Source organism: Nomascus leucogenys, chromosome 8 (assembly GCF_006542625.1).
Source record: "Nomascus leucogenys isolate Asia chromosome 8, Asia_NLE_v1, whole genome shotgun sequence".
Taxonomy (NCBI): Eukaryota; Metazoa; Chordata; class Mammalia; order Primates; family Hylobatidae; genus Nomascus; species Nomascus leucogenys.
Window position 1 is genome coordinate 48,173,032 of NC_044388.1, and position 144,179 is coordinate 48,317,210.

Genomic DNA, 144,179 nt, shown 5'->3' on the forward strand with positions numbered 1-144,179 from the left:
AGATAAAAGAAAGAAACTATCTGTTAAACTGCTTTATGATGTGTGGACTCATCTCACAGAGTTGAGCCTTTCTTTTGATTCAGCAGTTTGGAAATACTGTTTATGTAGAATCTGTGAAGGGACATTTTATAACTTATTGAGGCCTATGGTGAAAAAGTGAATATCCCCAGATAAAAACTAGAAGAGTTATCTGTGAAACTGCTTTGTGATGCATGGATTCATCACAAAGAGTTTAACTTTTCTTTGGATTCTTCAGGTTGTATCTGTGAAGAAACATTTGGGAGACCACTGAGGCCTATAAAAAAAAGAGTGTAACCCCAGATAAAAACTTGAAAGAAGGTATCTCTGAAACTGCATTGTGAGATGTGGATCAACTCACAGAGTTAAGCTTTTCTTTTGATTCAGCAGGTTGGAAACACTCTTTTTGAAGAAACTGCAAAGGGACATTTTGGAGCTCATTGCAGCCTGTGTGGAAAAACAGGATATGCTCAGATAAAAAGTAGAAAGAAACTATTTGTGAGACTGCTTTGTGATGTTTGCATTCAGCTACCAGAACTAAAACTTTCTTTTGATTTGGCAGGTTGGAATCACTTTTTTTGGAAAATCTGTGATGAACCATTCGGGAGAAGATGGAAGCCTATGGGAAAAAACAAATATCCCCTGATAAAAACCAGAAAGAAGTTATCTGTGATACCACTTTGTGATGTGTGGATACTTCTCACAGAGGTAAAGCTGTCATTTGATTCAGCAGTTTGGAAACACGCTGTTTGGAAACACCTTTTTGGAGGATCTGTGAAGGTACATTTGGGAGATCATTGAGGCACATGGGGAAAAATTGAATATCCCCAGATAAAACTAGGAAGAAAATGTCCATGAAATGGCTTTGCAATATGTGGTTTCATCTCACCAAGTTAAAACTTCCTTTGGATTCACCAGTTGGAGACACTCTTTTTGTAGAATCTGTGATGGGAAATTTGGGAGACTTTGGGGCCTATGGGGCAAAACCAAATATCCCCAGATAAAAACAAAAACAAAAAAAATTGTCTGTGAAAATGGTTTGTGATATGTGGATTCATCTCACAAAGTTAAAAGTTTCTTTTGATTCAGCAGGTTGAAACACTATTTCCAGAGAATCTGCAAAGAAGCATTTGGGGGCCCATTGAGGCCTATGAGGAAAAACTGAATATTTACAGATAAAAACTAGAAGGAAGCTATCTGTGAAATGGATTTGTGATGTGTGGATTCATCTCACAGAGTTAAACCTTTCTTTTGATTCAACAAGATAGAAATACTCTTTTTGGGGAGTCTGTGAAGGGACATTTGTGTCTATTGAGCCCTATAGGGAATAACAAAATATGCCCAGATAAAAACTAGAAAGAGGCCATCTGTGAAGCTGTTTTTCTATTGGAAGCTATCTGTGAAAATGCATTGTGATGTATGGATTCATCTCATAAAATTGAACCTTTCCATTGAATTGGTAGGTTGGAAAACTCTTTTTGGACAATCTGCTATGAGATATTTATGAGCCCATTGAAGCCTTTGGGGCTAAACCTTATATCTCCAGATAAATACAAGAAATAAGCTATCTGTGAAACTGCCTTGCAATGTGTGGATTCCTCTCAATGGGTTAAACCTTTCTTTGATTCAGCAGATTGGAAACACTTTTTTTTAGAGAATCTGCAAAGGAATATTTGGGAGCCCATTGAAGCCTATGGAAATAAATTGAATACACCCAGATAAAAACAAGAAAGAAGCTATCCGTGAACCTTCTTTGTGATGCATGGATTCATCTCAAAGGGCTAAAACTTTGCTTTGATTCAGCAGGTTGGAAACACTCTTTTTGTAGAATCTGCTAAGGGGTATTCAGAAGAACATTGAGGCCTATAAATCCAAATATACCCAGATAAAAACTATAAATAAGCTATCTGTTAAACTGCTTTATGATTTGTGGATTCACCTCACAGAGCTAAACTTTTCGTTTGATCCAGCAGTTTGTAAACACTCTTTTTGGGGTATCTGTGAAGGGACTTTTGGAAGCCCACTGAGGCTTATGTGGAAAAACCAAATATTGCCAGATAATAACTAGAAAGAAGCTATCTCTGAAACTACTTTGTGATGTGTGGATTCATCTCAAAGAGTTAACCCTTGCTTTTGAATTAGCAGGTTGGAAACATCCTTTTTACAGAATCTGCAAAGGGATATTTGGGACACTTTGAGGCCTATGGGGAAAAACAGAATATTCCCCAGATGAAAAGTAGAAAGGAGCTATCTGTGAAATGGCTTTGTCATGTTTTGATTAATCTCTCAGAATTAAATCTTTATTTGATTCAGCAGGTTGGAAACATTTTAATCAGAGAATTTGCAAAGGGACATTTTGGAGCCCATTGAAACCTATCAAGAAAAATCAAATATTCCCAGATAAAAACTAGAAAGAAGCTATTTGTGAAACTGCTTTGTGAGGTGTAGATTCATCTCACAAAGTTAAAACTTTCTTTTCATTAAGGAGGTTGGAAACACTCTATTTGGAGAATATGCAAAGGGATATTTGTGAGCCCATTGCAGCCAATGTGGAAAAACAAAATATCCCTATATTAAATTTAGAAAGAAGCTACCCGTGAAACAGCTTTGTGATGTGTGGATTCATCTCACAGAGTTAAACTTTTCTTTTGATATAGTAGGTTGAAAGCACTCTTTTTGGGGAATGTTCAAAGGGAAGTTTTTGAGCCCATTGAGTCCTTTGGGGGAAATCCAAATATCCCCAGATAAAGACAAGAGAGAAGCTATCTGTGAAACTGCTTTTTGATATGTGTATTCATCTCACAGAGTTAAACCTTTTTTTTTGGTTCAGCAGGTTGGAAACACTCTTTTTGGAGGATCTGCAAAGAAACATTTGGAAACCCATTCATGCCTATTAAAAAAAAAGAATATCAGCAGATAAAAACTAGAAATAAGCTATCTGTGAAACAGCTTTGTGATGTCTGGATTCAATCACAGATTTAAAACTTTCTTCTTATTCAGGAGCTTGAAAACATTCTTTTTGTAGAATCTGCAAATGGACATTTTGGAGCCCATTGAGTCTTATGGTGAAAAACATATCCCCAAATACAAACTGGAAAGAAGCTATTTGTGAAACTGCTTAATGATGTGTGGATTCGTCTCACACAGTTAAACTTTTATTTTGATCCAGCAGGTTAGAAACACTCTTTTTGGGGAATCTTCGAAGGGTCTTTTGGGAGCTCATTGAGGTGTTTGGGAAAAAACTGAATATCTCTACAGAAAAACCAGAAAAAACTACCTATGAAACTGCTTTGTGATGTGTGGATTCATCTCCAGATTTGAATCTTTCTATTGAATCAGCAGGTTGGAAACACTCTTTTTGGAGATTCTGTGAAGGGACATTTTTGAGCTCTTTGAGGCCTATGGGGCTAAAGAGAATAACCCCAGTTAAAAACAAGAAAGAAGCAATCTGCAAAACTCCTTTTTGATATATGGATTCATCTCACAGAGTTAAACCATTCTCCTGATTCAGCATGTTGGAAACACCCTTTTTGGAGAATCTGTGAAGTGACATTTGTGAGCCATTGAAACCTATCGGAAAAAAATGAATATAGCCAGATAAAAACCAGAAAGAAGCTATCTGTGAAACTTCTTTATGATGTGTATTCATCTCAGAGAGTTAAAACTTTGTTTTAATTCAGCAGTTTGGAGACACTTTTTTTTGGAAGATCTGAGAAGAAACATTTTGGAGCCTATTGTGGCCTGTAAGTAAAAACTGAATATACCCAGATAAAAACCAGAAAGAAGTTATCTGTGAAACTGCATTGTGATGTGAGGAATCATCTCACAGATTACAACTTCTCTTTTGATTCAGCAGTTTAAATACACTCTTTTTGGAGTATCTGCAAAGGGAAATTTGAGAGCCCATTGTAACCTATGGGGATAAACTGAGTATCTCAGGTAAAAACTTGAAAGAAGCTATTGGGGAAACTGCTTTGTGACCCATGGATTCATCTCACAGAGCTGGCCTTTCTTTTGATTCAGCAGGTTGGAAACACTCTTTTTGCAGAATATGCAAAGGGATGTTGGTAAGTCCATTGAGGCCTATAGAAAAAACAGAATATATCCAGATAAAAGTTAGAAAGAAGCTATATGTGAAACTGCTTTGTGATGCCTGGATTCATCTCACTGAGTTAAACTTTTTTTTTGATCCAGCAGGTCGGAAACACTTTGTTTGTAGAATCTGCAAAGTGACATTTTGGAGCCCATTGAGGCATATACATAAAAACCAAATATCCCCAGATAGAAACAAGAAAGAAGCTATCTGTGAAACTACTTTGTGATGTGTGAATTAATCTCACAGAGTTAAACCTTTGTTTTGACTCAGCAGGTTGGAAACACTATTTTTAGAATATCTTCAAAGAAATATTTGGGAACCCATTCAGGCCAATGGAAAACAACTGAATATCTCCAGATAAAAACTAGAATGTTGTTATCTGTGAATTGGCTTTTTGATGGGTGGATTCATGTCACAGAGTTGAACCTTTCTTTTTATTTGGCAGGTTGGAAACACTCTTTTTGTAGAATCTGCAAAAGAATATTTCAAAACCCATTGAGGCCTAAGGGGAAAAACAGAATATTCAAAAATAGAAACTAGAAAGAAGTTATCTGTGGAACTGCTTTGTGATGTGTGGCTTAGTCTCACAGGTTTAAACCTTTGTTTCAATTCAGCAGGTTGATAACACTCATTTTGTAGAATCTTTGAAAGGTCGTTTGGGAGCCCATTGAGGCATATGTGGGAAAAACTAGAAAGAAGCTATCTGTGAAACTGCTGTGTGATGTATGGATTCAGCTTACAGAGTTGAACTTTCTACTGAATCAGCAGGATGGAAACACTCTTTTTGGAGAATCAGCAAAGAGACATTTGGAAGACCATTGAGGAATATAGGGCTAAACAAAATATCCCCAGATAAAAACAAGAAAGAACCTATCTGTGAAACCGCTTTGTGATATATGGACTCATCTCCCAGAGTTAAACCTTTCTTTTGATTCAGCAGGTTGGAAACACCCTTTTTGGAGAATCTGCAAAGGGACATTTGGGAGACATTGAAACCTATGGGAAAAAAGTGAATATACCCAGATAAAAAAAACAAAGAAGCTAGTTGTGAAAATGCTGTGTGATGTGTATTCATCTCACAGAATTAAAACTTTATTTTAACTCAGCAGGTTGGAATCACTTCTTTTGGAGGTTCTGTGAAGAAATATTTTGGAGCTTTTTTGGCATGTAAGTAAAATCAGAATATCCCTAGATAAAAACTAGAAAAAAGCTATTTGTGACACTGCTTTGTCTTTTGTGGATTCACCTCACAGAATTAAATCTTACTTTTGATCCAGGAGGTTGGAAACACTCTTTTTGGAAAAGCTGTGATGGGACATCTGGGACCCCTTTGTGGCTTATGGGGAAACACTGAATATCCCCAGATAAAAACTAAAAAGAAGCTATCTGTGAAACTGCCTTGTGATGGGTGGATTCAGCTCACAGAGTTAAACCTTTCTTTTGATTCAGCAGGTTGGAAACCCTCTAATTGGAGAATCTAGAAAATGACATTGGGGTGCTTATTGAGGCCTATGGGGAAAAACAGAATATCCTAAATAAAAGCTAGAAAGAAGTTATCTGTGAAACTGCTTTGTGATGTGAAAGTTCATCTCACAGAGATACACTTTTCTTCTGATTTAGCAGCTTGGAAACACTCTTTTAGTAGAATCTGCAAAGGGTCATTTAGGAGTCCACTAAGGCCTATGCAAAAAAAAAAAAAGAATATCCCCAGATAAAAACTAGAAGGAAGCTATCTGTGAAACTGCTTTGTGATGTCTGGATTCATCTCACAGACCTCGGCATTTTTTTAATTTTATTCAGCAGGTTGGAAACACTCCTTTTGGAGAGTCTGTGAAGGGACATTGAAAGTCCCTTTAAGCCTCTGGAAAGAAACTGAATATCTCCAGAGGAAAACTAGAAAGAAGCTATCTGTGAAATTGCTATGTGATTTGTGGATTAATTTCACAAAGGTAAAATTACCTTTTGATTTGGCAAGTTGGAAACACTTTTTTTGGAGAATCTGCAAAGGGACATTTGGGAACCCATTTTGGCCTATGGATAAAAACAAAATGTCCTCAGGTAACTAGAACGAAGCTATCTGTGAAACAGCTTTGCAATGTGTGGAATTCTCTCACAGATTTAAACCTTTCTTCCCATTCAGCAGGTTGTAAACACAGTTTTTGGAGAATCTGCAAAGGGACATTTGAGAACCCATGGAGGCCTGTGGGGAAAAACTAAAAATATCCCTAGATAAAAAGTAGAAAGAAGCGATTTGTGAAACTGCTTTCTGATGTGTGGGTTCATCTCACAGAGTTAAACCTTTATTTTGATTCAGGAGGTTGGAAACACTCTTTTTGTAAAATCTGCAGAGACATTTGGGAGCACATTGAGGCCTGTGGGGCAAAACCGATTATCCCCAGATGAAAACTAGAAAGAAGTTATCTGAGAAACTGCTTTTTGATGTGTGGATTCATCTCTCAGAGACAAGCTTTTTTTATTCAGCACTTTGTAAACACTCTTTTTGGAGTATCTGCAAAGCAACATTTGGTAGCCCTCTGAGGCCTATAGAAAAAACGATTCCCCAGATAAGAACTAGAAGAAGCTATCTGTGAAATTGCTTTGTGATTTTTGGATTCATCTCACAGAGATAAAACTTTATTTAGATTCAGCAGGCTGGAAATACTCGTTTTGGAGAATCTGAGAAGGTACAATTTGGGAGCCCATTGATGCCTATGGGGAAAAACCCAATATCCCCAGATGAAAGCTAGAAAGAAGCTGTCCTTGAAACTGCTTTATGGTGTGTGTTCATCACACAAAGTTAAACCTTTCTTTGGATTCAGCAGGTTGGAAACACTCTTCTTGGAGCATCTGCGAATGGACATTTGGATAACCTTTGAGGCCTATGGGCGAAAACCAAATATCCCCAGATAAAAATTGGAAAGAAGGTATCTGTGAAACTACTTTGTGTTGTGTAGATTCATCTGACAGAGTTAAACCTTTTTTTAATTCACCAGGTTGAAAACACTGTTTTTGGAGAATGTGTGAAGGGGCATTTGGAGCCCATTGTGGGCTATAGGGAAAAACTGAATATTCCCAGATAGAAAGTAGAAAGAAGCTATGTGTGAAACTGAGGTGATTTATGGATTCATCTCACAGAGTTAAACCTTTGTTTTAATTGAGCAGGTTGGAAACACCCTTTTTGGATAATGTGCCAAGGGGCATTTGGGAGCCCATTGAGGCCTATATTGAAATAGTGAATACCCCTAGATAGAAACTAGAAAGAAGCTATCTGTGAAGCTTCTTTGTGATGTGTGGATTCATCTCACAGAGTTAAACCTTTCTTTTAATTCATCAGTTACAGACACTGTTTTTGGAGAACCTGCGAAGAAACATTTGGGAGCCTATTGAGGTCTATGGGGAAAACCCAAATATCCCCAGATCATCATTAGAAAGTAGCTATCCATGAAAATGCTTTGTGATGTATGAACTTTTCTCACAGAGTTAAACCTGTTTGATTCAACAGGTTGAAAACACTATTTTGGAGAATCTGCAAGAAGACGTTTGGAAGCCCATTTGGGCTAATGGGGAACAACTGAATATCCTCAGATAAATACTAGAAAGAAGGTATCCATGAAACTGCTTTGTGAGGTGTGGACTCATCTCACAGAGTTACAACTTTCTTTTGATTCAGCAGGTTGGAAACACTCTTTTAGGAGCATCTGTGAAGGGACATTAGAGAGCACATTGATGCCTGTTGGGTAAAATTATCATCAGATAAAAACTAGAAAGAAGTTATCTGTGAAGCTGCTTTGTGATGTGTGTATTCATCCCACAGAGTTAAAACTTTCTTTTGATTCAGCAGGCTGGAAACAGTGTTTTTAGAGATTCTGCAAAGGGACATTTAGGAGCCCATTGTGGTCTATGGGGAAGAACTGATTATCCCAGAGAAAAAGTAAAAAAAACCTAGAAAGAAGGTATCTGTTAAAATTCTTTGTGATGTGTGGATTCATCTCACAGATTTAAACCTTTCTTTTGATTCAGCAAGTTTGAAACTCCCTTTTTTTGCACTTTGTGAAAGGACATTTGAGAGGCCATTGAAGCCTATGAGTCAAAATGGAATATTCCCAGATAAAGACAAGAAAGAAGTTATCTGTGAAACTGCTAGGTGATGTGTGGATTCATCTCAGAGAGCTAAACTTCTCTTTGGATTCCACACGTTGGAAACACTTTTTTTGGAGAATCTGTGAAAAGATATTTGAAGCTGATTGAGGCCTATGGGGAAAAACAGAACGTTCCCAAATTAAAACAAGAAAAAAGCTTTCTGGGAAACTGCTTTGTGATGTGTGGTTTCATCTCACAGAGTTAAACATTTCTTTTGATTTGGCACTTTGGAAACACTTCTTTGGAGAATCTGCAATGGGACATTTGGGAGCCCGTTAAGGCCTATTGTGAAAAATCAATTATCCCTAGATAAAATCTAGAAAGAATTTGGTGAAACTGCTTTGTAATATGTCGATTCAACTCACAGAGTTAAACCTTTCTTTTGATTCAGCAGGTTGGAAATACTCTTTTTGGAGGATTTGTGAAGAAACATTTGGGAGCCCATTGAGGTCTATAGGGAAAAACCAAATATTCCTAGAAGAAAATTTGAAAGAATTTTTCTGTGAAACTGCTTTGTGATGTGTGGATTCATTTCACAGAGTTAAACCTTTGTTTTGATTCAGCAGGTTGGAAACACTTTTTTGGGAATATCGTTCAAGAAACATTTGGAACCCATTCTGGCCTATTAAAAACAACTGAATATCCCCAGATAAACGTGAGAATTAAGCTATCTGTGAATTGGCTTTGTGTCTTTTTGGGGAATCTATGAAGGGACTTTTGGGAGCACATTAAGGCCTATAGGGAAAACATAATATCCCCAGATAAAAACTAGAATGTAGCTATCTGTGAAACTACTTTGTGATGTGTGGATACATCTCATAGAATTAAAATTTTGTTTTGATTCAGTAGGGTAGTAACACTCTATTTGGAGAATATGGAAGGGACATTTGGGAGCCTATTGAAGCATATGTGTAAAAAGATAATATTCCCAGATAAAAACTAGAAAGAAGCTATCTCTGAAACTGCTATGTGTTGTGTGGATACATTTTACAGAGTTTAACCTTTCCTTTGATTTCACAGGTAGAAAACACTCTTTATGGAGAATCTGCAAAATGACCTTTGGGAGCCCTTTGAGGTCTATGGGGAAAAACCAAATATTTCCAGATGAAAACTAGAAAGAAACTGAAACTAGAAAGAAGCTGTCTGTGAATCTGCTTTGTGATGTGTGAACTCATCTCTCAGAGATAAAGCTTTATTTTGATTCAGCAGGTTGGAAACACTCTTATTGCAGAATCTGTGAAAAGACATTTTGGAGATTACTGATGCCTATGAGGCAAAACCACATATTCCCCTATAAAAAATCAAAAGAAACTCTCTTCAAAACTGCTTTTTGATGTATGGATTCATCTCATAGAGTTAAAGTTTTTTTTTCATTCAGCAAATTGTAAACACTCTATTTTGAGAATCTGCAAAGATACATTTGGGAGCTTATTGAGGTCTATTGCGAAAAACTGAATATCACTAGATAAAAACAAGAAAAAGACTCCCTGTGAAAGTGCTTTGTGATGTGAAGATACATCTCACAGAATTATCCCTTCCTTTTGATTCAGCAGGGTGGTAACACTCTTTTTGGAGAAGCTGCAAAGGGACATTTGAGAGTTTATTGAGGCCTATGGGGGGAAACAGAATATTCCCAGATAAAAACTAGAAAGAAGCTATCTCTGAAACCGCATTGTGTTGTGTTGCTTCATCTCAGAGTTAAATCTTTCTTCTGATGCAGCAGGTTGAAAACACTCTTTTTGGAGAATCAGCAAAGGGACCTGTGGGAGCCAGTTGAGGCCTATGGAGAAAAACCAAATGTATTCAGGCAAAAACAAGAAAGAAGCTATCTGTGAAACTGCTTTGTGATGTATGGATTCAACTCACAGAGTTAAACCATTCCTTTGATTCAGCAGGTTGGAAATATTCTTTTTGGAGGATCTGTGAAGGGACTTTTTGGAGCCCATTGAGGACTATGGGGAAAAACAAAATATTCCCAGATGAAAACTGAAAAGAAGCCATCTGTGAAATTGCCTTGTGATATATGAATTCACCTCACAGAGTTAAACCTTTCTTTTGATTCAGCAGGTTGGAAACACTTCTTTTGGAGAATCTGCAAGGGACATTTGGGATCCATTTGAGGCCTATGGGGAAGAACAGAATATCCCGATAAAAACTAGAAAGAAGCTATCTGTGAAACTGCTTTGTGAAGTGTAGATTCATATACAGAGTTAAACCATTTTTTTTGATTCAGCAGGTTGGAAACACTCTTTTTGCAGAACCTGAGAAAAGACATTTTGGGGGCCATTGAAGCCTGTGTGGCAAAACCATATATCCCCAGATAAAAACGAGAAAGAAGCTATGTGTGAAACTGCTTCTTGTATGGATTCATTTCACACAGTTAAATTTTTCTCTTGATTCAGCAAGTTGGAAAAACTCTTTTTGGAGAATCTATGAAGGGACATTTGGGAGCTTAGTGAAGCCTATGGGGAAGAACAGACTATTCCCAGATTAAAACTAGAAAGAAGCTCTCTCTGAAACTGCTTTGTGATGTGTTGATTCATCTCACAGAGTTGAACTTTTCCTTTGATTCACCAGGTTGGAAACACTCTTGTTAGAGAATCTGTGAAGGGACATTTGGAAGGCCATTGAGGCCTTTGGAGAAAATTCAAACATCTCCAGATAAAAACTAGAAAGAAGCAATGTGTGAAACTGCTTTGTGATGTGTGGTTTAATCTCAGAGAGTTAAACACTTCTTTTGATTCAACAGGTTGGAAACACTCTCTTTGGACAATCTGTGAAGGGACATTTCAGAGCTCATTCAGACCTACGGGGAAAAAAAAACATCCCCAGATGAAAACTAGAGAGAAGCTATCTGTGAAACTGCTTTCTGATGTGTGGATGCATCTTAAAGAGTTAAACTTTTCTTTTGATCCAGCAGGTTGGAAACACTCTTTTTGAGGATCTGCAAAGGGACATTTGGGAGCCCTTTGAGGCTGATGGCGAAAAATTGAATATCCCCAAATAAAAACTACAAATAAGCTATGTTTGAAACTGCTTTTTCATGTGTGGATTCATCTCACAGAGTTTAACATTTCCTTCAATTCAGCAGTTTGAAAATACTTTTTTGGGGGGGATCTGCAAAGGGACAATTAGGAGCAGATTGAGGCCTGTGGAGAGAACTGAATATTTCCAAATAACAACTAGAGAGAAGCTATCTTTGAAACTGCTTTGTGATGTGTAGATTCATCTCACAGAGTTAAAACTTTTTGAATCAGCAGGTTGGAAACACTCTTTTTCGAGAATCTGTGAAGAGACATTTGGGAGCTTATTGAGGCCTATGGAGAAAAAACGAACATCCCCAGATAAAAAGTACAAAGAAGCTACCTGTGAAACTGTTTTGTGATATGTGGATACATTTCACAGAATTATCCTTTCCTTTTGATTCAGCAGGGTGGTAAAAATTTTTTGGGAGAAGCTGCAAAGGGACATTTGGGAGCCCATTGAGGACTATGGGGAAAAACAGAATATTCCCAGAGAAAAACTAGAAAGAAGTTATCTCTGAAACTGCTTTGTGATGTGTGGGTTCATCTCACATAGTTAAAAATATCTTTTAATTAAGCAGGTTGGAAACACCCTTTTTGGAGAATCTGTGAAGGAACATTTGGGAGCACATTTAGACCTATGGAAAAAAAATGAATAAACCCTGATAGAAACTGGAAAGAAGCTATCTGTGAAACTGCTTTGTAATGTGTGGATTCATCTCACAGAGTTAAAACTTTTTTGATTCAGCAGATTGGAAACACTATTTTTGGAGAATCTGCAAAGGGACATTTGAGAGCCCATTGAGGACTATGAGGAAAAACAGAATATTCCCAGATAGTAACTGAAAATAAGCTATCTATGAAACTGCTTTGTGACATGTGGATTCGCCTCACAGAGTTTAACCTTTCTTTTGATTCATCAGGTTGCAAACACTCTTTTTGGAGAATCTGTGAAGGGACATTTGAGAGCCCTTTGAGGCCTATAGGGCATAACTGAATATTTCCAGACAAAAACTTGAAAGAAGCAGTCTGTGAAACTGCTTTGTGATGTGTGGATTCATCTCACAGCTCAACCATACTTTTGATTCAGCAGTTTGGAAACACTGTTTTGGCAGAATATGTGAAACGACACTTAGGGCCCTTTGAAGTCTATGTGGCAAAACTATATATCTCCAGATGGTGCTGGAGAGGATGGGGAGAAATAGGAACACTTTTACACTGTTGGTGGGACTGTAAACTAGTTCAACCATTGTGGAAGTCAGTGTGGCAATTCCTCAGGGATATAGAAATAGAAATGCCATTTGACCCAGCCATTCCATTACTGGGTATACGCCCAAAGGATTACAAATCATGCTGCTATAAAGACACATGCATACGTCTGTTTATTGAGGCACTATTCCCAATAGCAAAGACTTGGAACCAACCCAAATGTCCAAAAGTGATAGATTGGATCAAGAAAATTTGGCACATGTACACCATGGGATACTATGCAGCCATAAAAAAGGATGAGTTCATGTCCTTTGTAGTGACATAGTTGAAACTGGAAACGATCATTCTCAGCAAACTATCACAAGGACAAAAAACCAAACACCACATGTTCTCACTTATAGGTGGGAATTGAACAATGAGAACACATGGACAGAGGAAGGGGAACATCACACACCAGGGCCTGTTGTGGGGTGGGGGGAGGGGGGGAGGGATAGCATTAGGAGATATGCCTAATGTTAAATGACGAGTTAATGGGAGCAGCACACCAACATGGCACATGGATACCTATGTAACAAACCTGCACATTGTGCACATGTACCCTAAAAAAAAGTATAATAAAAAAAAGAAAAAGAAGCTCTCTGTGAAACTGCTTTGTGATGTGTGGATTCATGTCACACAGTTAAATTTTTCTTTCAATTTGGCAAATTGGAAACACTCTTTTTGGAGAATCTGCAAAGGGACATTTGGGAGCTTAGTGAGGCCTATAGGGAAAAACAGAATATTCCCAGATAAAAACTATAAAGAACTTCTCTCTGAAACTGCTTTATGACGTGTTGATTCATCTCACAGAGTTAAACCTTTCTTTTGATTCAGCAGGTTGGAAACAGTCTATTTGGAGAATCTGCAAAGGGACATTTGGAAGCCCATTGAGGCCTATGGCAAAAATTCCAACATCCCAAGATAAAAACTAGAAAGATACAATGTGTGAAACTGCTTTGTGGTGTATGGATTACTCTCACAGAATGAAATGCTTTTTTTGATTCAACAGATTGGAAACACTCTTTTTGGAGAATCTTCAAAGGGGAATGTCAGAGCTCATTGAGGGCTATGGGAAAAAACCAAACATCCCCAGATGAAAACTAGAAAGAAGCTATGTGTGAAACTGTTTTACAATGTGTGGATTCATCTCAAAGAGTTAAACTTTTCTTTTGATCCAGCAGGTTGGAAATACTCTTTTTTGGAGGACCTAAGAAGGGATATTTGGGAGCCATTTGAGGCCTATGGGGAAAAACTGAATATCCCCAGATAAAAACTACAAATAAGGTATCTTTGAAACTGCTTTTTGATGTGTGGATTGATCTCACAGTGCTTAACATTTCTTTTGATTCAGCAGGTTGAAAACAGTCTTTTTAGAGAATCGGTGAGGAGACATTTTGGAGCACTTTCAGGCCTGTGGGGGGAAGAAAAGCAAATATCTCAGGATAGAAACTAGAAAAATGCTATCCATTAAACTGCTTTATGATGTGTGAATTCATCTCACAAAGTAGAATCTTTCCTTTCATTCAGCAGGTTGGAACCACTCTCTCTGGAGAATATGTGAGGGTACAATTTGGAACCCATTGAGGCCTAAGAGAAAAAAGCAAGTATCCCCAGATAAAAATTAGAAATAAGATATGTGTGAAATTGCTTTGTGATTTCTGGATTCATCTCATACAGATAAACCTTTGTTTTGATTCAGCAGGTTGGAAACACTCTTTTTTGAGAATCTGAGAAGAGACTTTTGGGAGTCCACTAAGGTTTACAGGGAAACACCAAATAGCACAAGATAAAAACTAGAAAGAAGCTATCTGTATACCTGCTTTGGAATATGTGGAATCATCTTACTGAGTTAAACCTTTCTTTTGATTCAGCAGGTCAGAAACACTTTTTTGAAGAATCTGTGATGGGACATTTTGGAGCCCTTTGAGGCCTATGGGGCAAAACTAAATATCCCCAGATAAAAACTAAAAAGAAGTTTTCTGTGAAATTGCTTTTTGAAGTGTGAATTCATCTCTCAGATTTAAACCTTCTTCACGATGTGTGCATTCATCTCACAGAGTTGAACAGTACTTTTGATGGAGCAGTTTTGAAACACTCTTTTTATAGAATCTGCAGGTGTATATTTGGAGCATTTTCAGGCCTATGGTAGAAAAGAAAATATCTTCAGAGAAAAATTAGACAGAAGCATTCTGAGAAACTACTTTGAGATGTGTGCATTCATCACACAGAGTTGAATCTTCCTTTGATTGAGCAGATTTGAAACACTCTTTTTGTAGAATCTGCAAGTGGACATTTGGAGTGCTTTGAGTCCTATGGTGGGAAAGAAAATACCTTCACATAAAACTAGACAGAAGCATTCTGACAAACTACTTTGTGATGTGTGCATTCATCTCACAGAGTTGAAACTTACTTTTAATTGAGCAGTGTTGAAACACTCTTTTTGTAGTATCTGCAAGTGGACATTTGGAACGCTTTGAGGCCTATCATGGAAAAGGAAATATCTTCACATAAAAACTAGACAGAAGCATTCTGACAAAATTATTTGTGATGTGGGCATTCACCTCACAGAGTTGTACTTTACTTTTGTTTGTGCAGTTTTGAAACACTCTTTTTGTAGAATCTGCAAGTGGACATTTGGAGCACTTTGAGACCTATGGTGGAGAAGGAAATATCAACACAGAAAAACTAGACAGAAGCATTCTGACAAACTTCTTTGTGATGTGTGCATTCGTCTCAAAGAGTTGAACTTTACTTTTGACAGAATAGTTCTGAAACACTCTTTTTGTAGAATCTGCAAGTGGACATTTGGAGTGCTTTGAGGCCTATGGTGGAAAAGGAAATATCTTCATAGAAAAACTGGACAGAAGTATTCTGACAAACTTCGTTAGTGATGTGTGCATTCATCTCACAGAGTTCAAACTTACTTTTGATAGAGCAGTTTGAAACACTCTTTTCATAGTGTCTGCAAGGGGACATGTGGAGTGATTTTAGGCCTATGGAGGAAAAGGAAATATCTTCACTTAAAAACTTGACAGAAGGATTCTGACAAACTTCTTTGTGAAGCGTGCATTCATCACACAGAGTTGAATCTTACTGTCGATAGAGGAGTTTTGAAACACTCCATTTGTAGAATCTGCAAGTGGACATTTGGAGGGCTTTGAGGCCTCTGGTGGAAAAGAGAGATCTTCACATAACAACTAGACAGAAGCATTCTGACAAACTTCTTCATGATGTGTGCATTCATTTCACAGAGTTGAATGGTACTTTTTATTGAGCAGTTTTGAAACACTCTTTCTATAGAATCTACAGGTGGACATTTGGAGCATTTTCAGGCCTATGGTGGAAAAGAAAATATCTTCACAGAAAAACTAGACAGAAGCATTCTGACAAACTACTTTGAGATGTGTACATTCATCACACAGAGTTGAAACTTACTTTTAATTGAGCAGTATTGAAACACAGGTTTTGCAGAATCTGCAAGTGGACATTTGGAATGCTTTGAGGCCTATCGTGGAAAAGGAAATATCATCACATAAAAACTAAACAGAAGCAGTGTGTCAAACTTCTTTGTCATGTGTGCATTCACCTCACAGAGTTGAAATTTGCTTTTGTTTGTGCAGTTTGGAGCACTCTTTTTGTAGAATCTGCAAGTGGACATTTGGAGCTCTTTGAGGCCTATGGTGGAGAAGGAAATACCTTCACAAAAAAACTAGACAGAAGCATTCTGACAAACTTCTTTGTGATGTGTGTATTCATCTCATAGAGTTGAACATTACTTTTGATAGGGTAGTTTTGAAACACTTTTTTTGTAGAATCTGCAGGTGGACATTTGGAGCACTTTGAGGCCTATGGTGGAGAAGGAAATATCTTCACAAAAAAACTAGTCAGAAGCATTCTGACAAACTTCTTTGTGATGTGTGTATTCATCTCATAGAGTTGAACCTTACTTTTGATAGAGTAGTTTTGAAACACTTTTTTTGTAGAATCTGCAAGTGGACATTTGGAGCGCTTTGAGGCCTATGGTGGAAAAGGAAATATCTTCATAGAAAAACTGGACAGAAGTATTCTGACAAACTTCTTTGTGATGTGTACATTCATCTTACAGAGTTCAAACTTACTTTTGATAGAACAGTTTTGAAACACTCTTTTTCTAGTGTCCACAAGGGGACATATGGAGCACTTTTAGGCCTATGGAGGAAAAGGAAATATCTTCACATAGAAACTCAACAGAAAGATTCTGACAAACTTCTTTGTGAAGGGTGCATTCGTCTCACAGAATTGAATGTTACTTTTGATTGAGCAGTTTTGAAACACTCTTTTTGTAGAATCTGCAAGTGGACATTTGTAGCGCTTTGAGTGCAATTGTGGAAAAGAAAATATCTTCATATGAAAACTGGAGAGAAGCATTCTGACAAACTTTGTTTCAAAGTGTGCATTCACCTCATGGAGTTGAACCTTACTTTTGACTGAGCAGTTTTGAAACACTCTTTTGTAGAATCTGCCAGTGGATATTTGGAGAGCTTTGAGTCCTATTGTGGAAAAGGTAATATCTTCACCTAACAACTAGACAAAAACATTCTGACAAACTTCTTTGTGATGTGTGCATTTATCTCACAGAGTTGAACTTTACTTTTGATTGAGCAGTTTTGAAATCCTCTTTTTCTACTATCTGGAAGGGGACATTTGGAGTGCTTTGAGGCCTATCTTGGAAAAGGAAATATCTTCACATAAAAACTAGAAAGAAGCATTCTGACAAACTTCTTTGTGATGTCTGCATTCATCTAACAGAGTTGAACCTCACTTTTGATAGAGCAGTTTTGAAACACTCTTTTTGTAGAATCTACAAGTGGACATTTGGAGCGCTTTGAGGCCCATGGTGGAAAAGGAAGTATCTTCACCTAACAACTAGACAGAAGCATTCTGACAAACTTCTTTGGGATGTGTGCTTTCATCTCACAGAGTTGAACGTTACTTTTGATTGAGCAGTTTTGAAACACTCTTTAGTATAATCTGCTGGTGGATATTTGGAGCGCTTGGAGGTCTTTGGTGGAAAAGGAAATATATTCATAGAAAAACTAGAAGAAGGATTCTGATAAACTTCTTTGTGATGTCTGCATTCGCCTCACAGTGTTGAACGTCACTTTGGATTGAGCAATTTTGAAGCACGCTTTTTGTAGAATCTCCAAGTGGAAAATTGGAACCCTTTGAGACCTGTGGTGGAAAAAAAAAAAACAACTTCACAATAAAGCTAGTCAGAAGCATTCTGACAAACTTCTTTGTGATGTGTGCATTCATCTCACAGAGTTAAAATTTACTTTTCATTGTGCAGTTATTAAAGACTCTTTTTGAAGAATCTGCAAGAGGACTTTTGTATCACTTTGAGGCCTATGGTGGAAAAGGAAATATCTTCATAAAAACTAGACAGAAGCATTCTCACAAATTTCTTTGTGATGTGTGTATTCATCTCATGAAGTTGAAACTAACTTTCATTGAACAGGTTTGAAACACTCTTTTTGTAGAATCTGCAAGTGGACATTTTGAGCGTTTGGAGGCCTATTGTGGAAAAGGAAATATCTTCACATAAAAACTAGACAGAAGCATTCTGACAAACTTCTTTGTGATGCGTGCATTTATTGCACAGAGTTGAACCTTATTTTGGATAGAGTAGTTTTGAAAAAATCTTTTTGTAGAATCTGCAATGGAGCGCTTTGAGGCCTATCTTGGGAAAGGAAATATCTTCACATAAAAACTAGACAGAAGCATTCTGACAAACTTCTTTGTGATGTGTGCATTCATGTCACAGAGTTGAACCTCACTTTTGATTGAGCCATTTTGAAACACTCTTTTTGTCAAATCTGCAATTGGACATTTGTAGCACTTTGAGGTCTATGGTGAAAAAGGAAATATCTTCACATTAAAACTAGACAGAAGCACTCTGACAAACTTCTTTGTGAGGTGGGCATTCATCTCACAGCGTTGAACCTTACTTTTGATTGAACAGTTAGGAAACCCTCTTTTTTTACTCTCTGGAAGGGGACAATAGGAGTGCTTTGAGGCCTAAAATGGAAAAGGAAATATCTTCACATAAAAACTAGATAGAAGCATTCTGACAAACTTCTGTGTGATGTGTGCATTTATCTCAGAGAGTTGAACCTTACTTTTGATAGAGTAGTTTTGAAACACTCTTTCTGTAGAAGCAGCAAGTGGACATTTGGAGTGCTTTGAGGCCTATGGTGCAAAAGGAAATATCAACACAGAAAAACTAGACAGAAGCATTGTGACAAACTTCTTGGTGATGTGTGCATTCATCTCACAGAGTTGAAACTTACTTTTGATAGAGCATTTCTGAAATTCTATTTTTGTCATATCTGCAAGGGGACATGTGTAGTGCTTTTAAGCCTATGGTGGAAAAGGAAATATCTTCACGTAAAACTAGACAGAAGCATTCTCACAACCTTCTTTGTGATGTGTGCATTCATCTCAGAGAGGTGAAACTTACTTTTGATAGAGCAGATTTGAAACACTCTTTTTGTAGAAACTGCAAGTGGACATTTGGAGCACTTTGAGGCCTATTTTGGATAAGGAAATATCAACACAGAAAAGCTAGACAGAAGCATTCTGATAAACTTATTTGTGATGTGTGCATTCATCTCACAGAGTTGAAACTTACTTTTGATAGAGCAGTTTTGAAACACTCTTTTTATAGTATCTGCAAGGGGACATGTGTAGCACTTTTTGGCCTACGGTGGAAAAGGAAATATCTCAACATAAAAACTTGACAGAAAGATTCTGACAAACATTTTTGTGAAGTGTGCATTCATCTCATGGAGTTAAAAGTTACTTTTGATTGAGCAGCTTTGAAACACTCTTTTGGTAGAATCTGCAAGTGGACATTTGGAGTGCTTTGAGTCCTATGTTGGAAAAGGAAATATCTTCACATTAAAACTAGACCGAAGCACTCTGACAAACTTCTTTGTGAGGTGGGCATTCATCGCACAGAGTTGAACCTTACTTTCGATTGAGCAGCTTTGAAACACTCTTTTTGTAGAATATGCAATTGGACATTTGTAGCACTTTGAGGTCTATGGTGAAAAAGGGAATATCTTCACATAAAAACTAGATAGAAGAATTCTGAGAAACTTCTTTGTGATGTATGCATTCATCTCACAGAGATGAACCATACTTCTGATAGAACAGTTTTGAAACATTCTTTTTGTAGTGTCTGCAAGTGGACATTTGTAGTGCTTTGTGTGCAATTGTGGAAAAGGAAATATCTTCATATAAAAACTAGACAAAAGCATTCTGACAAACTTCTTTGTGATGTGTACATTTATCTCACAGAGGTGAACCTTACTTTTGATTGAACAGTTTGGAAACCTTCTTTTTGTACTTTCTGGAAGGGGACATTTGGAGCACTTTGGGGCCTAGTGTGGATAAGGAAATATCTTCACATGAAAACTAGACAGAAGAATTCTGACAAACTTCTGTGTGATGTGTGCACTTATCTCACAGAGTTGAACCTTACATTTGATAGAGTAGTTTTGAAACACTCTTTTTGTAGAATCTGCAAGTGGACATTTGGAGTGCTTTGAGTCCTATATTGGAAAAGGAAATATCTTCACATTAAAACTAAATAGAAGCACTCTGACAAAGTTCTTTTTGAGGTGGGCATTCATCTCACAGAGTTGAGCTTTACTTTTGAATGAGCAGCTTTGAAACACTGTTTGTGTAGAATCTGCAAGTGGACATTTGGAGTGCTTTGAGGCCTATGTTGGAAAAAGAAATATCTTCACATAAAAACTAAACAGAAGCATTCTGAAAAAGTTCTTTGCAATGTCTGCATTTGCCTCACAGAGATCAACTATACTTCTGATAGAACAGTTTTGAAATGCTCTTTTTGTAGAATCTGCAAGTGGACATTTGTAGCCCTTTTAGTCCAATTGTGGAAAAGGAAATATATTCATGTAAAAACTAGACAGAAGCATTCTGACAAACTTCTTTGTGATGTGTGCATTCATGTCACAGAGTTGAACCTTACTTTGGATTGAGCAGTTTAGAAATACTCTTTTTGTAGTATCTGCAAGGGGACATTTGGAGCACTTTGAGGCCTATCTTGGAAAATTAAATATCTTCACATAAAATCGAGATGGAAGCATTCTGACAAACTTCTTTGTGATGTGTGTATTCATATCACAGAGTTGAATCATACTTTTGATTGAGCAGATTTGAAATACTCTTTTGTAGAATCTGCAAGTGGACATTTGGAGCATTTTGTGGCCTATGGTGGAAAAGAAAATATCTTCACATAAAAACTTGACAGAAGCATTCTGACAAACTACTTTTTGATGTGTGCATTCATCTCACGGAGTTGACTCTTAGTTTTCATTGAGCAGATTTGAAACACCCTTTTTGTAGAATCTGCAAGTGGACATTTGGAGTGCTTTGAGGCCTGTGGTGGAAAAGGAATTATCTACACATAAGAACTAGATAGAAGTACTCTGACAAGCTTCTTTGTGATGTGTGCATTCATCTCACAGATTTGAACCTTACTTTTGATTGAGCAGTTTTGAAACAATCTTTGTATTATGTGCAAGGGGACATTAGGAGCGCTGTGAGGCCTATCTTGGAGAACTAAATATCATCACATAAAAACTAGACAGAATCATTCTGACAAACTTCTTTGTGAGGTTGCATTCATCGCACAGAGTTGAACCTTACTTTTGATTGAGAAATTTTGAAACACTCTTTTTGTAGAATCTGCAAGAGGACATTTGGAGAGCTTTGAGGCCTATGGTGGAAAAGAAAATATCTTCACATTAAAACTAGACAGAAGAGTGTTGATGAACTTCTTTGTGATATGTGCATACATCTCACAAAGTTAAACTTTACTTTGGATTGAGCAGTTTTGAAACACTCTTTTTGTAGAATCTGCAAATGGACATTTGGAGTGCTTTGAGGCCTATCGTGGAAAAGGAAATATCTTCACATAAAAACTAGACAGAAGCATTCTGACAAACTCCTTTGTGATGTGTGCATTCATCTCACGGATTTGAAACTTACTTTTGATAGAGCAGTTTTGAAACACTCTTTTTGTAGTATCTGCAGTGGGACATGTGGAGCGCTTTTAGGCCTATGGTGGAATAGGAAATATCTTCACATAAAAACTCAACAGAAGGATTCTGATGAACGTCTTTGTGAAGTGTGCATTCATCTCACAGAGTTGAACCTTACTTTGGATTGAGCAGTTTAGAAATACTCTTTTTGTAGTATCTGCAAGGGGACATTTGGAGTGCTTTGAGGCCTATCTTAGAAAATTAAATATCTTCACATAAAAAGGAGATGGAAGCATTCTGACAAACTTCTTTGTGATGTGCTTATTCATATCACAGAGTTGAATCATACTTTTGATTGAGCAGATTTGAAATACTCTTTTATAGAATCTGCAAGTGGACATTTGGAGCATTTTGTGGCCTATGGTGGAAAAGAAAATGTCTTCACATAAAAACTTGACAGAAGCATTCTGAAAAACTACTTTTTGATGTGTGCATTCATCTCACAGAGTTGACTCTTAGTTTTCATTGAGCAGATTTGAAACACTCTTTTTGTAGAATCTACAAGTGGACATTTGGAGTGCTTTGAGGCCTAACTTGGAGAATTAAATATCATCACATAAAAACTAGACAGGATCATTCTGACAAACTTCTTTGTGAGGTGTGCATTCATCTCACAGAGTTGAACCTTACTTTTGATTGAGAAATTTTGAAACGCTCTTTTTGTAGACTGCAAGGGGACATTTGGAGAGCTTTGAGGCCTATGGTGGAAAAGAAAATATCTTCACATTAAAACTAGACAGAAGAGTGTTGATGAACTTCTTTGTGATATGTGCATACATCTCACAAAGTTAAACTTTACTTTGGATTGAGCAGTTTTGAAACACTCTTTTTGTAGAATCTGCAAATGGACATTTGGAGTGCTTTGAGGCCTATCGTGGAAAAGGAAATATCTTCACATAAAAACTAGACAGAAGCATTCTGACAAACTCCTTTGTGATGTGTGCATTCATCCCACAGATTTGAAACTTACTTTTGATAGAGCAGTTTTGAAACATCCTTTTTGTAGTATCTGCAACGGGACATGTGGAGCGCTTTTAGGCCTATGGTGGTAAAGGAAATATCATCACATAAAAACTCAACAGAAGAATTCTGGCAAACTTCTTTGTGAAGTGTGCATTCATCTCACAGAGTTGAACATTACTTTTGATTGAGCAGTTTTGAAACACTCTTTTTGTAGAATCTGCAAGTGGACATTGGGAGCGCTTTGAGTCCTATGTTGAAGGAAATATCTTCACATTAGAACTAGACAGAAGCACTCTGACAAACTTCTTTGTGAGGTGTGCATTCATCTCACAGAGTTGAACCTTACTTTTGAATGAGCAGTTTTGAAACACTCTTTTTGCAGAATCTGCACGTGGACATTTGGAGTGCTTTCAGGCGTATGTTGGAAAAGGAAATATGTTCACATAATAACTAGACCAAAGCATTTTGACAAACTTCTTTGAAATGTGTGCATTCGCCTCACAGAGATCAACCATACTTCTGATAGAAGAGTTTTGAAACACTCTTTTTGTAGAATCTGCAAGCGGACATTTGTAGCCCTTTCATTCCAATTGTGGAAAAGGAAATATATTCATATAAAAACTAGACAGAAGCATTCTGACAAACTTCTTTGTGATGTGTGCATTCATGTCACAGAGTTGAACCTTACTTTTGATTGAGCAGTTTAGAAACACAATTTTTGTAGTATCTGCAAGGGGATATTTGGAGCGCTATGAGGCCTATCTTGGAAAATAAAATATCTTCACATAAAAATGAGACAGAAGCATTCTGGAAAACTTATTTGTGATGTGTGCATTCATCTCACAGAGTTGAAAGTTAGTTTTGATTCAGCAGTTTTGAAACACTCCTTTTGTGGAACCTGCAAGTGGACACTTGGAGTGCTTTGAGGCTTATGGTGGAAAAGGCAATATCTGCACATAAAAAATAGGCAGTAGCATTCTGACAAAATACTTTGTGATGTGGGCATTCACCTCACAGAATTGAACCTTATTTTTGATTGAGCAGTTTCAAAACACTCTTTTTTTCTAGAATCTGCAAGTGGACATTTGAAGAGTTTGGAGACCTATGGTGGAAAAGGAAATAACTTCACATAAAAACTAGACAGAAGCATTCTGACTAACTTCTTTGAGATGTGTGCATTCATCTCACAGAGGTAAACCTTACTTTTTATTGTTCAGTTTTGAAAGACTTGTTTTGAAGAATCTGCAAGAGGACATTTGTAGCACTTTGAGGCCTATGGTAGAAAAGGAAATATCTTCACATTAAAACTAGACAGAAGCATTCTCACAAACTTCTTTGTGATGTGTGTATTCAACTGAGGAAATTAAACCCTACTTTTGGTTGAGCAGCTTTGAAACACTCTTTGTAGAATCTGCAAGTGGACATTTGGAGCGCTTTGAGGCCTATGGTGGAAAATGAAATACCTTCACATAAAAGCTAGACAGACATATTCTGACAAACTTCTTTGTGATGTGTGCATTCATTTCACAGATTTGAACCTTAGTTTTGATAGAGCAGTTTTGAAAATCTCTTTGTGTCGAATCTACAGTGGGACACTTGGAGCACTTTTAGGCCTATCCTGGGAAAGGAAATATCTTCACATAAAAACTAGACAGGAGCATTCTGACTAAATTCTTTGTGATGTGTGCATTCATATCACAGAGTTGAACATCACTTTGATAGAGAAGTTTTGAAACACTCTTTTTGTAGAATCTGCATATGGACATTTTGAGTGCTTTAAGGCCTATGGTGGAAAAGGAAGTATCTTCACCTAACAACTAGACAGAAGCATTCTGACAAACTTCTTCATGATGTGTGCATTCATCTCACAGAGTTTAACCATACTTTTCCTAGAGCAGTTTTGAAAAGCTCTTTTTGAAGAATCTGCAAGTGGGCATTTGGAGTGCTTTGAGTCCTATGGTGGAAAAGGTATTATCTTCACATAAAAACTAGACAGAAGCATCCTGACAAACTTCTTTGTGATATGTGCATTCATCTCACAGAGTTGAACGTTACGTTTGATTGAGCAGCTTTGAAACACTTTTTGTAGAATCTGCAGGTGGACATAAGGAGTGCTTTGAGGACTATGGTGGGAAAGGAAATATCTTCACATAAAAACTAGACAGAAGCACTCTGACAACCTTCTTTGTGATGTGTGCATTCATCTCACAGAGCTGACCTTACTTTTCATAGCATTGTTTGAAACACTCTTATTGTAGAATCTGTAAGTGGACATTTGAAGCACTTTGAGGCCTATGGTGGAAAAGGAAATATCTTCAAATAAAAACTGGGCAGTAGCATTTTGACAAACTTCTTTGTGATGTGTGTATTTATCTCACAGAGTTGAACCTTACTTTTGATAGAGAAGTTTTGAAACCCTCTTTTTGTAGAATTTGCAAGTGGACATTTGTAGCATTTTGAGGACTTTATTGGAAAAGGAAATATCTTCACAAAAAAATTAGGCAGCAGCATTCTGACAAACTTCTTTGTGAAGTGTGCATTCATCTCACAGAGGTAAACCTTACTATTGATAGAGCAGATTTGAAACACTCTTTTTGTAGAATCTGCAAGGGGACATTTGGAGTGCTTTGTGGTGTATGGTTGAAAAGGAAATGTCTTCACATAAAAACTAGGCAGAAGTATTCTGACAAACATCTTTGTGTTGTGTGCATTCATCTCACAGAGTTGAACCTTACCTTTCATTGAGCAGTTTCAAAACACTCTTTTTTTAGAATCTGCAAGGGGACATTTGGAGCACTTTGAGCCTTATGGTGGAAAAGGAACTATCTTCACATAAAAACTAGACAGAAGCATTCAGACAAACTTCTTTCTGATGGTTGCATTCATCTCACAGAGTTGAACCTTCCTTTTCATAAAGCAGGTTTGAAACACTCTTTTGGTGGGATCTGCAAGTGGAAATTTGGAGCACTTTGAGGCTTATGGTGGAAAAGGAAATGTCTTCACATGAAAACTAGACAAAAACATTCTGTCAAACTTCTTTGTGACGTGTGCATTCATCACACAGATTTGAATGTTACTTTTCATTGAGCAGATTTTAAACACTCTTTTTGTAGAATATGCAAGTGGATATTTGGAGCACTTTGAGGTCTATTTTGGAAAAGTAAATATCTTCACATAAAAACTAGACAGAAGCATTCGGACAAACTTCTTTGTGATGTGTGCATTAGTCTCACAGCGTTGAATTGCACTTTTGATTGAGCAGTTTTGAAACACTCTCTTTGAATAATCTGCAAGTGGACATTTAGAGTGCTTTGAGGCCTGTGGTGGAAAAGGAATTATCTACATATAAAAACTAGGCAGAAGTACTCTGACAAACTTCTTTGTGATGTGTGCATTCATCTCACAGATTTTAACCTTACTTTGAATTGAGCAGTTTTGAAACCCTCTTCTTGTAGTATCATCAAGGGGATATTTGGAGCACTTTGAGCAAATATCATCACATAAAAACTAGACAGAAGAATTCTGACAAACTTCTTTGTGATGCGTGCATTCATCTCACAGTTGATCCTTACTTTTGATTGAGCAGTTTTGAAACACTCTTTTTGTAGTATCTGCAAGAGGACATTTGGAGTGCTTTGAGGCCTACTGTGGAAAAGGAAATAGCTTCACATTAAAACTAGACAGAAGAATTTTGATAAACTTCTATGTGATGTATGCATTTATCTCATAGAGATGAACTTTACTTTGGATTGAGCAGTTTTGAAACACTCTTTTTGTAGAATCTGCAAGTGGACATTTGGGGTGCTTTGAAGCCTATCATGGAAAAGGCATTATCTTCACATAAAAACTAGACAGAAGGATTCTGACAAACATCTTTGTGATGTGTGCATTCATTTCACAGAGTTGAACATTATGTTTGATTCAGCTGTTTTGAAACGCTCTTTTTGTAGAACCTGAAATTGGACATTTGGAGCTCTTTGAATCTTATGGTGGAAAAGGAAATATCTTCACATAAAAACTAGACAGAAGCATGCTGACAAAATTCTTTGTGATGTGTGTATTCATCTCACAGAGTTGAACCTTATTTTTGGTTGAGAAGCTTTGAAACACTCTTTTTGTAGAATCTGCAAGAGGACATTTGGAGCATTTTGAGGCCTAGGGTGGAAAAGGAAATATCTTCACATAAAAACTAGAGAGAAGCATTCTGACAAACTACTTTGTGATGTGTGCATTCACCTCACAGAGATGAACCATACTTCTGATAGAACAGTTTTGTAACACTCTTTTTGTAGGATCTGGAAGAGGACATATGTAGCACTTTGAGGCCTAGGGTGGAAAAGGAAATATCTTCACATAAAAACTAGACATAAGCATTCTGTCATACTTCTTTGTTATGTGTACATTCGGCTCACGAATTTTAACCTTACTTTTGTTAGAGCAGTTTTGAAGAACTCTTTTTGTAGAATCTGAAAGTGGACATTGGTAGGGATTTGAGGCCTATGGTGGAAAAGGAAATATCTTCACATAAAAACTAGACAGAAACATTCTGACAAACTTCTTTGTGAAGTGTGCATTCATCTCACAGAGTTGAACCTTACTTTTTATTGAGCAGTTTGGAAAGACTCTTTTTGTAGAATCTGCAAGGGGATATTTGAAGCGTTTTTAGGACTGTCTTGGAAAAAGGAATATCTTCACATAAAAAGTAGGCAGAAGAATTATGACAAAATTCTTTGTGATGTGTGCATTCATCTCACAGAGTTGAACCTTACCTTTGATAGAGCAGTTTTGAAACACTCTTTTTGTACGATCTGCAAGGGGACATTTGGTACGCTTTGAGGCCTATCTTGGAAAATGAAATATCTTCCCATAAAAACTAGACAGAAGTATTCTGATAAATTTCTTTGTGATGTGTGCATTCATATCACAGAGTTGAACCTTACTTTTGATAGAGCAATTTTGAAACACTCTTTTTGTAGAATCTGCAAGTGAACTTTTGGAGTGCTTTGAGGCCAATTTGGAAAAGGAAGTACCTTCACCTAACAACTAGACAGAAGCATTCTGACAAACTTCTTTGGGTTGTGTGCATTCATCACACAGAGTTGAACGTTACTATTGATTGAGCAGTTTTGAAACACTGTTTTTGAAGAATCTGCAGGTGGACATTTTGTGTGCTTGGAGGTCTATGGTGGAAAAAGAATTATCTTCATAAAAAAACTAGATGGAAGGATTCTGACAATGTTCTCTGTGTTGTGTGCATTCATCTCACAGAGGTGAAACTTACTTTTGAAAGATCAGATTTGAGACACTCTTTTTGTAGTATCTGCAACGGGACATGTGGAGTGCTTTTAGGCCCATGGTGGAAAAGGAAATATCTTCACATAAAAACTCGACAGAAGGATTCTGACAAACTTCTTTGTGAAGTGTGCATTCATCTCACAGAGGTGAACCTTACTTTTGATTGAGCAGTTTAGAAACACTCTTTTTGTAGTATCTGCATGGGGACATTTGGAGTGCTTTGAGATATATCTTGGAAAATTAAATATCTTCACATAAAAACTAGACAGAAGCTTTCTGACAAAATTCTTTGTGATGAGTGCATTCATCTCACAGAGTTGAACCTTATTTTTGATTGAGCAGTTTTGAAACACTCTTTTGTAGAATCTGCATGAGGACATTTTGAGCGGTTTGAGGCCTATGGTGAAAAAAGAAATATTTTCACATAAAAACTACACAGAAGCATTCTGTGAAACTTCTTTCTGATCTGTACATTCATCTCACAGAGTTGAACATTTCGTTTGATAGAGCAGTTTTGAAACACTCTTTTTTGTAGAATCTTCAAGTGGATATTTGTAGCGTTTTGAGGCCTATCTTGGAAAAGGAAATACCTTCACAAAAAAACTAGGCAGAAGCATTCTGACAAACGTCTTTGCCATGTGTGCATTCATCTCACAGAGTTGAAACTTACTTTTGATTGTACAGTTTTGAAAGACTCATTTGTAGAATGTGCAAGAGGACGTATGTTGCACTTTGAGGCATAGGGTGGTAAAGGAAATGTCTTCACATAAAAACTAGACAGAAGCATTCTGACAAACTTCTTTGTGATGTCTGCATTCATCTCATGAAGTTGAACATTACTTTTGATAGAACAATTTTGAAAAACTCTTTTTGTAGAATCTGAAATTGGACATTTGGAGCTATTTGAGGCCTATGGTGGAAAAGGAAATATCTTCACATAAAAAGTAGGCAGAAGAATTGTAACAAACTTCTTTGTGATGTGTGCATACCTGTAATAGAGTTGTTCCTTACTTTTGATAGAGCAGATTTGAAACACTCTTTTTGTAGAATCTACAAGTGGACATTTTGAGATTTTTGAGGTGTATGTTGGAAAAGGAAATATCTTCACATAAAAACCAGACAGAAACATTCTGACAAATTTCTTTTTGATGTGTGCATATGTCTCAGAGACTTGAACCTTACTTTTGATTGAGCAGTTTTGAAACACTCTTTTTGTAGTATCTGCAAGGGGATATTTGGAGCGCTTTGAGGCCTATCTTGGAAAATTAAATATCTTCACATAAAAACTAGACAGAAGCATTCTGACGAACTTCTTTGGGATGTGTGCATTCATCTCACAGGGTTGAACCTCACTTTTGATTGAGCAGTTTTGAAACACCCTTTTTGTAGAATCTGGAAGAGGACTTTCGGAGCGCTTTGAGTCCTATGGTGGAAAAGGAAATATCTTCACATAAAAACTAGACGGAAGCATTCTGATAAACTTTTTTTGTGATGTGTGCATTCATCTTAAGAAGTTAAACCTTACTTGTCATAGAGCAGTTTTGGAAAACTCTTTTTGTATAATCTACAAGTGGACATTTGGAGCACTTTGAGGCCTGTGTTGGAGAAGGAAATATCTTCACATAAAAACAAGACAGAAGCATTCTGACAAACTTATTTGTGATGTGGGCATTCATCTTACAGAGTTGAATCTTACTTTTGATTGAGCAGGTTTGAAACACTCTTTTTGTGGAATCTGCAAGTGGGCATTTGGAGCACTTTGAAGACTGTGGTGAAAAAGGAAATATCTTCACAGGAAAACTAGACAGAAGCATTCTGACAAACTTCTTTGTGATGTGTGCATTCATCTCACAGAGGTGAACCTCACTTTTGATAGATCGGTTTTGAAACATTCTTTTTGTAGAATCTGCAAGGGGACATTTTGTGCACTTTGAGGCCAATCTTGGAAAATGAAATATCTTCACATAAAAACTAGACAGAAGCATTCTGATAAGCTTCTTTGTGATGTGTGCTTTCATCTCACAGAGGTAAACCTTACTTTTGATAGAGCAGTTTTGAAACACTCCTTTGGAGAATCTGCAAGGGTACATTTGGAGTGCTTTGAGTCCTATCTTGGAAAAAGAAATATCTTCACATAAAAATTAGACAGAACCATTCTGACAAACTAATTTGTGATGCGTGCATTCATCTAACAGAGTTGAACTTTACTTTTGTTAGAGCAGTTATGAAACACTCTTTTTGTAGAATCTGCAAAGGGACATTTGGAATGCTTTGAGGCCTATCTTGCAAAAGGATATATCGTCACATAAAAACAAGACGGAAGCCTTCTGACAAACCTCTTTGTGATGAGTGCACTCATCTCACACAGTTGAACCTTACTTTTGATGGAGCAGTTTTGAAACATTCTTTTTGTAGAATATGCAAGTGGACATTTCGAGCGCTTTGAGGCCTATGGTGGAAAAGGAAATATCTTCATCTGAAAAACACACAGAAGCATTCCGTCAAACTTCTTTGTGATGTGTGCATTCATCTCACTGTGTTGAACCTTATTTTTGATAGAGCAATTTTGGAACACTCTTTTTGTAGAATCTGCAAGTGGAAAATTGGAGCACTTTGAAGCCTATCTTGGTAAAGGAAATATCTTCAAATATAAATTAGACAGAAGCATGCTGTCAAATTTCTTTGTTATGAGTGCATTCATCTCATAGAATTGAACCTTAGATTTGATAGAGCAGTTTTGAAATACTTTTTTTGTAGAAACTCCATGGGGACATATGGAGCGCTTTGAGGCATCTCTTGGGAAAGGAAATATCTTTGCACAAAAACTAGCCAGAAGCATTTTGACAAACTTCTTTGTGATGTGTGCATTCATCTAACAGAGTTGAACCTTACTTTTGATAGAGCAGTTTTGAAACACTCTTTCTGGACAATCTGCAAGTGAACACTTGGAGCACTTTGAGGCCTATGGTGGAAAAGGAAATACCATCACATAAAAACTTAACAGAAGCATTATGACAAAGTCCTCTGTGACATGTGCATTCATCTCACACAGTTGAACCTTACTTTTGATGGAGAAGTTTTGAAACACTCTATTTGTAGAATCCACAAGTGGACATTTGGAGCACTTTGAAGCCTATGTTGGAAAAAGAAATATCTTCAAATAAAAAGTAGACGGAAGTATTCTGTCAAACTTCTTTGTTATGAGTGCATTCATCTCATAGAGTTGAAACTTACATTTGAAACACCCTTTTTGTAGAATCTGCATGGGGACATTTGGAGTGCTTTGAGGCCTATCTTGGAAAAGGAAATATTTTCACATAAAAACTAGATAGAAGCATTCTGACAAACTTCTTTGTGATGTGTGCATTCATCTCACAGAGTTTAACTTTCCTTTTGATTGAGCAATTTTGAAACACTCTTTTTGTGGAATCTGCAAGTGGACAGTTGGAGCACTTTGAGGCCTATGGTGGAAAAGGAAATATCTTCACCTAAAAACTACACAGAAACATTATGACAAACTACTTTGTCATGTGTGCATTCATCTCAGAGAGTCAAACCTTATTTTTGATTGAACAGCTTTGAAACACTCTTTTTGTAGAAACTTAAAGTGGACATTTGGAGCACTTTGAGGCCTATGGTTGAAAAGGAAATATCTTCATATAGAAACTAGACAGAAACATTCTGACAAAGTTCTTTGTGATGTGTGAATTCATTTCACAGAGTTGAACCTACTTTTGACTGAGCAGTTTTGAAACACTCTTTTTGTAGAATCTGCAGGCAGACATTTTGAGCTGTTTGAGGAGTATGTCGGAAAAGGAAATATCTTCACGTGAAAACTAGACAGAAGCATTCTGACAAACTTCTTTGTGATGAGTGCATTCATCTCACACAGCTGTAACTAACTTTTGATACATCAGTTTGGAAACACTCTTTTTGTATTAGGTGCAAGAGAACATTTGGAGTGCTTTGAGACCTATCTAGGAAAATGAAATATCTTCATATAAAAAGAAGACCGAAGTATTCTGTCAAACTTTTTTTGATGTGTGCATTCTTCTGACAGAGTCGAACTTTAGTTTTGAGAGTGCAGTTCTGAAACACTCTTTTTATAGCATCTGCAAGTGGACATTTGGTACGCTTTGAGGCCTATGGTGGAAAAGGAAATATCTTCAAATAAAAACTAGTCAGAAGCATTCTGACAAACTTCTTTGTGATGTGTGCATTCAACTCACAGAGTTGAACCTTACTTTTGATAGAGCAGTTTTCAAACACTCTTTTTGTAGAATCTGGGAGGGGACATTTGAAGCACTTTGAGGCCTATCTTGGAGAAGGAAGTATCTTCAAATAAAAACTAGACAGAAGGATTCTGACAAACTTCTTTGTGATGTGTGCATTTATCTCACAGAGTTGAAACTTACTTTTGATACAGCAGTTTTGTGACACTCTTCTTGTAGAATCTGCAAGGGGACATTTGGAGCACTTTGAGGCCTATCTTGGAAAAGGAAATACCTTCACATTAAAACTAGAAAGAAGCATTCTGACAAACTTCTTTGTGATGTGTGCACTCGTCTTACTGCGTTGAACCTTACTTTTCATTCAGCAATTTTGAAACACTCTTTTTGTAGAATCTGCATATGGACATTATGAGCGGTTTGAGGCCTATGCTGGAAAAGGAAATATCTTCACATAAAAAGTACACAGAAGCATTAGGACACACTTCTTGATGTGTGCATTCATCTCACATAGTTGAACCTTTCTTTTGTTTGAGCAGCTTTGAAACTCTTGTTTTGTAGAATCTGCAAATGGACATTTGGAGCACTTTGAGGCATACGGTGGAAAAGGAAACATCTTCACATGAAAATTAGACACAAGCATTCTGACAAACTACTTTGTGATGAGTCCATTCAGTTCACAGAGCTGAACCTAACTTTTGATAGAGCAGTTTTGAAACACTCTTTTTGTGGAATCTGCAGGCAGACATTTGGAGTGATTTGAGGCCAATGGTGGAAAAAGAAACATCTTCACATAAAAACTAAACAGAAGGATTTGACAAATTTCTCTATGATATGTGCATTCTTCTCACAGAGATGAACCTCAGTTTTGATAGAGCAGTTCTGAAACACTCTTTTTGTAGAATCTGAAAGTAGACATTTGGAACGCTTTGAGGCCTACGTTGGAAAAGGAAATATCTTCAAATAAAAACTAGTCAGAACCATTCTGACAAACTTCTTTGTGATGTGTGCATTCATCTAACAGAGTTGTACCTTCCATTATATAGAGCAGTTTTGAAACACTGTTTTTGTAGGATCTGCATGGGGACATTTGGAGCACTTTGAGGCCTATGGTGGAAAAGGATATATATTCACATTAAAACTACACAGAAGCATTCTGACAGACTTCTTTGTGATGTGTGCACTCGTCTCACTGAGTTGAACCTTACTTTTGATTCAGCAGTTTTGAAACACTATTTTTGTAGAATCTGCAATTGGACATTTTGAGCGGTTTGAGGCCTATGTTGGAAAAGGAAATATCTTCACATAAAAACTACATAGAAACATTCTGACAGATTTATTTGAGTTGTGTGCATTCATCTCACAGAGTAAAACCTTACCTTTGATTGAGCAGTTTTGAAACACTCTTTTTGTAGAATCTGCAAGGGGACATTTGAAGCGCTTTGAGGCCTATCTTGGAAATGGAAACATCTTCAAATTACAACTAGACAGAAGCTTTCTGACAAACTTCTTTGTGATGTGTACATTCATCTGAAAGAGTTGAACCTTTCTTTTGATAGTGCAGTTATGAAACACTCTTTTTTAGCATCTACAAGGGGACATTTGGAGGGCTTTCAGGCCTATCTTGGAAAAGGAAATATCTTCCCTTAAAAACTTGACAGAAGCATTCTGACAAAATTCTTTGTGGAGTGTGCAGTCATCTCACTAAGTTGGACCTTACTTTTGATAGAGCAGTTTTGAAACACTTTTTTTGTAGCATCTGCAAGTGGACATTTTGAGCGCTTGGTGGCCTAGTGCGGAAAAGGATATATCTTCACATAAAAATTAACGTAAGCATTATGACAAAATTCTTTGTGGTGAGTTCATTCATCTCACACAGTTGAAACTTAGTTTTAATTGAGCAGTTTTGAAACACTCCTTTTGTAGAATCTGCAAGTGGACATTTGGAGCGCTTTGAGTCCTATGGTGGAAAAGGAAATATCTTCACATAAAACTACACAGAAGCATTCTGAGAAACTTCTTTGTTATGTGCTCATTAGTCTCACATAGTTGAAACTTACTTTTGATTGAACAGCTTTGAGAAACTTTTTTTGTAGAATCTGCAAGTGAACATTTGTAGTGCTTTGAAGCCTGTGGTGGAAAAGAAAATATCTTCACATAGAAACTAGGAAAAAGCATTCTGACAAAGTTCTTTGTGATGTGTGAATTCATCTCACAGAGTTGAACTTCACTTTTGAGGGAGCAGTTTTGAAACACTCTTTTTGTACAATCTGCAGGTGTACATTTGGAGTGCTTTGAGGACTATCGTGGAAAAGGAAATATTTTCACATGAAAACTAGAGAGAAGCATTCTGAGACACTTCTTTGTGATGTGTGCATTCATCTCACAGCACTGAACATTACTTTTGATAGAGCAGTTTTGAAACACACTTTTTGTAGTATCTGCTGGTGGACATTTGGAGTGCTTTGAGGCCTATGGTGGAAAAAGAAACATCTTCACATTAAAACTAGACAGAAGCATTCTGACAAACTTCTTTGTTATGTGTGCATTCATCTAACACAGTTGAACCTTAGTTTTGATACAGCAGTTCAGACACTCTTTTTGTAGAATCTGCAAGTGGACATTTGGAACACTTTGAGGGCAATGGTGGAAAAGGAAATCTCTTCAAATAAGAACTAGTCAGAAGCATTCTGACAAACTTCTTTGTGATGAATGCATTCATCTCACAGAGTTGAATCTTACATTTGATAGAGCAGTTTTGAAACACTCTTTTTGTAGAATCTGCAAGTGGACATTTGGAGCACTTGGAGGCCTCTTGTGGAACAGGAAATATCTTCACATAAAATGTAGACAGCAGCATTGTGAGAAACTTCTTTGTGTTGTGTGCATTCATCTCACAGAGTTGAACCTTTCTTTTGATTCAGCAGTTTTGAAACAGTCTTTTTTGCAGAATCTACAAGGGACAGTTACAGCACTTTGAGGCCTACTGTGAAAAAGGAAATATCTTCATATAAAAACTAGAAAGAAGCATTCTGAGGAACTTTTTTTGTGGTGTGTGCATTCATCTCACGGAGTTGAACTTTTCTTTTGTTTGAGCAGTTTTGAAACACTCTTTTTGTAGAATCTGCAAGTGGATATTATGTGCGCTTTGAGCCCTATTGTGGAAAAGGAAATATCTTCACATAAAAGTTAGAGAGAAGCATAAAGAGAAACTTCTTTTTGTTGAGTGCATTCATCTCACAGAGTTGAACGTTTCTTTTGATAGAGCAGTTTTAAAACTCTCTTTTTGTAGAATCTGCAAGTGGACATTTGGAGTGCTTCGAGGCCTATTGTGGCAAAGGAAATATCTTCCCATAAAAACTAGACTGAAGCATTCTGAGAAACTTCTTCGTGGTGTGTGCATTCATCTCATGGAGTTGAACCTTTCCTTTGATTGAGCAGTTTTGAAACACTCTTTTTGTGGAATCTGCAAGTGAATATTAGTGCACTTTGAGCCCTATTGTGGAGAAGGAAATATCTTCACATAAAAACTAGATAGAAGCATACAGAGAAACTTCTTTGTGGGGAGTGCGTTCATCTCACAGAGTTCAACATTTCTTTTGATAGAGCATTTTTAAAACACTCTTTTTGTAGAATCTGCAAGTGGACATTTGGAGTGCTTTGAGACCTATTGTGGCAAAGGAAATATCTTCCCATAAAAAGTAGACTGAAACATTCTGAGAAACTTCTTTGTGGTGTGTGCATTCATCTCATAGAGTTGAAACTTTCTTTTGATTCATTAGTTTCAAAAAACTCTTTTTGTAGAATCTGTAATTAGACATTTGGAGCCCTTTGAGGCCTATTGTGGAAAAGGAAATATCTTCACATAAAAACTAGACAGAAGCATTCTGAGAAACATCTTTGTGGTGTGTGCATTCATCTCACAGAGTTGAACTTTTCTGTTGATTGAGTATTTTGAAACACTCTTTTTGTAGAATCTGCAAGGAGACATTTTGTGCACTTTGAAGCGTATTGTGGAAAATTAAATATCTTCACATAGAAACTAGAGAGAAGCATTCTGACAAAGTTCATTTTGATGTGTAAATTCATCTCACAGAGCTGAACCTCACTTTTCTTAGAGCACTTTTGAAACACTCTTTTTGTAGACTCTGCAAGGGGACATTTTGAGAGCTTTGAGGCCTCTCTTGGAAAAGGAAATATCTTCACATTAAAACTAGATAGAAACATTCTCACAAATTTCTTTGTGATGTGTGCACTCGTCTCACTGTGTTGAACCTTACTTTTGATTGAACAGTTTTGAAACACACTTTTTGTAGAATCCACAAGTGGACATTTGGAACACTTTGAGGCCTATGGTGAAAAAGGAAATATCTTCACATAAAAACTACACAGAAGCATTCCATGAAACTTCTTTCTGATCTGTGCATTCATCTCACAGAGTTGAAACTTTCTGTTGATTGAGCAGTTTTGAAACACTCTTTTTGTAGAATCTGCAGGTGGACATTTGAGCACTTTGAGGACTATGGTGGAAAATGAAGTATCTTCACATGAAAACTAGACAGAAGCATTCTGACAAACTTCTTTGTGATGTGTTTATTCATCTCACAGATTTGAAACTTAGGTTTCATTGAGGACTTTTCAAGCACTCTTTTGGAAGAATCTGCATGTGGTCATTTGGAGCACTGTGAGGCCTATGTTGGAAAAGGAAATATCCTCACATAAAAACTACCCTGAAGCATTCTGACAGACTTCTTTGTGATGTGTGCATTCATCTCACAGAGTTGAACCTTATTTTTGATAGAGCAGTTTTGAAACACTCTTTTTGTAGAATCTGCAAGGGGACATTTGGAGCGCATTGAGGCCTCTCTTGGAAGAGGAAATATCTTCACATATAAACTAGACAGAGGCATTCTGATAAAATTCTTTGTGATGTGTCCACTCGTCTCACAGAGTTGAATCTTACCTTTGATTGAGCAGTTTTGAAACACTCTTTTTCTAGAATGTGCAAGTCGATGTTTCAAGAGCTTTGAGGCTTATTGTGGAAAAAGAATTATCATCACGTAAAAACTAAACAGAAGCATTATGACAAAGTTCTTCATGATGCATATATTCATCTTGCATAGTTGAAACTTAGTTTTCATTGAGGACTTTTGAAACACTCTTTTGGTATAATCTGCAAGTGGACATTTGAAGCAATTTGAAGCCCACGTTGGAAAATGAAATATCTTCACATAAAAACTACGCAGAAATATTCTGACAGACTTCTTTGGGCTGTGTGCATTTATCTCACAGAGTTGAAACTTATTTTTGATAGAGCAGTTTTGAAACGCTCTTTTTGAAGAACCTGCAAGGGGATATTTTGTGCGCTTTGAGGCCTATGTTGGAAAAGGATATAACATCAAATAAAAACTGGACAGAAGCTTTCTGTAAAACTTCTTTGTTATGTGTGCATTGATCTCACAGAGTTGAACTTTACTTTTGATAGAGTAGTTTTGAAACAGTCTTTTTGAAGAAACTGCAAGGGGACATTTGGAGCACTTTGAGCGCTATCTTGGAAAAGGAAATATCTTCAGTTAAAATCTAGAGACAAGTATTCTGACAAACCTCTTTATGATGTGTGCATTTATCTCACAGAGTTGAACCTTACTTTTTATTGAGCAGCTTTGAAACACTCTTTTTGTAGAATCTGCAAGTGGACATTTGGAGTGCTTTGAGGCCTATGGTGGAAAAGGAAATAACATCACTTAAAAACTACACAGAAGCAATCTGACAAACTTGTTTGTTATGTGTGCACTCATCTCACAGAGTTGAACCTTACTTTTGATTGAGCAGTTTTGAAACAAATTTTTTGTAGAATCTGCAAGTGGACATTTGGAATGATTTGAGGTCTATCTTGGAAAAACAAATATCTTCACATAAAACTACACAGAATCATTCTGACAAACTTCTTTGTGATGTATGCATTCATCTCACAGAGTTCATCCTTACTTTGATAGAGCAGTTTTGAAACACTCTTTTTGTAGATTCTGCCTGGGGACATTTGGAGCGCATTGAGGCCTATCTTGGAAAAGGTATTAGCTTCACTTAAAAATTAGACAGAAGCATTCTGACAAACTGCTCTGTGATGTGTGCATTCATCCCATGGATTTGAACCTTACTTTTGGTAGAGCAGTTTTGAAACACTCTTTTCATAGAATCTGAAAATGGACATTTGGAGAGCTTTGAGGCCTATGTTGGAAAAGGAAATATCTTCAAATAAAAACTAGACAGACGCATTCTGTCAATCTATTTTGTTATGTGTGCATTCATCTCACAGAGTTGAACCTTATATTTGATAGAGCAGCTTTAAAATAGTCTTTATGTAGAATCTGCAAGTGGTCTTTTTGAACCCTTTGAGGCTTATGTTGGAAAAGGAAATAACTTCACATAAAAACTAGACAGAAGGATTCTGACCAACTTCTTTGTGATGTGTGCATTCATCTCACAGAGCAGAAACTTACTTTTGATAGAGGAGTTTTGAAACACTTTTTTTATAGAATCTGCAAATGGACATTTGGATCTCTTTGAGGCCTATGGTGGAAAAAGAACCATCTTCACGTAAAAACTGGCCAGATGCATTCTGACAAACTTCTTTGTGATGTGTACATTCATCTCACAGAGTTGAAACTTACTTTTGATTGAGCAGTTTTGAAACACTCTTTTTGTAGAATCTGCAGGGGGACATTTGGAGCTCTTTGAGGCCTATGGTGGAAAACAAAATATCTTCACTTGAAAACTAGACAGAAGCATTCTGACAAACTTCTTCAAGATGTGTGCCTTCATCACACAGAGTTGAACCTTACTTTTGATAGAGCAGTTTTGAAACACTATTTTGTAGAATGTGCAAGTGGATATTTGGAGCGCTTTGAGGCCTATCATCCAAAAGGAAATACCTTCACATAAAAACTAGACAGAAGCATTCTGACAAACTTCTTCGTGATGTGTGCATTCATCTCACAGATTTGAATCTTACTTTCAATTGAGCAGTTTTGAAACACTCTTTGTGTAGGATCTGTAGGTGTACATTTGGAGTGCTTTGAGGACTATGGTGGAAAAAGAAATATCTTCACATAAAAACTAGACAGAAGAATTCTGACAAACTCATTTGTGATGGGTGTATTCATCTCACAGAGCTGAACCTTATTTTTGATTGAGCAGTTTTGAAACACTCTTTTTATAGAATCTGCAAGGGGGCATTTGGAGCGCTTTGAGGCCTATCTTGGAAAATGAAAATCTTATCCTAAAAACTAGACAGAAGCATTCTGACAAACTTCTTTGTGACGTGTGCCTTCCTCTAGCAGAGTTGAGCTTTACCTTTGTTTGAGCACCTTTGAAACACTCTTTTTGTAGAATCTGCAAGTGGACATTTGGAGCGCTTTGAGGGCTACTTTGGAAAAGGAAATATCTTTACATAAAAACGAGACAGAAGTATTCTGACAATCTTATTTTTGATATGTGCATTCATCCCTCAGAGTTGAACATTACTTTCTATTAAGTAGTTCTGAAACACTCTTTTTGTAGAATCTGCAGGTGGATATTTGGAGCACTTTGAGGACTATGATGGAAAAGGAAATATCTTCACATGAAAAGTAGACAGAAGCATTCTGGCAAAGTTCTTTGTGATGTGTGCATTCATCTGACGGATTTGAATCTTACTTTCAATTGAACAGTTTTGAAACACTCTTTGTGTAGGATCTGCCGGTGTACATTTGGAGTGTTTTGAGGACTATGATGGAAAAAGAAATATCTTCACATAAAAACTAGACAGAAGCATTCCAACAAACTCATTTGTGATGGGTGCATTCATCTCACAGAGCTGAACCTTATTTTTGATTGAGTAGTTTTGAAACACTCTTTTTGTAGAATCTGCAAGGGGGCATTTCGAGCGCTTTGAGGACTATCTTGGAAAAGGAAATATCTTCACATAAAAACTAAACAGAAGCATTCTGACAAAGTTGTTTGTGATGTGTGCATTCATCTCGCAGAGTTGAAACTTAGTTTTCATTGAGCAGTTTTGAAACAGTCTTTTTATAGAAACTGCAAGTGGACATTTGGAGAGTTTTGAGGCCTATGGTGGAAAAGGATGTATCTCCACATAAAAACTACATGGAAGCACTCTGACAGACTTCTTTGTGATGTGTGCATTCATCTCACAGAGTTGATCCTTACTTTTGATAGAGCAGTTTTGAAAAACTCTTTTTGTAGAATCTGCAGGGTGACATTTGGTGTGCTTTGAGTTCTATGTTGGAAAATGAAATATCTTCAAATAAAAACTAGACAGAAGCATTTTGTCAAACTTCTTTTTTATGTGTGCATTCACCTCACAGAGTATAAGCTTACTTTTGATAGAACGTTTTGAATCACTCTTTTTGAAGAATCTGCAAGGGGACATTTGGAGCCCTTTTAGGCCTAACTTGGAAAAGGAAATATCTCCACATAAAAACTAGACAGAAGCATTTTGACAAACTTCTTTGTGATATGTGCATTCATCTCTTAGATTTGAGCCTTACATTTGATAGAGCAGTTTTGAAACACTGTTTATGTAGAATCTGCTTGGGGACATTTAGAGCACTTTGAGGCCTATCTTCAAAAAGGAAATATCTTCAATTAAAATTGAGACAGAAGCGTTCCGACAAACCCCTTTGTGATGTGTGCATTTATCTCACAGAGTTGAATCTTACTTTTTATTGAGCAGCTTTGAAACACTCTTTTTGTAGAATCTGCAAGTGGACATTTGGAGTGCTTTGAGGCCTATGGTGGAAAAGGAAATATCTTCACATGAAAACTAGACAGAAGCATTCTGACAAACTTCTTTTTGATGAGTGCATTCATCTCACTGAGCTGAACCTAACTTTTGATAGAGCAGTTTTGAAACTCTTTTTGTATTATCTGTAAGGGGACATTTGAAGCGCTTTGAGGCCTATCTTGGAAAATGAAATATCTTAACATAAAAACTAGACAGAAGCCTTCTGAAAAACTTCTTTGAGATGTGTGCATTCATCTAAAAGAGTTTAACCTTACTTTTGATAGAGCAGTTCTGAAAGACTTTTTGTAGAATCTGCAAGTGAACATTTGGAATAGTTTGAGGCCTGCGGTGGAAAAGGAAATATCTTCAAATAGAAACTAGTCAGAAGCATTCTGACAAACTTCTTTGAGATGTGTGCATTCATCTAAAAGAGTTTAACCTTACTTTTGATAGAGCAGTTCTGAAAGACTTTTTGTAGAATCTGCAAGTGAACATTTGGAATAGTTTGAGGCCTGCGGTGGAAAAGGAAATATCTTCAAATAGAAACTAGTCAGAAGCATTCTGACAAACTTCTTTGTGATGTGTGCATTCATCACACAGAGTTCAACCTTGCATTTGATAGAGCAGTTTTGAAACACTCTTTTTGTTGAATCTTCATGGGGACATTTTGAGCCCACTGAGGCCTATCATGGAAAAGGATATATCTTGACATAAAAACTAGGCAGAAGCATTCTGACAAACTCCTTTGTGATGTGTGCATTCATCTCACAGAGTTGAACCTTACATTTGATAGAGCACTTTTGAAACACTCTTTTTGTAGAATCTGCATGGGGACATTTGGAGCGCTTTGAGGCCTATCATCGAAAAGGAAATATCTTCACATACAAACTAGACTGAAGCATTCTGACAAACGTCTTTGTGGTGTGTGCCTTCCTCTAGCAGAGTTGAACTTTACCTTTGTTTGAGCACCTTAGAAACACTGTTTTTGTAGAATCGGCAAGAGGACATTTGGAGCACTTTGAGGGCTACGTTGGAAAAGGAAATATCTTCACATAAAAATGAGACAGAGGTATTCTGACAATCTTTTTGATGTGTGCATTCAACCCTTGGATTTGAACGTTACTTTCTATTGAGCAGTTTTGAAATACTCTTTTTGTAGAATCTGCAGGCAGACATTTGGAGTGCTTTGAGGACTACGATGGAAAAGGAAATATCTTCACATGAAAACTAGACAGAAGCATTCTGACAAACTTCTTTGTGATGTGTGCATTCATCTCACAGAGCTGAAACTTGCATTTGATAGAGGACTTTTGTAACATTCTTTTTGTAGAATCTGCATGGGGACCTTTTTAGAGCTTTGAGGCCTATCATGGAAAAGGAAATATCTTCATGTAAAAACTATACAGAAGCATTCTGACAAATTTCTTTGTGAGATGTGCCTTCATCTAACAGAGTTGAACTCTACTTTTGTTTGAGCATCTTTGAAACACTCTTTTTGTAGAATCTGCAGGGGGACATTTGGAGCTCTTTGAGGCCTATGGTGGAAAACGAAATATCTTCACTTGAAAACTAGACAGAAGCATTCTGACAAACTTCTTCAAGATGTGTGCATTCATCTCACAGAGTTGAACCCTACTTTTGATAGAGCAGTTTTGAAACACTATTTTGTAGAATGTGCAAGTGGATATTTGGAGTGCTTTGAGGCCTATCATCCAAAAGGAAATACCTTCACATAAAAACTAGACAGAAGCATTCTGACAAACTCCTTTGTGATGTGTGAATTCATCTCACGGAGTTGAACTTTACTTTTGATTGAGCAGTTTTTAAATACTCTTTTTGTAGAATCTCAGGTGGACCTTTGTAGCACTTTGAAGAATATGGTGGAAAAGGAAATATCTTCACATGAAAACTAGACAGAAGCATTCTGACAAACTTCTTTGTGATGCGTGCATTCATCTCACAGAGTTTAAACTTACATTGATTGAGCAGTTTTGAAACACTGTTTTTGTAGAATCTGCAGGTGGACATTTGGAGTGCTTTGAGGACTATGGTGGAAAAGGATATATTTTCACATGAAAACTAGAGAGAAGAATTCTGACAAACTTCTTTCTGATGTGTGCCTTCATCTCACAGAGTTAGACGTTACTTTTGATTGAGCAGTTTTGAAACACTCTTTTGGTAGGATCTGCAGGCAAAAGTTTGGAGTGCTTTGAGGACTATGGTGGAAAAGGAAATAACTTCACATAAAAAGTAGACGGAAGCATTCTGACAAACTTCTTTGTGATGTTTGCATTCATCTCACAGAGCTGAACCTAATTTTTCATAGAGTGGTTTGCAAACACTCTTTTGTATTATCTGCAAGGGGACATTTGGAGCACTTTGAGGCCAATCTTGGAAAAGGAAATATCTTCAAATAAACACTAGTCAGAAGCATTCTGACAAACTTCTTTGTGCAAGGGGATATTTGAAGCGCTTTGATGCCTATCTTGGAAAAGGAAATATCTTTACTTAAAAACTAGACAGAAGCATTCTGACAAACTTCTTTGTGGTATGTGCTCTCGTCTCATTGAGTTGAACCTTACATTTGATTGAGCAGCTTTGAAACACTCTTTTTGTAGAATCTGCATGTGGACATTTCGAGCGCTTTGAGGCCCATGGTGAAAAAGGATATATCTTCGCATAAAAACTAAACAGAAGCATTATGACAAAGTTCTTTGTGATGTGTGCATCCATCTCACAGAGATGAAACAGTTTTAATTAAGCAGTTTTGAAACACTCTTTTTGTATAAACTGCAAGTGGACAATTGGAGTGCTTTGAGGCCTATGGTAGTAAAGCACATATCTTCACATAAAAACTACACAGAAGCATTCTGACTGGCTTATTTGTGATGTGTGCATTTATCTCACAGAGTTGAACCTTACTTTTGATTCAGCAGCTTTGAAACCCTATTTTTGTATAATCTGCAAAGGGAAATTTGAAGTGATTTGAGGCCTATTTTGGAAAAGGAAATATCTTCAAATTAAAACTAGACAGAAGAATTCTGTCAAACTTATTTGTTATGTGCACATTCACCTAACAGAGTTGAACCTTACTTTTGATAGAGTAGTTTCAGAACACTCTTTTTGTAGAATCTGCATGGGGACATTTGGAAGGCTTAGAGGCCTATGCCGGAAAAGGGAATATCTTCACATAAAAAGTAGACGGAAGCATTCTGACAAATTTCTTTTTGATGTGTGCATTCATCTCACAGAGTTGAACCTTACTTTTGATAGAGCAGCTTTGAAACATTCTTTTTGTAGAATCTGCATGGGGACATTTGGAGCGCTTTGTCTATTTTGGGAAAGGAAATATCTTCACTTAAAAACTACACAGAAGCATACTGACAAACATCTTTGGGATGTGTGCATTCATCTCACAGAGTTGCACCTTACTTTTGATTGAGCAGTTTGAGATACTCTTTTTGTAGAATCTGCAAGTGGACATTTGGAGCGGTTTGAGGAGTATGGTGGAAAAGGAAATATCTTAACATAGAAACTAGACAGAAGCATTCTGACAAAGTGCTTTGTGATATGTGAATTCATCTCACAGAGTGAAACCTTACTTTTGATTGAGCAGTTTTGAGATACTTTGTAGAATGTGCAGGCAGACATTTGGAGTGCTTTGAGGACTATGGTAGAAAAGGAAATATCTTCACAGGAAAACTAGACAGAAGCATTCTGACAAACTTCTTTGTGATGAGTGCATTCATCTCACAGAGCTGAACCAGCTTTTGATAGAGCAGTTTTAAAACACTTTTTGTAGAATCTGCAGGTGGATATTTGGGGCACTTTGAGTAATATGGTGGAAAAAGAAACATCTTCACATAAAAACTAGACAGAAGCATTCTGACAAACTAGTTTCTGATATGTGCATTCATCTCACAGAATTGAACCTTACTTTTGACAGAGCACTTCTGAAACACTCTTTTTGTAGAATCTGCAAGTGAACATTTGGAATGCTTTGAGGTCTATGTTGGAAAAGTAAATATCTTCAAATAAAAACTAATCAGAAGCATTCTGACAAAGACCTTTCTGATATGTGCATTCATCTCACAGAGTTGAACCTTACATTTGATAGAGCAGTTTTGAAACACTCTTTTTGTAGGATCTGCATGGGGACATTTGGATCGCTTTGAGCCCAATCTTGCAAAAGGAAAGATCTTCACAAAAAGACTAGACAGAAGCATTCTGACAAACTTCTTTGTGATGTTTGTCTTTATCTAATATAATTGAACTTTACCTTTGTTTGAGCAGCTTTGAATCACTCTTCTTGTAGAATCTGCAAGTGGACATTTGGAGCGCTTTGAAGGCTATGATGGAAAAAGAAATATCTTCACATAAAAACTAGACAGAAGCAGTCTGACAAACTTCTTTGTGATGTGCGCATTCATCTCACAGAGTTGAACCTTACTTTCAATTGGGCAGTTTTGAAACACCCTTTTTGTAGAATCTGCAGTCAGACATTTGGAGCGCTTTGAGGGCTATGTTGGAAAAAGATATATCTTCACATGAAAACCAGACAGAAGCATTCTGGCAAACTTCTTTGTGATGTGTCCATTCATCTCACAGACCTGAACCTTACTTTTGATAGAGCAGTTTTGAAACACTCTTTTTGTAGAATGTGCAAGGGGACATTTGGAGCACTTTGAGGCCTATCTTGGAAAATGAAATATTGTCACATAAAAACTAAAAAAAGCATTCTGACAAACGTCTTTGTCATGTGTGCATTCATCTAACAGAATTGAACCTTAGTTTTCATAGAACACTTTTGAAACCCTCTTTTTGTAGAATCTGCAAGTGGACAGTTGGAGCGCTTTGAGGCCTATGGTGGAAAATGAGATATCTTCACCTATACCTACCCAGAAGCATTTGGACAAACTTCTTTGTGATGTGTGCATTCATCTCACAGGGTTGAACCTTACTTTTGATAGAGCACTTTTGAAACACTCTTTTTGTAAAATCTGCAAGGTGACATTTGGAGCGCTGTGAGGATTCTCTTGGAAAATGAAATATCTTCGCATAAAAACTAGACAGAAGCACTCTGTCAAACTTCTTTGTGATGTATGCATTCATCTCACGGAGTTGGACCTTACTTTTGATTTAGCAGCTTTGAAACACTCCTTTGTAGAATCTGCAAGTGAACATTTGGAGTGCTTTGAGGACTATGGTGGAAAAGGAAATATCTTCAGATAAAAACTAGACAGAAGCATTCTGACAAACTTCTTTGTGTTCTGTGCATTCATCTCAGAGAGTTGAACCTTACTTTTGATTGAGGTGTTTAGAAATGCTCTTTTTGTAAAATCTGCAGGTGGACATTTGGAGCGCTTTGAGGACTATGGTGGAAAAAGTAATATCTTCACATGAAAACTAGACAGAAGCATTCTGACAAACTCCTTTGTGATGTGTGCATTCATCTCATTGAGTTGAAGTTTACTTTTGATAGAGCAGTTTTGAAAAATGCTTTTTGTAGAATCTGCTAGGGGATATTTTGAACACTTTTAGGCCTATGTTTGAAAAGGAAATACCTTCAAATAAAAACTAGACAGAAGTATTCTGTCAAACTTCTTTGTTATGTGCACATTCATCTCATAGAGTTGAACCTTACTTTTGATAGAGCAGTTTTGAAACACTCTTTCTGTAGAATCTGCACGTGGACAATTGGATCACTTTGAGGCCTGTGTAAGAAAAGGAAATCTCTTCAAATAAAAACTAGACAGAAGCATTCTGTCAAACTTCTTTGTTGTGTGTGCATTCATCTCACAGATTTGAACCTTACATTTGTAGAGCAGTTTTGAAACACTATTTTTGTAGAATCTGCATGGCAACTTTCAGGGCACTTTGAGGTCTATCTTGGAAAAGGAAGTATCTTCAGTTAAAAACTAGACAGAAGCATTCTGACAAACTTCTTTTTGATGTTTGCATTCATCTCACAGAGTTGAACCTTACTTTTGATAGATCAGTTTTGAAACACACTTTTTGTAGTATCTGCAGGCGGACATTTGGAGCGCTTTGAGGCCTGAGATGGAAAAAGAAACATCTTCAGACAAAAACCAGACAGAAGCATTCTGACAAATTCTTTGTGAAGTGTGCATTTATCTAACAGAGATGAACCTTGCTTTTGATAGAGCAGTTCTGAAACACTGTTTTTGTAGATTCTGCAAGAGGACATTAGGAATGCTTTGAGGCCTTTGGTGGAAAAGGAAATATCTTCAAATAGAAACTACTTAGAAGCATTCTGACAAACTTCTATGTGATGTGTCCATTCATCTCAGAGAGCTGAACCTTACTTTTGATAGAGCAGTTTTGAAACACTATTTTTGTAGAATCTTCAATGGGACATTTGAAGCACTTTGCTGCCTATCTTGGAAAAGGAAATGTCTTCACTTTAAAACTAGACAGAAGCACTCTGACAAACTTCTTTGTGATGTGTGCACTCGTCTCACTTAGGTGAACCTTCTTTTTGATTGAGTAGTTTTGAAACACTCTTTTTGTAGTATCTGCAAGTGGACATTTCGTGGGCTTTTAGGCCCATGGTGGTAAAGGATATATCTTCACATAAAAACTAAATAGAAGAATTATGACAAAGTTCTTTGTGAGGTGTGCAATCATCTCACAAAGTTGACACAGCTTCAAATGAGCAGTTTTGAAACACTCTTTTTGTAGAATCTGCAAGGGGAAATTTGCAGTGCTTTGAGGCCTATGTTGGAAAAGGAAATATCTTCAAACAAAAACTAGACAGAAGCATTCTGTCAAACTTACTTGTTTTGTGTGCATTCATCTCACAGAGTTGAACATTACTTTTGATACAGCAGTTTTGAAACACTCTTTTTGTAGAATATGCAAGTGGACATTTCGTGTGCTTTGAGGCCTATGTTGGGAAAGGAAATATCTTCCAATAAAAACTAGACAGAAACATTCTGTCAAACTTCTTTGTTATGTGGGGATTCATCTCACAGATTTGAACCTAGTAAGGTTGATAGATCAGTTTTGAAACACTCTTTTTGTAGAATCTGCATGGGGACATTTAGAGTGCTTTGAGTTCTCTTGGAAAAAGAAATATCTTCACTTAAAAACCAGACAGAAGCATTCTGGCAAATTTCTTTGGGATGTGTGCGTTCATCTCACAGAGTTGAACCTTACTTTTGATTGAGCAGCTTTCAAACACTCTTTTTGTAGAATCTTCAAGTGGATATTTGGAGCACTTTGAGGACTATAGTGGAAAAGGAAATATCTTCACATAGAAACTAGACAGAAGCATTGTGACAAACGTCTTTGTGATGTGGGCCTTCTTCTAACAGAGTTGAACTTTACTTTTGTTTGAGCAGCTTTGAATCACTCTTTCTGTAGAATCTGCAAGTGGACATTTGGAGTGCTTTTAAGGCTACGGTGGAAAATGAACTATGTTCACATAAAAACTAGACAAAAGCAAACTTCTTTGTGATGTGTGTATTTATCTAACAGGTTTGAACCTTACTTTTGATAGGGCAGTTTTGAAACTCTCTTTTTGCAGAATCTCATGTGGACATTTGGAGCACTTTGAGGCCTGTCTTGAAGAATGAAATATCTTCACATAAAAACTAGACAGAAGAATTCTGACAAACTTCTTTGTGATGTGTTCATTCGTCTCACAGAGCTGAAACTTTCTTTGATATAACAGTTTTGAAACACTCTTTTTGTAGGATCTGTATGGGCACATTCAGAGCACTTTGAGGCCTATCTTGGAAAAGAAAATATCTTCAAATAAAAACTAGACAGAAGCACTCTGAATAACTTTTTGTGATGTGAGCCTTCATCTAACACAGTTGAACTTTACTTTTGTTTGAGCAGGTTTGAAACACTCTTTTTGTAGAATCTGCAAGTGAACATTTGGACCGCTTTGAGGTCTACGGTGGAAAAGGAAATATCTTCACATAAAATCTAGAAAGAAGCATTCTGACAAACTTCTTTGAGATATGTGCATTCATCTCACAGAGTTGAACCTTACTTTTGATGGAGCAGTTTTGAAACACTCTTTTTGTAGAATCTGCATGGGGACATTTGGAACACTTTGAGGCCTGTGGTGGAACAGGAAATATCTTCAAATGAAAACTAGACAGAAGCATCTGACAAACTTCTTTGTTATGTGTGCATTCATCTCACAGAGTTAAACCTTTCTTTTGATAGAGCAGTTTTGAAACACTCTTTTTGTAGAATCTGCATAGGGGCATTTGGAGTGCCTTGAGGTCTATCTTGGAAAAAGAAATATCTTCACTTAAAAAGTAGACATAAGCATTCTGAGAAACTTTTTTGTGATGTGTGCATTCATCTCACAGATTTGAACCTTACTTTTGATTGAGCAGTTTGAAACACTCTTTTTGTAGAATCTGCAATCACACATTTGGAGCGCTTTGAGGCCTATGCTGGATAAGGAAATACCTTCACATAAAAACCACACAGAAGCATTCTCACAGACTTCTTGGTGATGTGTGCATTCATCTCACAGAGGTGAACCTTACCTTTGATTCTGCAATTTTGAAACACTCTTTTTGTACAATCTGCAAGGGGACATTTGAAGCACTTGAGGCCTGTCTTGTAACAGGAAATACTTTCAAATAATAATTAGACAGAAGCATTCTGACAAACTTCTTTGTGACGTGTGCATTCATCTCACAGAGTTGATCCTTACTTTTCATAGAGCAGATTTGAAACACTCTTTTTGCAGAATCTGAAGGTGGACACTTGGAGTATTTTGAGGCCTAGGTTGGAAAAGGAACTATCTTCACTTTAAAACTAGACAGAAGTATTCTGAGAAACTACTTTGTGATGTGTGCACTCGTCTCACTGAGTTGAACCTTACTTTTCATTGAGCAGTTTTCAAACAGTCTTTTTGTAGAATCTGCAAGTGGACATTTTGAGAGCTTTGAGGCCTATGTTGGAAAAGGATTTATCTTCACATAAAAACTATACAGAAGCATTTTGATAAAATTCTTCATGACGTGTGCATTTATCAAACAGAGTTGAAACTCAGTTTTAATTGAGCAGTTTTAAAACACTCCTTTGGTAGAATCTGCAAGTGGACATTTGGAGCGCTTTGAGGCCTATTGTGGAAAAGGAAATATCTTCACATAAAAGCTACACGGAAGCATTCTGACAAACTTCTTTGTTATGTGTGCATGCATCTCACAGAGTTGAACCTTACTTTTCCTTAAGCAGCTTTGAAATAGTCTTTTTGTAGAATCTGCAAGTGGACATTTGGAGTGCTTTGAGGACTATGGTGGAAAAGGAAATATCTTCACATAGAAACTAGACTGAAGCATTCTGAGAAAGTTCTTTGTGATGTGTGAATTCATCTCACAGAGTTGAACCTTACTTTTGATTGAGCAGTTTTGAAACATTTTTTGTAGAATCTGCAGGCAGACATTTGGAGCACTTTGAGGACTATTGTGGAAAAGGAAATATCTTCACATGAAAACTGTAGTGAAGCGTTCTGACAAACTTCTTTGTGATGAGTGCATTCATCCCACAGAGCTGAACCTAACTTTTGATAGAGCAGTTTTGAAAGCCTCTTTTTGTAGAATTTGCAGGTGGATATTCGGAGTGCTTTGAGGCCTCTGGTGGAAAAAGAAACATCTTCAGATAAAAACTAGATAGAAGCATTCTGACAAACTTCTTTGTGATGTGTGCATTCATCTAACAGAGATGAACCCCAGTTTTGATGAGTAGTTCTGAAACACTTTTTATAGAATCTGTAACTGGATATTTGGAGCACATTGAGGCCTATGTTGGAAAAGGAAATATCTTCAAATAAAAACTAGACCAAAGCATTTTGACCAACTTCTTTATGATGTGTGCATTCATCTAACAGGGATGAACCTCAGTTTTGATAGAGCAGTTTTGAAACACTCTTTTTGTAGCATCTGCACTCAGACATTTAGAATGCTTTGAGGCCTACGTTGGAAAAGGAACTATCTTCACGTTAAAACTAGACAGAAATATTCTGAGAAACTACTTTGTGATGTGTGCACTCGTCTCATTGAGTTGAACCTTACTTTTGATTGAGCAGTTTTGAAACAGTCTCTTTGTAGAATCTGCAAGTGGATATTTGGAGTGCTTTGAGGCCTATGGTAGTAAAGGAAATATCTTCACATAAAAGCTACACAGAAGCATTCTGACAGACTTCTTTGAGATGTGTGCATTCATCTCACAGAGATGAACCTTACTTTTGATTGAGCAGTTTTGAAACACTCTTTTTGTAGAATCTTCAAGGGGAAATTTGGAGCGCTTTGAGGCCTATGTTGAAAAAGGAAATATCTTCAAATAAAAACGAGACAGAAGAATCCTGTCAAATTTCTTTGTTATGTGTGCATTCATCTCACAGAGTTGAACCTTACTTTTGATTGAGCAGCTTTGAAACACTCTTTTTTTAGAATCTGCAAATAGACATTTGGAGTGCTTAGAGGCCTATGGTGGAAAAGGAAATATCTTCACATAGAAACTAGACAGAAGCATTGTGACGAAGTTCATTGTGATATGTGAATTCATCTCACAGAGTTGAACCCTACTTTTGATTGAGCAGTTTTGAAACACTCTTTTTGTAGAATCTGCAGTTGGGCATTTGGAGCACTTTGAGGCCTATACTGGAAAAGGAAATATCTTCACATAAAAACCACACAGAAGCATTCTCACAGACATCTTTGTGATGCGTGCATTCTCCTCACAGAGTTGAACCTTACCTTTGATTCTGCAGTTTTGAAACACTCTTTTTGTGGAATCTGCAAGGGGACACTTGAAGCACTTTGAGGCCTGTCTTGTAAAAGGAAATATGTTCAAATAAAAACTAGACAGAAGCATTCTGACAAACTTCTTTGCCATGGGTGCATTCATCTCACAGAGATGAACCTTACTTTTGAATGAGCAGTTTTGAAACACTCTTTTTGTAGAATCTGCATGGGGACATTTGGAGCACTTTGAGGCCTACCTTGGAAAAGGAAATATCTTCACTTTAAAACTAGACAGAAGTATTCTGACAAACTACTTTGTGATGTGTGCACTCGTCCCACTGAGTTGAACCTTACCTTTGATTGAGCAGTTTTGAAACAGTCTTTTTATGGAATCTGCAAGTGGACATTTCGAGCGCTTTGATGTCTATGTTGGAAAAGGATATATCTTTACATAAAAACTAAACAGAAACATTATGACAAAATTCTTCATGACGTGGGCATGCATCGCACAGAGTTGAAACTCAGTTTTAATTGAGCAGTTTTAAAACACTCCTTTGGTAGAATCTGCAAGTGGATATTTGGAGTGCTTTGAGGCCTAAGGTGGAAAAGGAAATATCTTCACATAAAAACTACACAGAAGCATTCTGAGAAACTTCTTTGTTATGTGCGCATTCATCTCACAGAGTTGAACCTTACTTTTCCTTAAGCAGCTTTGAAACAGTCTTTTTGTAGAATCAGCAAGTGGACATTTGGAGCGCTTTGAGGACTATGGCGGAAAAGGAAATAGCTTCACAAAGAAACTAGATTGAAGCATTCTGATAAAGTTCTTTGTGATGTGTGAATTCATCTCACAGAGTTGAACCTTACTTTTGATTGAGCAGTTTTGAAACACTTTTTATAGAATCTACAGGCCGACATTTCGATCGCTTTGAGTACTATTGTGGAAAAGGAAATAACTTCGCATGAAAGTTACACTGAAGCATTCTGACAAACTTCTTTGTGATGAGTGTATTCATCTCACAGAGCTGAACCTAACTTTTGATGGAGCAGTTTTGAAACACTCTTTTTGCAGAATCTGCAGGTGGACATTTGGAGCACTTTGAGGCCAACGTTGGAAAAGGAACTATCTTCACTTTAAAACTAGACAGAAGTATTCTGACAAACTACTTTGTGATGTGTGCACTCGTCCCACTGAGTTGAACCTTACCTTTGATTGAGCAGTTTTGAAACAGTCTTTTTATGGAATCTGCAAGTGGACATTTCGAGCGCTTTGATGTCTATGTTGGAAAAGGATATATCTTTACATAAAAACTAAACAGAAACATTATGACAAAATTCTTCATGACGTGGGCATGCATCGCACAGAGTTGAAACTCAGTTTTAATTGAGCAGTTTTAAAACACTCCTTTTGTAGAATCTGCAAGTGGACATTTGGAGTGCTTTGAGGACTATGGTGGAAAAGGAAATATTTTCACATATAAAGTACACAGAAGCATTCTGACAAACTTCTTTGTTATGTGCGCATGCACCTCACACAATTGAACCTTACTTTTCCTTAAGCAGCTTTGAAACAGTCTTTTTGTAGAATCTGCAAGTGGGCATTTGGAGCGCTTTGAGGACTATGGTGCAAAAGGACATATCTTCACATAGAAACTAGACTGAAGCATTCTGAGAAAGTTCTTTGTGATGTGTGAATTCATCTCACCGAGTTGAACCTTACATTTGATTGAGCAGGTTTGAAACACTTTTTGTAGAATCTGCAGGCAGACATTTGGAGCACTTTGAGGACTATTGTGGAAAAGGAAATATCTTCACATGAAAACTACACTGAAGCATTCTGACAAACTTCTTGGTGATGAGTTCATTTGTCTCACAGAGCTGTACCTAACTTTTGATAGAGCAGTTTTGAAACCCTCTTTTTGTAGAATTTGCAGGCGGACATTTGGAGTGTTTTGAGGCCTCTGGTGGAAAAAGAAATATCTTCACATAAAAACTAGATACAAGCATTCTAACAAACTTCTGTGTGCTGTGTGCATTGATCTAACAGAGATGAACTTCAGTTTTCATAGAGAAGTTCTGAAACACTCTTTTTGTAGAATCTGCAAGGGGATATTTGAAGTGCTTTGAGGCCTGTCTTGTAAAAGGAAATATCTTCAAATAATAATTAGACAGAGGCATTCTGACAAACTTCTTTGTGATGTGTGCATTCATCTCACAGAGTTGATCCTTACTTTAGATAGAGCAGTTTTGAAACACTCTTTTTGCAGAATCAGCAGGTGGATGTCTGGAGTACTTTGAGGCCTACATTGGAAAAGGAACTATCTTCACTTTAAAACTAGACAGAAATATTCTGAGAAACTACTTTGTGATGTGTGCACTCGTCTCACTGAGTTGAATCTTACTTTTGATTGAGCAGTTTTGAAATGGTCTCTTTGTAGAATCTGCAAGTGGATATTTGGAGCACTTTGAGGCCTATGGTAGTAAAGGAAATATCTTCACATAAAAACTACACAGAAGCCTTCTGACAGACTTCTTTGAGATGTGTGCATTCATCTCACAGAGATGAACCTTATTTTTGATTGAGCAGTTTTGAAACACTTTTTGTATAATCTGCAGGCAGACATTTGGAGTGCTTTAGGACTATTGTGGAAAAGAAAATATCTTCATATGAAAACTACACTGAAGCATTCTGACAAACTTCTTTGTGATAAGTGTATTCATCTCACAGAGCTGAAGCTAACTTTTGATAGAACAGTTTGAAACCCTCTTTTTGTAGAATTTGCAGGTGGACATTTGGAGTGCTTTGAGGCCTATGGTGGAAAAAGAAACATCTTCACATAAAAAGTAGTCAGAAGCATTCTGACAAACTTCTTTGTGTTGTGTGCATTCATCTAACAGAGTTGAAACTTAGTTTTAATTGAGCAGTTTTGAAACACTCCTTTTGTAGAATCTGCAAGTGGATATTTGTAGCACTTTGAGGCCTATGTTGGAAAAGAAAATATCTTCAAATAAAAACTAGACAGAAGCATTCTGTCAAACTTCTTTGTTATGTGCGCATTCATCTCACAGAGTTTAACCTTACTTTTGATAGAGTTGTTTTGAAACACTCTTTTTGCAGAATCTGCATAGGGACATTTGGAGTGCTTTGATGTCTATCTTGCAAAAGGCAATATCTTCACTTAAAAAGTAGACAGAAGCATTCTGACAAACGTCTTTGTGATGTGTGCATTCATCTCACAGAGTTTAACCTTATTTTGATTGAGCAGCTTTGAAGCACTTTTTTTTTAGAATCTGCAAGTGGACATTTGGAGCACTTTGAGGCCTATGGTGGAAAAGGAAATATCTTCACATGGAAACTACACAGAAGCATTGTGATGAAGTTCATTGTGATATGTGAATTCATCTCACAGAGTTGAACCTTACTTTTGATTGAGCAGCTTTGAATCACTCTTTCTGTAGAATCTGCAAGTGGACATTTGTAGTGCTTTGAGGACTGTCATGGAAAAGGTCATATCGTCACAAAGAAACTAGACAGAAGCATTCTGACAAAGTTCTTTTTGATGTGTGAATTCATACTACAGAGTTGAACCTTGCTTTTGATAGAGCAGTTCTGAAACACTCTTTTTGTAGAATCTACAAGGGGACATTCGGAGCCCCTTGAGGCCTCTCTTGGAAAAGGAAATATCTTCATTTTAAAACTAGACAGAAGCATTCTGAAAAAGTTCTTTGTGATATGTGCCTTCATCTAACGGGGTTGAACCTTACTTTTGTTTGGGCATCTTTGAAACGCTCTTTTTGTAGAATCGGCAGGCAGATATTTGGAGAGTTTTCAGGACTATGTTGGAAAAAGAAACATCTTCACATAAAAAGTAGACAGAAGCATTCTGACAAAGTACTTTGTGATGTGTGCATTCATCTGACATTGTTGAACTTTACTTTATGGTGGAGCAGTTTTGAAACACTCTTTTTGTAGACGCTGCAAGTGGACAGTTTGAGCGCTTTGAGGCCTATGGTGGGAAATGACATATCTTCACGTAAAAACTCTCCAGAAGCATTCTGACAAACTTCATTGTGATGTGTGCATTCATCTCACAGAGTTGAACCTTAGTTTTGATAGAGCACTTTTGAAACCTCTTTTTATATAATCTGCAGGAGTACATTTGGAGTGCTTTGAGGACTATGGTAAAAAAGGAAATACCTTCACATGAAAACTAGACAGAAGCATTATGACAAACTTCTTTGTGTTGTCTGCCTTCATCTAACAGAGTTGAACTTTACTTTTTTTTGAGCAGCTTTGAAACACTCTTTTTGTAGAATCTGCAAGTGGACATTTGGAGTGCTTTGAGGGCTGTGGTGGTAAAGGAAATATCTTCACATTAAAACTACACAGAAGCATTCTGACAAAGTTCTTTGTCATGTGTGCATTCATCTCACAAAGCTGAACTTTACTTTTGACAGAACAGTTTTGAAACACTCTTTTTGTAGAATCTGAAAGGGGACATTTGAAGTGCTTTGAGGCCTATCTTGGAAAAGGAAATATCTTCAAATAAAAATTAGACAGAAGCATTCTGACAAACTTCTTTGTGATGTGTGCATTCATCTCACAGTGTTGAACGTTACTTTTGATTGAGCAGCATGGAAACTTTTTGTAGAATCTGCAAGTTGTCATTTGGAATGCTTTGAAGATGTTGGGGGAAAAGGATATATCTTCACATAGAAACTAGACAGAAGCATTCTGACAAAGTCCTTTGTGATGTCTGAATTCATCTCACAGAGTTGAAGCTTACTTTTGATTGAGCTGTTTAGAAATACTTTTTTTGTAGGATCTGCAGGTGGACATTTGGAACGCTATGAGCACTATGGAGGTAAAGGGAATATCTTCACATGAAAACTACACAAAAGCATTCTGACAAACTTCTTTGTGATGTGTGCCTTCATCTTACAGAGTTGAACTTTACTTTTCTTTGAGAAGCTTTGAAACACTCTTTTTGTAGAATCTGCAAGTGGACGTTCGGAGTGCTTTGAGGGCTACGGTGGAAAAGGAAATATCTTCACATTAAAACTAGACAGAAGCATTCTGACAAACTTCTTTGTGATGTGTGCATTCATCTCATAGAGTTGAACCTTACTTTTGATTGAGCAGTTTTGAAACACACTTTTTGTAGAATCTGCAGGTGGACATTTGGAGCGCTTTGAGGGCTATGGTGGAAAAAGATATATCTTCACATGAAAACTAGACAGAAGCATTCTGGCAAACTTCTTTGTGATGAGTGCATTCATCTCACAGAGCTGAACATAACTTTTGATAGAGAAGTTTTGAAACACTCCTTTGTAAAATCTGCAGGCAGTTGGAGTGGTTTGAGACCTTCGGTGGAAAAAGAAACATCTTGGCATAAAAAATAGAAGCATTCTGACAAAATTCTCTGTGATGTGTGCATTCATCTAACAGAGTTGAACTTAGTTTCGATACAGCAGTTCTGAAACACTCTTTTTGTAGAATCTGTAAGTGGACATTTGGAGCACTTTGAGGCCTATGGTAGAAAAGGAAATATCTTCATATAAAAACTAGACAGAAGCATTCTGACAAACTCCTTTGAGATGTCTGCCTTCATCTAACAGAGTTGAACCGTACTTTTGTTTCAGCAGTTTTGAAACACTCTTTTCATAGAAACTGTAAGTGGATATTAGCAGTGCTTTGAGGGCTATGGTGGAAAAAGAAATATCTTAATAAAAAAACTAGACTGAAGCATTCAGACAAACTTCTTTGTGATGTGTGCATTCATCTCACAGAGTTGAAACTTACTTTCAATTGTGCAGTTTTGAAGCACTTTTTGTAGAATCTACAGATGGACACTTGGAGCACTTTGAGGACAATGGTGGAAAAAGAAATAATTTCACATAAACAAGAGACAGAAGCATTCTGTGAAAGTTCTTTGTGATGTGTGCATTCATCACACAGAGTTGAACTTTACTTTTGATTCAGCAGTTTTGAAACCCTCTTTTTGTAGATTCAGGTAGTGGATATTTGGAGTGCTTTGAGGCCTATGTTGGAAAAGGAAATATCTTCACATAAAAACTAGACAGAAGCATATTGAGAAACTTATTTGTAATCTGTGCAATCATCTCACAGTGTTGAACCTTTCTTCAGATTGAGCAGTTTTGAAATAGTCTTTTTTGATTCTGCAATTGGATAATTGGGGGCTTTTCTTCCAATGCAGGAAAAGGAAATATCTTCATATTACAACTAGACAGAAGCATTCTGAGAAAGTTCTTAGTGACATGTTCATTCATCTTAGAGAGTTGAAATTTTCTTCTGATGGAGCAGTTTTGAAACACTCTTTTGGGAGAAACTGCAAGTGGATATTTGGAGTGTTTTCAGGCCGATAGTGGAAAAGGAAATAACTTCACATAAAAATTACACAGAAGCATTCTGTGAAATTTCTTTGTGATGTGTGCATTCATCTCACAGAGGTGAAACTTTCTTTTGATTGAGCAGTTTTGAAACAGTCTTTTTGTAGAATCTGCTAGTGGACATTTGGAGCGCTTTGAGGCCTATGGTGAAAAAGGAAATATCTCCCCATAAAAACTACCCAGAAGCATTCTGACAAACTTCATTGTTATGTGTGCATTCCTCACTCAAAGTTTAATCTTTCTTTTGATTGAGCAGTTTTGAAACAGTCTTTTTGTAGAATCTGCCATTGGATATTTGGAGACCATTGTGGCTTATAGTGGAAAAGGAAATATCTTCACATAAAAACTATACAGAATAATTCTGAGAAACTTCTTTGTGATCTGTGCAATCATCTCACAGAGTTGAACCTTTCTTTCAATTGAGCAGTTTTGAAACACTCTTTTTGTAGCATCTGCAAGGGGATATTTGGAGCACTTTGAGGCCTATGGTGAAAAAGGAAATATCTTCACATAAAAACTTGACAGAAGCATTCTAACAAACTTTCTTGTCATCTGTGCATTCACCACACAGAGTTAGACCTATCTTTTGATTGAGCCGTTTTGAAACACTCTTTCTGTAGATTCTGCAAGTAGACATTTGGAGCACATTGAGGCCTATGGTGACAAAGGAAATATCTTCACATAAAAACTACACAGAAGCATTCCGTGAAATTACTTTGTGAAGTGTGTATTCGTCTAACAGAGTTGAACCTTACTTTAGATTGAGCAGTTTTGAAACACTCTTTTTGTATAATCTACTAGTGGACATTTGGAGTGCTTTGTGGCCTATGGTGAAAAAGGAAATATCTCCCCGTGAAAACTACCTGGTGGCATTTGGACAAACTTCCATGTTATGTGTGCATTCCTCACTCAGAGTTTAACGTTTCTTTTGATTGAGCAGTTTTGAAACAGTCTTTTTGTAGAATTGGCCATTGGATATTTGGAGAGCTTTGCTGCCTATACTGGAAAATGAAATATCTTCAAATAAAAACTAGACAGAAGAATTCTGAGAAACTTCTTTGTGATGTGTGCCCTCATCTCACAGAGGTGAAACATTCTTTTGATTGAGCAGTTTTGATACACTGTTTTTGTAGAATCTGCAAGTGGACATTTGGAGTGCTTTGAGTCCTATGGTGAAAAAGGAAATATCTTCACATAAAAACTAGACAGAAATATTCTGACAAACTTCCTTGTCATCTGTGCCTTCATCACACAGAATTAAACCTTTCTTTTGATTGAGCAGTTTTGAAACACTCTTTTTGTAGAATCTACAATTGGACAGTTGGAGCGCTTTGAGGCCTATGGTGAAAAAGGATATATCTCCACATAAAAACTACACAGAAGTATTCCGACAAACTTTCTTGTTATGTGTGCATTCCTCACTCAGAGTTTAAACTTTCTTTGGATTGGGCAGTTTTGAAACACTCTTTTTGGAGAATCTGCCATTGGATATTTGGAGAGCTCTGCAGCCTATAGTGGAAAAGGAAATATCTTCAAATAAAAGCTAGACAGAAGAATTCTGAGAAACATCTTTGTGATCTGTGCATTCGTCTCACAGAGTTGAACCTTTCTTTTGATTGAGCAGTTTTGAAACACTCTTCCTGTAAATTCTGCAAGTGGACATTTGGAGTACTTTGAGGCCTATGGTGAAAAAGGAAATACCTTCACATAAAAACTACACAGAAGCATTCTGTGAAATTACTTTGTGAAGTGTGCATTCATCTTACCGATTTGAACCTTACTTTAGATTGAGCAGTTTTGAAATACTCTTTTTATAGAATCTGCTAGAGGACATTTGGAGCGCTTTGAGGCCTATGGTGAAAAATGAAATATCTTCCCATGAAAACTACCCCGTGGCATTCTGACAAACTTCGTTGTTATGTGTGCATTCCTCATTCAAAGTTTAACCTTTCTTTTGATTGAGAAGTTTTGAAACCATCTTTTTGTAGAATCTGCCATTGGATATTTGGAGAGGTTTGAGGCCTATAGTAGAAAAGGAAATATCTTCACAAAAAACTAGAGAGAAGAATTCGGAACAACTTCTTAGTGATTTGTGCATTCCTTTCGCAGAGTTGAACCTTTCTTTTGATGGAGCAGTTTTGAAACACTCTTTTTGTAGAATCTGCAAGTGGACATTTGGAGAGCTTTGAGGCCTACGGTGAAATAGGAAATATCTTCACATAAAAACTACACAGAAGCATTCTGCAAAACTTCTTTCTGATCTGTGCATTCATCTCACAGAGTTGAACCTTTCTTTTGATTAGGCAGTTTTGAAAGTGTTTTTTAGATTCTGCAAATGGATATTTGAGGGCTTTTTTTCCAATACGGGAAAAGGAAATATCTTCACAAAGCAACTAGACAGAAGAATTCTGAGAATCTTCTTAGTGACGTGCATTCATCCGAGAGAGTTGAACCTTTCTTTTGATGGACCAGTTTTGAAACACACTTTTTGTAGAAACTGCAAGTGGATATTTGGGGCAACTTGTGGCCCATAGTGGAAAAGGACATAACATCACATAGAAACTACACAGAAGCATTCTGCGAAATTTCTTCATGATGTGTGCATTCATCTCACAGAGTTCAACCTTTCTTCTGGTTCAGCAGATTTGAAAGAGTCTTTTCGTAGAATCTGCAAGTGGATATTTGAAATCTTTTCATCCAATGCGGGAAAAGGAAATATCTTCACATTAAAACTAGACAGAAGCATTCTGAGAAACTTCTTAATTATGTGCACATTCATCGCAGAGAGTTGAAACTTTCATTTGATTGAGCAGTTTTGAAACACTCTTTTTGAAGAATCTGCAAGTGGACATTTGGAGCTCCTTGAGGCCTTTGGTGAAACAGGAAATATCTTCATATAAAAACTACACAGAAGCATTCTGTGAAAGTTCTTTGTGATGTGTGCCTTCATCTCACAGAGTTGAACCTTACTTTTGATTCTGCAGTTTTGAAGCACTCTTTTTGTAGAATCAGCTAGTGGATATTTGGAGCACTTTGGGGCCTATGGTAAAAAAGGAAATATCTTCACATAAAAACTGCACAGAAGCATTCTACTAAAACTCTTTGAGATGTGTACATTCATCTCGCAGAGTTGAACCTTTCCTTTGATTAAGCAGTTTTAAAACAGTCTTTTTAGATTGTGCAAGTGGATATTTCATGGCTTTTTGTCCAATACGGGAAAAGGAAATATATTCACATAACAACTAGACAGAAGAATTCTGAGAAACTTCTTAATGACGTGCGCATTAATCTTAGAGAGTTGAACCTTTCTTTTGACTGAACAGTTTTGAAACTCACTTTTTGTAGAAAATGCAAGTTGATATTTGATGCAATTTGAGGCCCGTAGTGGAAAACGAAATAACTTCACAAAGAAACTACACAGAAGCATTCTGAGAAATTTCTTTGTTATGTGTGCACTCATCTCACAGAGTTGAACCTTTCTTTTGTTTGATCAGATTTGCAAGAGTCTTTTTGTAGAATCTGCAAGTGGATATTTGAAATCTCTTTGTCCAAGGCTGGAAAAGGAAATGTCTTCACATAAAAACTAGAGAGAAGCATTCTGAAAAACTTCCTTGTTATCTGTGCATTCATTACACGGAGTTAAACTTTCCTTTGATTGAGCAGTTCTGAAACACTCTTATTGTAGAATCTGCAACTGGATATTTGGAGAGATTTGTGGCCTATAGTGGAAAAGGAAATGTCTTCACATAAAAACTAGACAGAAGAATTCTGAGAAGCTTCTTTGTGATCTGTGCATTCATCTCACAGGGATCAACCTTTCTTTTGGTTGAAACAGTCTTTTTTAGATTCCGCAAGTGGATAATTGAGGGCTTTTCATTCAATCCGGGAAAAGGAAATACCTTCATATTACAACTAGACAGAAGCATTCTCAGAAACTACTTAGTGACGTGCATTCATCTTACAGAGTTGAACTTTTCTTCTGATGGATCAGTTTTGAAACACTCCTTTGGTAGAAATTGCAAGTGGATTTTTCGAGCGTTTTGAGGCACATAGTGTTAAAGGAAACAACTTCACACAAAAGTTACACAGAAGCATTCTGCAAAATTTCTTTGTGATGTGTGCATTCATCTCACAGAGTTGAACCTTTCTTTTGGTTGAGCAGTTTTGACACAGTCTTTTTGTAGAATCTGCAAGTGGATATCTGAGGTCTTTTCATCCGATGAGGGAAAAGGACATATCTTCACATAAAAATTAGACAGAAGCCTTCTGAGCAACTTCTTAGGGATGTGTGGATTCATCTCACATAGTTGACCCTTTCTTTTGATTGAGCAGTTTTGAAACACTCTTTTTGTAGACTCTGCTAGTGGACATTTGGAGTGCTTTGGGGATTATGTTAAAAAAGGAAATATCTTCACATAAAAACTACACAGAAGCATTATGACAAACTTCCTTGTCATCTGTGCATTCATCACACAGAATTAAACATTTCTTTTCATAGAGCAGTTATGAAACACTCTTTTAGTAGTATCTGCATAGGATATTTGGAGAGGTTTGCGGCCTAAAGTGGAAAAGGAAATACCTTCACATAAAAACTAGACAGAAGCATTCTGAGAAACTTCGTTGTGACCTGTACATTCATCTCACAGAGTTAAACCTTTCTTTTGATTGAGCAGTTTTCTAACAGTCTCTTTTAGATTCTGCAAGTGTATAACGGAGGTCTTTTCATCCAATGCAGGAAAAGGAAATATCTTCACATAAAAACTAGACAGAAGCATTCTGACCAACTTCTTAGTGATGTATGCATTCATCTCACAGAGTTGAACTTTTCTTTTGATTGAGCAGTTTTTAAACACTCTTTTTGTAGAATCTGCAAGTAGACTTTGGAGTGCTTTGAGGACTATCGTGAAAAAGGAAATACATTCACATAAAAAGTACGCAGAAGCATTCTGTGAAATTAATTTGTGAAGTGTGCATTTGTCTCAAAGAGTTCTTACTTTAGATTGAGCAGTTTTGAAACACTCTTTTTGTAGAATCTGCTAGTGGACATTTGGAGTGCTTTGAGGCCTATGGTAAAATGGGAAATATCTTCCCACAAAAACTACCCAGTTGCATTCTGACAAACTTTCTTGTTATGTGTGCATTCCTCACTCAGAATTTAAACTTTCTTTTGACTGAGGAGTTTTGATAGTCTTTTTGTAGAATCTGCCATTGGATATTTGGAGAGCTTTGCAGCCTTTAGTGGAAAAGGAAATATCCTCACATAAAAACTAGACAGAGGAATTCTGAGCAAATTTTGTTATCTGTGCATTCGTCTCACAGAGTTGAACCTTTCTTTTGATTGAGCAGTTTTGAAAAACTCTTTTTGTAGAATCTGCAAGTGGACATTTGGAGCACTTTGACACCTATGGTGAAAAAGGAAATATCTTCCCATAAAAACTACACAGAAGCATTCTGCAAAACTTCTTTCTGATCTGTGCATTCGTCTCACCGAGTTGAACCTTTCTTTTGATTGAGCAGTTTTGAAAACTTTTTGTAGAATCTGCAAGTGGACATTTGGAGCACTTTGACGCCTATGGTGAAAAAGGAAATATCTTCCCATAAAAACTACACAGAAGCATTCTGCAAAACTTCTTTCTGATCTGTGCATTCATCTCACAGAGTTGAACCTTTCTTTTGATTAAGCAGTTTTGAAATAGTCTTCTTTAGATTCTGCAAATGGATATTTGAGGGCTTTTCGTCCTATACAGGCAAAGGAAATATCTTCACATTACAGCTAGACAGAAGCATTCTGATAAACTTCTTAGTGACCTGTCCATTCATCATAGAGAGTTCAATTTTTTCTTTGATTGAGCAGCTTTGAAACACTCTTTTTGTAGAAACTGCAAGTGGATATTTTGAGCGCTTTGAGGCCTATAGTGTAAAAGAAAATATCTTCAGATAAAAACTGGACAGAAGCATTCTGAGAAACTTCCTTGTCATCTGTGCATTCTTCACACATAGTTAAACCTTTCTTTTGATTGAGCAGTTTTGAAACACTCTTTTTGTAGAATCTGCAATTGCATATTTGCAGAGCTTTGCACCCTATATTGGAAAATGGAATATCTTCACATAAAAACTAGACAGAAGCATTCTGAGAAAATTCTTTGTGATCTGTGCATTCACCTCACAGAGTTGATCCTTTTTTTTCCTTGAACAGTTTCTAAACAGTCTTTTTTAGATTCTGCAAGTGGATAACTGAGGTCTTTTTGTCTGATGCAGGAAAAGGAAATATCGTCACATAAAAACTAGACAGAAGCATTCGGAGCAACTTCTTAGTGATGTGTGCACTCATCTCACAGAGTTGAACCTTTCTTTTGGTTGAGCAGTTTTGAAACACTCTTTTTGTAGAATCTGCAAGTGGACATTTGGAGCACTTCGAGGCCTACAGGGAAAAAGGATATATCTTCACATAAAAACTACATGGAAGCATTCTGCAAAACGTCTTTCTGATCTGTGCATTCATCTCACAGAGTTGAACCTTTCTTTTGATTAAGCAGTTTTGAAACAGTATTTTTCAGATTCTGCAAATGGATATTGGAGGGTTTTTCTTCCAATATGGGAAAAGGAATTATCTTCACATAACAACTAGACAGAAGCATTCTGATAAACTTCTTAATGAAGTGTGCATTCATTTTAGAGATTTGAACCTTTCTTTTGATAGAGCAGTTTTGAAACACGCTTTTTGTAGAAACTGCAAGTGGATATTTTGAGCAATTTGGGGCCCTTAGTGGAAAAGGAAATTACTTCAGATAGAAACTACACAGAAGTATTGTGTGAAATTTCTGTGATGTGTGCATTCATCTCACAGAGTTGAACATTTCTTTTGGTTGAGCAGATTTGAAAGAGTCTTTTTGTAGAATCTGCAAGTGGATATTTGAAATCTTTTCATCCAATTCGAGAAAAGGAAATGTCTTCACATAAAAACTAGACGGAAGCATTCTGAGAAACTTCTTAGTGATGTGCGCATTCATCTCAGGGAGTTGAAACTTTCACTTGGTTGAGCAGTTTTGATACACTCTTGTTGAAGAATCTGCAAGTGGACATTTGGAGCGCTTTTAGGCCTATGGTGAAACAGGAAATATCTTCACATAAAAATTACAGAGAAGCATTCTGTGAAATTCCTTTGTGATGTGTGCATTCATCTCACAGATTTGAACCTTACTTTTTATTCTGCAGTTTTTAAACACTCTTTTTGTAGAATCAGCTAGTGGACATTTGGAGTGCGTTGAGGCCTATTGTGAAAAAGGAAATATCTTCACATAAAAACTAGACAGAAGCATTCTCACAAACTTCCTTGTCATCTGTGCATTCATCACACAGAGTTAAACCTTTCTTTTGATTGAGCAGTTTTGAAAAACTCTTTTTATACAATCTGCAATTGGATATTGGGAGAGCTTTGCGGCCTGTAGTGGAAAAGGAAATATCTTCACCTAAAAACTAGACAGAAGTATTCTGAGAAACTTGTTTGTGATCTGTGCATTCATCGCACAGAGTTGAACCTTTCTTTTGATTGAGCAATTTTGAAACAGTCTTTTTTAGATTCTGCAAATGGACATTGCAGGGCATTTCGTCCAATACAGGAAAAGGAAATATCTTCATATAACTACTAGGCAGAAGAATTCTGAGAAACTTCTTAGTGACGTGTGCATTCATCTTAGAGAGTTGAACATTTCTTTTGATGGAGCAGTTTTGAAAACACTCTTTCTGTAGAAACTGCAAGTGGATATTTGGAGCGCTTTGAGGCCTGTAGTGGAAAAGGAAATAACTTCACATAAAAATTACACAGAAGCATTCTGCGAAATTTCTTTGTGATGTGTGTATTCACCTCACAGAGCTGTACCTTTCTTTTGGTTGAGCAGCTTTGAAACAGTCTTTTTATAGAATCTGCAAGTGGATAGCTGAGGTCTTTTCATCGGATGTGGGAAAAAGAAATATCTTCACATAAAAAGTAGACAGGAGCATTCTGAGCCACTTCTTAGTGATGTGTGCATTAATCTCACAGAGTTGAACCTTTCTTTTGATTGAGCAGTTTTGAAACACTCTTTCTGTAGATTCTGCAAGTAGACATTTGGAGCACTTTGAGGCCTATGGTGACAAAGGAAATATCTTCACATAAAAACTACACAGAAGCATTCTGTGAAATTACTTTGTGAAGTGTGCATTCACCTAACAGAGTTGAACCTTACTTTAGATTGAGCAGTTTTGAAACACACTTTTTGTATAATCTACTAGTGGACATTAGGAGCACTTTGAGGGCTATGGTGAAAAAGGAAATATCACCCCATGACAACTACCCAGTGGCATTTGGACAAACTTCCATGTTATGTGTGCATTCCTCACTCAGAGTTTAACGTTTCTTTTGATTGAGCAGTTTTGAAACAGTCTTTTTGTAGAATCGGCCATTGGATATTTGGAGAGATTTGTGGCTTATACTGGAAAAGGAAATATTTTCAAATAAAAACTATACAGAATAGTTCTGAGAAACTTCTTTGTGATCTGTGCACTCATCTCATAGAGGTGAACCTTTCTTTTGATTGAGCGGTTTTGATACACTCTTTTTGTAGAATCTGCAAGTGGACATTTGGAGCGCTTTGAGTCCTATGGTGAAAAAGGAAATATCTTCACATAAAAACTAGACAGAATTATTCTGACAAACTTCCTTGTCATCTGTGCCTTCATCACACAGACTTAAACCTTTCTTTTGATTGAGCAGTTTTGAGACACTCTTTTTGTAGAATCTGCAATTGGATATTTGGAGAGCTTTTTGGCCTATACTGGAAAAGGAAATATCTTCACATAAAAACTAGACAGAAGCATTCTGCGAAACTTCTTTGTGATCTGTGCATTCAGCTCACAGAGTTGAACCTTTTTTTTCATAGAGCAGTTTTGAAACACTCTTCTTGTAAAATCTACAAGTGGACATTTGGAGGGCTTTGAGGCCTATGGTGAAAAAGGAAATATCTTCACATGAAAACTACACAGAAGCATTCTGCAAAACCTCTTTCTGATCTGCGCATTCTTCTCAGTGAGTTGAACCTTTCTTTTCAAAGAGCAGTTTTGAAACACTCTTTTTGTAGAATCTGCAATTGGATATTTAGAGAGCTCCACAGCCTATAGTGGAAAAGGAAATATCTTCAAATAAAAACTACAGAGAAGAATTCTGAGAAACTTCTTGTGATCTCTGCATTCGTCTCACAGAGTTGAACCTTTCTTTTGATTGAGCAGTTTTGAAACACTCTTTTTATAAAATCTGCAAGTGGACATTTGGGAGTGCTTGAGGCCTATGTTGAAAAAGGAAATATCTGCACATAAAAACTACACAGAAGCATTCTCTGAAACTGCCTTCTGATCTGTGCATTAATCTCACAGAGTTGAACATTTCTTTTGGTTGAGGAGTTTTGAAAAACTCTTTTTGTAGAATCTGCAAGTGGATATTTGGAGTGCTTTGAGGCCTTTGGTGAAAAAGGAAATATCTCCACATAAAAACTACACAGCAGCATTCTGACAAACTAACGTGTTATGTGTGCATTCCTCACTCAAGAGTTTAATGTTACTTTTGATTGAGCAGTTTTGAAAGACTCTTTATGTAGAATCTGCCATTGGATATTTGGTGAGCTTTGCGGCCTACTGTGAAAAAGGAAATTTCTTCAAATAAAAACTAGACAGAAGAATTCTGAGAAACTTCTTTGTGATCTGTGCATTCGTCTCACACTGTTGAACCTTTATTTTGATGGAGCAGTTTTTATACACTCTTTTTGCAGAATTTGCAAGTGGATATTTGGAGCGCTTTGAGGCCTATGGTGAAAAAGGGAATATCTTCAAATAAAAACCACACAGAAGCATTCTGCGAAACTTGTCTCTTATCTGTGAATTCATCTCACAGAGTTGACCCTTTCTTTTGATTTAGCAGTTTTAAAACACTCTTTGTGTAGAATCTGCAAGGGGACATTTGGAGTGCTATGAGGTCTATGGTGAAAAAGGAAATATCTTTACATAAAAACTATACAGAAGCATTATGAAAAACTTCCTTGTTATGTGTGCATTCCTCACATAGAATTTTACGTTCTTTTGATTGAGAAGTTTTGAAGCACTCTTTTTGTAGAATCTGCCATTTGATATTTGGAGAGCTCTGCGGCCTATAGCGGAAAAAGAAATATCTTCAAATAAAAACTAGACAGAAGAATTCTGAGAAACTTCTTTGTGATCTGTGCATTCATCTAACAGAGTTGAACCTTTCTTTTGATTGAGCAGTTCTGAAACACTCCTTTTGTAGAATCTGAAAGTTGACATTTGGAATGCATTGAGGCCTATGGTGAAAAAGGAAATATCTTCACATAAAAACTACACAGAGGCATTCTGCGAAACGTCTTTCTGATCTGTGCATTCATCTCACAGAATTGAACCTTCCTTTTGATAGAGCAGTTTTGATACACTCATTTGTAGAATCTGCAAGTGGACATTTGGAGTGCTTTGAGGCCTATGGTGAAAAAGGAAATATCTTCATATAAAAACTACACAGAAGCATTCTGTGAAACTTCTTTCTCATCTGTGCATTCATCACACAGAGTTAAACCTTTCTTTTGATTGAGCAGTTTTGAAAAACTCTTTTTGTAGAATCTGCAGGTGGACATTTTGAGTTCTTTGAGGCCTATGGTGAAAAAGAAAATATCTCCACATAAAAACTACACGGAAGCATACGGACAAACTTCCTTGTTTGTGTTCATTCCTCACTCAGAGTTTGACCTTTCTTTTGATTGAGCAGTTTTGAAACATTCTTTTTGTAGAATCTGCAATTGGATATTTGGAGAGCTCTGCAGCCTATAGTGGAAAAGGAAATGTCTTCAAATAAAAACTGGACAGAAGAATTCTGAGAAACTTCTTTGTGATCTGTGCATTCGTCTCACAGAGTCGAACCTTTCTGTTGATTGAGCAGTTTTGTAACACTCTTTCTGCAGAATCTGCAAGCGGACACTTTGTGCGCTTTGAGGCCTGTGTTGAAAAAGGAAATAATTTCACATAAAAACTATACAGAATCATTCTCTGAAACTGTCTTCTGATCTGTGCATTCATCTCACAGATTTGAACCTTTCTTTTGATTGAGGAGTGTTGAAACACTCTTTTTGTAGAATCTGCAAGTGGACATTTGGAGTGCTTTGAGGCCTATGGTGAAAAAGGAAATATCTCCACATAAAAACTACACAGAAGCATTCTGACAAACTACCTTGTTATGTGTGCATTCCTCACTCAAGAGTTTAACCTTCCTTTTGATTGAGCAGTTTTGAAACGCTCTTTTTGTAGGATCTGCCATTGGATATTTGGCGAGCTCTGTGGCCTATCGTGAAAAAGGAAATATCTTCAAATAAATCTAGACAGAAGAATTCTGAGAAACCTCTTTGTGATCTGTGCATTCCTCTCACAGAGATGAACCTTTCTTTTGATTGAGCAGTTTTGATACACTCTTTTTGTAGAATCTGCAAGTTGAAATTTAGAGCCCTTTGAGACCTATGGTGAAAAAGAGAATATCTGCACATAAAAACTACACAGGAGGATTCAGTGAAACCTTTTCCTGATCTCTGCATTCATCTCACAGAGTTAAAACTTTCTTTTGATTGAGCAGTTTTGAAACATTCTTTTTGTATAATCTGCAAGTGGACATTTGGAGCGCTTTGAGGTCTATGGTGAAAAAGGAAATATCTTCACATGAAAACTACACAGAAGCATTCTGACAAACTTCTTAGCTATGTGTGCATTCCTCACTCAGAATTTTACCTTTCTTTTGATTGAACAGTTTTGAAACACTCTTTTTGAAGTATCTGTCATTTGATATTTGGGGAGCTCTGTGGCTTAAAGTGGAAAAGGAAATATCTCCAAATGAAAACAAGACAGAGTAATTCTGAGAAACTTCTTTGTTATCTGGGCATTCGTCTAACACAGTTGAAGCTTTATTTTGATGGAGCAGTTTTTATACACTCTTTTTGAAGGATCTGCAAGTGGACATTTCAAGCACTTTGAGGCCTATGGTGAAAAAGGAAACATCTTCACATAAAAACTACACAGAAGCATTCTGACAAACTTCCTTGTTATGTGTGCATTCCTAATTCAGAGTTTAAGCTTTCTTTTGATTGAGTAGTTTTGAAACACTCTTTTTGTAGAATATGCCATTGGATATTTGGAGAGCTCTGCAACCTATAGTGGAAAAGGAAAGATCGTGAAATAAAAACTAGACAGAAGACTTCTGAGAAACTACTGTGTGATTTGTGCATTCGTCTCACAGAGATGGACCTTGATTTTGATGGAGCAGTTTTGATACACTCTTTTTGTAGCATCAGCAAGTGGACAATTGGAGTGCTTTGAGGCCTATGGTGAAAAAGAAAATATCTCCACATAAAAACAACACAGAAGCATTCTGACAAACTTCCCTGTTATGTGTGCATTCCTCACTCAGAATTTTACCTTTCTTATGATTGAGTAGTTTTGAAGCACTCTTTTTGCATAATCGGCCATTTGATATTTGGAGAGTTCTGAGGCCTATAGTGGAAAAGGTAATATCTTCAATAAAAACTAGACAGAAGAACTCTCAGAAACTACCTTGGAATCTGTGCATTCATCTCACAGTGTTGAACCTTTCTTTTGATTGAGCAGTTCTGAAACACTCTTTGTGTAGAATCTGCCACTGATATTTGGAGAGCTCGGAAGCATACAGTGGAAAAGGAAATATCTTCAAATAAAAACTAGACAGAAATCTTCTGAGAAACTGCTTTGTGATCTGTGCATTCGTCTCACAGAGTTGAACCATTCTTTTCATGAAGCAGTTTCGATACACTCTTTTTGTAGAATCTGCAGGTGGACATTTGGAGTGCTTTGAGGACTATGGTGAAAAAGGAAATATCTCCACATAAAAACTACACAGAAGAATTTCACGAACTTCCTTGTTATGAGTGAATTCCTCACTCAGAGTTTAAACTTTCTTTTGATTGAGCAGTTTCAAAACACTCTTTTTGTGGAATCTGCCATTGGATATGGGGAGAGGTCTGTGGCCTATAGTGGAAAAGGAAATACCTTCAAATAAAAACTAGACACAAGAATTCTGAGAAAGTTCATTGTGATCTGTGCATTCATCTCACAGAGTTGAACCTTTCTTTTGATTGAGGAGTTCTGAAACACTCTTTTTGTAGAATCTCCAAGTGGACATTTGGAGCGCTTTGGGACCAATTGTGAAAAAGGAAATATGTTCACATAACGACACAGAAGCCATTTGCGAAACTTCTTTCTGATCTGTGCATTCATCTCACATAGTTGAACGATTCTTTTGATGGAGCAGTTTTGAAACACTCTTTTTGGAGAATCTGCAAGTGGATATTTGGAGAGTTTTGAGGCCTATGGTGGAAAAGGAAATATCTGGACATAAAAACTACACAGAAGCATTCTGTGAAACTTCTTTATGATCTGTGCATTCATCTCAGAGAGTTGTACGTCTCTTTTGATTGAGCAGTTTTGAAACACTCTTTTTGTAGAATCTGCAAGTGGACATTTGGAGTGCTCAAGGCCTATGGTGAAAAAGGAAATATCTTCACATAAAAACTACACAGAAGCATTCTGTGAGACTTCTTTTTTATCTGTGCATTCATCTCACAGAGTTGAATCTTTGTTTTGATAGAGAAATTTTGAAACACACTTTTTGTAGTATCTGCAACTGTATATTTGGAGCGTTTTGAGGCCTTTGTTGAAAAAGGAAATATCTTCCATAAAAACTACACAGAAGCATTCCGACAAACTTCCTTGTTATGTGTGCATTCCTCACTCAGAGTTTAAACTTTCTTTTGATTGAGCGGTTTAGAAACACACTTTTTATAGAATCTGTGGTTGGATATATGGAGAGCTCTGCAGCCTATAAGGGAAAAGGAAATATCTTCAAATAAAAACTAGAGTGAAGAATTCTGAGAAACTTCTTTGTGATCTGTGCATTCGTCTGACAGAGTTGAACCTTTCTTTTGATTGAGCAGTTCTGGAACACTGTTTTTATAGAATCTGCAAGTGGACATTTGGAGCGCTTTGGGGCCTATGGTGAAAAGGAAATATCTTCATATAAAAACTACACAGAAGCAGTCTACAAAACTTCTTTTGATCTGTGCATTCATCTCACAGAGTTGAAAGTTTCTCTTGATTGAGAATTTTGATATAAACTTTTTGTTGAATCTGCAAATGGACATTTGGAGCTCTTTGAGGCCTATGGTAAAAAAGGAAATATCTCCTCAAAAAAACTACACAGAAGCATTCTGTGAAACTTCTTTTGGATCTGTGCATTCATCTCACAGATTTGAACCTTTCTTTTGATTGAGCAGTTTTGAAACACTTTTCTTCTAGGATCTGCAAGTGGACCTTTGGGGTGCTTTGAAGCCTATGTTGAAAAAGGAAATAACGGGACATAAAAACTCCACAGAAGCATTCTGCGTAACTTCTTTCTGATCTGTGCAGTTATCTCACAGATTTTAACCTTTCTTTTGATTGAGCAGTTTTGAAACACTCTTTTTGTTGAATGTTAAAGTGGATATTTTGAGTGCTCGTGGCTTATGGTGAAAAATGAAATATCTGAACATAAAAGCTGCACAGAAATATTCTGACACACTTCCTAGTAATGTGTGCATTCCTTATGCAGAATTTAACCTTTCTTTTGATTGAGGAGTTTTGAAACACTCTTTTTGTAGGATCCGCCATTGGATATTTGGAGAACTCTGTGGCCAATAGTGGAAAAGGAAATATCTTCAAATAAAAACTAGAGAAAACAATATTGAGAAACTTCTTTGTGATCTGTGCATTCGTATCACAGAGTTGAAATTTTCTTTGATTGAGCAGTTTTGAAACACCCTTTTTGTAGAATCTGCAAGTGGACATTTGGATCTCTTTGAGGACTATGTTGAAAAAGGAAATATCTGCACATAAAAACTACACAGAAACATTCTGTGAAACTGCTTTCTGGTCTGTGAAATCACCTCACAGAGTTGAACATTACCTTTCATTGAGCAGTTTAGAAAGACACTTTTTGTAGAATCTGCAAATGGACATTTGGAGTGCCTTGAGGCCTATGGTGAGAAAGGAAATATCTCCACGTAAAAACTACACAGAAGCATTGTGACAAACTTCCTTGTTATTTGTGCATTCCTCATTGAGAGTTTAAGCATTCTTTTGATTGAGCAGTTTTGAAACACTCTTTCTGTAGAATCTGCCATTGTATATTTGGAGAGCTCTCTGGCCTATAGTGGCATAGGAAATATCTTCAAATAAAAACTAGACATAAGAATTCTGAGAAACTTCTTTGTAATCTGTGCATTCGTCTCACAGACTTGAACCTTTCTTTTGATTGAGCATTTTTGAAAAGCTCTTTTTGTAGAATGTGCCGTTGGATAGTTGGAGAGCTCTGTGGCCTATACTGGAAAAGGAAATATTTTTGAATAAAAACAAGACAGAAGAACTCTGAGAAACTTCTTTGTGATCTGTTCATTAATCTCACAGAGTTGAACCTTTCTTTTGATTGAGCAGATTTGAAACAATCTTTTTCTAGAATCTGCAAGTGGACATTAGAAGCGCTTTGAGGCCTTTGGTGAAAAAGGAAATATCTGCATATGAACACTACACAGAAGCATTCTGTGAAACTTATTTCTGATGTTTGCATTCATCTCCCAGATTTAAACCTTTCTTTTGATTGAGATGTTTTGAAACACTCTTTTTGTAGAATCTGCAAGTGGACATTTGGAGCTCTATGAAGCCTATGGTGAAAAAGGAAATATCTGCACATAAAAACTACACAGAAGCGTTTTGCAAAACCTCTTTCTGAACTGTGCATTCATCTCACTGGCTTGAACATTTCTTTTGATTGAGTATTTTTGAAACACCCTTTTTGAAGAATCTGCAAGTGGACATTTGGAGTGCATTGAGGCCTCTGGTGAAAAAGAAAATATCTCCACATAAAAACTACACAGAAGCATTCTGACAAACTTCCTTGTTATGTTTGCATTCCTCACTCACAGTTTAATGTTCCTTTTGATTGAGCAGTTTTGAAAAACTCCTGTTGTAGAATCTGCCATTGGGTAATTGGAGAGTTTTTCAGCCTATACTGGAAAAGGAAATATCTTCAAATAAAAACTAGACAGAAGAATTCTGAGAAACTTGTTTGTGTTCTGGGCATTCATCTCACAGAGTTGAACCTTTCTTTTGATGGAGCAGTTTTGAAACACTCTTTTTGTAGAATCTGAAAATGGATATTTTGTGTGCTTTGAGGACTATGGTGGAAAAGGAAATATCTTCACATAAAAACTACACAGAAGGATTCTGAAAAACTTCCTTGTTATGTGTACATTCGTCACTCAGAGTTTAACCTTTTTTTTGACTGAGCAGTTTTGAAACACTCTTTTTTGTAGAATCTGCCATTGGATATTTGGAGAGCTGTGAGGCTTATAGTGGAAAAGGAAATATTTTCAAAAAGAACTAGACAGACGAATTCCGAGTAACTTCTTTGTGATCTGTGCATTTGTCTCACGGAATTGAACCTTTCTTTTGATTGAGCAGTCATGAAACACTCTTTTTGTAGAATCTGCAAGTGGACATTTGGCACGAAATGGGGCCTCTGATGAAAAAGGAAATATCTTCACATAAAAACTACACAGAAGCATTCTGCGAAACTGCTTTCTAATCTGTGCATTCATCTCACAGAATTGAACCTTTCTTTTGATAGAGCAGATTTGAAACACTCTTTTTGTAGAATCTGCCAGTGGACATTTTGAGTGCTTTGAAGGCTATGGTGAAAAAAGAAATATCTTCATATAAAAACTACACAGAAGCATTCTGTGAAACTTCATTCTTATTTATGCATTCATCTCACCGATTTGAATCTTTCTCTTCACCTTGCAGTTTTGAAACACCCTTTTTGTAGAATGTGTAAGTGGGCATTTGGAGGGCTTTGAGGCCTGTGGTGAGAAAGGAAATATGTCCACATGAAAACTACACAGAAGCAATCTGACAAACTTCCTTGTTATGTGTGCATTCCTCACTCAGACTTCAAACTTTCTTTTGATTGAGTAGTTTTGAAACACCTTTTTTGTAGAATCTGCCATTGGATATTTGGAGAGCTCTGTGGCCTATAGTGGAAAAGGAAATATCTTCAAATAAAAATAGACAGAAGATTTCTGAGAAACTACTTTGTGATCTGTGCATTCGTATCACAGAGTTGAAACGTTCTTTGATTGAGCAGTTTTGAAACACTGTTTTTGTAGAATCTGCAAGTGGACACTTGGAGCCTATGTTGAAAAAGGAAATATCTCCACGTAAAAACTACACAGAAACATTCTGTGAAACTGTTTTCTGATCTGTGCATTCATCTCACAGAGTTGAACATTTCCTTTCATTGAGCAGTTTAGAGACACTCTTTTTGTAGAGTCTGAAAGTGGACATTTTGAGCGCCTTGAGGCCTATGGTGAAAAAGGAAATATCTCCACGTAAAAACTACACAGAAGCATTGTGACAAACTTCCTTGTTATGTGTGCATTTCTCACTCTGAGTTTAACCATTCTTTTGATTGAGCAGTTTTGAAACACTCTTTTTGTAGAATCTGAAATTGGATATTTGGAGAGCTCTCTGGCCTATAGTGGAAAAGGAAATACCTTCAAATAAAAACTAGACAGAAGAATTCTGAGAAACTTCTTTGTAATCTGTGCATTCATCTTACAGAGTTGAACTTTTCTTTTGATTGAGCAGTTTTGAACCACTCTTTTTGTAGAGTGTGCCAGTGGATAGTTGGAGAGCTCTGTGGCCTATACTGGAAAAGAAAATATTTTTAAATAAAAACAAGACAGAAGAATTCTGAGAAACTACTTTGTGATCTGTTCATTCATCTCATAGAATTGAACCATTCTTTTGATAGAGCAGTTTTTAAACACTCTTTTTGTAGAATCTGAAAGTGGACATTTGAAGTGATTTGAGGCCTATTGTGAAAAAGGAAATAACTGCACATGAACACTACACAGAAGCATTCGGTGAAACTTCTTTCTGATGTGTGCATTCAGCTCCCAAATATAACTTTTCTTTTGATTGAGATGTTTTGAAACACTCTTTTTGTAGGGTCTGCAAGTGGACATTTGGAGCGCTTTGAGGCCTACGGTGAAAAAGGAAATATCTGCACATAAAAACTACACAGAAGCATTCTGCAAAACTTCCTTCTGAACTTTGAATTCCTCTCACTGGCTTGAAGATTTCTTTTCATTGAGCAGTTTTGAAACACTCTTTTGTAGAACCTGCAAGTGGACATTTGGAGCATTTTGAGGCCTATGGTGAAAAAGCAAATATCTCCACTTAAAAACTACACAGAAGCATTCTGACGAACTTCCTTGTTATGTGTGCATTCCTCACTCAGAGTTTAAACTTTCTTTTGATTGAGCAGTTTTGAATCACTCTTTTTGTAGAATCTGCCATTGGATACCTGTAGAGCTCTGTGGCATATACTGGAAAAGGAAATATCTTCAAATAAAAACTAGACAGAAGAATTCTGAGAAACTACTTTGTGATCTGTGCATTCGTCTCTGAGAGTTGAACCTCTCTTTTGACTGATCAGCTCTGAAACTCTCTTTTTGTAGAATCTGCAAGTGGACATTTGGAGCTCTCAAGGCCTATGGTGAAAAAGGAGATATCTTCAAATGAAAACTACACAGAAGCATTCTGCAAAACTTCTTTCTGATCTGTGCATTCATCTTACAGTGTTCCGCCTTTCTTTTGATAGACCAGTTTTGAAACATGCTTTTTGTAGAATCTGAAAGTGGACATTTGGTGCACTTTGAAGCCTATGGTGAGAAAGGAAATATCTCCACATAAAAACTACACAGAAGCATTCTGACAAACTTCCTAGTTATGTGTGCATTCCTCACTCAGAGTTTAACCTTTCTTTTGACTGAGCAGTTTTGAAGCACTCTTTTGGTAGAATCTGCCATTGGATATTTGGAGAGCTCTGTGGCCTATAGTGGAAAAGGAAATATCTTCAAATAAAAACTAGACAGAAGAATTCTGAGAAACTTCTTTGTGATCTTTGCATTCGTCTCACAGAGTTGAACTTTTCTTTTGATTGAGCAGTTCTGAAATACTCTTTTTGTAGAATCTGCAAGTGGACATTTGGAGCGCTTTGAGGCCTCTTGTGAAAAAGAAAATATCTTCATATAAAAACTCCACAGAAGCATTCTGCAAAACTTCTTTTTCCTCTGTGAATTCATCTCACAGAGTTGAACCATTCTGTTGATAGAGCAGTTTGGAAACACTCTTGGTAGAATCTGCAAGTGGAGATTTGGATTGCTTTGAGGCCTATGGTGAAAATTGAAATATTTTCATACAAAAACTACACAGAAGCATTCTGTGAAACTACTTTCTGATCTGTGCATTCATCTCAGAGAGTTGAACCTTTCTTCTAATTCAGCTGTTTTGAAACCCTCTTTTTTTAGAATCTACAATTGGACATTTGGAGCGCTTTGAGGCTTACAGTGAAAAAGGAAATATCTCCACATAAAAACTACACAGAAGCATTCTGTGAAACTTCTTTCTGATCTGTGCATTTGTCTCACAGGGTTGAACCTTTCTTTTGATAGAGCAGTTCTGAAACACCCTTTTTGTAGAATCTGCAATGGGACATTTGGAGCACTTTGAGGCCTATGGGGAAAAATTAAATATCATCACATAAAAACTACACAGAAGCATTCTGCAAGACTTCTTTCCCATCTGAGCATTCGTCTCATGGAGTTGAACCTTTCTTTTGATTGAGCAGTTTTGAAACACTCTTTTTGTAGAATCTACCATAGGACATTTGGAGATCTTTGCGGCCTATAGTGGAAAAGGAAATTTCTTCAAATAAAAACTAGATAGAATAATTCTGAGAAGCTTCTTTGAGATCTGTGCATTTGTATCAAAGAGTTGAACCTTTATTTTGATTGAGCAGTTCTGAAACACTCTTTTTGTAGAATCTGCAAGTGGACATTTGGAGCACTTTGAGGTCTATGGTGAAAAAGGAAATATCTCAAAAATAAAATCTACCCAGAATCATTCTGACAAACTTCCTTTTATGTGTGCATTCCTCATGCAGAGTTTAACCTTTCTTTTGATTTAGCAGTTTTGCATCACTGTTTTTGTAGAATCTGCGGTTCAGTTTTTGGAGAGCTCTGTGGGCTACAGTGGAAAAGGTAATATCTTCAAATAAAAACTAGACAGAAGAATTCTGAGAAACACTTTTGTGATCTGTGCATTCGTTTCATGGAGTTGAACCTTTCTTTTGATTGAGCAGTTTTGAATCACTCTTTCTGAAGAATCTGTAATTGGACATTTGGAGCGCTTTGATGCCTGTGGAGAGAAAGGAAATATCTGCACATAAAAACTACACAGAAGCATTCTGCGAAACTTCTTTCTGATCTGTGCATTCATCTCACAGATTTGAATGTTCCTTCTGATTGAGCAGTTTTGAAACACTCTTTTTGTAGAATCTGCAAGTGGACATTTGGAGTGCTTTGAGGCCTATGGTGAAAAAGGAAATATCTCCACATAAAAACTACACAGAAGCATTCTGTGAAACTTCTTTCTGATCTGTTGATTAACCTGAGAGATTTGAACTTTTGTTTTGATTGAACAGTTTTGAAACACTCTTTTTGTAGAATCTGCAAGTGGACATTTGGATCGCTTTGAGATCTATGGTGAAAAAGAAAATATCTCCACTTAAAAACTACACAGAAGCATTCCGACAAACTTCCTTGTTATGTGTGCATTCCTCACCCAGAGTTTAACCTTTCTTTTGATTGATCAGTTTTGAAACACTCTTTTTGTAGAATCTGAAATTGGATATTTGGAGTCCTTTGAGGCCTATTCCAGAAAAGGAAAAATCTTCAAACAAACTAGACAGAAGAATTCTGAGAAACTTCTTTGTGATCTGTGCATTTGTCTCACAGTGTTGAACCTTTCTTTTGATTGAGCACTTCTGAAGCACTATTTTTGTAGAATCTGCATGTGGATATTTGGAGCAATTAGAGGCCTATGGTGAAAAAGGATATATCTTCACATAAAAACTACACAGAAGCATTCTGTGAAACTTCTTTCTCATCTCTGCATTCATCTCACAGAAGTGAATGTTTCTTTTGATTCAGCAGTTTTGAAACAGTCCGTTGGTAGAATCTGCAAGTGGACATTTGGAACTCTTTGAGGCCTATGGTGAAACATTAAATATCTCCTCATAAAAACTCAGCATCATTCTGCGAAACTTCTTTCTCATCTGTGCATTCATCTCAGAGAGTTGAACCTTTGTTTTGATTGAGCAGTTTTGAAACACTCTTTTTGAAGAATCTGCAAGTGGACATTTTGAGCCCTTTGAGGCATATTGTGAAAAGGGGAAATATTTCCACATAAAAGCTACACAGAAGCATTCTGACAAACTTCCTTGTTATGTGTGCATTCCTCCCTTAGAATTTAATCTTTCTTTTGATTGAGCAGTTTTGAAACATTCTTTCTGTAGAATCTGCCATTGGATATTTGGAGAGCTCTGTGGCCTAGAGTGGAAAAGGAACTATCTTCAAACAAAAACAAGACAGAAGAATTCTGAGAAACTCCCTTTTGATCTGTGCATTCGTCTCACAGAGTTGAACCTTTATTTTGATTGAGCAGTTTTGAAACACTCTTTTTGTGGAATCTGCAAGAGGACATTTGGACCGCTTTGATGCCTATGGTGAAAAAGCAAATATCTTCTTATAAAAACTACACAGAAGCATTCTGCAAAACTTCTTTCTGATCTGTGCATTCATCTCACAGAGTTGAACCTTTTTTTTCATACAGCAGTTTTGAAACACTCTTTTTGTAGAATCTGCATGTGGACATTGGGAGTGCTTTTAGGCCTATGTTGAAAAAGGAAATATCTCCACATAAAAACTACACAGAAGCATTCCAAGAAACTTCCTGGTTATGTGTGCATTCCTCACCGAGAGTTTAACCTTACTTTTGATTGAGCAGTTTTGAAACAGTCTTTTTGTAGAATCGGCCACTGGCCATTTGGGTAGCTCTGTGGCCTATAGTGGAAAACGGAAAATCTTCAAACAAAAACTAGACAGAAGAATTCTGAGAAACTTCCTTGTGATCTGTGCATTCGACTCACATAGTCAAACCTTTCTTTTGATTGAGCAATTCTGAAACACTCTTTTCATAGAATCTGCAAGTGGACATTTGAAGTGCTTTGAAGTCTATGGTGAAAAAGGAAATATCTCTACATAAAATCTACACAGAAGCATTCTGACAAACTTCCTTTTATGCGTGCATTCCTCACTCAGAGTTTAAACTTTCTTTTGATTGAGCAGTTTTGTATCACTCTTTTTGTAGAATCTGTGGTTGGATATTTCGAGAGCTCTGCAGAGTATAGTGCAAAAGATAATATCTTCAAATAAAAACTAGACAGAAGAATTCTGAGAAACACCATTGTGATCTGTGCATTTGTTTCACGGAGTTGAACCTTTATTTTGATTGAGCAGTTATGAAACACTCTTTTTGTAGAATCTGCAAGTGGACATTTGGAGCGCTTTGAGGACAATTCTGAAAAAGGAAATATCTGTACATAAAAACTACACAGAAACATTCTGTGAAATCTATTCCTGATCCATACATTCATCTCTCAGATTTGAAACTTTCTTTTGATTGAGCATTTTGAAACACTCTTTTTGTAGAATCTACATGTGGACATTTTTAGCGCTTTGAGGCCTCAGGTGAAAAAGGAAATATCTCCACATTAAAACTACACAGAAGCATTCTTACAAATTTCCTTGTTATGTGTGCATTCCTCACCCAGAATTTAACCTTTCCTTGATTGAGCAGTTTTGAAATACTCTTTTTGTTGAATCTGCCATTGGTTTATGGAGTGCTCGGTGGCCTATAGTGGAAAAGGAAAAATCTTCAAACAAAAACTAGACAGAAGAATTCTGACAAATTTCTTCGTGATCTGTGCATTCGTCTCACAGTGCTGAAGCTTTCTTTTGATTGAGCAGTTCTGAACAACTCTTTTTGTAGAATCTGCATGTGGATATTTGTAGCACTTTGTGGCCTGTGGTGAAAAAGGATATATCTTCGCATAAAAACTTCACAGAAGCATTCTGTGAAAGTCCTTTCTGATTGGTGCATTCATCTCACAGTTGTGAACGTTTCTTTTGATTGAGGAGTTTTGAAAGTCTTTTGGTAGAATCTGCAAGTGGACATTTGGAGTGCTTTGAGGCCTATGGTGAAACAGGAAATATCTCCACATAAAAACCACACAGCAGGATTCTGCAAAACTTCTTTCTGATCTTTGCATTCATCTCAGACAGTTGAACATTTGTTTTGATTGAGCAGTTTTGAGACAATTTTTTTGTAGAATCTGCAGGTGGACATTTATAGTGCTTTGAGGCCTATTGTGAAAAGGGGAAATATCTCCACATAAAAACTACACTGAAGCATTCCGTGAAACTTCCTTGTTTTGTGTGCATTCCTCACTGAGAGTTTAACCTTGCTTTTTATTGAGCAGTTTTGAAACACTCTTTTTGTAGAATCGGCCACTGGATATTTGGGGAGCTCTGTGTCCCATAGTGGAAAAGGGAAAATCTTCAAACAAAAACCAGACAGAAGATTTCTGAGAAACTTCTTTATGATCTGTGCATTCGACTCACAGAGTTGAACCTTTCTTTTGATTTAGCAGTTCTGAAACACTCTTTTTGTAGAATCTACAAGGGGATATTTGGAGCGCTTTGAGGCCTATGTTGAAAAAGGGTATAACTTCCCATAAAAACTACACAGAAGCATTCTGTGAAACTTCTTTCTCATCTGTGCTTTCATCTTACAGAATTGAACTATTCTTTTGATACAGCAGTTTTGAAGCACTCTTTTTGTAGAATGTGCCATTGGATATTTGGAGAGGTCTGTGGCCTATAGTGTAAAAGGAATTGTCTTCCAATAAAAACTAGACAGAAGAATTCTGAGAAACTTCTTTGTGATCTGTGCATTCGTCTCAAAGAGTTGAAACTTTATTTTGATGGAGCAGTTATGAAATCCTCTTTTTGTAGAATCTGCAAGTGGACATTTGGAGTGCTTTGAGGACAATTCTGAAAAAGGAAATATCTGTACATAAAAACTACACAGAAACATTTTATGAAACTACTTTCTGATCTGTGCATTCATCTCTCAGATTTAAAACTTTCTTTTGATTGAGCATTTTGAAACACTCTTTTTGTAGAATCTGCATGTGGACACTTTTAGCACTTTGAGGCCTATGGTGAAAAAGCAAATATGTCCACATAAAAACTACACAGAAGCATTCCAACAAACTTCCTTGTTATGTGTGCATTCCTCACTTAGAGTTTAACCTTTCTTTGATTGAGCAGTTTTGAAACACTCTTTTTGTTGAATCTGCCATTGGTTATATGGAGTGCTCAGTGGCCTATAATGGAAAAGGAAAAATCTTCAAACAAAAATAAGACAGAAGAATTCTGTGAAACTTCTTTGTGATCTGTGCATTCGTCTCACAGTGTTGAAGCTTTCTTTTGATTGAGCAGCTCTGAAACACTCCTTTTGTAGAATCTGCAAGTGGATATTTGGAGCGCTTTGAGGCCTATGGTGAAAAAGGATATAACTTCCCATAAAAACTACACAGAAGCATTCTGAGAAACTTCTTTCTCATCTGTACATTCATCTCACAGTGTTGAACTTTTATTTTGATAGAACAGTTTTGAAACACTCATTTTGTAGAATCTGCATGTGGACTTTTGGAGTGCTTTGTGGCCTATGTTGCAAAAGGTAATATCTTCACATAAAAACTACACAGAAGCATTCTGTGAAACTTCTTTCTGATCTGTGCATTCCTCTCACAGAGTTGAACCTTTCTTTTCATAGAGCAGTTTTGAAACACTCTTTTTGTAGAATCTGCAGCTGGACATTTGGAGCGACTTGAGGCCTCAGGTGAAAAAGGAAATATCTCCACATAAAAATTACACAGAAGCATTCTTACAAACTTACTTGTTATGTGTGCATTCCTCACCCAGAGTTTAACCATTCTTTTGCTTGAGCAGTTTTGAAACAGTCTTTTTGTAGAATCTGCCATTGGATATGTGGAGATATGTGGCCTATAGGGGAAAAAGAAAAATCTTCAAACAAAAACTAGACAGAAGAATTCTGACAAATTTCTTTGTGATCTGTGCATTCATCTCACAGAGTTGAACTTTCTTTTGATTGAGCACTTCTGAAACCCTCTTTTTGTAGAATCTGCATGTGGATATTTGGAGTACTTTGCAGCCTATGGTGAAAAAGGATATATCTTCACATAAAAACTACACAGAAGCATTATGTGAAAGTCCTTTCTGATCTGTGCATTCATCTCAAAGAAGTGAACGTTTCTTTTGATTGAGCAGTTTTGAAACAGTCTTTTGGTAGAATCTGCAAGTGGACATTCAGAGTGCTTTGAGGCCTATGGTGAAACAGGAAATATCTCCACATAAAAACCACACAGAAGGATTATGTGAAACTTCTTTCTGATCTTTGCATTCATCTCAGAGAGTTGAATATTTGTTTTGATTGAGCAGTTTTGAGACAATGTTTTTGTAGAATCTGCAGGTGGACATTTATAGTGCTTTGAGGCCTATTGTGAAAAGGGGAAATATCTCCACATAAAAACTACACAGAAGCACTCTGACAAACTTCCTTGTTATGTGTACATTCCTCCCTCAGAGTTTAACCTTTCCTTTGATTGAGCAGCCTTGAAACACTCTCTCTGTAGAATCCGCCATTGGATATTTGGAGAGCTCTGCGGCCTAGAGTGGAAAAGGAAAAATCTTCAAACAAAGCAAGATAGGAGAATTCTGAGAAACTTCTTTGTGATCTATGCATTCATCTCTCAGAGTTGAACCTTTCTTTTGATTGAGCAGTTCTGAAACACCATTTTGGAGAATCTGCAAGTGGATATTTGGAGCACTTTGAGTCCTATGTTGAAAAAGGGTATAACGTTCCCATAAAAACTACACAGAAGCATTCTGCAAAACTTCTTTCTCATCTGTGCCTTCATCTTACAGAGTTGAACTTTCCTTTTGATAGAGCAGTTTCAAAACACTGTTTTTGAAGAATGCGCCATTGGATATTTGGAGAGCTCTGCAGACTACCGTGCAAAAGGAAATATCTTCAAATAAAAACTAGACAGAAGAATTCTGAGAAACTTCTTTGTGATCTGTGAATTCGTCTCACAGAGTTTAACTTTTCTTTTGATTGAGCAGTTCTGAAACACTCTTTTTGTAGAATCTGCAAGTGGACATTTGGAGTGCTTTGAGGACTATTGTGAGAAAGGAAATATCTGCACACAAACACTACACTGAAGCATTCTGCTAAACTTCTTTCTGATCTGTACATTCATCTCACTGATTTGAACCTTTATTTTGATTGAGCAGATTTGAAACACTCTTTTTGTAGAATCTGCATGTGTACATTTGGAGCGCTTTGAGGCCTACAATGAAAAAGGAAATATCTTCACATAAAAACTACACAGAAACATTCTGTGAAACTTCTTTCTGATCTGTACATTCATCTCACAGAGTTGAACCTTTCTTTTCATAGAGCAGTTTTGAAACACTCTTTTTGTAGACTCTGCAGTTGGACATTTGGAGAGCTTTGATGCCTATGGTGAAAGAGGAAATATCTCCACATAAAAACTATAGAGAAGCATTCTGACAGACTTCCTTGTTATGTATGCATTCCTCACTCAGAGTTTAACCTTTCTATTGATGGAGCAGTTTTGAATCACTCTTTTTGTAGAATCTGTCATTGGATACTTGTAGAGCTCTGTGGCATATACTGGAAAGGGAAATATCTCCAAATAAAAACTAGACAGAAGAATTCTGAGAAACTTCTGTGTGATCTGTGCATTCGTCTCCAGGAGTTGAATCTTTCTTTTGATTGAGCAGTTCTGAAACTCACTTTTTGTAGAATCTGAAAGTGGACATTTGGTGTGCTTTGAGGCCTATGGTGAAAAAGGAAATATCTCCACATAAGAACTACACAGAAGCATTCTGACAAACTTCCTTGTTATGTGTGCATTTCTCACTCAGAGTTTAACCTTTCTTTTGACTGAGCAGTTTTGAAGCACTCTTTTGGTAGAATCTGCTATTGGATATTTTGAGAGCTCTACGGCTTATAGTGGAAAAGGAATATCTTCAAATACAAAATAGACAGAAGAATTCTGAGAAACTTCTTTGTGATATGCACATTCATCTCTCAAAGTTCAACTTTCCTTTGATTGAGCAATTTTGAAACATTTTTTTTGTAGAATCTGCAATTGGACATTTGGAGGACTTTGAGGCCTATGATGAAAAAGGAAATATCTCCACATAAAAACTACACAGAAGCATTCTGACAAACTTCCTTGTTATGTGTGCATTCCTCACTCAAAGTTAAACATTTCTTTTCATTGAGCAGTTATGAAACAGTCTATTTGTACAATCTGGCATTGGATATTTGGAGAGCTCTGTGGCCTATAGTGGAAAAGGAAATATCTTCAAATAAAAAATAGACAGAAGAATTCTGAGAAACATCTTTGAGATCTCTGCATTCATCTCACAAAGTTAAAATTTCTTTTGATTGAGCAATTTTGAAACACTCTTTTTGTAGGATGTGCCATTGGATATTTGGAGAGTACTGCAGCCTATAGTAGAAAAGGAACTATCTTCAAATAAAAACTAGACAGAAGAATTCTGAGAAACTACTTTGTGATCTGTGCATTCATCTCACAGAGTTGAACCTTTCTTTTGATTGAGTAGTTTTGAAACACTCTTGTAGAATCTGCAAGTGGACAATAGGATCCCTTTGAGGCCTATGGTGAAAAAGGAAATATCTGCACATAAAAACTAAACAGAAGCATTCTGTGAAACTTCTGATTTGCACATTCATTTCACAGAGTTGAACATTTCTTTTGATTGAGCAGCTTTGAAAGTCTTTTTGTAGATTCTGCAAGTGGACATTTGGAGCGCTTTGAGGCCTATGGTGAAAAAGGAAGTATCTCCACATAAAAACTACACAGAAGCATTCCGAAAAACTTCCTTGTTATGTGTGCATTCCTCACACAGAGTTTAAACTTTCTTTTGATTGAGCAGTTTGAAACACTCTTTTTCTAGAATCTGTCATTGTATATTTGGACAGTTCCGCAGCCTATAGTGGAAAACGGAATATCTTCAAATAAAAACTAGACAGAAGAATTCTGAGAAAATTCTTTGTGATCTATGCATTCATCTCACAGAGTTGAAGCTTCATTTGATTGAGCAGTTTTGAAACACTCTTTTTGTGGAATCTGCAGGTGGAAATTTGGAGCGCTTTGAGGTCTATGGTGAAAAAGGTAATATCCTCACATAAAAAAACACACAGAAGCATTCTGCGAAACTTCTTTCTGATCAGAGCATTCATCTTACCGAATTGAACCTTTCTTTTCATAGAGCAATTTTGAAAGACTCTTTCTGTAGAATTTGAAAGTGGACATTTGGAGCGCTTTGAGGACTATGGTGAAAAAGGAAATATCTGCACATGAAAACTGCACAGAAGCATTCTGTGAAACTATTTTCTTATCTGTAACTTCATCACACGGATTTAAACCTTTCTTTTGATTGAGCAGTTTTGAAACACTCTTTTTTTAGAATCTGCAAGTGAACATTTGGGGTGCTTTGAGGTCTACGGTGAAAAAGGAAATATCTCCACATAAAAACTACACAGAAGCATTCTGACAAACTTCCTTGTTATGTGTGCATTCCTCACTCAGTGTTGAAACTTTCTTTTGATTGAGCAGTTTTGAATCACTCTTTTTGTATAATCTGCCATTGGATATTTGGGGAGCTCTGTGGCACATACTGGAAAAGGAAATATCTTCAAATAAAAACTAGTCAGAAGAATTCTGAGAAATTTCTTTATGATCTGTGCATTCGTATCTGAGAGTTGAACCTTTCTTTTGAGTGAGCAGTTCTGAAACTCTCTTTTTGTAGAATCTGCAAGTGGACATCTGGAGCACTCGAGGCCAACGGTGAAAAAGGAGATATCTTCATATGAAAACTACACAGAAACATTCTGTGAAACTTCTTTCTTATCAGTGCATTCATCTTACAGTGTTGCACATTGCTTTTGATAGAGCAGTTTTGAAATACGCTTTTTGTAGAATCTGAAAGTGGACATTTTGTGTGCTTTGAGGCCTATGGTGAAAAAGGAAACCTCTCCACATAAAAACTACACAGAATCATTCTGACAAACTTCCTTGTTATGTGTGCATTCCTCACTCAGAGTTTAACCTTTCTTTTGAATAAGCAGTTTTGAAACAGTCTTTATGTACAATCTGCCGTTGGATATTTGGAGAGCTCTGCGGCCTATAGTGGAAAAGGAAATATCTTCAAATAAAAACTAGACAGAAGAATTCTGAGAAACTTCTTTGTGATCTGTGCATTCATCTCACAATGTTGAACTTTCTTTTGATTGAGCAATTTTTAAACACTCTTTTTGTAGATGTGCCATTGGATATTTGGAGAATTCTGTGGCCTATAGTGCAAAAGGAAATATCTGCAATTAAAAACTAGACAGAAGAATTCTGAGAAATTACTTTGTGATGTGTGCATTCGTCTCACAGAATTGAACCTTTCTTTTGATAGAGCAGTTTTGAAACACTCTCTTTGTAAAATCTGCAAGTGGACATTTTGAGCAGTTAGAGACATATGATGATAAGGGAAATATCTGCACATAAAAACTACACAGAAGCATTCAGTGAAACTTCTTTCTGATTTGTGCACTCATCTCACAGAGTTGAACGTTTCTTTTGATTGAGCAGCTTTGAAAGTCTTTTTGTAGATTCTGCAAGTGGACATTTGGAGCGCTTTGAGGCCTATGATGAAAAAGGAAATATCTCCACATAAAAACTACACAGAAGCATTCTGAAAAACTTCTTTGTTATGTGTGCTTTCCTCACACAGAGTTTTAACTTTCTTTTGATTGAGCAGTTTTGAAGCACTCTTTTTGTAGAATCTGCCATTGGATATTTGGAGAGCTCTGTGGCCTATAGTGGAAAAGGAAATATCTTCAAATAAAAATTAGACAGAAGAATTCTGAGAAACTTCTTTGTGATCTGTGCATTTGTCTCACACAGTTGAACGTTTTTTTGATTAAGCAGTTCAGAAATACTCTTTTTGTAGTATCTGCAAGTTGACATTTGGAGCGCTTTAAGACCTCTTGTGAAAAGTGAAATATCTTCATATAAAAACTACACAGAAGCATTCTGTGGAACTTCTTTCTCATCTGTGCATTCATCTCACAGAGTTGAACCATTCTGTTGATAGACAAGTTTGTAAACACTTTTTGTAGAATCTGCAAGTGGAGATTTGGATTGTTTTGAGGCCTATGGTGAAAAAGGAAATATCTTTACATAAAAACTACACAGAAGCATTCTGTGAAACTTCTTTTGGATCTGTGCATTCATCTCAGAGAGTTGAACCTTTCTTTTGATTGAGCTGTTTTGAAACATTCTTTTTGTAGAATCTACTAGTGGACATTTGGAGCGCTTTGAGGCCTATGGTGAAAAAGGAAATTTCTCCACATAAAAACTACACAGAAGCATTCTGACAAACTTTCTTTTAATGTGTGCATTCCTCATACAGAGTTTAAACTTTCTTTTGATTTAGCAGTTTGTAACACTCTTTTGGTAGAATCTGTCATTGGATATTTTGAGAGCTCTGTGGCCTATAGTAGAAAAGGAAATATCGTCAAATAAAAACTAGACAGAAGAATTCTGAGAAACCTCTTGGTGATCTGTGCATTCCTCTCAATTTAAACTTTCTTTTGATTAAGGAGTTCTGAATCACACTTTTTGTAAAATCTGCAAGTGGACATTTGGAGCCCTTTGAGGCCTCTGGTGATAAAGGAAATATCTTCACATAAAAACTACACAGAAGCACTCTGCTAAAGTTCTTTCTCATGTGTGCATTCATCTCACATAGTTGAACCATTCTGTTGATAGAGCAGTTTGGAAACACTCTTTTTGTAGAATCTGCCAGTGGACATTTGGAGTGCTTTGTGGTCTATGGTGAAAAAAGAAATATCTACACATAAAAACTGCACAGAAGCATTTTGCAAAGCATCATTCTGATCTGTGCATTCATCTCACAGAGTTGAATCTTTCTTTTCACTGGGCAGTTTTGAAACACTCTTTTTGTAGAATCTGTAAGTGGACATTTGGAGGGCTTTGAATCCTATGGTGAAAAAGGAAATATCTCCACATAAAAACTACACAGTAGCATTCTGTCAAACTTCTTTGTTATTGTGTGCATTCCTCCCTCAGATTTTAAACTTTCTTTTGATTGAGCAGTTGTGAAACACCCTTTTTGTGGAATCTGCCATTGGATATTTGGAGAGCTCTGTGGCCTATAGTGGAAAAGAAAATACCTTCAAATAAAAACTACACAGAAGATTTCAGAGAAACTACTTTGTGATCTCTGCTTTTGTCTCACAGAGTTGAACCTTTCTTTGAGCAGTTTTGAAACACTCTTTTTTAGAATCTGCAAGAGGACATTTGGAGCTCTTTGAGGCCTATGTTGAAAAAGGAAATATCAGCACATAAAAACTAAACAGAAACATTCTGTGAAACTGCTTTCTTATCTCTGTATTCATCTCACAGAGTTGAACATTTCCTTTCATTGAGCAGTTTAGAAACACTCTTTTTGTAGAAGCTGCAAGTGGACATTTGAAGCACTTCGAGGCCTATGGTGAAAAAGGAACTATCTCCACGTAAAAACTACACAGAACCATTCTCATAAACTCCCTTGTTATGTGTGCATTCCTGATTCTGAGTTTAACCATTCTTTTGATTGAGCAGGTTTGAAAAGCTCTTTTTGTAGAATCTGCCATTGGACATTTGGAGAGCTCTCTGGCCTACAGTGGAAAAGGAAATTTCTTCAAATAAAAACTAGACAGAAGAATTCTGAGAAACTTCTTTGTAATCTGTGCATTCATCTCGCAGAGTTGAACCTTTCCTTTGATTGAGCTGTTCTAAAACACTCTTTTTGTAGAATCTACAAGTGGACATTTGGAGCACTTTGAGGCCTATGGTGAAAAAGGAAATATCTCCACATAAAAACTACACAGAAGCATTCTGACACACTTTCATGTAATGTCTGCATTCCTCACACAGAGTTTAAACTTTATTTTGATTGAGCAGTTTGAAACACCCTTTTTGTAGAATCGCCATGGGATATTTGGAGAGTTCTGCAGCATATAGTGGAAAAGCAAATATCTTAAAAAAAAAAAAACTAGACAGAAGGATTCTGCAAAATTTCTTTGTGATCTATGCATTCATCTCAGAGAGTTGAACCTTTGTTTGATTGACCAGTTTTGAAACACTCCTTTTGTAGAATCTGCAAGTGGACATTTAGAGCACTTTGAGGCCTATGGTGAAAAAGGAAATATCTGCACATGAAAACTACACAGAAGCATTCTGTGAAACTTCTTTCTGATCTGTACATTCATCTCACAGATTTAAACCTTTCTTTTGATTGAGCAGTTTTGAAATTCCCTTTTTGTAGAATCTGCAAGTGGACATTTGGAGTGCTTTGAGGCCTATGGTGAAATAGGTAGTGTCTCCACATAAAAACTACACAAAAGCATTCCAACAAACTTCCTTGTCATGTGTGCATTCCTAACTCAGAGTTTAAACTTTCTTTTGATTGAGCAGTTTTTAAACACTCTTTTTGTAGAATCTGCATTGGATACTTAGAGAGCTCTGTGGCCTATGGAAGAAAAAGAAATATCTTCAAATAAAACTAGACAGAAGAATTCTGAGAAACCCTGTGGTTATCCGTGCATTCGTCTCACATAATTGAACCTTTCTTTTGATTGAGCAGTTCTGAAACCCTCTTTTTGTAGAATCTGCAAGTGGACATTTGGAGCGCTTTGAGGCTTCTGGTGAAAAAGGAAACATCTTCACATCAATACTACACAGAAGCATTCTTTGAAACTTCTTTCACATCTGTGCATTCATCTCATGGATTTGAACCATTCTGTTGATAGAGCAGTTTTGAAACACTCTTTTTGAGGAATCTGCAAGTGGACATTTTGAGTGCTTTGAGGTCTATGGTGAAAAAGGAAATGTCTTCACGTAAAAACTGCACAGAAGCATTCTGCAAAACTATTTTCTGATTGGTGCATTCATCTCACAGAGTTGAACCTTTCTTTTCATTGAGCAGTTTTGAAACACTCTTTTTGTAGAATCTGTAAGTGGACATTTGGAGGGCTCTGAGGCCTATGGTGAAACAGGAAATATCTCCACACTAAAAAATACGTGGAAACATTGTGACAAACTTCATTGTTATGTATGCATTCCTCACTCAGAGTTTAACCTTTCTTTTGATTGAGCAGTTTTGAAGCACTCTTTTTGTAGAATCTGCCATTGAGTAATTGGAGAGTTCTTTGGCCTATAGTGGAAAAGGAAATACCTTCAAATAAATACTAGACAGATGAATTCTGAGAAACCTCCTTGTGATCTGTGCATTCACCTCACAGAGTTGAAACTTACTTTTGATTGAACAGTTTTGAAACACTCTATTTGGAGAATCTGCCTTTGGGTAATTGGAGAGTTCAGCAGCCAATAGTGGAAAAGGAAATATCTTCAAATAAAAACTAGACAGACGAATTCTGAGAAACTACTTTGTGATCTGTGCATTCATCTCACAGAGTTGAACATTTCTTTTGATTAACCAGTTTTGAAACACTCTTTTTGTAGAATCTGAAAGTGGACATTTTGTGTGCTTTGAGGCCTATGGTGAAAAAGGAAATGTGTGCACATAGAAACTACACAGAAGCATTCTGTGAAACCTCCTTCTGATCTGTGCATGCATCTCACAGAGTTAAACCTTTCTTTTCATTGAGCAGTTTTGAAACACTCTTTTTGTAGAATCTGCAAATGGACATTTGGAGCGTTTTGAGGCCTATGGTGAAATAGGAAATATCTCTACATAAAAACTACAGAGAACCATTCCACCAAACTTCCTTGTTATGTGTGCATTCCTCACTAAGAGTTTAACCTTTCTTTTGATTGAGCAGTTTTAAAACAGTCTTTTTGTAGAATCTGCATTGGATATTTGGATAGCTCAGTGGCCTATATTAGAAAAGGAAATATCTACAAGTAAAAGCCAGACAGAAGAATTCTGAGAAACTTCTTTGTGATCTGTGCGTTCATCTCACAGAGTTGAACCTTTCTTTTGATTGGGCAGTTCTGAAACACTGTTTTTGTAGAATCTATAAGTGGACATTTGGAGCACTTTGAGACCTCTGGTGAAATATCTTCATATAACAACTACACAGAAGCATTCTGTGAAACTTCTTTCTCATCTATGCATTCATCTCACAGATTTGAACAATTCTGTTGATAGAGCAGTTTTGAAACAGTCTTTTTGGAGAATCTGTAAGTGGATATTTGGAGTGCTTTGAGGCCTAAGGAGAAAAAGGAAATATCTCCACATAAAAACTACACAGAATCGTTCTGACAAACTTCCTTGTTATGTGTGCATTCCTCATTTAGAGTTTAACCTTTCTTTTCATTGAGCTGTTTTGAAACAATCTTTTTGTTTAATATGCCATTTGGTAATTGGAGAGTTCTTTGGCATACAGTGGAAAAGAAAATATCTTCAAAGAAATACCAGATGGAAGAATTCTGAGAAAATACTATGTGATCTGTGCATTGGTCTCACAGAGTTGAACCTTTATTTTGATTGAGCAGTTTTGAAACACTCTTTTGTAGAATCTGCAAGTGGACAATAGGATCCCTTTGAGGCCTATGGTGAAAAAGGAAATATTGGCACATAAAAACTACACAGAAGCATTCTGCGAAACTTCTTCCTGATCTGTGCATTCATCTCACAGATTTGAAACTTTCTTTTGATTGAGCAGTTTCGAAACACTCTTTTTGTAGAATCTGCAAGTGGACATTTGGAGCCCTTTGAGGCCTATGGTGAAAAAGGAAATATCTCCACATAAAAACTGTACAGAAGCATTCTGACAAACTTCCTTGTTATGTGTGCATTCCTCACCCACAATTTAACCTTTCTTATGATTGAGCAGTTTTGAAACACTCTTTCTGTAGAATCTGCCACTGGATATTTGGAGAGCCCTGTGGCCTATAGTGGAAAAGGAAATATCTTCAAACAAAGACTAGACAGAAGAATTCTGAGGAACTTCTTTGTGATCTGTGCATTCGACTCACAGAGTTGAAGCTTTCTTTTGATTGAGCATTCCTGAAGCACTCTTTTTGTAGAATCTGCAAGTGGATATTTGGAGGGCTTTGAGGCCTATGGTGAAAAAGGTTATATCTTCCCATAAAAACTACACAAAAGCATTCTGTGGAACATCTTTCTGACCTGTGTATTCATCTCACAGAGTTGAACCTTTGTTTTGATTGAGCACTTTTGAAACACTCTTTATGCAGAATCTGTAAGTGGACTTTTGGAACGCCTTGAGGCTTATCATGAAAAAGGAAATATCTTCACATAAAAACTACAGAGAAGCATTCTGTGAAAATCCTTTCCGATCTGTGCATTCATCTAACAGAGTTGCACCTTCCTTTTCATAGAGCAGTTTTGAAACACTCTTTTTGTAGAATCTAAATGTGGACATTTGGAGAGCTTTGAGGCCTATGGTTAAAAATGAAATATCTCCACATAAAAACAGCACAGAAGCATTCTGACAAACTTCCTTGTTATGTGTGCATTCCTCACTCAAAGTTTAATATTACTTTTGAATGAGCACTTTTGAAACACTCTTTTTGTAGAATCTGCCACTGGATATTAGGAGAGCTCTGCGGCCTATAGTGGAAAAGGAAATAACTTTAAATAAAAACTAGACAGAAGAATTCTGAGAAACTTCTTTGGGATGTGCACATTCATCTCACAGAGTTGAAACTTTCTTTTAATTGAGCAGTTTTGATACACTCTTTTTGTAGAATCTGCAAGTGGACCTTTGGAGGGCTTTGAGGTCTGTGGTGAAAAAGGAAATATCTTCACATAAAAACTACACAGAAGTATTCTGTGAAACATCTTTCTGATCGGTGCATACATCTCACAGAGTTGAAACTTTCTTTTGATTGAGTAGGTTTCAAACCCTCTTTTTGTAGAATCTTCAAGTGGACGCTTGGAGCGCTTTGAGGCCTACAGTGAAAAACTACATATCTTCATATAAAAACTACACAGAATCATTCTACGAAACTTCTTTCTGATCTGTGCATTCATCTCACAGTATTGAACCTTTCTTTTGATTGAGCTGTTTTGAAACACTCTTTTGGTTGATTTTGCAAGTGGACATTTGGAGCCCTTTGAGGCATATGGAGGAGAAGGGAGTATCAGCACATAAAAACTACACAGAAGCACTCTGCAAAACTTCTTTCTGATCTCTGCGTTCATCTCACAAAGCTGAAACTTACTTTTGATTGAGCAGTTCTGAAACTCTCTTTTTGTAGAATCTGCAAGTGGATATTTAGAGCGCTTTGAGGCCAACGGTGGAAAAAGTAATATCTGCACATAAAAAGTACACAGAAGCATTCTGCAATACTTCTTTCTATTCTGTACATTCGTCTCACAGATTTGAACCTTTCTTTTGATTGAGCAGATTTGAAACACTCTTTTGATAGATTTTTCAAGTGGACATTTGAAGTGCTTTGAGGCGTATGGAAGAGAAGGAAATATCTGCAAATAAAAACTACACAGAAGCATTCTGTGAAACTTCTTTCTGATCTGTGCATTCATCTCACAGAGTTCAAGCTTTCTTTTGTTTGAGCAATATTGAAACACTCATTTGGTAGAATCGGAAAGTGGACATTGTGAGTGCTTTGAGGTCTATGGTGAAAAAGGAAACATCTCCACATAAAAACTATAGAGAAGCATTCTGCAAAACTTCTTTCTGATCTGTGCATTCATCTCACAGAGCTGAAACATTCTTTTGATTGAGCAGTTCTAAAACTGTCTTTTGGTAGAGTCTGCAAGTGGACATTTAGAGCTCTTTGAGGCCTATGGTGAAAAAGGAAATATCTGCACATAAAAACTACACAAAAGTATTCTGCAAAACTCCTTTCTATTCTGTGTATTCATTTCACAGATTAGAACCTTTCCTTTAATTCAGCAGTTTTGAAACCCTCTTTCTGTAGAATCTGCAAGTGGATATTTTGAGCGCTTTGGGGCCTATGTAAAAAAAGGAAATAACTCCATATAAAAACTACACAGAAACATTGTGCAAAACTTCTTTCTGATCTGTGCATTCATCTCATAGAGTTGTACCTTTCTTTTGATTGAGCATGTTTGAAACACTCTTTTTGTAGTATCTGCAAGTGGACATTTGGAGTGCTTTGTGGCCTATGGTTGAAAAGGAAATATCTTCACATGGAAACTACACAGTAGCATGACATGAAACTTCTTTCTGATCTAGGCATTCATCTCACCGAGTTGACTTTTTCTTTTCATTGAGCAGTTTTGAAACACTCTTTTTGTAGAATCTGCAATTGGACATTTGGAGTGCTTTGAGACCTGTGGTGAAGAAGGAAATATTTTCACATAAAAACTACACAGAAGCGTTCTGTGAAACTTCTTTCCTCTCTGTGAATTAATTTTTCAGAGTTGAAACTTTCTTTTGATTGAGAAGTTTTTACACATTCTTTTTGTATAATCTGCAAGTGGACATTTTGAGCACTTTGAGGCTTATGGTGTAAAAGGAAATATCTGCACATAAAAGCTACAGAGAAGCATTCTGTAAAATATATTTCTGACCTGTGCATTCATCTCACAGAGTTGAACCTTTTTTCATTGAGCAGTTCTGAAACACTCTTTTTGTAGAAACTGCTAGTGGACACTTGGAGTGCTTTGAGGCCAACGGAGAAAAAGGAAATATCTTCACATAAAAACTACAAAGAAGCATTCCTTGAAACTTCTTTCTGATCTGTACATTCATCTCACTGAGTTGAACTTTGCTTTTAATTGGGCAGTTTTGAAACACTCTTTTTTAGAATCTGCAAGTGGACATTTGGAGTGCTTTGAGGCCTATGGTGAAAAAGGAAATATCTTCAAATAAAGACTACACAGAAGCTTTCTGCAAAACTTCATTCTGATCTTTGCATTCATCTCACAGAGTTGAACCTTTCATTTGATTGAGCAGATTTGAAACACTCTTTTGAAGAATCTACGAGGGGACGTCTGGAGCTCTTTGAGGCCTCTGGTGCAAAAGGAAATATCTTCACATAAAACCTACACAGAAGAATTCTGCAAAACTTCTTTCTTTTCTGTGCATTCATCTCATAGAGTTTAACCTTTCTTTTGATGTAGCAGATTTGAAACACTCTTTTTGTAGAATCTGCAATGGATATTTAGAGTGCTCTAAGGCCTACGGTTAAAAAGGAAATATCTTACATAAAAACTACACAGAAGCATTCTGTGAAACTTCTTTCCTGTCTGTGCATTCGTCTACCAGAGTAGAATATTTCTTTTGACAGAGCAGTTTTGAAACACTCTTTTTGTAGAATCTGCAATGGGACATTTGGAGCGCTTTGAGGACAATGGTGAAAATGGAAATATCTGCACATGAAAACTACACAGAAGCATTCTGTGAAACTTCTTTCTAATCTGTGCATTCATCTCACAGAGTTGACCCTTACTTTTGATTGAGCAGTTTTGAAACACTCTTTTTGTAGAATCTGCAAGTGGACATTTGGAGTGCTTTTAGATCTCTGGTTAAAAAGGAAATATCTTCCCACAAAAACTACACAGAAGCATTCTGCGAAACTTCATTCTGATCTGCACATTCATCTCATGAGTTGAAACTTTCTTTCAATTGCGCAGTTTTGAAACACACATTTTGTAGAATCTGCAAGTGGACATGTGGAGCGCTTTGAGGACAATGTTGAAAATGGAAATATCTGCACACAAAAACTACACAGAATCATTCTGTGAAACATATTTCAGACCTGTGCATTCATCTCACAGAGTTGAACACTTTTTCATTGAGCAGTTCTGAAACACTCTTTTTGTAGAAACTGCAAGTGGATGCTTGGAGCGCTTTGAGACCAATGGTGAAAAAGGAAATATCTTCACATAAAAACTACAAAGAAGCATTCTTTGAAACTTCTTTGTGATCTGTACATTCATCTCACTGAGTTAAACTTTTCTTTTAATTGAGCAGTTTTGAAACACTCTTTTTTAGAATCTGCAAGGGGACACTTGGAGTGTTTTGAGGCCTATGGTGAAAAAGGAAATATCTTCAAATAAAGACTACACAGAAGCTTTCTGTGAAACTTCATTCTGATCTTTGCATTCATCTCACAGAGTTGAACCTTTCTTTTGATGGAGCAGATTTGAAACACTCTTTTGAAGAATCTACGAGGGGACATCTCGAGCTCTTTGAGGCCTCTGGTGCAAAAGGAAATATCTTCACATAAAACCTACACAGAAGCATTCTGTGAAACTTCTTTCTGATCTGTGCATTCATCTCACAGAGTTTAACCTTTCTTTTGATTTAGCAGTTTTGAAACACTCTTTTTGTAGAATCTGCAAGTGGATATTTAGAGCGCTTTGAGGCCTATGGTTAAAAAGGAAATATCTGACATAAAAACTACAAAGAAGCATTCTGTGAAAGTTCTTTCTTATCCGTGCATTCATCTAACCGAGTAGAATCTTTCTTTCAATTGAGCAGTTTTGAAACACTCTTTTTGTAGTATCTGCAATGTCACATTTGGAGCACTTTGAGGACAATGGTGAAAATTGAAATATCTGTACATGAAAACTACATAGAAGCATTCTGTGAAACTTCTTTCTAATCTGTGCATTCATCTCACAGAGTTGAACCTTACTTTTGATTGAGCAGTTTTGTAACACTGTTTTTGTAGAATCTGCAAGTGAATATTTGGAGCGCTTTGTGGCCCATGGTTGAAAAGGAAATATCTTCACATGGAAACTACATACTAGCATTATGCAAAACTTCTTTCTGATCTGTGCATTCATCTCACAGAGTTGACCATTTCTTTTCATTGAGCCGTTTTGAAACTCTCTTTTTGTTGAATCTGCAAGTGGACATTTGGAGGGCTTTGAGTCCTATGGTGAAAAAGGAAATATATTCACATAAAAACTACACAGAAGCATTCTGTGAAACTTCGTTCTGATCAGTGCATACATCTCACAGAGTTGAGCCTTTCTCTTGATTGAGCAGTTTTGAACCACTCTTTCTGTAGAATCTTCAAGTGATTGCTTGCAGCACTTTGAGGCTTAGGTGAAAAACTAAATGTCTTCCAATCAAAACTACACAGAAGCATTCTATGAAACTTCTTTCTGATCTGTGCATTCATCTCACAGTGTTGAACCCTTCTTTTGGTTGAGCAGTTTTGAAACACTTCTTTGGTAGATTTTGCAAGTGGACATTTGGAGTGCTTTGGGGCGTATGGAGGAGAAGGAAATATCTGCACATTAAAACTTCACAAAAGCATTCTGTGAAACTTCTTTCTGCTCTGTACATTCATCTCACAAAGCTGAAACTTTCTTTTGATTGAGGAGTTCTGAAATTCTCTTTTTGTACAATCTGCAAGTGGACCTTTGGAGCGCTTTGATGCCTATGGTGAAAAAAGCAGTATCTGCACATAAAAACTACATGGAAGCATTCTGCAAAACTTCTTTCTATTCTGTGCATTCATCTCACAGATTTGAATATTTCTTTTGATTGAGCACTTTTGAAACACTCTTTCCATAGAATCTGCAAGTGGATATTTGCAGCGCTTTGAGGCCAATGGAAACAAAGGACATATCTCCACAAAAAAACTACACAGAAGCATTCTGCAAAACTCCGTTCTGATGGGTGCATTCATCTCACAGAGTTGAACCATTCTTTTTATTTAGAAATTTTGATATAGTCTTTTTGTAGAATCTGCCACTGGACATTTTGAGCGCTTTCAGGCCTATGGTGGAAAAGGAAATATGTTCACATAAAAACTAGACAGAAGCATTCTGTAAAAGATTGTTCTGATCTGTGCATCCCTCTCACAGAGTTGAACCTTTCTTTTGATTTACCTGTTTTGAAACCTGTTTTTGGAGAATCTGCAAGTGGACATTGGGAGCGCTTTGAGGCCTATGGTGAAAAAAGTAATATCTTCTCATAAAAACTACACTGAAGTATTCTGCAAAACTTCTTTCCTATCTGTGCATTCAACTCACAAAGTTGAGCCTTTCCTTTGATTTAGGAGTTTCGAAACACTCTTTTTCTATAATCTGCAAGTGGACATTTGGAATGCTTTGAGGCCTATGGTGAAAAAGGAAATATCTACACATTAAAACTACACAGAAGCATTCTGTGAAACTTCTTTCTGATCTGTGCATTCATCTCACAGCGTTGAATCTTTCCTTTGATTGAGCAGTTTTGAAACACTCTATTTGTAGAATCTGCAAGTGGACAGTTGGAGTGCTTTGAGGCCTATGGTGAAAAAGGAAATATCTTCACATGAAAACTACACAGAAGAATTGTGTGAAACTTCTTACTGATCTGTGCATTTTTCTCACAGAATTGAACCATTCTTTTCATTGAACAGTTTTGAAACACTCTTCTTGTAGTATCTGCAAGTGGACAGTTGGAGCGCTTTGAGGCCTAAGTTGAAAAATGAAATATCTTCACATAAAAACTACACAGAAGCATTCTGCAAAAGTTCTTTCTGATCTGCACATTCATCTCATGGAGTTGAACTTTCTTTTGATTCAGCAGTTTTGAAACACTCTTTTTGTAGAATCTGTACTTGGACACTTTGGGCGCTTTGAGGCCTATGGTAAAAATCTAAATATCTTCACATAAAAATTACACAGAAGCATTCCGTGAAACTTCTTTCTGATCTGTGCATTCATCTCACAGAGGTGAACCTTTGTTTTGATTGAGCAGTTTTGAAACACTCTTTTGGTAGAATCTGCAAGAGGACATTTGGAGCGCTTTGAGGCCATCGGTGAAGAAAGAAATAACTTAATATAAAAACTACAAAGAAGCATTCTGCAAAACGTCTTCCTGATCTGTGCATTCATCTCATGGAGCTGAAACTTTCCTTTCATTGAGAAGTTGTGAATCTCTCTTTTTGTAGGATCTGCAAGTGGACATTAGGAGCGCTCTGAGGCCAATGGTGAAAAAGGAAATATCTTCACATAAAAACTACACAAAAGCGTTCTGTGCAACTTCTTTCTGATCTCTGCATTCATCTAACAGATATGAACTTTGTTTTGACTGAGCAGTTTTGAAACACTCTTTTTGTAGAATATGCAAGTGGACATTTTGAGCGCATTGAGGCCCAGGATGAAAAACGAAATATCTTCCCATAAAAACTACACAGAAGCATTCGGTTAAAATTCTTTCTGTTCTGTGCTTTCATCTCACAGAGAAGAATATTTATTTTGATTGAGTAGCTTTGAAACACTCTTTTTGTAGATTCTGCAATTCGACATTTGTAGAGCTTTGAGGCCTATGGTGAAAAATGAAATATCTTCCCATAAAAATTATATATAAGGATTCTGTGAAACTTCTTTCTGTTCTGTGCATTCATCTCACAGAGAAGAACCATTCTTTTGATTGAGCAGTTATGAAACACTCTTTTTGTAGAATCTGAAAGTGGACATTTGGAGCACTCTGAGGCCTATGGAGAAAAAGGAAATATCTTCAAATAAAAACTATACAGAAGCATTCTGTGAAACATCTTTCCAATCTGTGCATTCGTCTAACAGAGTTGAAACTTTCTTTTAACTGAGCAGTTTTGAAACACTCTTTTTGTAGAATCTACAAGTGGATATTTTGAGCAATTTGAGGCCTTTGGTGAATAAGGAAATATCTTCAAATAAAAACTACACAGAAAAATTCTGTGAAACTCCTTCCTGATCTGTGCATTCATCTAACGGAGTTGAACATTTCTTTTTACTGTGCAGTTTTGAAAAACACTTTTGGTTGAATCTGCAAGTGCACATTTGGAGAGCATTGAGGACTATGGTGAAAAACGAAATATCTTCCGATAAAAACTGCACAGAAGCATTCTGTTAAACTGCTTTGTGTTCTATGCATTCATCTCACAGAGAAGAACTTTTCATTTGATTGAGCAGTTTTGAAACACTCTTTTTCTAGAATCTGCAAGTGGACACTTGGAGTGCTTTGAGGCCTATGATGAAAAAGGAAATATCTTCAAATAAAAACTATACAACATCATTGTGTGAAACTTCTCTCTGATCTGCACATTCATCTAACAGAGTTAAACCTTTCTTTTGACTGAGCAGTTTTGAAACAGTCTTTTTTGTAGAATCTGCAATTCGACATTTGGAGAGCATTGAGGCCTACGGTGAAAAACAAAATATCTTCCCATAAAAACTACACAGAAGGATTCTGTATATTATTTCTATTCTGTGCATTCCTCTTACAGAGATGAACCTATCTTTTGATTGAGCAGTTTTTAAACACTCTTTTTGTAGAATATGCAAGTGGAAACTTTGAGCGCTTATAGCCCTATGGCACAAAAGGAAATATCTTCAAATAAAAACTACAGGGAAGCATTCTGTGAAATTTCTTTCTGATCTGTGCATTCATCTAACAGAATTGAACCTTTCTTTTCACTGAGCAGTTTTGAAACACTCTTTTGGTGAAATCTGCAAGAGGACATTTGGAGAGCATTGAGGCCAATGGTGAAAAACGGAATATCTTCCCGTAAAAACTACCCAGAAGCATTCTGTTAAACTTCTTTCTGTTTTGTGCACTCATCTCACAGAGAAGAACCTTTCTTTTGATTGAGCAGTTTTGAAACACTCTTTTTGTAGAATCTGCAAGTGGACGCTTGGAGCATTTTGAGGCCTATGGTGAAAAAGGATATATCTTCAAATAAAAACTACACAGTAGCATTCTATGAAACTTCTTTCTGATCTCTGCATTCATCTAACAGATATGAACTTTCTTTTGAGTGAGCAGTTTTGAAACACTCTTTTTGTAGAATCTGAAAGCGGACATTTGGGGAGCTTTGAGGCCCAGGGTGAAAAACGAAATCTATTTCCAAAAAAACTACACAGAAGCATTCAGTTAAAATTTTTTTCTGTTCTGTGCTTTCATCTCACAGAGAAGAATATTTATTTTGATTGAGTAGTTTTGAAACACTCTTTTTGTAGATTCTGCAATTCGACATTTGTAGAGCTTTGAGGCCTATGGTGAAAAAGGAAATATCTTCCCATAAAAACTACATATAAGGATTCTGTGAAACTTCCTTCTGTTCTGTGCATTCGTCTTACAGAGATGAACCTATCATTTGATTGAGCAGTTTTGAAACACTCTTTTTGTAGAATCTGCAAGTGGACATTTGGAGAATATTGAGTCCTATGGTGAGAAACGAAATATCTTCAAATAAAAACCACACAGATGCATTCTGTGAAACTTCTTTCTGATCTGTGCATTCATCTAACAGAGTTGAAACTTTCTTTTGACTGAGCAATTTTGAAACACTCTTTTTGTAGAATCTGCAAGTTGACATTGGAGAGCATTGGGGTCTATGGTGAAAAACGAAATATCTTCCCATAAAAAATACACAGAAGCATTCTGTTTAACTTCCTTCTGTTCTGTGCGTTCATCTCACAGAGAAGAACATTTCTTTTGATTGAGCAGTTTTGAAACACTCTTTTTGTAGAATCTGCAAGTGGACATTTGGAGCACTTTGTGGCCTATGGTGAAAAAGGAAATATCTTCAAATAAAAACTACACAGAAGCATTGTGTGAAACTTCTCTCTGATCTGCAAATTCATCTAACAGAGTTGAACGCTTCTATTGACTGAGCATTTTTAAAACATCTTTTCGTAGAATCTGCAAGTGGATATTTGAAGAGCATTGAGGCCTAGGATGAAAAATGAAATATCTCCCATAAAAACTACACAGAAGCATTCTGTTAAACTTCTTTCTGTTCTGTGCATTCATCTCACAGAGAAGAAACTGTCTATTTATTGAGCAGTTTTGAAACACTGCTTTTGTAGGATCTTCAAGCGGACATTTGGAGTGTTTGAGGCCAATAATCAAAAAGGAAATATCTTCAAATAACAACTACACAGTAGCATTGTGTGAAACTTCTCTCTGATCTGCTAATTCATCTAACAGAGTTGAACCCTTCTTTTGACTGAGCAGTTTTAAAACACCTTTTTGTAGAATCTGCAAGTGGATATTTGAAGAGCATTGAGGCCTAGGATGAGAAACGAAATATCTTCCCGTAAAAACTACACAGAAGCATTCTGTTAAACTTCTTTCTCTTCCGTGCGTTCATCTCACAGAGAAGAAGCTTTCTATTTATTGAGCAGTTTTGAAACCCTCTTTTTGTAGAATCTGCAATTGGACATTTGGAGTGCTTTAAAGCCTATTGAGAAAAATGAAATATCTTTAAATAAAAACTACACAGAAGCTTTCTGTGAAACTTCTTTCTGATCTGTGCGTTCATCTAACAGAGTTGAAACTTCCTTTTGACTGAGCAGTTTTGAAACACTCTTTTTGAGAATCTGCATGTAGACATTTGGAGAGCATTGAGGCCTATCGTGAAAGAAGAATCATATCCCGTGAGAACTACATAGGATTCTGTGAAACATCTTTCTGTTCTGTGCACTCATCTTACAGTGTTGAACGTATATTTTGATTGAGGAGTTTTAAACACACTTTTTGTAGAATCTGCAAGTAGATATATGGAGCACTTTGAGGCCAATGGTGAGAAAAGAAATATCTTCAAATAAAAACTACACAGAAGAATTCTGTGAAACTTCTTTCTACTCAGTGAATTCATCTAACAGAGTTGAAACTTTCTTTTGACTGAGCAGTTTTGAAACACTCTTTTTGTAGAATCTGCAAGTGGACATTTGGAGCGCTTTGAGTCCTATGGTGAAAAATGAAATATCTCCCAATGAAAACAACAAAGGAGGATTCTGTGAAACTTCTTTCTGTTCTGGGCATTAATCTTACAGAAGTGAACGTATCTTTTGATTGAGCAGTTTTGAAACACACATTTTGTACAATCTGCAAGTGGACATTTGGAGCTCATTGAGGCCCATGGTTAAAAAGGAAATATCTTCAAATAAAAACTACATAGAAGCATTCTGTGAAACTTCTTTCTGAACGGTGCCTTCATCTAACAGAGTTGAAACTTTCTTTTGACTGAGCATTTTTGAAACAATCTTTTTGAAGAATCGGCAAGTGGACATTTGGAGGGCTTTGAGACCTATGGTGACAAAGGAAATATCTTCAAATAAAAACTTCACAGAAGCATTCTGTGAAACTTCTTTCTGATCTGTGCATTCATCTAACAGGTGAAACTTTCTTTTGACTGAGCAGTTTTGAAACACTCTTTTTCTAGAATCTCAAAGTACACACTTGGAGAGCACTGAGTCCTATGGTGAGAAAAGAAGTGTATTCCATAAAAACTACCCAGAAGCATTCTGTGAAACTTCTTTCTGTTCTGTGGGTTCAGCTCACAGAGAAGAACTATTCTTTTGATTGAGCAGTTTTGAAACACCCTTTTTGTATAATCTGCAAGTGGACATTTGGAGCGCTTTGAGGCCTATGGTGAAAAAGGAAATATCTTCAAATAAAAACTTCGAAGAAGCATTCTGTGAAACTTCTTCCTGATCTGTGCATTTACCTAACAGAGTTGAACCTTTCCTTTTACTGAGCAGTTTTGAAACACTGTTTTTGTAAAATCTATAAGTGGACGTTGAAGAGCATTGAAACCTATGGTGAAAAGCGAAATATCTTCCCATGAAAACTACACAGAAGGATTCTGTGAAACTACTTTCTGTTCTGTGCATTCATTTTACAGAGATGAACCTATCTTTTGATTGAGCAGTTTTGAAACGCTCTTTTTGTAGAATCTGCAAGTGCACATTTAGAGCGCATTGAGGCCTATGGTGAAAAAGGAAGAATCTTGAAATAAAAACTACCCAGAAGCATTCTGTGAAACTTCTATCTGATCTGTGCATTCATCTAACAGAGTTGAACCTTTCTTTTGACTGAGCAGTTTTGAAACACTCTTATTCTAGAAACTCCAAGCAGACATTTTGAGAGCATTGAGACCTATGGTGAGAAATGAAGTATCTTCCCATAAAAACTACCCGGAAGTAGTCTGTTAAACTTCTCTGTGTTCTGTGCATTCATCGCACAGAGAAGAAAGTTTCTATTGATTGAGTAGTTTTGAAACACTCTTTTCGTAGCATCTGCAAGTGGACATTGGGAACGCCTTGAGGCCTATGGTGGAAAAGGTAATATCTTCAAATAAAAATTACACAGAAGCATTCAGTGAAACATCTTTCTGATCTGTGCATTCATCTAACAGAGTTGAACGTTTCTTTTGACTGAGCAGTGTTGAAACACTCTTTTTGTAGAATGTGCAAGTGGACATTTGGAGAGCATTGAGGCATACGGTGAAAAACGAAATATCTTCCCACAAAAACTACACAGAAGGATTCTGTGAAACTCCTTTCTGTTCTGTGCATTCATCTAACAGAGATGAACCTATCTTTTGATTGAGCAGTTTGGAAACACACATTTTGTGGAATCTGCAAGTGGAAATTTGGAGCTCTTTGAGGCTTATGGTGAGAAACGAAATATCTTCCAACAAAAACTACACAGAAGCATTCAATGATACATCATTCTGATCTGTGCATTCATCTAACAGAGTTGAACCTTTCTTTTGACTGAACACTGTTGAAACACTCTTTTTGTAGAATCTATAAGCGGACATTTGGAGCGCCTTGAGGCCTATGGTTAAAAAGGAAATATCTTCAAATAAAAACTACACAGAAGCATTCTGTGAAACTTATTTCTGATCTGTGCATTCATCTAACAGAGTTGAACCTTTATTTTGACTCAGCAGTTTAGAAACACTTTTTTTCTAGAATCTCCAAGTACACATTTGGGGAGCATTGAGGCCTATGGTGAGAAATGAAGTACATTCCCATAAAAACTACCCAGAAGCATTCTGTTAAACTTCTTTCTGTTCTGTGCCTTCATCTCACAGTGTAGAAACTTTCTTTTGATTGAGCAGTTTTGAAACAAACTTTTTGTAGAATCTCTAAGTGGACATATGGAGAGCTTTGTGGCCTATGGTTAAAAAGGAAATATCTTCAAATGAAAACTACACAGAATCATTCTGTGAAATTTCTTTCTCATCTGTGCGTTCATCTAACAGAGTTGAAACTTTCTTATAACTGAGCAGTTTTGAAACACTCTCTTTGTAGAATCTGCAAGTGGACATTTGGAGTGCTTTGAGGCCTCTGGTGAGAAATGAAACATCTTCCAACAAAAACTACACAGAAGCATTCAATGAAACATCCATCTGATCTATGCATTCATCTAACATATTTGAAACTTTCCTTTGACTGAGCAGTGTTGAAACACTCTTTTTGTAGAATCTGCAAGTAGACATTTGGAGCTCTTTGAGGCCTAAGGTGAAAAAGGAAAAATCTTCAAATAAAAACTACCCAGAAGCATTCTGTTAAACTTCTTTTTGTTCTGTGAGTTTATCTCACAGAGAAGAACTTTTCTTTTGATTGAGTAGTTTTGAAACACTCTTTTTGTAGAATCTGCAAGTGGACATTTGGAGTTCTTTGAGGCCAACGGTGAGAAAGGAAATATCTTCAAATAAAAACTTCAGAGAAGCATTCTGTGAAACTTCTTTCTGACCTGTGCATTCATCTAACAGAGTTGAAAATGTCTTTTGACTCAGCTGCTTTGAAACAGTTTTTTCTGGAATCGGTAAGTGGACATTTGTAGAGCATTGAGGAATATGGTGGAAAACGAAATATCTTCCCATAAAAACTAACAAGAAGCATTCTGTTAAACTTCTTTCTGTTCTGTGCATTCATCTCACAGAGAAGGACCTTTCTTATGATTGAGCAGTTTTGAAAACTCTTTTTGTAGAATCTGCAAGTGGACATTTGGAGCGCTTTGAGGCCTATGGTGAAAAAGGAAATATCTTCAAATAAATACTACATAGAAGCATTCTGAGAAACTTCTTTCTGATCTGTGCATTCGTCTAACAGAGTTGAACCTTCCTTTTGTATGAGCAGTTTTGAAACACTCTTTTTGTAGAATCTGCAAGTGGACATTTGAAGAGCATTGAGGCCTATGGTGAAAAACGAATATCTTCCCATGAAAACTACACAGAAGGATTCTGTGAAACTTCCTTCTGTTCTGTTCATTCATTTTACAGAGATGAACCTATGTTTTGATTGAGCAGTTTTGAAATACTCTTTTTGAGGAATCTGCAAGTGGACATTTGGAGCGTTTTGAGACCTATGCTGAGAATCGAAATATCTTCCAACCAAAACTAAACAGAAGCATTCAATGAAACATTTTTCTGATCTGTGCATTCATCTAGCAGAGTTTATCCTTTCTCTTGACTGAGCAGTGTTGAAACACTCTTTTTGTAGAATCTGCAAGTGGACATTTGAAGAGCATTGAGGTCTAGGGTGAAATATGAAATATCTTCCCATAAAAACTACACAGAAGCATTCAATGAAACATCTTTCTTATCTGTGCATTCATCTAACATAGTTGAATCTTTCTTTGGACTGAGCAGTGTTGAAACACTCTTTTTGTAGAATCAGTAATTGGACCTTTGGAGAGCATTGAGGCCTAGGGTGAAAAACGAAATATCTTCCCATAAAAACTACACAGAAGGGTTCTGTGATACTTCGTTCTGTTCTGTGCATTCGTCTTACAGAGATGAATCTATCTTTTCATTGAGCAGTTTAGAAACACCATTTTTGTGGAATCTGCAATTGGATATTTGGAGCACTTTGAGGCCTACATTGAAAAAGGGAAATATCTTCAAATAAAAACTACACAGAAACATTCTGTGAAACTTCTTTCTTATCTGTGCTTTCATCTAACAGATTTGAACATTTCTTTTGAGTGAGTAGTTTGGAAACACTCTTTTTCTAGAATCTGCAAGTAGACATTTTAGAGCTTTGAGGCCTATGGTGAGAAACGAAATATCTTCCCATAAAAACTACCCAGAAGCAATCTGTTAAACTTCTTTCTGTTCTGTATGTTCATCTCACAGAAAAGAACCTTTCTTTCGATTGAGCAGTTTTTTTTTTTTTTTTTTTGGGGGACAGAGTCTTGCTCTGTCATCCAGGCTGGAGTGCAGTGGTGCGATCTCGGCTCAGTGCAAGCTCCACCTCCTGGGTTCACGCCATTCTCCTGCCTCAGCCTCTCCAAGTAACTGGGACTACAGGCACCCGCCACCATGCCCAGCTAATTTTTTTTGTATTTTTTCTAGAGACGGTATTTCACCGTGTGATTGAGCAGTTTTGAAAACTCTTTTTGTAGAATCTGCAAGTGGACAATTGGAGCTCTTTGAGGCCTATGGTGAAAAAGGAAATATCTTCAAATAAAAACTAACTAGAAGTATTCTGTGAAACTTCTTTCTGATCTGTGCATTCATCTAACAGAATTGAACTTTTCTTTTGACTGAGCAGTTTTGAAACAGTCTTTTTGTAGAAACTGCAAGTGGATGTTTGAAGAGCATTGATGCCTAGTGAAAAACGAAATATCTTCCCATGAAAACTACACAGAAGGATTCTGTGAAACTTCTTTCTGTTCTGTGCATTCATTTTACTGTGATGAACCTATCTTTAGATTGAGCAGTTTGAAACACTCTTTTTGTGGAATATGTAAGTGGAAATTTGGAACGCTTTGAGGCCGACGGTGAAAAACGGAATATATTCCAACAAAAACTACACAAAAGCATTCTGTGAAACTTCTTTCTGATGTGCATTCATCTAACAGAGTTGAAACTTTCTTTTGATTGAGCAGTTTTGAAACACCCTTTTTGTAGATTTTGTAAGTGGACATTTGGAGAGAATTGAGGCCTATGGTGAAAAATGAAATATCTTCCCATAAAAACTACCCAGAAACATTCTGTTAAACTTCTTTCTGTTCTGTGAGTTCATCTCACAGAGAAGAAACTTTCTTATGATTGAGCAGTTTTGAAACACTCTTTTTGTAGAATCTGGATGTGGACATTTGGAGTGCTTTGAGGCCGATGTTGAAAAAGGAAATATCTTCAAATAAAAACTACACAGAAGCATTCTGTTAATCTTCTTTCTGTTCTGTGCATTCATCTTACAGAGTTGAACCTTTCTTTTGACTGAGCAGTTTTGAAACACTCTTTTCGTTGGATCTGTAAGTGACATTTGGAGAGCATTGTGGCTTATGGTGAAAAATGAAATATCTTCTGATAAAAACTACCCAGAAGCATTCTGTTAAACTTCTTTCTGTTCTGTTCATTCATCTCACAGAGAAGAACCTTTCTTTTGATTGAGCAGTTTTGAAACACTCTTTTTGTAGAATCTGGAAGTGGACATTTGGAGTGCCTTGAGGCCTATGGTGAAAAAGGAAATATCTTCAAATAAAAACTACCCAGAAGCCTTCGGTTAAACTTCTTTCTGATCTGTGCATTCATCTAAAAGTGTTGAACTTTTCTTATAACTGAGCAGTTTTCAGACACTCTTTTTGTAGAATCTGAAAGTGGACATTTGGAGAGCATTGAGGCCTATGGTGAAAAATGAAATATCTTCCCATAAAAACTACCCAGAAGCAATCTGTTAAATTTCTTTCTATTCTGTGCGTTCATCTCACAGAGAAGAAACGTTCTTTTGATTGTGTAGTTTTTAAACACTCTTTTTGTAGAACCTGGAAGTGGACATTTGGAGTGATTTGAGGCCTATGGTGAAAAAGGAAATATCTTCAAATAAAAACTATACACAAGCATTCTACGAAACTTCTTTCTGATCTGTGCCTTCATCTAACAGAGTTGAACCTTTCTTTTGACTGAGCACTTTTGAAAAACTCTTTTATTATGATCTGCATGTGAAAATTTGGAGTGCTTTTAGGCCTATGGTGAAAAAGGAAGTATCTTCTAATAAAAACTACACAGAAGCATTCTGTGAAACGTCTTTCTGATCTGTGCATTCATCTAACAGATTTAAACATTTCTTTTGACTGAGCAGTTTTGAAACACCCTATTTCTAGAATCTCCAATTAGATATTTGCAGAGCATTGAGGCCTATGGTGAGAAACGAAGTATCTTCCCATAAAAACTACCCAGAATCATTCTGTTAAACTTCTTTCTGTTCTGTGCATTCATCTCACAGAGAAGAACCTCTCTTTTCATTGAGCAGTTTTGAAACACTCTTTTTGTAGAATCTGCAAGTGGACATTTGGAGCCCTTTGAAGCCTATGGTGGAAAAGGAAATATCTTCAAATAAAAACTACACAGAAGCATTCTGTGAAACTTCTTTCTGATCTGTGCATTCATCTAACAGAGTTGAACTTTCTTTTGACTGAACAGTTTGGAAACACTCTTTTTGTGGAATCTGCAATTGGAAATTTGGAGCGCTTTGAGGCCTATGGTGAGAAATGAAATATCTTCCAACAAAAACTACACAGAAGCATTCACTGAAACATCTTTCTGATCTGTACATTCATCTAACAGAGTTGAAACTTTCTTTTGAATGAGCAGTTTTGAAACACTCTTTTTCTAGAATCTGTAAGTGGACAGTTTCAGAGCATTGAGGCCTATTTTGAAAAAAGGAATATCTTCCCATAAAAACTACCCAGAAGCATTCTGTTAAACTTCTTCCTGTTCTGTGCATTCATCTGACAGAGAAAAACATTTCTTTTGATTGAGCAGTTTTGAAACCCTCTTTTCGTAGAATCCGGAATTGGAAATTTGGAGTGCTTTGAGGCCTATGGTGAAAAAGGAAATATCTTCAAACAAAAACTACACAGAAGTATTCTGTGAAACTTCTTTCTGATCTGTGCCTTCATCTAACAGAGTTGAACCTTTCTTTTGACTGAGCAGTTTTGAAACACTCTTTTTGTAGAATCTGCAAGTGGACGTTTGAAGAGCACTGAGGCTGATGGTGAAAAATGAAATATCTTCCCATAAAAACTACCCAGAAGCATTCTCTTAAACTAATTTCTGTTCTGTGGGTTCATCTCACAGAGAAGATCCTTTCTTTTGATTGAGCAGTTTGGAAACCCTCTTTTTGTAGAATCTGCAAGTGGACATTGGAACACTTTGAGGTCTGTGGTGAAAAAGGAAATATCTTCAAATAAAAACTACACAGAAGCATTCTGCTAAACTGCTTTCTGATCGTTGCCTTCATCTAACAGAAGTGAACCTTTCTTTTCATGGAGCACTTTTGAAACACTCTTTGTAGAATCTGGAAGTGGACATTTGGCGAGCTTTGAGGTCTATGGAGAAAAAGGAAATATCTTCAAATAAATACTACACAGAAGCATTCTGTGAAACTCCTTCCTGATCTGTGCATTAATCTAACAGAGTTGAATCTTTCTTTTGATGGAGCAGTTTTGAAACACTCTTTTGGTAGAATCTGCAACGGGACATTTGGAGCGCTTTGAGAACTATGGTGAGAAATGAAATACCTTCCAACAAACACTACAAGGAAGCATTCAATGAAACAAATTAATGATCTGTGCTTTCATCTAACAGAGTGGGAAATTTCTTTTCACTGAAGAGTGTTGAAATAGTCTTTTTATAGAATCTGCAAGTGGATATTCGGAGAGAATTGAGGCCTAGGGTGAAAACCGAAATATATTCACCAAAAAATTACACAGAAGCATTCTGTTAAACTTCTTTCTGTTCTGTGCGTTTATCTCACAGAGAAGAACTTTTCTTTTGATTGAGCAGTTTTGAAACACTCTTTTTTAGAATCTGCAGGTGGAGATTTGGAGCTCTTTGAGGCCTACAGTGAAAAAGGAAATATCTTCAAATAAAAACTACACAGAAGCATTCTGTGAAACTTCTTTCTGATCTGTGCATTCATCTACCAGAGTTGAACATTTCTTTTGACTGAGCAGTTTCGAAACACTTTTTTTGTAGAATCTGCAGGTGCACATGTCGAGTGCTTTGAGGCCAATGGTGAGGAAGGAAATATGTTCCAATAAAAACTACATGGAAGCATTCTGCATAACTACCTTCTGATCAGTGCCTTCATCTAACAGAGTTTAACCTTTGTTTTGACTGAGAAGTTTTGAAACACTCTTTTTCTAGAATCTGCAAGTAGACATTTGTAGAGCATTGAGGCCTATGGTGAGAAATGAAATATCATCCCATAAAAACTACCCAGAAGCATTCTGTTCAGCTTCTTTGTGTTCTCTGCGTTCATCTCACACAGAAGAAACTTGCTTTTGATTGAGCAGTTTGGAAAACTCTTTTTGTCGAAACTGCAAGTGGTCGTTTGAAGAGCATTGAGGCCTACGGTGAAAAACGAAATCTCTTACAATGAAAACTACACAGAAGGATTCTGTGAAACTTATTTCTCTTCTGTGCATTCTTCTTACAGAGATGAACCTATCTTTTGATTAAGCAGTTGGGAAACACTCTTTTTGTGGAATCTGCAAGTGGACATATGGAGTGCTTTGAGGCCTATGGTGAGAAATGAAATATCTTCCTACAAAAACTGCAGAGAAGCATTCAATGAAACATCTTTCTGATCTGTGCATTCATCAAACAGAGTTGAACCTTTCTTCTGACTGAGCAGTGTTCAAACACTCTTTTTGTAAAATCTGCAGGTGGACGTTTGGACAGCATTGAGGCCCAGGGTGAAAAACGAAATACCTTCCTATAAAAACTACACAGAGGCATTCTGTTAAACTTCCTTCTGTTCTGTGCATTTATGTCACAGAGAAGATCGTTTCTTTTGATTGAGCAGTTTTGAAACACTCTTTTTGTAGAATCTGGAAGTGGACATTTGGAGTGCCTTGAGGCCTATGGTGAAAAAGGAAATATCTTCAAATAAAAACTACCCAGAAGCCTTCGGTTAAACTTCTTTCTGATCTGTGCATTCATCTAAAAGTGTTGAACTTTTCTTATAACTGAGCAGTTTTCAGACACTCTTTTTGTAGAATCTGAAAGTGGACATTTGGAGAGCATTGAGGCCTATGGTGAAAAATGAAATATCTTCCCATAAAAACTACCCAGAAGCAATCTGTTAAATTTCTTTCTATTCTGTGCGTTCATCTCACAGAGAAGAACCATTCTTTTGATTGTGTAGTTTTTAAACACTCTTTTTGTAGAACCTGGAAGTGGACATTTGGAGTGATTTGAGGCCTATGGTGAAAAAGGAAATATCTTCAAATAAAAACTATACACAAGCATTCTACGAAACTTCTTTCTGATCTGTGCCTTCATCTAACAGAGTTGAACCTTTCTTTTGACTGAGCACTTTTGAAAAACTCTTTTATTATGATCTGCATGTGAAAATTTGGAGTGCTTTTAGGCCTATGGTGAAAAAGGAAGTATCTTCTAATAAAAACTACACAGAAGCATTCTGTGAAACGTCTTTCTGATCTGTGCATTCATCTAACAGATTTAAACATTTCTTTTGACTGAGCAGTTTTGAAACACCCTATTTCTAGAATCTCCAATTAGATATTTGCAGAGCATTGAGGCCTATGGTGAGAAACGAAGTATCTTCCCATAAAAACTACCCAGAATCATTCTGTTAAACTTCTTTCTGTTCTGTGCATTCATCTCACAGAGAAGAACCTCTCTTTTCATTGAGCAGTTTTGAAACACTCTTTTTGTAGAATCTGCAAGTGGACATTTGGAGCCCTTTGAAGCCTATGGTGGAAAAGGAAATATCTTCAAATAAAAACTACACAGAAGCATTCTGTGAAACTTCTTTCTGATCTGTGCATTCATCTAACAGAGTTGAACTTTCTTTTGACTGAACAGTTTGGAAACACTCTTTTTGTGGAATCTGCAATTGGAAATTTGGAGCGCTTTGAGGCCTATGGTGAGAAATGAAATATCTTCCAACAAAAACTACACAGAAGCATTCACTGAAACATCTTTCTGATCTGTACATTCATCTAACAGAGTTGAAACTTTCTTTTGAATGAGCAGTTTTGAAACACTCTTTTTCTAGAATCTGTAAGTGGACAGTTTCAGAGCATTGAGGCCTATTTTGAAAAAAGGAATATCTTCCCATAAAAACTACCCAGAAGCATTCTGTTAAACTTCTTCCTGTTCTGTGCATTCATCTGACAGAGAAAAACATTTCTTTTGATTGAGCAGTTTTGAAACCCTCTTTTCGTAGAATCCGGAATTGGAAATTTGGAGTGCTTTGAGGCCTATGGTGAAAAAGGAAATATCTTCAAACAAAAACTACACAGAAGTATTCTGTGAAACTTCTTTCTGATCTGTGCCTTCATCTAACAGAGTTGAACCTTTCTTTTGACTGAGCAGTTTTGAAACACTCTTTTTGTAGAATCTGCAAGTGGACGTTTGAAGAGCACTGAGGCTGATGGTGAAAAATGAAATATCTTCCCATAAAAACTACCCAGAAGCATTCTCTTAAACTAATTTCTGTTCTGTGGGTTCATCTCACAGAGAAGATCCTTTCTTTTGATTGAGCAGTTTGGAAACCCTCTTTTTGTAGAATCTGCAAGTGGACATTGGAACACTTTGAGGTCTGTGGTGAAAAAGGAAATATCTTCAAATAAAAACTACACAGAAGCATTCTGCTAAACTGCTTTCTGATCGTTGCCTTCATCTAACAGAAGTGAACCTTTCTTTTCATGGAGCACTTTTGAAACACTCTTTGTAGAATCTGGAAGTGGACATTTGGCGAGCTTTGAGGTCTATGGAGAAAAAGGAAATATCTTCAAATAAATACTACACAGAAGCATTCTGTGAAACTCCTTCCTGATCTGTGCATTAATCTAACAGAGTTGAATCTTTCTTTTGATGGAGCAGTTTTGAAACACTCTTTTGGTAGAATCTGCAACGGGACATTTGGAGCGCTTTGAGAACTATGGTGAGAAATGAAATACCTTCCAACAAACACTACAAGGAAGCATTCAATGAAACAAATTAATGATCTGTGCTTTCATCTAACAGAGTGGGAAATTTCTTTTCACTGAAGAGTGTTGAAATAGTCTTTTTATAGAATCTGCAAGTGGATATTCGGAGAGAATTGAGGCCTAGGGTGAAAACCGAAATATATTCACCAAAAAATTACACAGAAGCATTCTGTTAAACTTCTTTCTGTTCTGTGCGTTTATCTCACAGAGAAGAACTTTTCTTTTGATTGAGCAGTTTTGAAACACTCTTTTTTAGAATCTGCAGGTGGAGATTTGGAGCTCTTTGAGGCCTACAGTGAAAAAGGAAATATCTTCAAATAAAAACTACACAGAAGCATTCTGTGAAACTTCTTTCTGATCTGTGCATTCATCTACCAGAGTTGAACATTTCTTTTGACTGAGCAGTTTCGAAACACTTTTTTTGTAGAATCTGCAGGTGCACATGTCGAGTGCTTTGAGGCCAATGGTGAGGAAGGAAATATGTTCCAATAAAAACTACATGGAAGCATTCTGCATAACTACCTTCTGATCAGTGCCTTCATCTAACAGAGTTTAACCTTTGTTTTGACTGAGAAGTTTTGAAACACTCTTTTTCTAGAATCTGCAAGTAGACATTTGTAGAGCATTGAGGCCTATGGTGAGAAATGAAATATCATCCCATAAAAACTACCCAGAAGCATTCTGTTCAGCTTCTTTGTGTTCTCTGCGTTCATCTCACACAGAAGAAACTTGCTTTTGATTGAGCAGTTTGGAAAACTCTTTTTGTCGAAACTGCAAGTGGTCGTTTGAAGAGCATTGAGGCCTACGGTGAAAAACGAAATCTCTTACAATGAAAACTACACAGAAGGATTCTGTGAAACTTATTTCTCTTCTGTGCATTCTTCTTACAGAGATGAACCTATCTTTTGATTAAGCAGTTGGGAAACACTCTTTTTGTGGAATCTGCAAGTGGACATATGGAGTGCTTTGAGGCCTATGGTGAGAAATGAAATATCTTCCTACAAAAACTGCAGAGAAGCATTCAATGAAACATCTTTCTGATCTGTGCATTCATCAAACAGAGTTGAACCTTTCTTCTGACTGAGCAGTGTTCAAACACTCTTTTTGTAAAATCTGCAGGTGGACGTTTGGACAGCATTGAGGCCCAGGGTGAAAAACGAAATACCTTCCTATAAAAACTACACAGAGGCATTCTGTTAAACTTCCTTCTGTTCTGTGCATTTATGTCACAGAGAAGATCGTTTCTTTTGATTGAGCAGTTTTGAAAACTCTCTTTGTAGAATCTGCAAGTGGACATTTGGAGCATATTGAGGCCTATGGGGAAAAAGGAAATATCTTCAAATAAAAACTACATAGAAGCATTCTGTTAAATTTCTTTCTGATCTGTACATTCAACGAACACAGTTGAACCTTTCTTTTGATTGAGCAGTTTTGAAACACTCTTTTTGTAGAATCTGCAAGTGGACATTTGTAGAACATTGAGGCCTACGGTGAAAAACGAAATATCTTCCCCTAAAATCTACACGGAAGCATTCTGTGAAAATTCTTTCTGATCTTTGCATTCAACTAAGAGAGTTGAACCTTACTTTTGATTGAGCAGTTTTGAAACACTCTAATTGTAGAATCTGCAAGTGGACATTTGGAGAACATTGAGGCCTACGGTGAAAAATGAAATCTCTTCCCATGAAAACTACACAGAAGGATTCTGTGAAAATTATTTCTCTTCTGTGCACTCATCTTACAGAGAAGAACCTATCTTTTGATTGAGCAGTTTGGAAACACTCTTTTTATGGAATCTGCAAGTGGACATATGGAGCGCTTTGAGGCCTATGGTGAGAAATGAAATATCTTCCTACAAAAACTGCAGAGAAGCATTCAATGAAACATCTTTCTGATCTGTGCATTCATCAAACAGAGTTGAACCTTTCTTTTGACTGAGCAGTGTTGAAACACTCTTTTTGTAGAATCTACAGGTGGACATTTGTACAGCATTGAGGCCCAGGGTGAAAAACGAAATATCTTCCCATAAAAACTACACAGAGGCATTCTGTTAAACTTCCTTCTGTTCTGTGTGTTTATGTCACAGAAAAGATCGTTTCTTTTGATTGAGCAGTTTTGAAAACTCTTTTTGTAGAATCTGCAAGTGGACATTTGGAGCGTATTGAGGCCTATGGGGAAAAAGAAAATATCTTCAAATAAAAACTAAATAGAAGCATTCTGTTAAATTTCTTTCTGATCTATGCATTCATCGAACACAGTTGAACCTTTCTTTTGATTGAGCAGTTTTGAAACACTCTTTTTGTAGAATCTGAAACTGGACGTTTGAAGAGCATTGAGGCCTATGGTGAAAAACGAAACATCTTCCCATGAAAACTACCCAGAAGCATTCTGTTAAACTTCTTTCTGCTGTGTGCATTCATCTCACAGTGAAGAACCTTTCTTTTGACTGAGCAGTTTTGAAACACTCTTTTTGTAGAATCTGCAAGTGGACATTTGGAGCGCTTTGAGGCAATTGGTGAAAAAGCAAATATCTTCAAATGAAAACTATACAGAAGCATTCTGTGAAACTTCTTTCTGATCTGTGCATTTATCTAACAGAGTTGAACCTTTCTTTTGATGGAGGACTTTTGAAACTCTTTTGTAGAATCTGCAAGGAGACATTTTGAGTGCTTTGAGGCCTATGGTGAGAAAGGAAACATCTTCCAACAAAAACTACACAGAAGCATTCAATGAACTGTGCATTCATCTAAGAGAGTTGAACATTTCTTTTCACTGAGCTGTGTTGAAACACTGTTTTTGTAGAATTTGGAAGTGGATATTTGGAGTGCTTTGAGGCCTACGGTGAAAAAGGAAATATATTGAAATAAAAACTACGCAGAAGCATTCTGCAAAACTACTTTCTGATCTGTGCCTTCATCTAACAGAGTTGAACCTTTCTTTTGACTGAACAGTTTTGAAACACTCTTTTTGCAGAACCTGCATGTGGACATTTGGAATGCTTTCAAGCCTATGATGAAAAAGGAAATATCTTCAAATAAAAACTACACAGAAGCATTCTGTGAAACTTCTTTCTGATCTGTACATTCATCTAACAGAGTTGAAAATTTCTTTTGACTGAGTAGTTTTGAAAAACTCTTTTTCTAGAATCTGCAGGTAGACATTTGTAGAGCGTTCAGGCCTATGCTTAGAAATGAAATATCTTTTCATGAAAACTACCCAGAAGCATTCTGTTAAACTTCCTTCTGTTCTGTGTGTTTGTGTCACAGAGAAGGAAATTTATTTTGATTGAGCAGTTTGGAAAACTCTTTTTGTAGAATCAGCAAGTGGACATATGGAGCGCATTCAGGCGTATGGTGAAAAAGGAAATATTTTCCAATAAAAACTACATAGGAGCATTCTGTGAAACTTTTTTCAGACCTGCTCATTCATCTAACACAGTTGAACCTTCCTTTTGACTGCGCAGTGTTGAAACACTCTTTTTGTTGAATCTGTAAGTGGATATTTGGAGAGCATTGAGGCCTATGGTGAAAAACCAAATATCTTCCCCTAAAAACTACCCAGCAGCATTCTGTTAAACTTCTTTTTGTTTGGTGCATTCATCTCACAGAGATTTACCATTCTTTTGATTGAGCAGTTTTGAAACACTCTTTTTGTAGAATCTGGAAGTGGACATCTGGAGTGCTTTGAGGCCTACAGTGGAAAAGGAAATATATTGAAATAAAAACTACACAGAAGCATTCTGCGAAACTTTTTTCTGATCTGTGCCTTTATCTAACAGAGTTGAACCTGCCTTATGACTGAGCAGTTTTGAAACACTCTTTTTGTAGATTCTGCAAGTGGACATTTGGAGCGCTTTGATGCAAATGGTGAAAAAGCAAATATCTACAGATTAAAACTACTCAGAAGCATTCTGTGAAACTTCCTTCTGATCTGTGCATTTATCTAACAGAGTTGAACCTTTCTTTTGATGGAGCAGTTTTGAAACACTCCTTTTGTAGAATCTGCAAGGAGACATTTGGGAGCACTTTGAGGCCTGTGGTGAGAAAGGAAACATCTTCCAACAAAAGCTACACAGAAGCATTTGATGAAACAACTTTCTTATCTGTGCATTCACCTAAAAGAGTTGAAAATTTCTTTTGACTGAGCAGTGCTGAAACACTCTTTTTGTAGAATCTGCAATTGGACGTTTGGAGAGCATTGAGGCCTGGGTGAAAATCGACCTATCTTCCCAAAAATACTACACAGAAGCATTCTGCTAAACTATTTTCTGTTCTGTGCGTTGATCACACAGAGAAGAACTTTCCTTTTGATTGAGCAGTTTGGAAACATTCTTTTTGTAGAATCTGCATGGAGACATTTTGAATGCTTCCAAGCCAATGGTGAAAAAGGAAATATCTTCAAATATAAACTACACAGAAGTAATCTGGGAAACTTCTTTATGAACCGTGCATTCATCTCAGAGAGTGGAACCTTTCTTTTCATTGAGCAGTTTTGAAACAATCCTTTTGTAGAATTTGGAAGTGGACATTTTGAGAACATTGAGGCCTATGGTGAAAAACGAAATATCTTCCCACAAAAACTACACAGAAGCATTCTGTGAAACTTCTTTCTATTCTGTTCATTCATCTCACAGAGTGGAAACTTTCTTTTGACTGAGCAGTTTTGAAACACTCTTTTTGTAGAATCTGTAAGTGGACATTTGGAGCCCTTTGAGGCATAACGTGGAAAAAGGAATATCTTCAAATAAAAACTACACAGAAGGATTCTGTGAAACTACTTTCTGATCTGTGCATTCATCTGACTGAGTTGAACTTTTATTTTGATTGAGCTGTTTTGAAACACTCTTTTTGTACAATCTGCAATTGTATATTTGGAGAACATTGAGGCCTATGGTGAAAAACGAATTATCATCCGGTTAAAACTACTCAGAAGCATTCTGTGAAACTTCTTTCTGGTCTGTGCATTCATCTAACAGAGTAGAACGTTTCTTTTGATTGAGCAGTTTTGAAGCACTCATTTTGTATGAACTGAAAGTGGACAATTGGAACGCTTTGAGGTCTATTGTGCAAAATGGAATATCTTCTAATATAAACTACACAGAAGTAATCTGTGAAACTTCTTTATGAACTGTGCATTCATCTCAGAGAGTGGAAGCTTTCTTTTGATTGAGCAGTTTTGAAGCACTCTTTTTGTAGAATCTGCAAGTGGACATTTGGAGAACATTGAGACCTACGGTGAAAAATGAAATATCTTCCCATAAAAACTACACAGAAGCATTCTGTGAAACTTCTTTCTATTCTGTTCATTCATCTCACAGAGTAGAACCTTTCTTTTGACTGAGCAGTTTTGAAACACTCTTTTTGTAGAATCTGCAAGTGGACATTTGGAGCACTTTGATGCCTATCGTGGAAAAAGGAATATCTTCAAATAAAAACCACACAGAAGCATTCTGTGAAACTACATTCTGATCTCTGCATTCATCTCACTGAGTTGAACCTTTCTTTTGATTGAGCTGTTTTAAAACACACTTTTTGTACCCTCTGCAAGTGGATATTTGGAGAACATTGAGGCCTATGGAGAAAAATGAAATATCTTCCCATTAAAACTACGCAGAAGCATTCTCTGAAACTTCTTTCTGATCAGTGCATTCATCTAACAGAGTAGAACATTTCTTTTGATTGAGCAGTTTTGAAACACACTTTTTGTAAAATCTGCAAGTGGACATTTTGAGCGCTTTGAGGCCTATGGTGGAAAATGAAATATCTTCCCATAAAAACTACACAGAAACATTCTGTTAAACTTCTTTCTATTCTGTTCATCCATCTCACAGTGTAGAACATTTCTTTTGACTGAGCAGTTTTGAAACACTCTTTTTGTAGAATCTGCAAGTGGACATTTGGAGTGCTTTGAGACCTATCGTGGAAAAAAAATATCTTCAATTAAAAACTACACAGAAGCACTGTGTGAAACTTCTTTCTGATCTGTGCATTCATCTCACTGATTTGAACCGTTCTTTTGATTGAGCTGTTTTGAAACACCCTTCTTATGCCCTCTGCAAGTGGATATTTGGAGAACATTGAGGCCTACAGTGAAAAACAAAATTTCTTCCCATTAAAACTACGCAGAGGCATTCTGTGAAACTTCTTTCTGATCTGTGCATTCATCTAACAGAGTAGAACATTTCTTTTGATTGAGCAGTTTTGAAACACTATTTTTGTATGAACTGAAAGTGGACATTTAGTGCGCTTTGAGGCCTATCGTGCAAAATGGAATATCTTCAAATATAAACTACACAGAAGTAATCCATGAATCTACTTTATGAACTGTGCATTCATCTCAGAGAGTGGAACCTTTCTTTTGATTGAGCAGTTTTGAAACACACTTTTTGTAGAATCTGCAAGTGGACATTTTGAGAACATTGAGGCCTACGGTGAAAAATGAAATATCTTCCCATAAAAACTACACAGAAGCATTCTGTGAAACTTCTTTCTATTCTGTTCATTCATCTCACAGAGTAGAATCTTTCTTTTCACTGAGCAGTTTTGAAACACTCTTTTTGTAGAATCTGCAAGTGGACATTTGGAGCGCTTTGAGGTCTATTGTGGAAAAAAGAATATCTTCAAATAAAAACTACACAGAAGCATTCTGTGAAACTTCTTTCTGATATGTGCGTTCATCTCACTGGGTTGAACCTTTCTTTTGATAGAGCTGTTTTGAAACACCCTTTTTATGCCCTTTGCAAGTGGATATTTGGAGAACATTGAGGCCTACAGTGAAAAACGAAGTATTTTCCCATTAAAACTACGCAGAAGGATTCTGTGAAACATCTTTCTGATCTATGCATTCATCTAACAGAGTAGAACATTTCTTTTGATTGAGCAGTTTTGAAACACTATTTTGTGTGAAATGAAAGTCGACATTTAGAGCGCTTTGAGGCCTATCATGCAAAATGGAATATCTTCAAATATAAACTACACAGAAGTAATCAGTGAAACTTCTTTATGAACTGTGCATTCAACTCAGAGAGTGGAAACTTTCTTTTGATTGAGCTGTTTTGAAACAACCTTTCTTAGAACCTGCAAGTGGACATGTTGAGAACATTGAGGCCTACGGTGAAAAATGAAATATCTTCCCACAAAAACTACACAGAAGCATTCTGTGAAACTTCTTTCTATTCTGTTCATTCATCTCACAGAGTAGAACCTTTCTTTTGACTGAGCAGTTTTGAAACATTCTTTTTGTAGAATCTGCAAGTGGACATTTGGAGTGCTTGGAGGCCTATCCTGGAAAAAGGAATATATTCAAATAAAAACTACACAGAAGTATTTTGTGAAACTTCTTTCTGATCTGTGCATTCATCTAATGGAGTAGAACATTTCTTTTGATTGAGCAGTTTTTAAACACTCTTTTTGTATGAACTGAAAGTGGACATTTTCAGCGCTTTGAGGCCTATCGTACAAAATGGAATATAGTCTAATATAAACTACACAGAAGTAATCTGTGATACTTCTTTATGAACTGTGCATTCATCTCAGAGAGAGGAACCTTTCTTTTGATTGAAGAGTTTTGAAACACTCTTTTCGTAGAATCTGCAAGTGGACATTTTGAGAACATTGAGGCCTAAGGTGAAAAACGAAATGTCTTCCCACAAAAACTCCACAGAAGCATTCTGGAAACTTCTTTCTATTCTGTTCATTCACCTCACAGAGTAGAACCTTTCTTTTGTCAGAGCAGTTGTGAAACACTCTTTTTGTAGAATCTGCAATTGGACATTTAGAGCGCTTTGAGGCTTATCGTGGAAAAAGGAATATATTCAAATAAAAACTAGGGAGAAGAATTCTGTGAAACTTGTCTCTGATCTGTGCATTCATCTCACTGATTTGACCGTTTCTTTTGATTGAGCTGTTTTGAAACACTGTTTATGTACAATCTGGAATTGTATATTTGGAGAACATTGAGGCCTATGGTGAAAAACTAATTATCTTCCAATTAAAACTATGCAGAAGCATTCTGTGAAACTTCTTTCTGGTCTGTGCATTCATCTAACAGAGTAGAAAGTTTCTTTTGATTGAGCTGTTTTGAAACACTCTTTTTGTATGAAATGAAAGTGGACATTTGGAACGCTTTGAGGCCTATCGTGCAAAATGGAATATCTTCTTATACAAACTACACAGAACTAATCTGTGAAACTCCTTTATGAACTGTGCATTCATCTCAGAGAGTGGAAACTTTCTTTTGATTGAGCAGTTTTGAAACACTCTTTTTGTAGATTCTGCAAGTGGACATTTGGAGCGCTTTGAGGCCAATCATGCAAAATGCAATATCTTCAAATATTAACTGCAAAGAAGTAATCTGCGAAATTTCTTTATGAACTGTGCATTCATCTCAGAGAGTGGAAACTTTCTTTTGCTTGTGCAGCTTTGAAACAGGCTTTTTGCAGAAACTGCAATTGGACATTTCTAGAACATTGAGGCCTAGGGTGAAAAAAGAAATATCTTCCAATAAAAACTCCACGGAAGCATTCTGTGAAACTTCTTTCTGATCTGTGCATTCATCCAACAGAGTTGAACCTTACTTTTGATTGAGCAGTTTTGAAACACTCTTTTTGTAGAATCTGCAAGTGGACATTTGGAGAACATTGAGGCCTACGGAGAAAAACGAAATATCTTCCCATTAAAACTACACAGAAGCATTCTGTGAAACTTCTCTGATTTCTGTTCATTCATCTCACAGAGTAGAACCTTCCTTTTGACTGAGCAGTTTTGAAGCACTCTATTTGTAGAATCTGCAAGTGGACATTTGGAGTGCTTTGAGGCCTATCTTGGAAAAAGGAATATCTTCAAATAAAAAATACACAGAAGCATTCTGTAATACTTCTTTCTGATCTGTGCATTCATTTCTCTGAGTTGATCTTTCTTTTGATTGAGCTGTTTTGAAACACTCTTTTTGTGGAATCTGCAAGTGGATATTTGGAGAACACTGAGGCCTAAGGTGAAAAACGAAATATCTTCCCACTAAAACTACACAGAAGCATTCTGTGAAACTTCTTTCTGATCCGTGCATTCATCTAACAGAGTAGAACCCTTCTTTTGATTGAGCAGTTTTGAAACACCCTTTTAGTAGAATCTGCAAGTGGACATTTGGAGATCCTTGAGGCCTATGGTTAAAAACGAAATATCTTCAAGTAAAAACTACACAGAATACTTCTGTGGAAATTCTTTCCATTCTCTGCGTTCATGTCACAGAGTTGAACCTTTCTTTTGATTAAGCAGTCTTGAAACACTCTTTTTGTATAAACTGCAATCTGACAACTGGGGCGATTTGAGTCCTATCGTAGAAAATGGAATATCTTTAAATATAAACTAGACAGAAGTAATCTGTGAAACTTCATTATGAACTGCGCATTCATCTCAGAGAGTGGAAAGTTTGTTTTGATTGTGCGGCTTTGAAACAGGCTTTTCATAGGGTCTGCAATTGGACATTTCTAAAGCACTGAGGCCTATGTTGAAAAAAGAAATATCTGCCCATAAAAACTACACGGAAACATACTGTGAAACTTCTTTCTGATCTGTGCATTCATCTAACAGAGTTGAACCTTACTTTTGATTGAGCAGTTTTGAAACATTCTTTTTGTAGAATGTGAAAGTGTACATTTGGAGAACACTGAGGCCTACGGTGTAAAAGGAAATATCTTCCCATAAAAACTACACAGAAGCATTCTGTGAAACTTCTTTCTATTGTGTTTATTCATCTCACAGAGTAGAACGTTTCTTTTGACTGAGCAGTTTTGAAACACTCTTTTCATAGAATCTCCAATTGGACATTTCTAGAGCATTGAGGCCTATGGTGAAAAAAGAAATATCTTCCCATAAAAACTACACCAAAGCATTCTGTGAAACTTCTTTATGATCTGTGCATTCATCTAACAGAGTTGAACCTTACTTTTGATTGAGCAGTTTTGAAACACTGTTTTTGAAGAATCTGCAAGTGGACATTTGGAGAACATTGAGGGCTACGGTTAAAAACGAAATATCTTCCCATGGAAAGTACACAGAAGCATTCTGTGAAATTTCTTTGTTTTCTTTTGATTGATCTCACAGAGTAGAACCTTTCTTTTGATGAAGCAGTTTTGAAACAATCTTTTTGTAGGATCTGTAGGTGGACATTTGGAGCGCTTTGAGGCCTATCATGGAAAAAGTTATATCTTCAAATAAAAACTACACAGAAGCATTTGGTGAAACTTCTTTCTGATATGTGCATTCATCTCACTTAGTTGAACCTTTCCTTTGATTGAGCTGTTTTGAAACATTCTTTTTGTAGAATCTGCAAGTCGATATTTGGAGAACATTGAGGCATACAGTGTAAAATGAAATACTTTCCAATTAACACTACACAGAATGATTCTGTGAAACTTCTTTCTGATCTGTGTATTCACCTAACAGAGTGGAACCTTTCTTTTGATTGAGTAGTTTTGAAACACACTTTTCGTAGAATCTACAAGGGACATTTGGAGATCTTTGCGGCCTATGATGAAAAACGAAATATCTTCAAGTAAAAACTTCACAGAATAATTCTGTGCAAATACTTTCTATTCTCTGCATTCATCTCACAGAGTTGAAATGCTCTTTTGATAGAGCAATTTTGAAACACTCTTTTTGTATAAACTGCAAGTGGACATTTGGAGCGCTTTGTGCCTATCATGGAAAATGGAATATCTTCAAATATAAACTACACAGAAGTAATCTGTGAAACTTCATTATGAACTGTGCATTCATCTCAGGGAGTGGAAAATTTCTTTTGATTGTGCAGCTTTGAAACAGGGTTTTCATAGAATCTGCAATTGGACATTTCTAGTGCATTGAACCCTAGGGTGAAAAAAGAAATATCTTCCCATAAAAACTACACGGAAGCATTCTGTGAAACATCTTTCTGATCTGTGCATTCAACTAACATATTTGAAGCTTACTTTTGATTGAGCAGTTTTGAAACACTCTTTTTGTAGAATCTGCAAGTGGACATTTGGAGAACATTGAGGCCTACAGTGAAAAACAGAATATATTCCCATAAAAACGACATGGAAGCATTCTGTGAAATTTTTTTCTATTGTGGTCATTCATCTCACAGGGTAGAAACTTTCTTTGGACTGAGAAGTTTTGAAACACTCTTTTCGTAGAATCTGCAATTGGACATTTCTAGAGTATTGAGGCCTATGGTGAAAAAGAAATATCTTCCCATAAAAATTACATGGAAGCATTCTGTGAAACTTCTTTCTGATCTGTGCATTCATCTAACAGAGTTGAAACTTACTTTTGATTGAGCAGTTTTTAAACACACGTTTTTTAGAATCTGCATGTGGACATTTGGAGAAGATTGAGGCCTAATATTAAAAAAGAAATATCTTCCCATTAAAATTACACAGAAGCATTCTGTGAAATTTCTTTGTTTTCTGTTCATTCATGTCACAGAGTAGAACCTTTCTTTTGGCTGAGCAGTTTTGAAACACTCTTTTTGTAGAATCTGCAAATGGACATTTGGAGCCCTTTGAGGCCTATCTTGGAAAAAGGTATATCTTCAAATAAAAACTACACAGAAGCATTCTGTGAAACTTCTTTCTGATCTGTGCATTCATTTCACTGAGTTGATCTTTCTTTTGATTGAGCTGTTTTGAAACACTCTTTTTGTATAATATACAAGTGGACCTTCAGAGAACATTGAAGCCTGTGGTGAAAAATGAAATATCGTTCCATAAAAACTACATAGAAGCATTCTCTGAAACTTCTTTCTATGGTGTTCATTCATCTCACAGAGTAGAACCTTTCTTTTGACTCAGAAGTTTTGAAACACTCTTTTCGTAGAATCTGCAAATCGACAATTCTAGAGCAATGAGGCCTATGGTGAATAAAGAAATATCTTCCCATAAAAACGTCACGGAAGCATTCTGTGAAACTTCTTTCTGATCTGTGCATTCGTCTAACAAAGTTGAACCTTACTTTTGATTGAGCAGTTTTGAAACACTCTTTTTGTAGAATCCGCAAGTGGACATTTGGAGAACATTGAGTCCTATGGTGAAAAAAGAAATATCTTCCCATAAAAACTACACAGAAGCATTTTGTGAAACTTCTTTCTATTCTGTTCATTCATCTCACAGAGTAGAACCTTTCTTTTGTTTGAGCAGTTTTGAAACTCTCTTTTTGTAGAATCTGCAAGTGGACATTTTTAGCGCTAGGAGGCCTATCGTGGAAAAAGGAATAACTTCAAATAAAAACAACACAGAAGCATTGTGTGAAACTTCTTTCTGATCTGTGTATTCGACTAACAGAGTTGAAACTTACTTTTGATTGAGGAGTTTAGAAACACTCTTTTTGAAGAATCTGCAAGTGGACATTTGGAGAACATTGAAGACTACAGTGAAAAACGAAATATCTTCAAGTAAAAACTGCACAGAATACTTCTGTGAAATTTCTTTCTATTCTCTGCCTTCATCTCACAGAGTTGAAGCTTTCATTTAATTGTGTAGTTTTGAAACACTCTTTCTGCGTAACCTACAAGTGGATATTTGAAGTGCTTTGAGGCCCATCGAGGAAAAAGGAATATCTTCAAAGAAAAACTACACAGAAGCATTCTGTGAAACTTCTTTCTGACCTGTGCATTCAAATAACAGAGTTGAACCTTACTTTTCATTGAGCAGTTTTGAAACACTCTTTTTGTAGAATCTGCAGGTGGACATTTGGAGAACATTGAGGCCTATGGTGAAAAAAGAAATATCTTCCCATAAAAACTACACTGAAGCATTCTGTGAAACTTGTTTCTGATGTGTGCATTCAACTAACAGATTTGAACCTTACTTTTCATTGAGCAGTTTTGAAACTCTCTATTTGTTGAATCTGTAAGTGGACATTTGGAGAACTTTGAGTCCTAAGGTGAAAAAGGAAATATCTTCCCCTGAAAACTATGCTGAAGCATTTTGTGAAACTTCTTTCTGATCTGTGCATTCAACTAACAGAGTTTAACCTTACTTTTGTTTGAGCAGTTTTCAAACACTCTTTTTGTAGAATCTGCAAGTGGACATTGGGAGAACATTGAGGCCTACAGTGAAAAAGGAAATATCTTCCACTAAAAACTACACAGAAGCATTTTGTGAAACTTCTTTCTATTCTGTTCATTCGTCTCACAGAGTAGAAAATTTCTTTTGATTGGGCAGTTTTGAAACTGTCTTTTTGTAGAATCTGCAAGTGGACATTTGCAGCGCTTTGAGGCCTATCTTGGAAAAAGGAATATCTTCAAATAAAAACTACACAGAAGCATTCTGTGAAACTTCTTTCTGATCTGTGCATTGATTTCACTGAGTTGAACATTTCTTTTGATTGGGATGTTTTGAAAGACTCTTTTTGTAGAATCTGCAAGTGCATATTTGGAAAACGTTGAGGCCTATGGTGAAAAACGAAACATCTTCCCATTAAAACTATGCAGAAGCATTCTGAAAATCTTTTGTCTGATCTGTGCATTTATCTAACAGACTAGAACATTTCTTTTGATTCAGCAGTTTTGAAACACTCTTTCTGTAGAATGTGCAAGTGGACATTTGGAGATCTCTGAGGCCTATGGTGAAAAATGAAATATCTTCAAGTAAAAACTACACAGAATACTTCTGTGAAATTTCTTTCTATTCTCTGAATTCATCTCACAGAGTTCAAACTTTCTTTTGATTGAGTAGTTTTGAAACACTCTTTCTGTATAAACTGGAAGTGGACGTTTGGATCGCTTTGTGGCCTATCACGGAAAAAGGAGAATATTTTCAAATAAAAACGACATAGAAGCATTCTGTGAAACATCTCTCTGATCTGTGCATTCTACTAACTGAGTTGAAACTTACTTTTGATTGAGGAGTTTGGAGACACTCTTTTGTAGAATCTGCAAGTGGACATTTGGAGAACATTGAGTCCTACCATGAAAAACAAAATATCTTTCCATTAAAACTACGCAGAAGTATTCTGTGAAACTTCTTTCTGATCTGTGCATTGATCTAACGGAGTAGAACATTTCTTTTGGTTCAGCAGTTTTGAAACACTCTTTTTGTAGAATCTGCTATTGGACATTTGGAGATCTTTGAGGCCTATGGTGAAAAACGAAATATATTCAAGTAAAAACTACACAGAATACTTCTGTGAAATTTCTTTCTATTCTTTGCATTCATCTCACAGAGTTGAACCTTTCTTTTGATTGAGTAGTTTTGAAACACTCTTTCTGTATAAAGTGCAAATGGATATTTGGAGCACTTTGTGGCCTATCGTGGAAAAAGGAATATCTTAAAATAAAAACTACACAGAAGCATTCTGAGAAATTACTTTCTGATCTGTGCATTCAACTATCAGAGTTGAACCTTACTTTTGATTGAGTAGTTTTGAAGCACTCTTTTTGTACAATCTGCAAGTGGACATTTGGAGAACATTCAGGTCTATGGTGAAAAAAGAAATATATTCCCATGAAAACTACATGGAAGCATTCTGTGAAACTTCTTGCTGATCTGTGCATTCACCTAACACAGTTGAAACTTACTTTTGATTGAGCAATTTTGAAACACCCTTTTTGTAGAATCTGAAAGTGGGCATTTGGAGAACATTGAGGCATATGGTGAAAAACGAAATATCTTCCCCTAAAAACTACAAAGAAGCATTTTGTGCAACTTCTTTCTATTCTGTTCATTCATCTCACAGAGTAGAACCTTTCTATTGATTGAGCAGTTTTGAAACTCTCTTTTTGTAGAATCTGAAAGTGGACATTTGGAGCACGTTAGGGCCTATCGTGGAAAAAAGAAAATCTTCAAACAAAAACTACAGAGAAGCATTCTGTGATACTTATTTCTGATCTGTGCATTCATCTAACAGTGTTGAGCCTTACTTTTTGTTGAGCAGTTTGAAACAGTCTTTTTGTAGGATCTGCAAGTGGACATTTGGAGAACATTGAGGTCTACTGAGAAAAACGAATTATCTTCCCATAAAAACTACACAGAAGCATTCTGTGAAACTTCTTTCTATTCTGTTCATTCATCTCACAGAGTAGAACCTGTCTTTTGACTGAGCAGTTTTGAAACATTCTTTTTGTAGAATCTGCAAGTGGACATTTGGAGCGCTTTGAGGCCTATCTTGGAAACAGGATTATCTTCAAATAAAACTACACAGAAGCATTCTGTGAAACTTGTTTCTGATCTGTGCATTCATCTAACAGAGTAGAACCTTACTTTTGATTGAGCAGTTTTAAAACACTGTTTTTGTAGAATCTGCAAGTGGACATTGGGAGAACATTGAGGCCTACGGTGAGAAACGAAATATCTTCCCATAAAAACTACACAGAAGCATTCTGTGAAACTTCTTTTTTTTCTGTTCATTCATCTCACAGAGTAGAACCTTACTTTTGACGCTGCAGTTTTGAAACACTCTTTTTGAAGTATCTGCAACTGGACATTTTGAGCACTTTGAGGCCTATCGTGGAAAAAGGTATATCTTCAAATAAAAAGTACACAGAAGCATTCTGTGAAACTTCTTTCTGATCTGTGCATTCAACTAACAAAGTAGATCCTTTCTTTTGATTGAGCAGTTTTGAAACACCCTTTTTGTGGAATCTGCAAGTGGACATTTGGAGATCTTGGAGGCCTATGGTGAAAAACGAAATATCTTCAAGTAAAAACTACACAGAATACTTCTGTGGAAATTCTTTCTATTCTCTGCAATCATCTCACAGAGTTAAACTTTTCTTATGATTGAGCAGCTTTGAAACACTCTTTTTGTATAAATTACAAGTGGACATCTGGAGCCCTTTGAGGCCTATCGTGGAAAATGGAATATCTTCAAATATAAACTACACAGAAGTAATCTGTGAAACCTCATTATGACCTGTGCATTGATCTCAGAGAGTCGAAACTTTCTTTTGATTGTGCAACTTTGAAACAGCATTTCGTAGAATCTGCAATTGGACATTTCTAGAGCATTGAGGCCTATGGTGAAAAAAGAAGTATCTCCCCATAAAAACTACACAAAAGCATTCTGTGAAACTTCCTTCTGATATGTGCATTCAAGTAACAGAGTTGAACTTTACTTTTGATTGAGCAGTTTTGAAACACTCTTTTTGTAGACTCTGCAAGTGCACATTTGGAGAACATTGAGGCGTACGGTGAAAAACGAAATATCTTCCCATAAAAACTCCACAGAAGCATTCTGTAAAACTTCTTTCTATTGTGTTCACTCATCTCACTGAGTAGAACCTTACTTTTGACTGAGCAGTTTTGAAACACTGTTTTCGTAGAATTTGGAATTGGATTATTATAGAGCATTGAGGCCTATGGTGAAAAAAGAAATATCTTCCCATAAAAACTACACGGAAGCATTCTGTGAAACGTCTTTCTGAACACTGCATTCATTTCACTGAGTTGAAACTTTCTTTTGATTGAACTGTTTTGAAATACTCTTTTTGTAGAGTCTGTAAGTGGATATTTGGAGAATATTGAGGCCTACATTGAAAAACGATATATCTTCCCATGAAAACTACACAGAAGCATTCTGTGAAACTTCTTTCTGATCTTCGCATTCATCTAACAGAGTAGAACATTTCTTTTCATTGAGCAGTTTTGAAACACTCTTTTTGTAGAATCTGCAAGTGGAAATTTGGAGATCTTTGAGGCCTATGGTGAAAATGAAATATCTTCAAGTAAAAACTACACAGAATAATTCTGTGAAATTTCTTTCTATTTTGTGAATTCATCTCACAGAGTTGAACCTTTCTTTGGAATGAGTAGTTTTGAAACAATCTTTCTCAGTAAACTGCAGGTACACATTTGGAGCACTTTGAGGCCTATCGTGGAAAAAGGGATATCTTCAAATAAAAACTACACAGAAGTAATCTGTGAATCATCTTCCTTATGAACTGTGCATTCATCTCAGAGAGTGGAACCTGTCTTTTTATTGTGCAGCTTTGAAACAGGCTTCTCTTAGAAACTGCAATTTGCCATTTATAGAGCATTGAGGCCTAGATGGAAAAAAGAAATATCTTCCAATAAAAACTACATGGAAGGATTCTGTGAAACTTCTTTCTGATCTGTGCATTTATCTAAGAGAGTTGAAACTTACTTTTGATTGAGCACTTTTGAAACACACTTTTTGTAGAATCTGCAAGTGGACATTTGGAGAACATTGAAGAATATGGTAAAAAACGAAATATCTTCCCATAAAAACTACATAGAAGCATTCTGTGAAACTTCTTTCTATTCTGTTCATTCATCTCACAGAGTAGAAACTTTCTTTTGACTGAGCAGTTTTGAAACACTCTTTTTGTAGAATCTGCAAGTGGACATTCCAGCGCTTTGAGTCCTATCATGGAAAATGGTATATCTTCAAATAAAAACTACACAGAAGAATTCTGTGAAACTTCTTTCTATTGTGTTCATTCATCTCACAGAGTAGAACTTTTCTTTTGACTGAGCAGATTTGAGACACATTTTTTGTAGAATCTGCAATTGGACATTTCTAGAGCATTGAGGCCTCTGGTAAAAAAAGAAATATCTTCCCATAGAAACTACAGGGAAGCATTCTGTGAAACTTCTTTCTGATCTGTGCATTCATCTAACAGAGTTGAACCTTACTTTTGATTGAGCAGTTTTGAAACACACTTTTTCTAGAATCTGCAAGTGGACATTTGGAGCGCTGTGTGGCTTATCGTGGAAAAGGGAATATCTTCCCCTAAAAACTACAAAGAAGCATTCTGTGAAACTTCTTTCTGATCTGCGCATTCATCTAAAATATTTGAAACTTACTTTTTATTGAGGAGTTTTGAAACACTCTTTTTATAGAATCTGCAAGTGGACATTTGGAGAACATTGAGGCCTATGGTGTAAAACGAAATATCTTCCCATTAAAACTACACAGAAGCATTCAGAGAAACTTCATTCTGATCTGTGCATTCATATAACAGAGTAGAATATTTCTTTTGATTGAGCAGTTTTGAGACACTCTTTTTGTATGATGTGCAAGTCCATATTTGGAGAACATTGAGGCATACGGAGTAAAACGAAATATATTCCCATTAAAACTACACAGAAGCATTCTGTGAAACTTCTTTCTTATTTGTGCATTCATCCTACAGAGTAGTACCTTGCTTTTGATTCAGCAGTTTTGAAACACCCTTTTTGTAGAATCTGCCAGTGGACATTTTGAGAACTTTGAGGCCTATGGTGAAAAACGAAATATCTTCAAGTAAAAACTACACAGAAAATTTCTGTGGAAATTCTTTCTATTCTCTGCATTCATCTCACAGAATGTAACCTTTCTTTTTATTGAGCAGTTTTGAAACACTCCTTTTGTATAAACTGCAACTGGACATTTGTTGCACTTTGAGGCCTATCGTGGAAAATGGAATATCTTCAAATATAAACTACACAGAAATAATCTGTGAAACTTCCTTATGAACTATGCATTCATCTCAGAGAGTGGAAACTTTCTTTTGATTATACAGCTTTGAAACAGGCTTTTCATATTATGTGCAATTGGACATTTCTAGAGCATTGAGGCCTACGGTAAAAAAAGAGACATCTTCCCATAAAAACTACACGGAAGCATTCTGTGAAACTTATTTCTGATCTGTGCATTCAACTAACAAATTTGAACCTTACTTTTGAATGAGCAGTTTTGAAACACTCTTTTTGTAGAATCTGCAAGTGGATATTTGGAGAATATTGAGGCCTACGGTGAAAAACGAAATATCTTCCCATAAAAACTACACAGAAGCATTCTGTGAAACTTCTTTCTGATCTGTGCATTTATCTAACAGAGTTGAATCTAACTTTTGATTGAGCAGTTTTGAAACACTCTTTTTATAGAATCTGCAAGTGGACATTTGGAGAAAATTGACGCCTACAGTGAAAAACGAAGTATCTTCCCCTAAAAATTACACAGAAGCATTTTGTGAAACTTCTTTCTATTCTGTTCATTCATCTCACAAAGTAGAACTTTCCTTGATTGAGTAGTTTTCAAACACACTTTATGTAGAATCTGCAAGTGGACATTTGGAGTGGTTTAAGGTCTATCGTGGAAAAAGGAACATTTTCAAATAAAAACTACACAGAAGCATTCTGTGAAACTTCTTTCTGATCTGTGCATTCATTTCACTTAGTTGAACCTTTCTTTTTTTTGAGCTGTTTTGAAACACTCTTTTTGTAGAATCTGCAAGTGGATATTTGGAGAACATTGAGGCCTACGGTGAAATACGAAATATCTTCTCATTAAAACTACGCAGAAACATTCTGTGAAACTTCTTTCTGATATGTGCATTCATCTAACAGAGTAGAACATTTCTTTTGATTGAGCAGTTTTGAAACCATCATTTTGTAGAATCTGCAAGTGGAAATTTGGAGATCCTTGAGGCCTATGGTGAAAAACGAAATATCTTCACGTAGAAACTACACAGAATATTTCTGTGAAATTTCTTTCTATTCTCTGCATTCATCTCACAGAGTTGAACCTTTATTTTGATGTAGCAGTTCTGAAACACTCTTATAATATAAACTGCAATTGGACATTTGGAGCGCTTTGAGGCCTATCGTGAAAAATGGAACATCTTCAAATATAAACTATAAAGAAGTAATCTGTGAAACTTCATTATGAAATGTGCATTCATCTCAGAGAGTGGAAACTTTCTTTTGGTTGTGCAGCTCTGAAACAGGCTTTTCATAGAATCTGCAATTGGACATTTCCAGAGCATTGAGGCCTATGGTTAATAAAGAAATATCTTCCCATAAAAACTACATGGAAGCATTCTGTGAAACTTATTTCTGATGTGTGCATTCAACTAACAGAGTTGAACCTTACTTTTGATTGAGCAGTTTTGAAACACTCTATATGCAGAATCTGCAAGTGGACATTTGGAGAATATTGAGGCCTAGGGTGAAAAGCAAAATATCTTCCCATAAAAACTACACAGAAGCATTCTGTGAAACTTCCTTCTGATCTGTGCATTCACCTAACGGAGTTTAACCTTAATTTTGATTGAGCAGTTTTGAAACACTCCTCCTGTATAAACTGCAAGTGGGCATTTGGAGCGCTTTGAGGCCTATTGTGGAAAAAGGAATATCTTCAAATAAAAACTACACAGAAGCATTCTGTGAAACTTCTTTCTGACCTGTGCATTCAACTAATGGAGTTTAAACTTACTTTTGATTGAACAGTTTTGAAACACTCTTTTTGTAGAATCTGCAAGTGGACATTTTGAGAAAATTGAGGCCTATTTTGAAAAAAGAAATATCTTCCCCTAAAAACTACACAGAAGCATTCTGTGAAACTTCTTTCTGATCTGTACATTCAACTAACAGAGTTTAACCTTAGTTTTGATTGAGCAGTTTTGAAACACTCTATTTGTAGAATCTGCAAGTGGAAATTTGGAGAATATTGAGGCCTATGGTGAAAAAGGAAATATCTTCCCCTAAACACTACATGGAAGCATTCTGTGAATCTTCTTTCTGATCTGTGCATTCAAATAACAGAGTTGAATCTTACTTTTGATTGAGCAGTTTTGAAACACTCTATTTGTAGAATCTGCAAGTGGACATTGGGAGAACATTGAGGCCTACAGTGAAAGATGAAATATCTTCCCATTAAAACTTCACAGAAGCATTCTGTGAAACTTCTTTCTATTCTGTTCATTCATCTCACAAAGTAGAAACTTTCTTTTGACTGAGTAGTTTTGGAACACTCTTTTTGTAGAATCTGCAAGTGGACATTTGGAGCGATTTTGAGGCCTATCATGGAAAAAGGTGTATCTTCAAATAAAATCTATGCAGAAGCATTCTGTGAAACTTCTTTTTATTGTGTTCATTCATCTCACAGAGTAGAAAATTTTTTGACTGAGCAGTTTTGAGAAATTCTTTTTGTAGTATCTGCAAGTGGACATTTGGAGTGCTTTGAGGCCTATCATGGAAAAAGATATATCTTCGAATAAAAACTACACAGAAGCATTCTGTTAAACTACTTTCTGATCTGTGCATTCATCTCACAGAGTTGAAACTTTCTTTTGATTGATCTGTTTTGAAACACTCTTTTTGTAGAATCAGGAAGTGGATATTTCGAGAATATTCAGGTATACTGTGTAAAATGAAATATTTTCCCATTGAAACTACACAGAAGAATTCCGTGAAACTTCTTTTTGATCTGTGCATTCATCTAACAGAGTAGAACCTTTCTTTTGATTGAGCAATTTTGAAACACACTTTTTGTATAATCTGCAAGTGGACATTTGGAGATCCTTGAGTTATATGGTGAAAATCGAAATATCTTCAAGTAAAAACTACGCAGAATACTTCTGTGGAAATACTTTTTATTCTATGTATTCATCTCACAGAGTTGAACCTTTCTTTTGATTGAGTAGTTTTGAAACACTCTTTTTGTATAATCTGCAAGTGGACATTTGAAGCACTTTGAGGCCTACCGTGGAAAATGGAATATCTTCAAATCTAAACTACACAGAAGTAATCCGCAAAACTATATTATGAACTGTGCATTCATCTCAGAGAGTGGAAAGTTTCCTTTGATTGTGCAGCTATGAATCAGGCTTTTCGTAGAATCTGCAATTGGACATTTCTAGAGCATTAAGGCCCATGGTGAAAAAAGAAATATCTTCCCATAAAAACTACACAGAAGCATTCTGTGAAACTTCTTTCTGATCTGTGCATTCAACTAACAGAGTTGAACCTTACTTTTGATTGAGCAGTTTTGAAGCACTCTATTTGTAGAATCTGCAAGTGGACATTTGGAGAACATTGAGGCCTACGCTGAAAAACGAAATATCTTCCCATAAAAACTACACAGAAGAATTCAGTGAAACTTCTTTCTGATCTGTGCATTCAACTAACAGAGTTGAATCTTACTTTTGATTGAGCAGTTTTGAAACACACTTTTTGTGGAATCTGCAAGTGGACATTTGGAGAACATTGAGGCCTACAGTGAAAAAAGAAATCTCTTCCCACGAAAACTACACGGAAGCATTCTGTGAATCTTCTTTCTGATCTGTGCATTCACGTAACAGAGTAGAACCTTTCTTTTGATTGGGTAGTTTTGAAACAGTCTTTCTGTATAAACTGCGTGTGGACATTTGGAGTGCTTTGAGGCCTATCGTGGAAAAAAGATTACCTTCAAATATAAACTGTGGAGAAAAATTCTGTGAATCTCCTTTCTGATCTGTGCATTCAACTAACAGAGCTGGAACTTATTTTTGATTGAGCAGTTTTGAAACACTCTGTTTGTAGAATCTGGAAGTGGACATTTGGAGAATAGTGAGGCCTACAGCGAAAGACGACGTATCGTCCATAAAAACTACACAGAAGGATTCTGTGAAACTTCTTTCTATTCTGTTCATTCATCTAACCAAGTAAAACCTTTCTTTTGACTGAGAAGTTTTGAAACACTCTTTTTGTAGAATCTTCAAGTGGACGTTTGGAGCGCTTTGAGGCCTATTGTGGAAAAAGGTATAGCTTCAAATAAAAACTACACAGAAGAATTCTGTGAAACTGTGTTCTGATTGGTGCATTCATCTCACTGAGTTGAACCTTTCTTTTAACTGAGCTGTTTTGAAAAAATATTTTGGTAGAATCTGCAAGGGGATATTTGGAGAATATTGAGGTGTACGGTGTAAAATGAAATATCTTCCCCTTAAAACTACACTGAAGCATTCTGTGAAACTACTTTCTGATCTGTGCATTCATCTAACAGAGTTGAACCTTTCTTTTGATTGAGCAGTTTTGAAACACAGTTTCTGTATAAACTGCAAGTGGACATTTGGAGCGCTTTGAGGTCTATCGTGGAAAAAGGAATATCTTCAAATAAAAACTACACAGAAACATTCTGTGAAACATCTTACTGATCTGTGCATTCAACCAACAGAGTTGAACCTTACTTTTGATTGAGCAGTTTTGAAACACTCTTTTTGTAGAATTGGGAAGTGGACATTTTGAGAACATTGAGGCCTATGGTGAAAAAAGAAAAATCTTCCGCTAAAAACTACACAGAAGCATTCTGTGAAACTTCTTCCTGATCTGTGCATTCAACTAACAGAGTTTAACCTTACTTTTGATTGAGCAGTTTTGAAACACTGTTTCTGTATAAACTGCAAGTGGACATTTGGAGTGCTTTGAGGCCTATTGTGGAAAAAGGAATAACTTCAAATAAAAACTACACAGAAGCATTCTGTGAAACTTCTTTCTGATCTGTGCATTCAACTAACAAGAGTTGAACCTTACTTTTCATGGAGCAGTTTTGAAAACTCTTTCTGTATAAACTGCAAGTGGACATTTGGAGTGCTTTTAGGCCTATCGTGGAAAAAGGCATATCTTCAAATAAAAACTACACAGAAGCATTCTGTGAAACTTCTTTCTCATCTGTGCATTCAACTAACAGAGTTGAACCGTACTTTTGATTGAGCAGTTTTGAAACACTCTTTTTGCAGAATCTGCAAGTGGACATTTGGAGAACATTGTGGCCTATGGTGAAAAAAGAAATATCTTCCCCTAAAAATTACATGGAAGCATTCTGTGAAACTTCTTTCTGATCTGTGCATTCAACTAACAGAGTTGAACCTTACTTTTGATTGAGCAGTTTTGAAACACTCTTTTTGTAGAATCTGCAAGTGGACATTTGGAGAACATTGTGGCCTATGGTGAAAAAAGAAATATCTTCCCCTAAAAATTACACGGAAGCATTCTGTGAAACTTCTTTCTGATCTGTGCATTCAACTAACAGAGTTTAAACTTACTCTTGATTGAGCAGTTTTGAAACACTCTTTCCGTATGAACTGCAAGTGGACATTTGGAGCACTTTGAGGCCCATAGTAGAAAAAGGAATATCTTCAAATAAAAACTACAATGAAACATTGTGTGAAACTTCCTTCTGATCTGTGCATTAAAGTAACAGGGTTGAACCTTACTTTTGATTGAAGAGTTTTGAAACACTATTTTTGTAATATCTGCAAGTGGATATTTGGAGAAAATTGAGGCCTATGGTGAAAAAAGAAATATGTTCCTCTAAAAAGTACACGGAAGCATTCTGTGAAACTTCTTTCTGATCTGTGCATTCAACTAACAGAATTTAACCTTATTTTTGATTGAGCAGTATTGAGACACTACTTCTGTATAAACTGCACGTGGACATTTGGAGTACTTTGAAGCCTGCAGTGAAAAATCAATTATCTTCCCCTAAAAACTGCACTGAAGTATTCTGTGAAACTTTTTCTGATCTGTGCATTCAACTAACGGAGTTGAAATTTACTTTTGATGTAGCAGTTCTGAAACACTCTATTTATAAAATCTGCAAGTGGACATTTGGAGAAAATTGAGGCCTATGGTGAAAAAGGAAATATCTTCCCATAAAAACTGCATGTAAGCCTTCTGTGAAACTTCTTTCTGATCTGTGCATTCGACTAACAGAGTTGAACCTTACTTTTGATTGAGTAGTTTTGAAACACTCTATTTGTAAAATATACAAGTGGACATATGGAGAACATTGAGGCCTACTGTGAGAAACGAAATAGCTCCCCCTAAAAACTACACAGAAGCATCCTGTGAATCTTCTTTCTGAACTGTGCATTCAACTAACAGAGTTGAACCTTACTTTTGATTGAGGAGTTTTGAAACTCTCTATTTGTAGAATCTGCAAGTGGACATTTGGAGAACATTGTGGCGTGTCGTGTAAAAAGATATATCTTCCCATAAAAACTACACAGAAGCATTCTGTGAAACTTCTTTCTGATCTGTGCATTGAACTAACAGAGTTCAACCTTAGTTATGATTGAGCAGTTTTGAAACACTCTATTTGTAGAATCTACAAGTGGACATTTGGAAAACAATGTGTCCTACAGGGAAAATCGAAATATCTTCCCCTAAAACTACACGGAAGCATTATCTGAAACTTCTTTCTGATCTCTGCATTCAACTAACAGAGTTGAACCTTACTTTTGATTGAGCAGTTTTGAAACACTCTTTCTGTATAATCTGCAAGTGGACACTCTGAGTGCTTTGAGACCTATCGTGGAAAAAGGAATATCTTCAAATAAAAACTGCACAGAAACATTCTGTGAAACTTCTTTGTTATCTGTGCATTCAACTGACAGAGTTGAACCTTACTTTTGATTGAGCAGTTTTGAAACACCCTGTTTTTCAAATATGTAAGTGCATATTTGGGGAACATTGAGGCCTATGGTGAAAAAAGAAATATCTTCCCCTAAAAACTACACAGAAGCATTCTGTGAAACTTCTTTCTGATCTGTGCATTGAACTAACAGAGTTTAACCTTAGTTATGATTGAGCAGTTTTGAAACACTCTATTTGTAGAATCTACAAGTGGACATTTGGAAAACAATGTGTCCTATGGGGAAAATCGAAATATCTTCCCCTAAAACTACACGGTAGCATTCTCTGAAACTTCTTTCTGATCTCTGCATTCAACTAACAGAGTTGAACCTTACTTTTGATTGCGCTGTTTTGAAACACTCTTTCTGTATAATCTGCAAGTGGACAGTCTGAGTGCTTTGAGACCTATCGTGGAAAAAGGAATATCTTCAAATAAAAACTGCACAGAAACATTCTGTGAAACTTACTTGTTATCTGTGCATTCAACTGACAGAGTTGAACCTTACTTTTGATTGAGCAGTTTTGAAACACCCTGCTTTTCGAATATGTAAGTGCATATTTGGGGAACATTGAGGCCTATGGTGAAAAAAGAAATATCTTCCCCTAAAAACTACACAGAAGCATTCTGTGAAACTTCTTTCTGATCTGTGCATTCAACTAACAGACTTGAACCTTACTTTTCATTGAGTAGTTTTGAAACACTCTATTTGTAGAATCTGCAAGTGGACATTTGGAGAACATTGAGGCCTATGGTGAAAAAAGAAATATCTTCCGCTTAAAACTACATGGAAGCATGCTGAGAAACTTCTTTATGATCTTTGCATTCAACTAACAGAGTTTAACCTTACTTTTGATTCAGGAGTTTTGAAACACTGTATTTGAAGAATCTGCAAGGGGACATATGGAGAATATTGAGGCCTACAGTGAGAAACGAAGTATCTTCTCCTAAAAACTACATGGAAGCATTCTGTGAATCTTCTTTATGAACTGTGTATTGAACTGACAGAGTTGAACCCTACTTTTGCTGGAGCAGTATTGAAACACTCTATTTTCAGAATCTGCAAGTGGATATTTGGAAAACATTGAGGCCTATAGTGGAAAACGTAATATCTTGCCATAAAAACTGCACAGAAGCATTCTGTCCAACTTCTTTTTGATCTGTGCCTTCAACTAACAGAGTTTAACCTTGGTTTTGACTGAGCAGTTTTGAAACACTCTATTTGTAGAATCTGCAAGTGATAATGTGGAGAACATTGAGGCCTACGGTGAAAAACGAAATATCTTCCCCTAAAAACTACATGGAAGCATTCTGTGAAACTTCTTTCTGATCTGTGCATTCAAGCAACAGAGTTTAACCTTACTTTTGATTGAGCAGTTTTGAAACACTATTTCTGTTTAAACTGTGAGTGGACATTTAGGGCTCTTTGAGGCCTATCATGGAAAAAAGAATATCGTCAAATGAAAACTACACAGAAGCATTCTGTGAAACTTCTTTCTGATCTGTGCATTCAACTAATAGAGTTGAACCTTACTTTTGGTTGAGCAGTTTTGAAACACTCTTTTTGTAGAATCTGCAAGTGGACATTTGGGGAAAATTGAGGCCTACTTTGAAAAAAGAAATATCTTCTCCTAAAAACTACACAGAAGCATTCTGAGAAACTTCTTTCTGATCTGTGCATTCAACTAACAGAGTTGAACCTTACTATTGATTGAGCAGTTTTGAAACACTCTATTTGTAGAATTTGCAGGGGGATATATGTAGATCATTGAGATCTACGGTGACAAACGAAATATCTTCCCCTAAAACACGGAACAATTATGTGAATCTTTCTTTGGAACTGTGCATTCAACTAACAGAGTTGAACATTACTTTTAATAGAGCAGTTTTGAAACACTCTATTTGTAGAATCTGAAAGTGGATATAAGGAGAACATTGATGCCTATTGTGGAAAAAGTAATATCTTCCCATAAAAACTACATGGAAGCATTCTGAGAAACTTCTTTCTGATCTGTGCATTCAATTAATGGAGTTGAACCTCACTAATGATTGAGCAGTTTTGAAACACTTCATTGGTAGAATCTGCAAGTGGACATTTGGAGAAAATTGAGGCCAACTGTGAAAAATGAAATATCTTCCCCTAAAAACTACACGGAAGTATTCTGTGAAACTTCTTTCTATCTGTGCATTCAACTAACAGAGTTGAACCTTACTTTTGATTGAGCAGTTTTGAGACACTCTTTCTGTATAAAGTGCAAGTGGACATTTGGAGAACATGGAGGCCTACGGTGAAAAACGAAATATCTTCAACCTAAAAACTGCACGAAAGCATTCTGTGAAACTTCTTCCTGATCTGTGCATTCAACTAACGTAGTTGAACCTTACTTTTGATTGAGCAGTTTTGAAACACTCTATTTGCGGAATCTGCAAGTGGAAATTTGGAGAACATTGAGGCCTACGGTGAAAAACGAAATATCCTCCCATAAAAACTCCACGGAAGCATTCTGTTAAACTTCTTTCTGATCTGTGCATTCAACTAACAGAGTTGAACCCTACTTTTGATTGAACAGTTTTGAAACACACTTTCTGTATAAACTGAAATTGGACATTTGGAGAACATTGAGGTCTACGGTGAAAAACGAAATATCTTCCCCTAAAAACTGCATGGAAGCATTCTGTGAAACTTCTTTCTAATCTGTTCATTCAACTAACAGAGTTGAACCTTACTTTTCATTGAGCAGTTTCGAAAAACTCTTTTTTTGGAATCTGCAAGAGGACATTTGGAGAACATTGAGGCCTAGGATGAAAAAAGAAATATCTTCCCCTAAAAACTTCACGGAAGAATTCTGTGAAACTTCTTTCTGATCTGTGCATTCAACTAAGAGAGTTTAACCTTACTTTTTATTGAGGAGTTTTGAAACCCTCTTTCTGTATAAACTGCAAGTGGACATTTGGAGACCATTGAGGCCTACAGTGAAAAACGAAATATCTTCCCCTAAAAACTGCACAGAAGCATTCTGTGAAGCTTCTTTCTGTTCTGTGCATTCAACTAACAGAATTCAACTTTACTTTTGCTTGAGCAGTTTTGAAACACTCTTTCTGTATAAACTGCAAGTGGACATTGGGAACGCTTTGAGGCCTTTCGTGGAAAAAGGAATATCTTGAAATAAAAACTACACAGCAGCATTCTGTGAAACTTCTTTCTGATCTGTGCATTCAACTAAAAGAGTTGAAAGTTTCTTTTGATGGAGCAGTTTTGAAACACACTTTTTTTAGAATCTACAAGTGGACATTTGGAGTACATTTAGGCCTATGGTGAAAAAAGAAATATCTTCCCCGAAAAACTACACGGAATCGTTCTTGGAAACTTCTTTCTGATCTGTGCATTCAACTAAAAGAATTGAACCTTACTTTTGATTGAGCAGTTTTGAAACACTCTTTCGGTAGAAACTGCAAGTGGACATTTGGAGCAATTAGAGTCCTATCGTGGGAAAAGGAATATCTTCAAATAAAAACTTCACAGAAGCAGTCTGTGAAATTTCTTTCTTATCTGTGCATTCAAGTAATAGAGCTGATACTCAATTAGATTGAGCAGTTTTGAAACACTCTATTTGTAGAATATGCAAGGAGACATATGGAGAAAATTCAGGCATACAGTGAGAAACGAAATATCTTCCCCTAAAAACTACACGGAAGCATTCTGTGAATCTTTTTTCTGAACTGTGCATTCAACTAACAGAGTTGAACCTTAATTTTGATTGAGCAGTTTTTAAACACTCTATTTGTAGAATCTGCAAGTGGTCATTTGGAGAACATTGAGGCCTAACGTGGAAAAATATATATCTTCCCATAAAAACTACACAGAAGCATTCTGATAAACTTCTTCCTGATCTGTGCATTTAACTAACAGAGTTGAACTTTAATTTTGATTGAACAGTTTTGAAAAACTCTATTTGTAGAATCTTCAAGTGGAC